At 41.5% G+C, this 113,079-nt stretch overlaps 1 protein-coding gene across 2 annotated transcripts; it reads left to right on the top strand.

Moving 5' to 3' along the window:
- The first annotated feature begins 2,251 nt into the window (after positions 1 to 2,251).
- Positions 2,252 to 104,610, top strand: LOC137413304 (scavenger receptor cysteine-rich domain-containing protein DMBT1-like). 2 transcript variants are annotated; one of them, XM_068098698.2, is made up of 18 exons: positions 2,252 to 2,560; positions 17,140 to 17,187; positions 18,811 to 19,122; positions 23,751 to 23,798; positions 25,422 to 25,733; positions 30,810 to 30,857; positions 32,481 to 32,792; positions 37,787 to 37,834; positions 39,458 to 39,769; positions 45,572 to 45,619; positions 47,243 to 47,554; positions 52,897 to 52,944; positions 54,568 to 54,879; positions 59,877 to 59,924; positions 80,539 to 80,856; positions 89,142 to 89,326; positions 101,651 to 101,831; positions 104,346 to 104,610. In XM_068098698.2, the coding sequence occupies exons 1-18, from the start codon at positions 2,449 to 2,451 to the stop codon at positions 104,369 to 104,371; spliced, it is 3,030 nt and encodes a 1,009-aa protein (XP_067954799.2). In that variant the 5' UTR covers positions 2,252 to 2,448; the 3' UTR covers positions 104,372 to 104,610. The 2 variants fall into 2 exon arrangements, with proteins under 2 accessions (XP_067954799.2, XP_078636161.1); XM_078780035.1 differs by lacking the exons at positions 54,568 to 54,879; positions 59,877 to 59,924.
- The last annotated feature ends 8,469 nt before the right edge of the window (positions 104,611 to 113,079 follow it).

Raw genomic sequence — 113,079 nt, 5'->3', positions numbered from 1 at the left:
TCATACCGGAGGAGGGAGTAACCTGGGAGAGATACCAAGGAATCAGAGACATCATGAAGGAGGAAGGTTTCTGTTAAGCAGATCACGTCTGGTTTGTCAGAAGCAACCTGTATGGAGAGATCAGTTAAGTTTGAGCGAAGGCCCCGGATGTTTGAGGTCCATACTGTTAAGGAAGAGGAAGGGGGAGCATCGGATACAGAACAGGGGGGGAGCGGTAGGGCAGGATGTGGAAGAGGAGGAAGAGGTAGGGAGAGCTGTTGCAGGTGTGTCAGAGATAACAGAATAGCTTGGAGAAAGGGAAGAATGGGGCGGACAAAAGGTTTGATGGTGTTTGGGTGAGGCGCAGTGAGGTGTTATTTGAGGAGGGGGAAGAGTGAGGCAGAAGGTTGAGGAAGATGAAGGTGAAAGTTGGAAGGGGGAAGAAGCGGGGAGGACGCTTTGAGGAGGAGGGGTGAGAGGGGAGTCTAGGAGGGGAGGAGTGAGGGAGAGTCTCGGAGGGGAGGGGTGTGGGGGGAGTTTAGGAGGGAAGGGGCAGGGGGGGAGATTTGAAAGGGATGGGTGTTTGGGAAGATTTGGGGGGGAGGGGCCATTGGGAAGATTTGACAGAGATGGGTGATGGGGAAGATTTGGAGGGGAGGGGTGAGATTGGATTTTGAAAAGTGTATGATTTATGGGAAACGAACATTTATTGCAAAATGAGTTTCTTGAGACATTCGAGTCAAAAATACGTTTGAGGACGCTGAAGGATGGGTGGAGTTCTGGAGAGTTTAGGGAATGAATGAAAGATGCACTGTAAGAGATGGAATTTTTTTTTTGAATGAATAGAATTGGTGAGCAAGTCGAAAGCATCCTTTTATAGAAGAAGTAGAAAAAAGTGTTATAGAATATGACATAATAATAAAGTTCTTCAGGGGACAGATGAAACATGTATTAACAACTTGATCACGTGATCTCGAACAACGTGGTCGAAGAACGAAAGAACAAATAACGAAGAACGAAAGAGCAAAAGAACGAAGAACGAAAGAACAAATAAGAATGTACAAGCGGATAAGAACAGGGAAAGAAAAAAAATTTTTGGTTTTTTTTTTGAGATTTTAAAACAAGGGAGTATGGGTAAAAAGACCGTGAAAAACAGAGACCGACAGTAGTTGCAGCGCGATTGAAGAACCGCTGAGACAAAAAACAAAAGCCTCAAGCCAAGGTCTGAGGACACGGTAGCCTACTACTACTAGCACTACACTAGGCCTCAGAATACACGATACGAAAAAAACCGACGATTCTGTACACAGGTATGAAAAACCAACACCGACAAACCTATTAAAGTCACCCCAATATGTACATACACCGAAAGAAAGATAAAGATATGCCAAAAACACAAATGTGAAAGATCACTTAGCTTCGAAAGCGTGAGCGCATGGAACAGCTTCGAAAAGACGTGACCTCGCCGTGATCTCGCGAGAGCACTCTCTCCAGGGTGGTATTTACATCACAGGGTGGTATTTACTTTTTTGGGTGAAGAGAAAAGGGATGCAGGGTAACATTTAATGCCTTGTGCCATGTTTCCTGTTTCCTTCTTCCATAGTTCCCTTGTATCATGTGCAGTGATTTCCATGTGCAGTGATTTCCATGTGCAGTGATTTCCATGTGCAGTGATTTCCATGTGCAGTGATTTCCATGTGCAGTGATTTCCATGTGCAGTGATTGAGGTGTCTGTGAGAGTTTTGATGAAACGTGAATTTGCTGTCAGTATTTATTCAATGTTACCCTGCATCCCTTTTCTCTTCACCCAAAAAAGTAAATACAACCCTGTGATGTCCCACTACTTGAGTCACTGTTCTCCACAATCAATCCTCTCCCCAGTAAAATGAACGAGATCATCTGCAAAGTTTTATTTCTGTGGCATTGAGAGAGTCCAGGTATGATTGGTCAAATTGGTTCTACCTGCGTCCACGTTCCTTTTGTATGCTAAGAAGGGAGCCCTAATAAAGAAAAAGGTAACCGGAAATCAATGGTAAATGTAGGGCACACTCCATGATGCAATATCTCCTTGCTATCACCAGGACCAAATTATTTTCCTTCAACAAATGGACTCTAAACACCTCAAAAGTGATTGTAATATTCCTGACCTATCCTGCCATGTATTTCAGGAAAGTTTTTAATGTTTGCTCTTTGATTGAATTTGACATAAAATTATTCGTTTCTTCGGGGACGATGTCAATGAGTTATTTTTTATCTTTTACTTTTTCAGCCATGTCTGTCCGTCTGGTCGGAGGAAGAGGTCGATGTGAGGGTCGTGTGGAGGTGTTCTACCGAGATTCATGGGGCACTGTTTGTGATGATGCATGGAGTGTAACAGATGCAAATGTCGTGTGTCGCCAACTTGGTTGTGGATCTGCCCGATCATCCCCATGCTGTGCAGCATTTGGACGAGGAAACGGCTCCATATTGATGGATAATGTGCAATGTACTGGATCAGAATCTTACCTTTCACATTGCCAACATCAGGGTTGGCACTCTCACAATTGTGGACATCATGAAGATGCTTCTGTTGTTTGCCAAGGTATGTGACTTTTGAGCAACAGTTTAATTTCAGCATATATAATTTAAGGTTTTCCCTCCAATGCCATATATTTTTGACAGAGTGCCATATCTATGATCGCACAAGCTTGTGGTTAAGCTCTGTAATTTAATTTATGATTTCTATATCTGTGGCCTGCTACTGAAACTGAATTTAGACCAAATTGCCTTCGACTGAGAATTGTTATCTCAGGAGATTCATTGCATCCTGTTGGAATTGATATTTAGACCAATTGGCCTTCTCCAGAAAATTGCCAACAATTTTTTTTTATTTCATCCTCTTGGAATTGATATTTAAACCCAATGGCCTTCAACTGAAAATTGAGATCTTTGGAGATTCATTTCATCTTCTTCGAAATTATGTTTTGACCAAATCGATTTCAACTTTGAATTGTTATCTTGGGGGATTCATTTCATCCTTTTGGAATTGAGATTTCGAAAAAATGGACTTCTACACAGAAATGTCATGTTCGCAGATTCATTTCACTTAATTTTTTTGGAATTGAAACTTAAAACAAATGACCTTTCACTGAAAATTGTTATCATCAGAGATTAATTTCATATTTTAATATATTTATCTATTAATTAACTTATTTTTAATTAATCTCATATTTTAATTAATTAATTTCATGTTATTTTTAGTCAGTTCAGTCTCTCTCTTGACTGCCACTGGTAACGTGTAACCCAGTGCTACCTGCCACATGGTCTGGTAGTCGGCAACTAAACTGACTACCTTCACCGGCTTGCCAGTGGTGAGGGTGACTGTGACACCCTGCAGGACTAAAAATAATTCCAGCTAAAGGACGGATGAGCTTCTTTCCGGAGCTAAAGGCCATCCAGTAAGGAGATGGTGTCTGCTAAAAACACGCATCCACTTTGGACCTGTTTTTTAGGTAGTAGGTGGTGTACAGCAACTGCTCAGGGTAGTACTACCATTCTAATTTAGGAGCGCTAAAGTAGTGCCTGGAACCATCTTACATATTTGAGAAATATGTCAGGATCTTTGGTCTTACTTTCTGTCTCACTCAAACTATAGCGACAGGGCTGGCTTTCATCCCTCCTTCTTGCAAACAAACATCGTACACTTTTCATCATACACTTTTCATCATACACTCTTCATCATACACTCTTCATCATGCACTGTTCATCATACACTTTTCATCATACACTCTTCATCATACACTTTTCATCATACACTTTTCATCATACACTTTTCATCATACACTTTTCATCATCCAGTTTTCATCATACACTTTTCATCATGCACTTTTCATCATACACTTTTCATCATACACTTTTCATCATACACTTTTCATCATGCACTTTTCATCATGCACTTTTCATCATACACTTTTCATCATACTCTTTTCATCATACACTTTTCATCATACACTTGTCATCATACAATTTTCATCATACACTTTTCATCATGCACTTTTCATCTTGCACTTTTCATCATACACTTTTCATCAAACTCTTTTCATCAAACTCTTTTCATCATACACTTTTCATCATACACTTTTCATCATACACTTTTCATCATACACTTTTCATCATACTCTTTGAATCTTGCACTTTTCATCATACACTTTTCATCATACACTTTTCATCATACACTTTTCATCATGCACTTTTCATCATACTCTTTTCATCTTGCACTTTTCATCATACACTTTTCATCAAACTCTTTTCATCATGCACTTTTCATCATACACTTTTCATCATACACTTTTCATCATACACTTTTCATCATACTCTTTGAATCTTGCACTTTTCATCATACACTTTTCATCATGCACTTTTCATCATACACTTTTCATCATGCACTTTTCATCATGCACTTTTCATCATACACTTTTCATCATACACTTTTCATCATACACTTTTCATCATACACTTTTCATCATACACTTTTCATCATACACTTTTCATCATACACTTTTCATCATACACTTTTCATCATGCACTTTTCATCATGCACTTTTCATCATACACTTTTCATCATACACTTTTCATCATACACTTTTCATCATACACTTTTCATCATACACTTTTCATCATGCACTTTTCATCAAACACTTTTCATCATGCACTTTTCATCATGCACGATTCATCATGCACTTTTCATCAGACACTTTTCATCATACACTTTTCATCATGCACTTTTCATCACACACTTTTCATCATATACTTTTCATCATGCACTTTTCATCATACACTTTTCGTCATACACATTTCATCGTACACTTTTCATCATACACTTTTCATCATACACTTTTCATCATGCCCTTTTCATCATACACTTTTCATCATGCACTTTTCATCATGCACGATTCATCATGCACTTTTCATCATACACTTTTCATCATACACTTTTCATCATGCACTTTTCATCACACACTTTTCATCATACACTTTTCATCATGCACTTTTCATCATACACTTTTCGTCATACACTTTTCATCATACACTTTTCATCATACACTTTTCATCATACACTTTTCATCATACACTTTTCATCATACACTTTTCATCATACACTTTTCATCATACACTTTTCATCATACAATTTTCATCATACACTTTTCATCATACACTTTTCATCATGCACTTTTCATCATACACTTTTCGTCATACACTTTTCATCATACACTTTTCATCATACACTTTTCATCATACACTTTTCATCATACTCTTTTCATCATACACTTTTCATCATACACTTTTCATCATACAATTTTCATCATACACTTTTCATCATACACTTTTCATCATACACTTTTCATCATGCACTTTTCATCATGCACTTTTCATCATGCACTTTTCATCATACACTTTTCATCATACACTTTTCATCATACACTTTTCATCATACACTTTTCATCATACACTTTTCATCATACACTTTTCATCATACACTTTTCATCATACACTTTTCATCATGCACTTTTCATCATACACTTTTCATCATACACTTTTCATCATACACTTTTCATCATACACTTTTCATCATGCACTTTTCATCAAACACTTTTCATCATGCACTTTTCATCATGCACGATTCATCATGCACTTTTCATCAGACACTTTTCATCATACACTTTTCATCACACACTTTTCATCATACACTTTTCATCATGCACTTTTCATCATACACTTTTCGTCATACACATTTCATCGTACACTTTTCATCATACACTTTTCATCATACACTTTTCATCATACACTTTTCATCATACACTTTTCATCATACACTTTTCATCATGCACTTTTCATCATACACTTTTCATCATACACTTTTCATCATACACTTTTCATCATGCACTTTTCATCATGCACTTTTCATCATACACTTTTCGTCATACACTTTTCATCATACACTTTTCATCATACACTTTTCATCATACACTTTTCATCATACACTTTTCATCATACACTTTTCATCATACACTTTTCATCATACACTTTTCATCATACACTTTTCATCATACAATTTTCATCATACACTTTTCATCATACACTTTTCATCATGCACTTTTCATCATACACTTTTCGTCATACACTTTTCATCATACACTTTTCATCATACACTTTTCATCATACACTTTTCATCATACTCTTTTCATCATACACTTTTCATCATACACTTTTCATCATACAATTTTCATCATACACTTTTCATCATACACTTTTCATCATACACTTTTCATCATGCACTTTTCATCATGCACTTTTCATCATGCACTTTTCATCATACACTTTTCATCATACACTTTTCATCATACACTTTTCATCATACACTTTTCATCATACACTTTTCATCATACACTTTTCATCATACACTTTTCATCATACACTTTTCATCATGCACTTTTCATCATACACTTTTCATCATACACTTTTCATCATACACTTTTCATCATGCACTTTTCATCAAACACTTTTCATCATGCACTTTTCATCATGCACGATTCATCATGCACTTTTCATCAGACACTTTTCATCATACACTTTTCATCACGCACTTTTCATCATACACTTTTCATCATGCACTTTTCATCATACACTTTTCGTCATACACATTTCATCGTACACTTTTCATCATACACTTTTCATCATACACTTTTCATCATACACTTTTCATCATACACTTTTCATCATATACTTTTCATCATGCACTTTTCATCATACACTTTTCATCATACACTTTTCATCATACACTTTTCATCATGCACTTTTCATCATGCACTTTTCATCATACACTTTTCATCATACTCTTTTCATCATACACTTTTCATCATACACTTGTCATCATACAATTTTCATGATACACTTTTCATCATGCACTTTTCATCTTGCACTTTTCATCATACACTTTTCATCAAACTCTTTTCATCAAACTCTTTTCATCATACACTTTTCATCATACACTTTTCATCATACACTTTTCATCATACACTTTTCATCATACTCTTTGAATCTTGCACTTTTCATCATACACTTTTCATCAAACTCTTTTCATCATGCACTTTTCATCATACACTTTTCATCATACACTTTTCATCATACACTTTTCATCATACTCTTTGAATCTTGCACTTTTCATCATACACTTTTCATCATGCACTTTTCATCATACACTTTTCATCATGCACTTTTCATCATGCACTTTTCATCATACACTTTTCATCATACACTTTTCATCATACACTTTTCATCATACACTTTTCATCATACACTTTTCATCATACACTTTTCATCATACACTTTTCATCATACACTTTTCATCATGCACTTTTCATCATGCACTTTTCATCATACACTTTTCATCATACACTTTTCATCATACACTTTTCATCATACACTTTTCATCATACACTTTTCATCATGCACTTTTCATCAAACACTTTTCATCATGAACTTTTCATCATGCACGATTCATCATGCACTTTTCATCAGACACTTTTCATCATACACTTTTCATCATGCACTTTTCATCACACACTTTTCATCATATACTTTTCATCATGCACTTTTCATCATACACTTTTCGTCATACACATTTCATCGTACACTTTTCATCATACACTTTTCATCATACACTTTTCATCATGCCCTTTTCATCATACACTTTTCATCATGCACTTTTCATCATGCACGATTCATCATGCACTTTTCATCATACACTTTTCATCATACACTTTTCATCATGCACTTTTCATCACACACTTTTCATCATACACTTTTCATCATGCACTTTTCATCATACACTTTTCGTCATACACTTTTCATCATACACTTTTCATCATACACTTTTCATCATACACTTTTCATCATACACTTTTCATCATACACTTTTCATCATACACTTTTCATCATACACTTTTCATCATACACTTTTCATCATACAATTTTCATCATACACTTTTCATCATACACTTTTCATCATGCACTTTTCATCATACACTTTTCGTCATACACTTTTCATCATACACTTTTCATCATACACTTTTCATCATACACTTTTCATCATACTCTTTTCATCATACACTTTTCATCATACACTTTTCATCATACAATTTTCATCATACACTTTTCATCATACACTTTTCATCATACACTTTTCATCATGCACTTTTCATCATGCACTTTTCATCATGCACTTTTCATCATACACTTTTCATCATACACTTTTCATCATACACTTTTCATCATACACTTTTCATCATACACTTTTCATCATACACTTTTCATCATACACTTTTCATCATACACTTTTCATCATGCACTTTTCATCATACACTTTTCATCATACACTTTTCATCATACACTTTTCATCATGCACTTTTCATCAAACACTTTTCATCATGCACTTTTCATCATGCACGATTCATCATGCACTTTTCATCAGACACTTTTCATCATACACTTTTCATCACACACTTTTCATCATACACTTTTCATCATGCACTTTTCATCATACACTTTTCGTCATACACATTTCATCGTACACTTTTCATCATACACTTTTCATCATACACTTTTCATCATGCCCTTTTCATCATACACTTTTCATCATGCACTTTTCATCATGCACGATTCATCATGCACTTTTCATCATACACTTTTCATCATACACTTTTCATCATGCACTTTTCATCACACACTTTTCATCATACACTTTTCATCATGCACTTTTCATCATACACTTTTCGTCATACACTTTTCATCATACACTTTTCATCATACACTTTTCATCATACACTTTTCATCATACACTTTTCATCATACACTTGTTACGTGGTCCCCTCGGTGACTACCTGGTCTCGGTGACCCCCGGACCGTGAGAGGACCTTCGCCAGAAAGTAGTATTATATATGCGCTTTCGCAACGCAATCCCTATGAATTCCACCCAAGAGAAACTGATGTTCAATGATATATTTCCAGGGTAAAGATATCATACAATTTCCAGGATACAATCACGGATATTTTCCCCGAGCAATCAACAACAAACAACCATCAACAATTCACACTCAACAATCCATCAATTCCCTATATGATTAAGATGGCCATCTTATATATGTGTGTCGCCTTCTGTACTCACGACCCCCTTTTGGTCTCTGCCCCTCACAATGTCTCTGGGCCCCTCCTGACCAAGATGCTGGTCGGCGTCGCCGCACTCGGGCGGTTGAACGAACCCCGGGTGGACGTGTTTCCACCGGGCAGGTATCGTACCAGGCACCGCTGCTGCAGCCCCTCGTGGCCACGCGAAGCGGGTACGGTAAAGCAAGCCAAAAGCCCCACGCCACTTGCAAGGCGTGTTAGGCCCCAACGTGCGACCCGTACGCGTCTGTTTAGACGGTGCCACGAACGGTGCCAGACGCGGGGTCGATGCACGGCCCCACGTCAACTTGACGTCTCCACCGGGTAGGTACACGTCACGGTAACTCCTCTCGCCAGACGGGCTTCGGAACGCCGCTTTTCCACGCGGCGCAAGGTCGATCCCACCTTTCGTCGGAGCGGGGCGAGGAAGAATAATACTCGTCGCTTTTCTTCCTCGTGTCTTTTTCCTCTTCCGTTTCCGGTCACTTCCGTTTCCGGACACTTTTTCAGAAGGGCTCCTGACCCTCCAACCACAACAACCCTTAATCTACTACACAGGATAAGCAAAGACCTGAATGGTAATTCACATACATTCACATAAATATGTAACACTCCCCCACTTCAAGAAAGAAAGTTTGAACCCCGCGAAAACTTTCTTTGCCGGCCAATTTGGAGAAACAAACCAGATAACTCAACCCCCCCACATTATCAGTTCCCCCCGGGCACAGTTATCACTTAAAAATAAAACAACCAAAATTTCACCACAACCCCTCCAGATTACTCACTCTGGACTAAGCACCAGCAACGACATTGTCCCTGCCAAATCAAACTCCATCTCATGACCCTCTGACTTTGACCGTCAGTTTCTTGTGAATGAAGGTTAAGGGGTTGATCAAAGATCCAAAGTTAAGCCACTCGATAGCACTTTTTCCGGGATGCCAAGCCGAGTATTCACTACATGGATGCCTTTTGGGAACGTGGAGTTCACGGTTAGTCCGTGCAGGAAAGTTCTCTACATGGGCGCCTTGAGGAACGTGGAGTTCACGGTTAGTCCGTGCATGAATGTTCACTACATGGACGCCTTTAGGAACGGCGTTCACGGTTAATCCGTGTAGGAATCTTGGCTCGGCGGCTCCGCCGCATTCAGTGCTTCAACTTCTCAGAACTTCCCTAATAATTAGGGTGGGACCACTTGTCCCTGTAGTCCCATGAATAGCGGTCTCCTTCTCGGCCACTACTTTGCCAATCCTTCCTTCGGGAGCGGCCGTAACTCAGGGAGCCTCCATAATAATATTGATTGCGGCCACCACCAAAACTACCGCCCAGTTGTCCTCTCCTGTAGACCTCTCGACGCCTACGAAATGCCTTCCCTACTGTTATGGTCCGACCCTCCAAATCCTTGCCATTCCAATTCTTCTCTGCCTCTCTGGCGTCTTTTGTGCTGGCAAACGTGACAAAGCCGAACCCTCTTGACTGTTGCGTTTCCCAGTCTCTTACCAACCGCACTTCCACCAGCGGCCCATATCTGTTGAAGACAGAGGTCAGAACTTCTTCCTCTGTTTTGAAGTTCAGTCCCCCTACAAATAACTTGGCACTTTTGTCGCCATCCCGAGCTGGGGTGGTGTTATTTTCCCTGCTGGGCTCTTTACCAACCCTCAGGTTACCATAAACTTGACCCCCGGCCAAATCATTCCCGATAACCACAGATACACCCTCTACAGGAAGCGTGGCTTGTAAACCGACGGTGACCGGTCCTGACACCAAATCGGACTCCAAATGGATGACATGAAGGGGAGCACTAACACCGCCCCCGATCCCCTGTAAACGAACACTATCCCCCGTTGCCGTCTCCTCGGACCATGGCAAAATGCCTTCAAGCATTAAAGATTGATGTGCCCCTGTGTCCCTCAATATCCTAACCGGTTTCCGGTTAGTCGAGGCTCCATCCCGTGACACAAACCCCTCTGAAATAAATGGTTGGTAACCCTTTTGATGGCGATTTCTCACAATGGCCATTGCATTTGGAGTCGTAATAGTCGGACTCCGCTCTGGGTCTTCCCTTTTCATGCGGTAACAACTGGACATCAAGTGTCCAGGTTTCTTGCAAAAAGCGCAAGTAGGCCCGGAGGAAAAACTCGTGGTCTGCCTCGGGCCCCCCGAACTATAAGTTTGTCTTGGGCCCGCATCCCTTTGATTTCGAACAGGTGGGGTATCATAGTTGTCCCCATAATCATCTCGAGGCCGCCGCCATGTAAGGTCGTTCTCCGCACCGGGTGTTCCATAACTCCCCTGCTGAAGTCTAGGCGAGTAGTTAGGTTTGTGGACCCCTATTCGGTGGGTTAAGGCATAATCATCTGCCATGGTGGCTGCGTCCCACAACTTTGGTACTTTCTTTTCCTGCAGGTACACTTTTATGTCCTCGTGGACACACTGCTGGAATTCCTCCACCAGGATCAAGTCACGCAATGTTTTGAAGTCTTTCCCGACTCCTTTTGACTCACACCACCGATCAAACATGTTTTCTTTCACTCTGGCAAACTCCACATGGGTCTCACTCTCCCTCTTCCTGGCATTCCTGAATTTTTGCCTGTAAGCTTCCGGAACCAACTCATAGGCTTTGAGGATGTGCTTCTTCAGTACCTCATAATCTGCACATTGGTCCATTGGTAGCGCCGAATAAATTTTCTGAGCTTTCCCCACCAGCACACTTTGCACGAGTATGGTCCAGGCCTCCTCCGGCCAGTTTAATTGTCGAGCCACTTTCTCAAAGTGTGGAAAAAATTTCGCGACTTCCTTTTCACTGAACGGTGGAACCAGCCTCACATGTCTGCCCACATCCCAGGTTTTCTGGTTAGGTGTCGACCCCGTCAGCAAGGGTGGTGCCTCTCCCCGTTCTCTCATTAACTCCAGCTCCTTGAATTTGATTTCTTGCTGAAGCTCCATGTCACGTTCCTTTAATTCCCTTTCTGCTTTTCTCTCCTCTGCTTCGAGTTCCCTTGCAGCTCTCCTCTCCTCTGCTTGTTTCTCTTCTCTCCTCTCTTCTACTTTCCTTTCTTCTTCTTTTAACCTTTCCTGGAGTTCTCGTTCCACTCTCCTTTCCTCTGCTTGTTTCTCTTCTCTCCTCTCTTCTGCTTTCCTTTCTTCTTCTGCTCTTTCCTTTTCTGCTTTCCTTTCCTCTTCTTTTCTTTCCTTTTCTGCTTTCCTTTCTTCTTCTGCTCTTTCCTTTTCTGCTTTCCTTTCTTCTTCTGCTCTTTCCTTTTCTGCTTTCCTTTCTTCTTCTGCTCTTTCCTTTTCTGCTTTCCTTTCTTCTTCTGCTCTTTCCTTTTCTGCTTTCCTTTCTTCTTCTGCTCTTTCCTTTTCTGCTTTCCTTTCTTCTTCTTTAATCCGTTCCTGGCTCCGTAATTGCAACTCCAGTTTCCGGAGCTCAACATCTTCTGGTTCTTCGGGTAGCCACTCCCAGGCTAACTCGTCCCATGTTCCTAATCCCACCATAGATTGTATCACCGTGGCCTGCAACTCTGCCTTCCTCACATTAGTTCGGACCTCCAAGTTAAAATGTTTGGCCAATTTCAAGAGGTCCGACTTTAGTAACGCTCGGAACTGTGCCTCACTCGGTGTTACCGCAAAGTTCTGTGCCACAAACGCCATGGTGACTATCGTTAACACCTGTTAACCTTCACCCAAGACTTTACCCCAATTTCCCCAAAAATTTACCAATTAATACTTAATTAATAAATTTTAATTAATAAAAATATTATTTTATTATTTTATACAAATACACTTTTAGATCCCGGACGTAGACCCAATTGCGAATCCGCAAATCGTAATTTGGACGAGCCCCCAATTCTGTTACGTGGTCCCCTCGGTGACTACCTGGTCTCGGTGACCCCCGGACCGTGAGAGGACCTTCGCCAGAAAGTAGTATTATATATGCGCTTTCGCAACGCAATCCCTATGAATTCCACCCAAGAGAAACTGATGTTCAATGATATATTTCCAGGGTAAAGATATCATACAATTTCCAGGACACAATCACGGATATTTTCCCCGAGCAATCAACAACAAACAACCATCAACAATTCACACTCAACAATCCATCAATTCCTTATATGATTAAGATGGCCATCTTATATATGTGTGTCCCCTTCTGTACTCACGACCCCCTTTTGGTCTCTGCCCCTCACAATGTCTCTGGGCCCCTCCTGACCAAGATGCTGGTCGGCGTCGCCGCACTCGGGCGGTTGAACGAACCCCGGGTGGACGTGTTTCCACCGGGCAGGTATCGTACCAGGCACCGCGGCTGCAGCCCCTCGTGGCCACGCGAAGCGGGTACGGTAAAGCAAGCCAAAAGCCCCACGCCGCTTGCAAGGCGTGTTAGGCCCCAACGTGCGACCCGTCCGCGTCTGTTTAGACGGTGCCACGAACGGTGCCAGACGCGGGGTCGATGCACGGCCCCACGTCAACTTGAGGTCTCCACTGGGTAGGTACACGTCCCGGTAACTCCTCTCGCCAGACGGGCTTCGGAACGCCGCTTTTCCACGCGGCGCAAGGTCGATCCCACCTTTCGTCGGAGCGGGGCGAGGAAGAATAATACTCGTCGCTTTTCTTCCTCGTGTCTTTTTCCTCTTCCGTTTCCGGTCACTTCCGTTTCCGGACACTTTTTCAGAAGGGCTCCTGACCCTCCAACCACAACAACCCTTAATCTACTACACAGGATAAGCAAAGACCTGAATGGTAATTCACATACATTCACATAAATATGTAACACACTTTTCATCATGCCCTTTTCATCATACACTTTTCATCTTACACTTTTCATCATGCATTTTTCATCATACACTTTTCATCATGCACTTTTCATCTTGCACTTTTCATCTTGCACTGTTCATCATACACTTTTCATCATACACTTTTCATCATACACTTTTCATCATACACTTTTCATCATACACTTTTCATCATACACTTTTCATCATACACTTTTCATCATGCACTTTTCATCATACACTTTTCATCATGCACTTTTCATCATGCACTTTTCATCATACACTTTTCATCATGCACTTTTGATCATACACTTTTCATCATACACTTTTCATCTTACACTTTTCATCATGCACTTTTCATCATACACTTTTCATCAAACTCTTTTCATCATGCACTTTTCATCATACACTTTTCATCATACACTTTTCATCATGCACTTTTCATCAAACACTTTTCATCATACACTTTTCATCAAACACTTTTCATCTTGCACTTTTCATCATACACTTTTCATCATACACTTTTCATCATCCACTTTTCATCATACACTTTTCATCACACACTTTTCATCATGCACTTTTCATCATGCACTTTTCATCATGCACTTTTCATCATGCACTTTTCATCATACACTTTTCATCATCCACTTTTCATCATGCACTTTTCATCATGCACTTTTCATCATACACTTTTCATCACACACTTTTCATCATCCACTTTTCATCATGCACTTTTCATCACACACTTTTCATCATGCACTTTTCATCATACACTTTTCATCATACACATTTCATCATGCACTTTTCATCATACACTTTTCATCATACACATTTCATCATGCACTTTTCATCATACACTTTTCATCATGCACTTTTCATCATACACTTTTCATCATGCACTTTTCACCATACACTTTTCATCATACACTTTTCATCAAACTCTTTTCATCATACACTTTTCATCATGCACTTTTCATCATACACTTTTCATCATGCACTTTTCACCATACACTTTTCATCATACACTTTTCATCATACACTTTTCATCATACACTTTTCATCAAACACTTTTCATCAAACACTTTTCATCAAATTCTTTTCATCATACACTTTTCATCATGTACACTTTTCATCATGCTCTTTTCAGCATGCTCTTTTCAGCATGCACTTTTCATCATACACTTTTCATCAAACACTTTTCATCATACACTTTTCATCATACACTTTTCATCAAACACTTTTCATCAAACACTTTTCATCATACACTTTTCATCATACACTTTTCATCATGCTCTTTACTTCCTCATTTTCACTCCTCACCTTTACTTTCTTTCTTTTATTTATCTTTCCTCATATTTATCAATGCAGTTATTAGTCCCCTACCGGTGTAAACCGGAGGGGACTATAGGTTTGCACGCCGTCCCTCCGTCCGTCAGTCCGTCAGTCCGTCAGTCCGTCAGTCCGTCACGCAAAGAACAGTTTTCCGGACTTTTTTTCTAAACGCTTAAAGTTAATGATTTCAAACTTGGCACATCGTTTCCTCATGATAGGTTACAGATAAAGTTCGAACTTCACGACGTTTCGATCATTTTTGACAAAGTTATGGCACTTTGAACTTTGGTAATTCTGATAATTCTGATGATCCTTAACTCAGTGCCATTTTAAGTTTTAATTTCCTTTAAAAAAGATTTTCTCTGCAATAATAGGACCGATTGAGATCAAATTTTCACCATAGGTGCGACTCGGTCTGCAGAATATTTGAATGGTAATTATGACGTCACAGGTCACGTGGTTCTGGCGCCATATTGTTTTTCGTGAAAACACGAAAAACCCTTTTTCTCTGCAACGGCTGAACAGATCGAGGCCAAACTTTGCAGGCAAAATCGCATACCCATGACGAACAACAAAGTCAGCGAGCATGACGTCATGCGTCACATGGTTTCAGAGTTATGACGTTTTTAATCATGAACCTTTAAAACCGAGCCCCTCCCTCATTTTTGATCCAATCGAGGGAAAACTTCACAGATCTGTTCCGCATGTTAGTCTACTAAAATGTCCTTTTGGAATTTGCGATAGCTCACGTGGTTTGGCAGATATCGATAATTAAACGAAAATATTTTTTAAAATGGATATCTCTTGAATCGCTTCATTAATCGACGTGAAACTTCATACTATAGTAGAAGTCATGAAGAGTAACAAGTGTACAAAATTTCAAGATGAATGGATGTACAGTCTGGAAGCTAGAAGTTGTTATTGCGTGAAAGAGTAGAGGAGTCAAGTGTGCGGATTTATTATTTATCACATGTACAGACTGAAAGCATCGTTGGACACGACCTGTCGCGGTCATTTTAACCTCAAATAAAATTCTAATTTAAGATTTGTCAATAGCTGAGGTATATTAACAAACGAATAAAACAGATTTGGTCAAATACTGACTTTTTAAAACTCGATCGCATTTGACAGAGATGTGACAAGCTGAGGAAGAAGAAACCTCGCATTGGCTTCTCCAATGTGCCATAAAAAAATGGATATCTCTTGAATCGCTAGTACCGCACACCGTGAGTTGGTAATAATTTATATAATTCACACAGTGCAATATGTGCAGGCCGCTCCAAGGAGCGACCTTGCGGGCTTATCAACGAGGCGAGGCGTGACACACGTGTCTCAGCATACCTCAGATCAAGTTTGAAAACCAGCATCAACCGTGCATAAATTTGCATATTCGATCATTTTTGACAAAGTTATGGCACTTTGAACTTTGGTAGGGGACATGTATTGCAGCGCAATACTCAGAATGCTTGTTGTATTTAAGGCCTGGCCTCGATGAAGACTATGCAGTCCGTGACTGAAGCCTTCAACATTAAAAAAAAATGAATATTTTGTTGGCATTGATATTGAGACCAAATCGCTTCTCCTGAAAATTGTTACCCAATAATTACAGTTCAAAAATCTCTGGAAAAAGTAATTAGTCGTTCTACATTGAAAGCTCAACATATTGAAAAGATACTCGTGCTCCATCTCAAATTGTGAGAACAACAGTGAAATAACCGCCACACAAATGCTTGCATATCAAACGAGTTGCCTGTGTTTAAATATTGGATGAGCTTTCTTTGAAAAATAATGAAACATCATTAATAACTTTGTTGATCATAATTAATTGTTATTTTGTTTGTTTGCCTGTTTGAAAATACAGCTGTTGCATCGTACACCACAACAAGACCAACGACAACAATGCCTGCAGGTAGGAATCTTGTATTTATTCAAGTCTACATGTGACTGAAATAAGTTTCTAACCGACATTAGTTCAACGGTAGCTGTTCACTGTTGGTAATGCATTTGGAACTGCTGAAAATACCGGTTTTGTTTGCAGAAAAAGGGAGTAGAAGGAGAAACAATAGATAGATTTAAACTGGAATTTGATGAACTTGGAGATGTGTCGGGCTAGAACATAGCTTAAATATGGATCTTCTTCTCCTCTTCTACCCTTTATAAGGTGTGAGGTGCAATGGGACCAAGGTCTTGCTCTGCCTCGACCACGATACTCCTCCACGACCCTCTGACCTCTGCCAACTCTCTCCATTCTCTAACCATGACCACATTACTGATATCCCTCTTCACAAAATCCTCCCATCTGAACCATGGTCCACCTCTTTTCCTCCAACCTTGCTCCTTCAACCTATCCCCTCTCCTTGGTATTCTCTCTTCCCCCATCGGCACCAGGTTTCCAGCCCATCTCAGCCGGCATTTCCACAATCTCCCCGTCTAGCTCATCCCCACATCAATCTCCTCCCTCTGTTCATCCATCCTCCTTCTGTCCACCCTCTCCACTCCCGCAATCCTCCTCATGTAGTTCTCGCAAAGCTGCAGCCTTTGTTCTTGTCTCTCTGTCACATGCTGTTGTCTTCCTGATATTCATTTATTTTCTCTGCTGCTTTCTCCACATCACCTCAGCGTTCTCCACACTCATCTTCAGCCCATATTTCTCAAATGCATTCTTCCACTCCCCCAATACTTCCTGCATCTCCCACCCATTCTCCCCCGCAACAGCCAGATCGTCCACGTGCAACACCCTCCCCAAACTACCCCTCATGTTCACCTTCCTGCTCACCAGCTCCATCACCATGATAATCATGAGTGGGATGAGAGCGCTTCCCTGCCTCAAACCGATGTGCACGCTGAACTCCTCAGCCATCCTCGGACCAAACAAAACTCTTCTCTTGTATTCCCTTGTGCCATGTTTCCCATTTCCTTCTTCCATAGTTCCCTTGTATCATGTGCAGTGATTTCCATGTGCAGTGATTTCCATGTGCAGTGATTGTGGTGTCTGTGAGAGAGTTTTGATGAAACGTGAATTTGCTGTCAGTATTTATTCAATGTTACCCTGCATCCCTTTTCTCTTCACCCAAAAAAGTAAATACAACCCTATGATGTCCCACTACTTGAGTCACTGTTCTCCACAATCAATCCTCTCCCCAGTAAAATGAACGAGATCATCTGCAAAGTTTTATTTCTGTGGCATTGAGAGAGTCCAGGTATGATTGGTCAAATTGATTCTACCTGCGTCCACGTTCCTTTTGTATGCTAAGAAGGGAGCCCTAATAAAGAAAAAGGTAACCGGAAATCAATGGTAAATGTAGGGCACATTCCATGATGCAATATCTCCTTGCTATCACCAGGACCAAATTATTTTCCTTCAACAAATGGACTCTAAACACCTCAAAAGTGATTGTAATATTCCTGACCTATCCTGTCATGTATTTCCGGAAAGTTTTTTATGTTTCCTCTTTGATTGAATTTCACATAAAATTATTCGTTTCTTCGGAGACGATGTCAATGAGTTATTTTTTATCTTTTACTTTTTCAGCCATGTCTGTCCGTCTGGTCGGAGGAAGAGGTCGATGTGAGGGTCGTGTGGAGGTGTTCTACCGAGGTTCATGGGGCACTGTTTGTGATGATGCATGGAGTGTAACAGATGCAAATGTCGTGTGTCGCCAACTTGGTTGTGGATCTGCCCGATCATCCCCATGCTGTGCAGCATTTGGACGAGGAAACGGCTCCATATTGATGGATAATGTGCAATGTACTGGATCAGAATCTTACCTTTCACATTGCCAACATCAGGGTTGGCACTCTCACAATTGTGGACATCATGAAGATGCTTCTGTTGTTTGCCAAGGTATGTAACTTTTGAGCAACAGTATAATTTCAGTATATATAATTTAAGGTTTTCCCTCCAATGCCATATATTTTTGACAGAGTGCCATATCTATGATCGCACAATCTTGTGGTTAAGCTCTGTAATTTTATTTATGATTTCTATATCTGTGGCCTGCTACTGAAACTCAATTTAGACCAAATGGCCTTCGACTGAGAATTGTTATCTCAGGAGATTCATTGCATCCTGTTGAAATTGATATTTAGACCAGTTGGGCTTCTCCAGAAAATTGCCACCAAAAGAAATTTATTTCATCCTCTTGGAATTGATATTTAAACCCAATGGCCTCCAACTGAAAATTGAGATCTTTGGAGATTCATTTCATTCTCTTGGAATTGATATTTAAACCCAATGGCCTCCAACTGAAAATTGAGGTCTTTGGAGATTCATTTCATCCTCTTGGAATTGATATTTAAACCCAATGGCCTTCAACTGAAAATTGAGATCTTTGGAGATTCATTTCTTCTTCTTCGAATCGATGTTTTGACCAAATCGACTTCTACTTTGAATTATCTTGGGGGATTCATTTCATTCTCTTGGAATTGAGATTTCGAAAAAATGGACTTCTACACAGAAATGTCATGTTAGGAGATTAATTTCACTTAATTTTTGGGGAATTGAAACTTAAAACAAATGACCTTTCACTGAAAATTGTTATCATCAGAGATTAATTTTATATTTTAATATATTTATCTATTAATTAACTTATTTTTAATTAATCTCATATTTTAATTTATTGATTTCATGTTATTTTTAGTCAGTTCAGTCTCTCTCCTGACTGCCACAGGTAACGTGTAACCCAGTGCTACCTGCCACATGTTCTGGTAGTCGGCACCTAAACTGACTACCTTCAATGGCTTGCCAGTGGTGAGGGTGACTGTGACACCCTGCAGGACTAAAAATAATTCCTGTTAAAGGACGGATGAGCTTCTTTCCGGAGCTAAAGGCCATCCAGTAAGGAGATGGTGTCTGCTAAAAACACCCATCCACTTTGGACCTGTTTTTTAGGTAGTAGGTGGTGTACAGCAACTGCTCAGGGTAGTACTACCATTCTGACTTAGGAGCGCTAAAGTCGTGCCCGGAACCATCTTACAGATTTGAGAAATATGTCAGGATCTTTGGTCTAACTTTCTGTCTCACTCAAACTATAGCTACAGGGCTGGCTTTCATCCCTCCTTCTTGCAAACAAACATCGTACACTTTTCATCATACACTCTTCATCATACACTTTTCATCATCCACTTTTCATCATACACACTTCCTCATACAGTATTCATCATCCACTTTTCATCATACACTTTTCATCATACACTCTTCAAGTCTTCATCATACACTTTTCATCATACACTTTTCATCATACACTCTTCATCATACAGTTTTCATCATACACATTTCATCATACACTTTTCATCATACACTTTTCATCATACACTTTTCATCAAACAGTTTTCATCATACACTTTTCATCATACACTTTTCATCATACACTTTTCATCATGCACTTTTCATCATGCACTTTTCATCATGCACTTTTCATCATACACTTTTCATCATACACTTTTCATCATGCACTTTTCATCATGCACTTTTCATCGTGCACTTTTCATCATGCACTTTTCATCATGCACTTTTCATCATGCACTTTTCATCATGCACTTTTCATCGTGCACTTTTCATCATGCACTTTTCATCATGCACTTTTCATCATGCACTTTTCATCATGCACTTTTCATCATGCACTTTTCATCATGCACTTTTCATCATGCACTTTTCATCAAACACTTTTCATCATACACTTTTCATCATGCACTTTTCATCGTGCACTTTTCATCATGCACTTTTCATCATGCACTTTTCATCATGCACTTTTCATCATACACTTTTCATCATACACTTTTCATCATACACTTTTCATCATGCACTTTTCATCATGCACTTTTCATCGTGCACCTTTCATCATGCACTTTTCATCATGCACTTTTCATCATGCACTTTTCATCATGCACTTTTCATCGTACACTTTTCATCATGCACTTTTCATCATGCACTTTTCATCATGCACTTTTCATCATGCACTTTTCATCATGCACTTTTCATCATGCACTTTTCATCATGCACTTTTCATCAAACACTTTTCATCATACACTTTTCATCATGCACTTTTCATCATGCACTTTTCATCATGCACTTTTCATCGTGCACTTTTCATCATGCACTTTTCATCATGCACTTTTCATCATGCACTTTTCATCATGCACTTTTCATCATGCACTTTTCATCATGCACTTTTCATCATGCACTTTTCATCAAACACTTTTCATCATACACTTTTCATCATGCACTTTTCATCATGCACTTTTCATCATGCACTTTTCATCATGCACTTTTCATCATGCACTTTTCATCATACACTTTTCATCATGCACTTTTCATCATACACTTTTCATCATACACTTTTCATCATGCACTTTTCATCATGCACTTTTCATCATACACTTTTCATCATACACTTTTCATCATACACTTTTCATCATGCACTTTTCATCATGCACTTTTCATCATACACTTTTCATCATACACTTTTCATCATACACTTTTCATCATAAACTTTTCATCATACACTTTTCATCATACACTTTTCATCATGCACTTTTCTTCCTCATTTTCACTCCTCACCTTTACTTTCTCTCTTTTATTTATCTTTCCTCATATTTATCAATGCAGTTATTAGTCCCCTACCGGTGTACACCGGAGGGGCCTATAGGTTTGCAGGCCGTCCCTCCGTCCGTCAGTCTGTCAGTTCGTCAGTCTGTCAGTCCGTCAGTCCGTCAGTCCGTCAGTCCGTCAGTCCGTCAGTCCGTCACGCAAAGAACAGTTTTCTGGACTTTTTTTCTAAACGCCTGAAGTTAATGATTTCAAACTTGGCACATCGTTTCCTCATGATAATTTACAGATCAAGTTCGAACTTCACGACGTTTCGATCATTTTTGACAAAGTTATGGCACTTTGAACTTTGGTAATTCTGATAATTATGATGATCCTTAACTCAGTGCCATTTTAAGTTTTAATTTCCTTTAAAAACGATTTTCTCTGCAATAATAGGACCGATTGAGATCAAATTGTCACCATAGGTGCGACTCGGTCTGGAGAATATTTGAATGGTAATTATGATGTCACAGGTCACGTGGTTCTGGTGCCATATTGTTTTTCGTGAAAACACGAGAACCCCTTTTTCTCTGCAACGGCTGAACAGATCGAGGCCAAACTTTTCAGGCAGAATCGCATACCCATGACGAACAAAAAAGTCAGAGAGCATGACGTCATGCGTCACATGGTTTCAGAGTTATGACGTTTTTAATCATGAACCTTTAAAACCGAGCCCCTCCCTCATTTTTGATCCAATCGAGGGGAGACTTCACAGATCTGTTCCGCATGTTAGTCTACTAAAATGTCCTTTTGGAATTTGCGATAGCTCACGTGGTTTGGCAGATATCGTTAATTAAACGAAAATATTTTTTTTAAATGGATATCTCTTGAATCGCTTTCTTGATCGACGTGAAACTTCATACTATAGTAGAAGTCCTGAAGAGTAACAAGTGTGCAAAATTTCAAGATGATTGGATGTACAGTCTGGAAGCTAGAAGTTGTTATTGCGTGAAGAAGAAGAGGCGTCAAGTGTGCGGATTTATTATTTATCACATGTACAGAGTGAAAGCATCGTTGGACACGACCTGTCGCGGTCATTTTAACCTCAAATAAAATTCTAATTTAAGATTTGTCAATAGCTGAGGTATATTAACAAACGAATAAAACAGATTTGGTCAAATTCTGACTTTTTTAACTCGATCGCATTTGACAGAGTTGTGACAAGCTGAGGAAGAAGAAACCTCGCATTGGCTTCTCCAATGTGCCATAAAAAAATGGATATCTCTTGAATCGTAGTACCTCAGACCGTGAGTTGGTAATAATTTATATAATTCACACAGTGCAATATGTGCAGGCCTCTCCAAGGAGCGACCTTGCGGGCTTATCAATGAGGCGAGGCGTGACACACGTGTCTCAGAATACCTCAGATCAAGTTTGAAAACCAGCATCAACCGTGCATAAATTTGCATATTCGATCATTTTTGACAAAGTTATGGCACTTTGAACTTTGGTAGGGGACATGTATTGCAGCGCAATACTCAGAATGCTTGTTGTATTTAAGGCCTGGCCTCGATGAAGACTATGCAGTCCGTGACTGAAGCCTTCAACATTAAAAAAAAAATGAATATTTTGTTGGCATTGATATTGAGACCAAATCGCTTCTCCTGAAAATTGTTACCCACTAATTACAGTTCAAAAATCTCTGGAAAAAGTAATTAGTCGTTCTACATTGAAAGCTCAACATATTGAAAAGATACTCGTGCTCCATCTCAAATTGTGAGAACAACAGTGAAATAACCGCCACACAAATGCTTGCATATCAAACGAGTTGCCTGTGTTTAAATATTGGATGAGCTTTCTTTGAAAAATAATGAAACATCATTAATAACTTTGTTGATAATAAATAATTGTTATTTTGTTTGTTTGCCTGTTTGAAAATACAGCTGTTGCATCGTACACCACAACAAGACCAACGACAACAATGCCTGCAGGTAGGAATCTTGTATTTATTCAAGTCTACATGTGACTGAAATAAGTTTCTAACCGACATTAGTTCAACGGTAGCTGTTCACTGTTGGTAATGCATTTGGAACTGCTGAAAATACCGGTTTTGTTTGCAGAAAAAGGGAGTAGAAGGAGAAACAATAGATAGATTTAAACTGGAATTTGATGAACTTGGAGATGTGTCGGGCTAGAACATAGCTTAAATATGGATCTTCTTCTCCTCTTCTACCCTTTATAAGGTGTGAGGTGCAATGGGACCAAGGTCTTGCTCTGCCTCGACCACGATACTCCTCCACGACCCTCTGACCTCTGCCAACTCTCTCCATTCTCTAACCATGACCACATTACTGATATCCCTCTTCACAAAATCCTCCCATCTGAACCATGGTCCACCTCTTTTCCTCCAACCTTGCTCCTTCAACCTATCCCCTCTCTTTGGTATTCTCTCTTCCCCCATCGGCACCAGGTTTCCAGCCCATCTCAGCCGGCATTTCCACAATCTCCCCGTCTAGCTCATCCCCACATCAATCTCCTCCCTCTGTTCATCCATCCTCCTTCTGTCCACCCTCTCCACTCCCGCAATCCTCCTCATGTAGTTCTCGCAAAGCTGCAGCCTTTGTTCTTGTCTCTCTGTCACATGCTGTTGTCTTCCTGATATTCATTTATTTTCTCTGCTGCTTTCTCCACATCACCTCAGCGTTCTCCACACTCATCTTCAGCCCATATTTCTCAAATGCATTCTTCCACTCCCCCAATACTTCCTGCATCTCCCACCCATTCTCCACCGCAACAGCCAGATCGTCCACGTGCAACACCCTCCCCAAACTACCCCTCATGTTCACCTTCCTGCTCACCAGCTCCATCACCATGATAATCATGAGTGGGATGAGAGCGCTTCCCTGCCTCAAACCGATGTTCACGCTGAACTCCTCAGCCATCCTCGGACCAAACAAAACTCTTCTCTTGTATTCCCTTGTGCCATGTTTCCCATTTCCTTCTTCCATAGTTCCCTTGTATCATGTGCAGTGATTTCCATGTGCAGTGATTTCCATGTGCAGTGATTGTGGTGTCTGTGAGAGAGTTTTGATGAAACGTGAATTTGCTGTCAGTATTTATTCAATGTTACCCTGCATCCCTTTTCTCTTCACCCAAAAAAGTAAATACAACCCTATGATGTCCCACTACTTGAGTCACTGTTCTCCACAATCAATCCTCTCCCCAGTAAAATGAACGAGATCATCTGCAAAGTTTTATTTCTGTGGCATTGAGAGAGTCCAGGTATGATTGGTCAAATTGATTCTACCTGCGTCCACGTTCCTTTTGTATGCTAAGAAGGGAGCCCTAATAAAGAAAAAGGTAACCGGAAATCAATGGTAAATGTAGGGCACATTCCATGATGCAATATCTCCCTGCTATCACCAGGACCAAATTATTTTCCTTCAACAAATGGACTCTAAACACCTCAAAAGTGATTGTAATATTCCTGACCTATCCTGTCATGTATTTCCGGAAAGTTTTTAATGTTTCCTCTTTGATTGAATTTCACATAAAATTATTCGTTTCTTCGGAGACGATGTCAATGAGTTATTTTTTATCTTTTACTTTTTCAGCCATGTCTGTCCGTCTGGTCGGAGGAAGAGGTCGATGTGAGGGTCGTGTGGAGGTGTTCTACCGAGGTTCATGGGGCACTGTTTGTGATGATGCATGGAGTGTAACAGATGCAAATGTCGTGTGTCGCCAACTTGGTTGTGGATCTGCCCGATCATCCCCATGCTGTGCAGCATTTGGACGAGGAAACGGCTCCATATTGATGGATAATGTGCAATGTACTGGATCAGAATCTTACCTTTCACATTGCCAACATCAGGGTTGGCACTCTCACAATTGTGGACATCATGAAGATGCTTCTGTTGTTTGCCAAGGTATGTAACTTTTGAGCAACAGTATAATTTCAGTATATATAATTTAAGGTGTTCCCTCCAATGCCATATATTTTTGACAGAGTGCCATATCTATGATCGCACAATCTTGTGGTTAAGCTCTGTAATTTTATTTATGATTTCTATATCTGTGGCCTGCTACTGAAACTCAATTTAGACCAAATGGCCTTCGACTGAGAATTGTTATCTCAGGAGATTCATTGCATCCTGTTGAAATTGATATTTAGACCAGTTGGGCTTCTCCAGAAAATTGCCACCAAAAGAAATTTATTTCATCCTCTTGGAATTTATATTTAAACGCAATGGCCTTCAACTGAAAATTGAGGTCTTTGGAGATTCATTTCATCCTCTTGGAATTGATATTTAAACCCAATGGCCTTCAACTGAAAATTGAGATCTTTGGAGATTCATTTCTTCTTCTTCGAATCGATGTTTTGACCAAATCGACTTCTACTTTGAATTATCTTGGGGGATTCATTTCATTCTCTTGGAATTGATATTTAAACCCAATGGCCTTCAACTGAAAATTGAGGTCTTTGGAGATTCATTTCATCCTCTTGGAATTGATATTTAAACCCAATGGCCTTCAACTGAAAATTGAGATCTTTGGAGATTCATTTCATCTTCTTCGAAATGATGTTTTGACCAAATCGACTTCTACTTTGAATTGTTATCTTGGGGGATTCATTTCATCCTTTTGGAATTGAGATTTCGAAAAAATGGACTTCTACACAGAAATGTCATGTTAGGAGATTCATTTCACTTAATTTTTGGGGAATTGAAACTTAAAACAAATGACCTTTCACTGAAAATTGTTATCATCAGAGATTAATTTCATATTTTAATATATTTATCTATTAATTAACTTATTTTTAATTAATCTCATATTTTAATTTATTGATTTCATGTTATTTTTAGTCAGTTCAGTCTCTCTCCTGACTGCCACAGGTAACGTGTAACCCAGTGCTACCTGCCACATGTTCTGGTAGTCGGCACCTAAACTGACTACCTTCAATGGCTTGCCAGTGGTGAGGGTGACTGTGACACCCTGCAGGACTAAAAATAATTCCTGTTAAAGGACGGATGAGCTTCTTTCCGGAGCTAAAGGCCATCCAGTAAGGAGATGGTGTCTGCTAAAAACACCCATCCACTTTGGACCTGTTGTTTTAGGTAGTAGGTGGTGTACAGCAACTGCTCAGGGTAGTACTACCATTCTGACTTAATAGCGCTAAAGTCGTGCCCGGAACCATCTTACAGATTTGAGAAATATGTCAGGATCTTTGGTCTAACTTTCTGTCTCACTCAAACTATAGCTACAGGGCTGGCTTTCATCCCTCCTTCTTGCAAACAAACATCGTACACTTTTCATCATACACTTTTCATCATACACTTTTCATCATACACACTGCATCATACAGTATTCATCATCCACTTTTCATCATACACTTTTCATCATACACTCTTCATCATACACTTTTCATCATACACTCTTCATCATACAGTTTTCATCATACACACTTCCTCATACAGTATTCATCATCCACTTTTCATCATACACTTTTCATCATACACTCTTCATCATACACTTTTCATCATACACTTTTCATCATACACTCTTCATCATACAGTTTTCATCATACACATTTCATCATACACTTTTCATCATACACTTTTCATCATACACTTTTCATCAAACAGTTTTCATCATACACTTTTCATCATGCACTTTTCATCGTGCACTTTTCATCATGCACTTTTCATCATGCACTTTTCATCATGCACTTTTCATCATACACTTTTCATCATACACTTTTCATCATACACTTTTCGTCATACACTTTTCATCATGCACTTTTCATCATGCACTTTTCATCATACACTTTTCATCATACACTTTTCATCATACACTTTTCATCATACACTTTTCATCATACACTTTTCATCATGCACTTTTCATCATGCACTTTTCATCATGCACTTTTCATCATACACTTTTCATCATGCACTTTTCATCATGCACTTTTCATCATACTCTTTTCATCATACACTTTTCATCATGCACTTTTCATCATACACTTTTCATCAAACACTTTTCATCATGCACTTTTCATCATGCACTTTTCATCATACACTTTTCATCATACACTTTTCATCATGCACTTTTCATCATGCACTTTTCATCAAACACTTTTCATCATACACTTTTCATCATGCACTTTTCATCGTACACTTTTCATCATACACTTTTCATCATGCACTTTTCATCATGCACTTTTCATCATGCACTTTTCATCATGCACTTTTCATCATACACTTTTCATCATACACTTTTCATCATACACTTTTCATCTTGCACTTTTCATCATGCACTTTTCATCATGCACTTGTCATCATACACTTTTCATCGTGCACTTTTCATCATGCACTTTTCATCATGCACTTTTCATCATGCACTTTTCATCATGCACTTTTCATCATACACTTTTCATCATACACTTTTCATCATACACTTTTCATCATACACATTTCATCATGCACTTTTCATCATACACTTTTCATCATGCACTTTTCATCATGCACTTTTCATCATACACTTTTCATCATACACTTTTCATCATGCACTTTTCATCATACACTTTTCATCAACCACTTTTCATCAACCACTTTTCATCATGCACTTTTCATCATGCACTTTTCATCATCCACTTTTCATCATACACTTTTCATCATACACTTTTCATCGTGCACTTTTCATCATGCACTTTTCATCATGCACTTTTCATCATGCACTTTTCATCAAACACTTTTCATCATACACTTTTCATCATGCACTTTTCATCATGCACTTTTCATCATGCACTTTTCATCATGCACTTTTCATCAAACACTTTTCATCATACACTTTTCATCATGCACTTTTCATCATGCACTTTTCATCATGCACTTTTCATCATGCACTTTTCATCATGCACTTTTCATCATACACTTTTCATCATACACTTTTCATCATACACTTTTCATCATACACTTTTCATCATGCACTTTTCATCATGCACTTTTCATCATACACTTTTCATCATACACTTTTCATCATACACTTTTCATCATACACTTTTCATCATACACTTTTCATCATACACTTTTCATCATACACTTTTCATCATGCACTTTTCTTCCTCATTTTCACTCCTCACCTTTACTTTCTCTCTTTTATTTATCTTTCCTCATATTTATCAATGCAGTTATTAGTCCCCTACCGGTGTACACCGGAGGGGCCTATAGGTTTGCAGGCCGTCCCTCCGTCCGTCAGTCCGTCAGTCCGTCAGTCCGTCACGCAAAGAACAGTTTTCCGGACTTTTTTTCTAAACGCCTGAAGTTAATGATTTCAAACTTGGCACATCGTTTCCTCATGATAATTTACAGATCAAGTTCGAACTTCACGACGTTTCGATCATTTTTGACAAAGTTATGGCACTTTGAACTTTGGTAATTCTGATAATTATGATGATCCTTAACTCAGTGCCATTTTAAGTTTTAATTTCCTTTAAAAACGATTTTCTCTGCAATAATAGGACCGATTGAGATCAAATTTTCACCATAGGTGCGACTCGGTCTGGAGAATATTTGAATGGTAATTATGATGTCACAGGTCACGTGGTTCTGGTGCCATATTGTTTTTCGTGAAAACACGAGAACCCCTTTTTCTCTGCAACGGCTGAACAGATCGAGGCCAAACTTTTCAGGCAGAATCGCATACCCATGACGAACAAAAAAGTCAGAGCATGACGTCATGCGTCACATGGTTTCAGAGTTATGACGTTTTTAATCATGAACCTTTAAAACCGAGCCCCTCCCTCATTTTTGATCCAATCGAGGGGAGACTTCACAGATCTGTTCCGCATGTTAGTCTACTAAAATGTCCTTTTGGAATTTGCGATAGCTCACGTGGTTTGGCAGATATCGTTAATTAAACGAAAATATTTTTTTTTAATGGATATCTCTTGAATCGCTTTCTTGATCGACGTGAAACTTCATACTATAGTAGAAGTCCTGAAGAGTAACAAGTGTGCAAAATTTCAAGATGATTGGATGTACAGTCTGGAAGCTAGAAGTTGTTATTGCGTGAAGAAGAAGAGGCGTCAAGTGTGCGGATTTATTATTTATCACATGTACAGAGTGAAAGCATCGTTGGACACGACCTGTCGCGGTCATTTTAACCTCAAATAAAATTCTAATTTAAGATTTGTCAATAGCTGAGGTATATTAACAAACGAATAAAACAGATTTGGTCAAATTCTGACTTTTTTAACTCGATCGCATTTGACAGAGTTGTGACAAGCTGAGGAAGAAGAAACCTCGCATTGGCTTCTCCAATGTGCCATAAAAAAATGGATATCTCTTGAATCGCTAGTACCTCAGACCGTGAGTTGGTAATAATTTATATAATTCACACAGTGCAATATGTGCAGGCCGCTCCAAGGAGCGACCTTGCGGGCTTATCAACGAGGCGAGGCGTGACACACGTGTCTCAGAATACCTCAGATCAAGTTTGAAAACCAGCATCAACCGTGCATAAATTTGCATATTCGATCATTTTTGACAAAGTTATGGCACTTTGAACTTTGGTAGGGGACATGTATTGCAGCGCAATACTCAGAATGCTTGTTGTATTTAAGGCCTGGCCTCGATGACGACTATGCAGTCCGTGACTGAAGCCTTCAACATTAAAAAAAAAATGAATATTTTGTTGGCATTGATATTGAGACCAAATCGCTTCTCCTGAAAATTGTTACCCACTAATTACAGTTCAAAAATCTCTGGAAAAAGTAATTAGTCGTTCTACATTGAAAGCTCAACATATTGAAAAGATACTCGTGCTCCATCTCAAATTGTGAGAACAACAGTGAAATAACCGCCACACAAATGCTTGCATATCAAACGAGTTGCCTGTGTTTAAATATTGGATGAGCTTTCTTTGAAAAATAATGAAACATCATTAATAACTTTGTTGATAATAAATAATTGTTATTTTGTTTGTTTGCCTGTTTGAAAATACAGCTGTTGCATCGTACACCACAACAAGACCAACGACAACAATGCCTGCAGGTAGGAATCTTGTATTTATTCAAGTCTACATGTGACTGAAATAAGTTTCTAACCGACATTAGTTCAACGGTAGCTGTTCACTGTTGGTAATGCATTTGGAACTGCTGAAAATACCGGTTTTGTTTGCAGAAAAAGGGAGTAGAAGGAGAAACAATAGATAGATTTAAACTGGAATTTGATGAACTTGGAGATGTGTCGGGCTAGAACATAGCTTAAATATGGATCTTCTTCTCCTCTTCTACCCTTTATAAGGTGTGAGGTGCAATGGGACCAAGGTCTTGCTCTGCCTCGACCACGATACTCCTCCACGACCCTCTGACCTCTGCCAACTCTCTCCATTCTCTAACCATGACCACATTACTGATATCCCTCTTCACAAAATCCTCCCATCTGAACCATGGTCCACCTCTTTTCCTCCAACCTTGCTCCTTCAACCTATCCCCTCTCTTTGGTATTCTCTCTTCCCCCATCGGCACCAGGTTTCCAGCCCATCTCAGCCGGCATTTCCACAATCTCCCCGTCTAGCTCATCCCCACATCAATCTCCTCCCTCTGTTCATCCATCCTCCTTCTGTCCACCCTCTCCACTCCCGCAATCCTCCTCATGTAGTTCTCGCAAAGATGCAGCCTTTGTTCTTGTCTCTCTGTCACATGCTGTTGTCTTCCTGATATTCATTTATTTTCTCTGCTGCTTTCTCCACATCACCTCAGCGTTCTCCACACTCATCTTCAGCCCATATTTCTCAAATGCATTCTTCCACTCCCCCAATACTTCCTGCATCTCCCACCCATTCTCCACCGCAACAGCCAGATCGTCCACGTGCAACACCCTCCCCAAACTACCCCTCATGTTCACCTTCCTGCTCACCAGCTCCATCACCATGATAATCATGAGTGGGATGAGAGCGCTTCCCTGCCTCAAACCGATGTTCACGCTGAACTCCTCAGCCATCCTCGGACCAAACAAAACTCTTCTCTTGTATTCCCTTGTGCCATGTTTCCCATTTCCTTCTTCCATAGTTCCCTTGTATCATGTGCAGTGATTTCCATGTGCAGTGATTTCCATGTGCAGTGATTGTGGTGTCTGTGAGAGAGTTTTGATGAAACGTGAATTTGCTGTCAGTATTTTTTCAATGTTACCCTGCATCCCTTTTCTCTTCACCCAAAAAAGTAAATACAACCCTATGATGTCCCACTACTTGAGTCACTGTTCTCCACAATCAATCCTCTCCCCAGTAAAATGAACGAGATCATCTGCAAAGTTTTATTTCTGTGGCATTGAGAGAGTCCAGGTATGATTGGTCAAATTGATTCTACCTGCGTCCACGTTCCTTTTGTATGCTAAGAAGGGAGCCCTAATAAAGAAAAAGGTAACCGGAAATCAATGGTAAATGTAGGGCACATTCCATGATGCAATATCTCCCTGCCAACACCAGGACCAAATTGTTTTCCTTCAACAAATGGACTCTAAACACCTCAAAAGTGATTGTAATATTCCTGACCTATCCTGTCATGTATTTCCGGAAAGTTTTTAATGTTTCCTCTTTGATTGAATTTCACATAAAATTATTCGTTTCTTCGGAGACGATGTCAATGAGTTATTTTTTATCTTTTACTTTTTCAGCCATGTCTGTCCGTCTGGTCGGAGGAAGAGGTCGATGTGAGGGTCGTGTGGAGGTGTTCTACCGAGGTTCATGGGGCACTGTTTGTGATGATGCATGGAGTGTAACAGATGCAAATGTCGTGTGTCGCCAACTTGGTTGTGGATCTGCCCGATCATCCCCATGCTGTGCAGCATTTGGACGAGGAAACGGCTCCATATTGATGGATAATGTGCAATGTACTGGATCAGAATCTTACCTTTCACATTGCCAACATCAGGGTTGGCACTCTCACAATTGTGGACATCATGAAGATGCTTCTGTTGTTTGCCAAGGTATGTAACTTTTGAGCAACAGTATAATTTCAGTATATATAATTTAAGGTTTTCCCTCCAATGCCATATATTTTTGACAGAGTGCCATATCTATGATCGCACAATCTTGTGGTTAAGCTCTGTAATTTTATTTATGATTTCCATATCTGTGGCCTGCTACTGAAACTCAATTTAGACCAAATGGCCTTCGACTGAGAATTGTTATCTCAGGAGATTCATTGCATCCTGTTGAAATTGATATTTAGACCAGTTGGGCTTCTCCAGAAAATTGCCACCAAAAGAAACTTATTTCATCCTCTTGGAATTTATATTTAAACGCAATGGCCTTCAACTGAAAATTGAGGTCTTTGGAGATTCATTTCATCCTCTTGGAATTGATATTTAAACCCAATGGCCTTCAACTGAAAATTGAGATCTTTGGAGATTCATTTCTTCTTCTTCGAATCGATGTTTTGACCAAATCGACTTCTACTTTGAATTATCTTGGGGGATTCATTTCATTCTCTTGGAATTGATATTTAAACCCAATGGCCTTCAACTGAAAATTGAGGTCTTTGGAGATTCATTTCATCCTCTTGGAATTGATATTTAAACCCAATGGCCTTCAACTGAAAATTGAGATCTTTGGAGATTCATTTCATCTTCTTCGAAATGATGTTTTGACCAAATCGACTTCTACTTTGAATTGTTATCTTGGGGGATTCATTTCATCCTTTTGGAATTGAGATTTCGAAAAAATGGACTTCTACACAGAAATGTCATGTTAGGAGATTCATTTCACTTAATTTTTGGGGAAATGAAACTTAAAACAAATGACCTTTCACTGAAAATTGTTATCATCAGAGATTAATTTTATATTTTAATATATTTATCTATTAATTAACTTATTTTTAATTAATCTCATATTTTAATTTATTGATTTCATGTTATTTTTAGTCAGTTCAGTCTCTCTCCTGACTGCCACAGGTAACGTGTAACCCAGTGCTACCTGCCACATGTTCTGGTAGTCGGCACCTAAACTGACTACCTTCAATGGCTTGCCAGTGGTGAGGGTGACTGTGACACCCTGCAGGACTAAAAATAATTCCTGTTAAAGGACGGATGAGCTTCTTTCCGGAGCTAAAGGCCATCCAGTAAGGAGATGGTGTCTGCTAAAAACACCCATCCACTTTGGACCTGTTTTTTAGGTAGTAGGTGGTGTACAGCAACTGCTCAGGGTAGTACTACCATTCTGACTTAGGAGCGCTAAAGTCGTGCCCGGAACCATCTTACAGATTTGAGAAATATGTCAGGATCTTTGGTCTAACTTTCTGTCTCACTCAAACTATAGCTACAGGGCTGGCTTTCATCCCTCCTTCTTGCAAACAAACATCGTACACTTTTCATCATACACTTTTCATCATACACTTTTCATCATACACACTGCATCATACAGTATTCATCATCCACTTTTCATCATACACTTTTCATCATACACTCTTCATCATACACTTTTCATCATCCACTTTTCATCATACACACTTCCTCATACAGTATTCATCATCCACTTTTCATCATACACTTTTCATCATACACTCTTCATCATACACTTTTCATCATACACTTTTCATCATACACTCTTCATCATACAGTTTTCATCATACACATTTCATCATACACTTTTCATCATACACTTTTCATCATACACTTTTCATCAAACAGTTTTCATCATACACTTTTCATCATACACTTTTCATCATACACTTTTCATCATGCACTTTTCATCATGCACTTTTCATCATGCACTTTTCATCATACACTTTTCATCATACACTTTTCATCATGCACTTTTCATCATGCACTTTTCATCGTGCACTTTTCATCATGCACTTTTCATCATACACTTTTCATCATGCACTTTTCATCATGCACTTTTCATCATACTCTTTTCATCATACACTTTTCATCATGCACTTTTCATCATACACTTTTCATCAAACACTTTTCATCATGCACTTTTCATCATGCACTTTTCATCATACACTTTTCATCATACACTTTTCATCATGCACTTTTCATCATGCACTTTTCATCAAACACTTTTCATCATACACTTTTCATCATGCACTTTTCATCGTACACTTTTCATCATACACTTTTCATCATGCACTTTTCATCATGCACTTTTCATCATGCACTTTTCATCATGCACTTTTCATCATACACTTTTCATCATACACTTTTCATCATACACTTTTCATCTTGCACTTTTCATCATGCACTTTTCATCATGCACTTGTCATCATACACTTTTCATCGTGCACTTTTCATCATGCACTTTTCATCATGCACTTTTCATCATGCACTTTTCATCATGCACTTTTCATCATACACTTTTCATCATACACTTTTCATCATACACTTTTCATCATACACATTTCATCATGCACTTTTCATCATACACTTTTCATCATGCACTTTTCATCATGCACTTTTCATCATACACTTTTCATCATACACTTTTCATCATGCACTTTTCATCATACACTTTTCATCAACCACTTTTCATCAACCACTTTTCATCATGCACTTTTCATCATGCACTTTTCATCATCCACTTTTCATCATACACTTTTCATCATACTCTTTTCATCGTGCACTTTTCATCATGCACTTTTCATCATGCACTTTTCATCATGCACTTTTCATCAAACACTTTTCATCATACACTTTTCATCATGCACTTTTCATCATGCACTTTTCATCATGCACTTTTCATCATGCACTTTTCATCAAACACTTTTCATCATACACTTTTCATCATGCACTTTTCATCATGCACTTTTCATCATGCACTTTTCATCATGCACTTTTCATCATGCACTTTTCATCATACACTTTTCATCATACACTTTTCATCATACACTTTTCATCATACACTTTTCATCATGCACTTTTCATCATGCACTTTTCATCATACACTTTTCATCATACACTTTTCATCATACACTTTTCATCATACACTTTTCATCATACACTTTTCATCATACACTTTTCATCATACACTTTTCATCATGCACTTTTCTTCCTCATTTTCACTCCTCACCTTTACTTTCTCTCTTTTATTTATCTTTCCTCATATTTATCAATGCAGTTATTAGTCCCCTACCGGTGTACACCGGAGGGGCCTATAGGTTTGCAGGCCGTCCCTCCGTCCGTCAGTCTGTCAGTTCGTCAGTCTGTCAGTCCGTCAGTCCGTCAGTCCGTCAGTCCGTCAGTCCGTCACGCAAAGAACAGTTTTCCGGACTTTTTTTCTAAACGCCTGAAGTTAATGATTTCAAACTTGGCACATCGTTTCCTCATGATAATTTACAGATCAAGTTCGAACTTCACGACGTTTCGATCATTTTTGACAAAGTTATGGCACTTTGAACTTTGGTAATTCTGATAATAATTATGATGATCCTTAACTCAGTGCCATTTTAAGTTTTAATTTCCTTTAAAAACGATTTTCTCTGCAATAATAGGACCGATTGAGATCAAATTGTCACCATAGGTGCGACTCGGTCTGGAGAATATTTGAATGGTAATTATGATGTCACAGGTCACGTGGTTCTGGTGCCATATTGTTTTTCGTGAAAACACGAGAACCCCTTTTTCTCTGCAACGGCTGAACAGATCGAGGCCAAACTTTTCAGGCAGAATCGCATACCCATGACGAACAAAAAAGTCACAGAGCATGACGTCATGCGTCACATGGTTTCAGAGTTATGACGTTTTTAATCATGAACCTTTAAAACCGAGCCCCTCCCTCATTTTTGATCCAATCGAGGGGAGACTTCACAGATCTGTTCCGCATGTTAGTCTACTAAAATGTCCTTTTGGAATTTGCGATAGCTCACGTGGTTTGGCAGATATCGTTAATTAAACGAAAAAAAATTTTTTTAATGGATATCTCTTGAATCGCTTTCTTGATCGACGTGAAACTTCATACTATAGTAGAAGTCCTGAAGAGTAACAAGTGTGCAAAATTTCAAGATGATTGGATGTACAGTCTGGAAGCTAGAAGTTGTTATTGCGTGAAGAAGAAGAGGCGTCAAGTGTGCGGATTTATTATTTATCACATGTACAGAGTGAAAGCATCGTTGGACACGACCTGTCGCGGTCATTTTAACCTCAAATAAAATTCTAATTTAAGATTTGTCAATAGCTGAGGTATATTAACAAACGAATAAAACAGATTTGGTCAAATTCTGACTTTTTTAACTCGATCGCATTTGACAGAGTTGTGACAAGCTGAGGAAGAAGAAACCTCGCATTGGCTTCTCCAATGTGCCATAAAAAAATGGATATCTCTTGAATCGCTAGTACCTCAGACCGTGAGTTGGTAATAATTTATATAATTCACACAGTGCAATATGTGCAGGCCTCTCCAAGGAGCGACCTTGCGGGCTTATCAACGAGGCGAGGCGTGACACACGTGTCTCAGAATACCTCAGATCAAGTTTGAAAACCAGCATCAACCGTGCATAAATTTGCATATTCGATCATTTTTGACAAAGTTATGGCACTTTGAACTTTGGTAGGGGACATGTATTGCAGCGCAATACTCAGAATGCTTGTTGTATTTAAGGCCTGGCCTCGATGACGACTATGCAGTCCGTGACTGAAGCCTTCAACATTAAAAAAAAAATGAATATTTTGTTGGCATTGATATTGAGACCAAATCGCTTCTCCTGAAAATTGTTACCCACTAATTACAGTTCAAAAATCTCTGGAAAAAGTAATTAGTCGTTCTACATTGAAAGCTCAACATATTGAAAAGATACTCGTGCTCCATCTCAAATTGTGAGAACAACAGTGAAATAACCGCCACACAAATGCTTGCATATCAAACGAGTTGCCTGTGTTTAAATATTGGATGAGCTTTCTTTGAAAAATAATGAAACATCATTAATAACTTTGTTGATAATAAATAATTGTTATTTTGTTTGTTTGCCTGTTTGAAAATACAGCTGTTGCATCGTACACCACAACAAGACCAACGACAACAATGCCTGCAGGTAGGAATCTTGTATTTATTCAAGTCTACATGTGACTGAAATAAGTTTCTAACCGACATTAGTTCAACGGTAGCTGTTCACTGTTGGTAATGCATTTGGAACTGCTGAAAATACCGGTTTTGTTTGCAGAAAAAGGGAGTAGAAGGAGAAACAATAGATAGATTTAAACTGGAATTTGATGAACTTGGAGATGTGTCGGGCTAGAACATAGCTTAAATATGGATCTTCTTCTCCTCTTCTACCCTTTATAAGGTGTGAGGTGCAATGGGACCAAGGTCTTGCTCTGCCTCGACCACGATACTCCTCCACGACCCTCTGACCTCTGCCAACTCTCTCCATTCTCTAACCATGACCACATTACTGATATCCCTCTTCACAAAATCCTCCCATCTGAACCATGGTCCACCTCTTTTCCTCCAACCTTGCTCCTTCAACCTATCCCCTCTCTTTGGTATTCTCTCTTCCCCCATCGGCACCAGGTTTCCAGCCCATCTCAGCCGGCATTTCCACAATCTCCCCGTCTAGCTCATCCCCACATCAATCTCCTCCCTCTGTTCATCCATCCTCCTTCTGTCCACCCTCTCCACTCCCGCAATCCTCCTCATGTAGTTCTCGCAAAGATGCAGCCTTTGTTCTTGTCTCTCTGTCACATGCTGTTGTCTTCCTGATATTCATTTATTTTCTCTGCTGCTTTCTCCACATCACCTCAGCGTTCTCCACACTCATCTTCAGCCCATATTTCTCAAATGCATTCTTCCACTCCCCCAATACTTCCTGCATCTCCCACCCATTCTCCACCGCAACAGCCAGATCGTCCACGTGCAACACCCTCCCCAAACTACCCCTCATGTTCACCTTCCTGCTCACCAGCTCCATCACCATGATAATCATGAGTGGGATGAGAGCGCTTCCCTGCCTCAAACCGATGTTCACGCTGAACTCCTCAGCCATCCTCGGACCAAACAAAACTCTTCTCTTGTATTCCCTTGTGCCATGTTTCCCATTTCCTTCTTCCATAGTTCCCTTGTATCATGTGCAGTGATTTCCATGTGCAGTGATTTCCATGTGCAGTGATTGTGGTGTCTGTGAGAGAGTTTTGATGAAACGTGAATTTGCTGTCAGTATTTTTTCAATGTTACCCTGCATCCCTTTTCTCTTCACCCAAAAAAGTAAATACAACCCTATGATGTCCCACTACTTGAGTCACTGTTCTCCACAATCAATCCTCTCCCCAGTAAAATGAACGAGATCATCTGCAAAGTTTTATTTCTGTGGCATTGAGAGAGTCCAGGTATGATTGGTCAAATTGATTCTACCTGCGTCCACGTTCCTTTTGTATGCTAAGAAGGGAGCCCTAATAAAGAAAAAGGTAACCGGAAATCAATGGTAAATGTAGGGCACATTCCATGATGCAATATCTCCCTGCTATCACCAGGACCAAATTATTTTCCTTCAACAAATGGACTCTAAACACCTCAAAAGTGATTGTAATATTCCTGACCTATCCTGTCATGTATTTCCGGAAAGTTTTTAATGTTTCCTCTTTGATTGAATTTCACATAAAATTATTCGTTTCTTCGGAGACGATGTCAATGAGTTATTTTTTATCTTTTACTTTTTCAGCCATGTCTGTCCGTCTGGTCGGAGGAAGAGGTCGATGTGAGGGTCGTGTGGAGGTGTTCTACCGAGGTTCATGGGGCACTGTTTGTGATGATGCATGGAGTGTAACAGATGCAAATGTCGTGTGTCGCCAACTTGGTTGTGGATCTGCCCGATCATCCCCATGCTGTGCAGCATTTGGACGAGGAAACGGCTCCATATTGATGGATAATGTGCAATGTACTGGATCAGAATCTTACCTTTCACATTGCCAACATCAGGGTTGGCACTCTCACAATTGTGGACATCATGAAGATGCTTCTGTTGTTTGCCAAGGTATGTAACTTTTGAGCAACAGTTTAATTTCAGCATATATAATTTAAGGTTTTCCCTCCAATGCCATATATTTTTGACAGAGTGCCATATCTATGATCGCACAATCTTGTGGTTAAGCTCTGTAATTTTATTTATGATTTCTATATCTGTGGCCTGCTACTGAAACTCAATTTAGACCAAATGGCCTTCGACTGAGAATTGTTATCTCAGGAGATTCATTGCATCCTGTTGAAATTGATATTTAGACCAGTTGGGCTTCTCCAGAAAATTGCCACCAAAAGAAATTTATTTCATCCTCTTGGAATTTATATTTAAACGCAATGGCCTTCAACTGAAAATTGAGGTCTTTGGAGATTCATTTCATCCTCTTGGAATTGATATTTAAACCCAATGGCCTTCAACTGAAAATTGAGATCTTTGGAGATTCATTTCTTCTTCTTCGAATCGATGTTTTGACCAAATCGACTTCTACTTTGAATTATCTTGGGGGATTCATTTCATTCTCTTGGAATTGATATTTAAACCCAATGGCCTTCAACTGAAAATTGAGGTCTTTGGAGATTCATTTCATCCTCTTGGAATTGATATTTAAACCCAATGGCCTTCAACTGAAAATTGAGATCTTTGGAGATTCATTTCATCTTCTTCGAAATGATGTTTTGACCAAATCGACTTCTACTTTGAATTGTTATCTTGGGGGATTCATTTCATCCTTTTGGAATTGAGATTTCGAAAAAATGGACTTCTACACAGAAATGTCATGTTAGGAGATTCATTTCACTTAATTTTTGGGGAAATGAAACTTAAAACAAATGACCTTTCACTGAAAATTGTTATCATCAGAGATTAATTTTATATTTTAATATATTTATCTATTAATTAACTTATTTTTAATTAATCTCATATTTTAATTTATTGATTTCATGTTATTTTTAGTCAGTTCAGTCTCTCTCCTGACTGCCACAGGTAACGTGTAACCCAGTGCTACCTGCCACATGTTCTGGTAGTCGGCACCTAAACTGACTACCTTCAATGGCTTGCCAGTGGTGAGGGTGACTGTGACACCCTGCAGGACTAAAAATAATTCCTGTTAAAGGACGGATGAGCTTTTTCCGGAGCTAAAGGCCATCCAGTAAGGAGATGGTGTCTGCTAAAAACACCCATCCACTTTGGACCTGTTTTTTAGGTAGTAGGTGGTGTACAGCAACTGCTCAGGGTAGTACTACCATTCTGACTTAGGAGCGCTAAAGTCGTGCCCGGAACCATCTTACAGATTTGAGAAATATGTCAGGATCTTTGGTCTAACTTTCTGTCTCACTCAAACTATAGCTACAGGGCTGGCTTTCATCCCTCCTTCTTGCAAACAAACATCGTACACTTTTCATCATACACTTTTCATCATACACTTTTCATCATACACACTGCATCATACAGTATTCATCATCCACTTTTCATCATACACTTTTCATCATACACTCTTCATCATACACTTTTCATCATCCACTTTTCATCATACACACTTCCTCATACAGTATTCATCATCCACTTTTCATCATACACTTTTCATCATACACTCTTCATCATACACTTTTCATCATACACTTTTCATCATACACTCTTCATCATACAGTTTTCATCATACACATTTCATCATACACTTTTCATCATACACTTTTCATCATACACTTTTCATCAAACAGTTTTCATCATACACTTTTCATCATACACTTTTCATCATACACTTTTCATCATGCACTTTTCATCATGCACTTTTCATCATGCACTTTTCATCATACACTTTTCATCATACACTTTTCATCATGCACTTTTCATCATGCACTTTTCATCGTGCACTTTTCATCATGCACTTTTCATCATGCACTTTTCATCATGCACTTTTCATCATGCACTTTTCATCGTGCACTTTTCATCATGCACTTTTCATCATGCACTTTTCATCATGCACTTTTCATCATGCACTTTTCATCATGCACTTTTCATCAAACACTTTTCATCATACACTTTTCATCATGCACTTTTCATCGTGCACTTTTCATCATGCACTTTTCATCATGCACTTTTCATCATGCACTTTTCATCATACACTTTTCATCATACACTTTTCATCATACACTTTTCATCATACACTTTTCATCATGCACTTTTCATCATGCACTTTTCATCATACACTTTTCATCATACACTTTTCATCATACACTTTTCATCATACACTTTTCATCATACACTTTTCATCATGCACTTTTCATCATGCACTTTTCATCATGCACTTTTCATCATACACTTTTCATCATGCACTTTTCATCATGCACTTTTCATCATACTCTTTTCATCATACACTTTTCATCATGCACTTTTCATCATACACTTTTCATCAAACACTTTTCATCATGCACTTTTCATCATACACTTTTCATCATACACTTTTCATCATGCACTTTTCATCATGCACTTTTCATCAAACACTTTTCATCATACACTTTTCATCATGCACTTTTCATCGTACACTTTTCATCATACACTTTTCATCATGCACTTTTCATCATGCACTTTTCATCATGCACTTTTCATCATGCACTTTTCATCATACACTTTTCATCATACACTTTTCATCATACACTTTTCATCTTGCACTTTTCATCATGCACTTTTCATCATGCACTTGTCATCATACACTTTTCATCGTGCACTTTTCATCATGCACTTTTCATCATGCACTTTTCATCATGCACTTTTCATCATGCACTTTTCATCATACACTTTTCATCATACACTTTTCATCATACACTTTTCATCATACACATTTCATCATGCACTTTTCATCATACACTTTTCATCATGCACTTTTCATCATGCACTTTTCATCATACACTTTTCATCATACACTTTTCATCATACACTTTTCATCATGCACTTTTCATCATACACTTTTCATCAACCACTTTTCATCAACCACTTTTCATCATGCACTTTTCATCATGCACTTTTCATCATCCACTTTTCATCATACACTTTTCATCATACTCTTTTCATCGTGCACTTTTCATCATGCACTTTTCATCATGCACTTTTCATCATGCACTTTTCATCAAACACTTTTCATCATACACTTTTCATCATGCACTTTTCATCATGCACTTTTCATCATGCACTTTTCATCATGCACTTTTCATCATACACTTTTCATCATACACTTTTCATCATGCACTTTTCATCATGCACTTTTCATCGTGCACCTTTCATCATGCACTTTTCATCATGCACTTTTCATCATGCACTTTTCATCATGCACTTTTCATCGTACACTTTTCATCATGCACTTTTCATCATGCACTTTTCATCATGCACTTTTCATCATGCACTTTTCATCATGCACTTTTCATCATGCACTTTTCATCATGCACTTTTCATCAAACACTTTTCATCATACACTTTTCATCATGCACTTTTCATCATGCACTTTTCATCATGCACTTTTCATCATGCACTTTTCATCATGCACTTTTCATCATGCACTTTTCATCATGCACTTTTCATCATGCACTTTTCATCATGCACTTTTCATCATGCACTTTTCATCAAACACTTTTCATCATACACTTTTCATCATGCACTTTTCATCATGCACTTTTCATCATGCACTTTTCATCATGCACTTTTCATCATGCACTTTTCATCATACACTTTTCATCATACACTTTTCATCATACACTTTTCATCATACACTTTTCATCATGCACTTTTCATCATGCACTTTTCATCATACACTTTTCATCATACACTTTTCATCATACACTTTTCATCATACACTTTTCATCATACACTTTTCATCATACACTTTTCATCATGCACTTTTCTTCCTCATTTTCACTCCTCACCTTTACTTTCTCTCTTTTATTTATCTTTCCTCATATTTATCAATGCAGTTATTAGTCCCCTACCGGTGTACACCGGAGGGGCCTATAGGTTTGCAGGCCGTCCCTCCGTCCGTCAGTCTGTCAGTTCGTCAGTCTGTCAGTCCGTCAGTCCGTCAGTCCGTCAGTCCGTCAGTCCGTCAGTCCGTCAGTCCGTCACGCAAAGAACAGTTTTCCGGACTTTTTTTCTAAACGCCTGAAGTTAATGATTTCAAACTTGGCACATCGTTTCCTCATGATAATTTACAGATCAAGTTCGAACTTCACGACGTTTCGATCATTTTTGACAAAGTTATGGCACTTTGAACTTTGGTAATTCTGATAATTATGATGATCCTTAACTCAGTGCCATTTTAAGTTTTAATTTCCTTTAAAAACGATTTTCTCTGCAATAATAGGACCGATTGAGATCAAATTTTCACCATAGGTGCGACTCGGTCTGGAGAATATTTGAATGGTAATTATGATGTCACAGGTCACGTGGTTCTGGTGCCATATTGTTTTTCGTGAAAACACGAGAACCCCTTTTTCTCTGCAACGGCTGAACAGATCGAGGCCAAACTTTTCAGGCAGAATCGCATACCCATGACGAACAAAAAAGTCAGAGAGCATGACGTCATGCGTCACATGGTTTCAGAGTTATGACGTTTTTAATCATGAACCTTTAAAACCGAGCCCCTCCCTCATTTTTGATCCAATCGAGGGGAGACTTCACAGATCTGTTCCGCATGTTAGTCTACTAAAATGTCCTTTTGGAATTTGCGATAGCTCACGTGGTTTGGCAGATATCGTTAATTAAACGAAAATTTTTTTTTTAAATGGATATCTCTTGAATCGCTTTCTTGATCGACGTGAAACTTCATACTATAGTAGAAGTCCTGAAGAGTAACAAGTGTGCAAAATTTCAAGATGATTGGATGTACAGTCTGGAAGCTAGAAGTTGTTATTGCGTGAAGAAGAAGAGGCGTCAAGTGTGCGGATTTATTATTTATCACATGTACAGAGTGAAAGCATCGTTGGACACGACCTGTCGCGGTCATTTTAACCTCAAATAAAATTCTAATTTAAGATTTGTCAATAGCTGAGGTATATTAACAAACGAATAAAACAGATTTGGTCAAATTCTGACTTTTTTAACTCGATCGCATTTGACAGAGTTGTGACAAGCTGAGGAAGAAGAAACCTCGCATTGGCTTCTCCAATGTGCCATAAAAAAATGGATATCTCTTGAATCGCTAGTACCTCAGACCGTGAGTTGGTAATAATTTATATAATTCACACAGTGCAATATGTGCAGGCCGCTCCAAGGAGCGACCTTGCGGGCTTATCAACGAGGCGAGGCGTGACACACGTGTCTCAGAATACCTCAGATCAAGTTTGAAAACCAGCATCAACCGTGCATAAATTTGCATATTCGATCATTTTTGACAAAGTTATGGCACTTTGAACTTTGGTAGGGGACATGTATTGCAGCGCAATACTCAGAATGCTTGTTGTATTTAAGGCCTGGCCTCGATGAAGACTATGCAGTCCGTGACTGAAGCCTTCAACATTAAAAAAAAAATGAATATTTTGTTGGCATTGATATTGAGACCAAATCGCTTCTCCTGAAAATTGTTACCCACTAATTACAGTTCAAAAATCTCTGGAAAAAGTAATTAGTCGTTCTACATTGAAAGCTCAACATATTGAAAAGATACTCGTGCTCCATCTCAAATTGTGAGAACAACAGTGAAAGCGAGTCAATCAAACGAGTTGCCTGTGTTTAAATATTGGATGAGCTTTCTTTGAAAAATAATGAAACATCATTAATAACTTTGTTGATAATAAATAATTGTTATTTTGTTTGTTTGCCTGTTTGAAAATACAGCTGTTGCATCGTACACCACAACAAGACCAACGACAACAATGCCTGCAGGTAGGAATCTTGTATTTATTCAAGTCTACATGTGACTGAAATAAGTTTCTAACCGACATTAGTTCAACGGTAGCTGTTCACTGTTGGTAATGCATTTGGAACTGCTGAAAATACCGGTTTTGTTTGCAGAAAAAGGGAGTAGAAGGAGAAACAATAGATAGATTTAAACTGGAATTTGATGAACTTGGAGATGTGTCGGGCTAGAACATAGCTTAAATATGGATCTTCTTCTCCTCTTCTACCCTTTATAAGGTGTGAGGTGCAATGGGACCAAGGTCTTGCTCTGCCTCGACCACGATACTCCTCCACGACCCTCTGACCTCTGCCAACTCTCTCCATTCTCTAACCATGACCACATTACTGATATCCCTCTTCACAAAATCCTCCCATCTGAACCATGGTCCACCTCTTTTCCTCCAACCTTGCTCCTTCAACCTATCCCCTCTCTTTGGTATTCTCTCTTCCCCCATCGGCACCAGGTTTCCAGCCCATCTCAGCCGGCATTTCCACAATCTCCCCGTCTAGCTCATCCCCACATCAATCTCCTCCCTCTGTTCATCCATCCTCCTTCTGTCCACCCTCTCCACTCCCGCAATCCTCCTCATGTAGTTCTCGCAAAGCTGCAGCCTTTGTTCTTGTCTCTCTGTCACATGCTGTTGTCTTCCTGATATTCATTTATTTTCTCTGCTGCTTTCTCCACATCACCTCAGCGTTCTCCACACTCATCTTCAGCCCATATTTCTCAAATGCATTCTTCCACTCCCCCAATACTTCCTGCATCTCCCACCCATTCTCCACCGCAACAGCCAGATCGTCCACGTGCAACACCCTCCCCAAACTACCCCTCATGTTCACCTTCCTGCTCACCAGCTCCATCACCATGATAATCATGAGTGGGATGAGAGCGCTTCCCTGCCTCAAACCGATGTTCACGCTGAACTCCTCAGCCATCCTCGGACCAAACAAAACTCTTCTCTTGTATTCCCTTGTGCCATGTTTCCCATTTCCTTCTTCCATAGTTCCCTTGTATCATGTGCAGTGATTTCCATGTGCAGTGATTTCCATGTGCAGTGATTGTGGTGTCTGTGAGAGAGTTTTGATGAAACGTGAATTTGCTGTCAGTATTTATTCAATGTTACCCTGCATCCCTTTTCTCTTCACCCAAAAAAGTAAATACAACCCTATGATGTCCCACTACTTGAGTCACTGTTCTCCACAATCAATCCTCTCCCCAGTAAAATGAACGAGATCATCTGCAAAGTTTTATTTCTGTGGCATTGAGAGAGTCCAGGTATGATTGGTCAAATTGATTCTACCTGCGTCCACGTTCCTTTTGTATGCTAAGAAGGGAGCCCTAATAAAGAAAAAGGTAACTGGAAATCAATGGTAAATGTAGGGCACATTCCATGATGCAATATCTCCCTGCTATCACCAGGACCAAATTATTTTCCTTCAACAAATGGACTCTAAACACCTCAAAAGTGATTGTAATATTCCTGACCTATCCTGTCATGTATTTCCGGAAAGTTTTTAATGTTTCCTCTTTGATTGAATTTCACATAAAATTATTCGTTTCTTCGGAGACGATGTCAATGAGTTATTTTTTATCTTTTACTTTTTCAGCCATGTCTGTCCGTCTGGTCGGAGGAAGAGGTCGATGTGAGGGTCGTGTGGAGGTGTTCTACCGAGGTTCATGGGGCACTGTTTGTGATGATGCATGGAGTGTAACAGATGCAAATGTCGTGTGTCGCCAACTTGGTTGTGGATCTGCCCGATCATCCCCATGCTGTGCAGCATTTGGACGAGGAAACGGCTCCATATTGATGGATAATGTGCAATGTACTGGATCAGAATCTTACCTTTCACATTGCCAACATCAGGGTTGGCACTCTCACAATTGTGGACATCATGAAGATGCTTCTGTTGTTTGCCAAGGTATGTGACTTTTGAGCAACAGTATAATTTCAGTATATATAATTTAAGGTTTTCCCTCCAATGCCATATATTTTTGACAGAGTGCCATATCTATGATCGCACAATCTTGTGGTTAAGCTCTGTAATTTTATTTATGATTTCTATATCTGTGGCCTGCTACTGAAACTCAATTTAGACCAAATGGCCTTCGACTGAGAATTGTTATCTCAGGAGATTCATTGCATCCTGTTGAAATTGATATTTAGACCAGTTGGGCTTCTCCAGAAAATTGCCACCAAAAGAAATTTATTTCATCCTCTTGGAATTTATATTTAAACGCAATGGCCTCCAACTGAAAATTGAGGTCTTTGGAGATTCATTTCATCCTCTTGGAATTGATATTTAAACCCAATGGCCTTCAACTGAAAATTGAGATCTTTGGAGATTCATTTCTTCTTCTTCGAATCGATGTTTTGACCAAATCGACTTCTACTTTGAATTATCTTGGGGGATTCATTTCATTCTCTTGGAATTGATATTTAAACCCAATGGCCTTCAACTGAAAATTGAGGTCTTTGGAGATTCATTTCATCCTCTTGGAATTGATATTTAAACCCAATGGCCTTCAACTGAAAATTGAGATCTTTGGAGATTCATTTCATCTTCTTCGAAATGATGTTTTGACCAAATCGACTTCTACTTTGAATTGTTATCTTGGGGGATTCATTTCATCCTTTTGGAATTGAGATTTCGAAAAAATGGACTTCTACACAGAAATGTCATGTTAGGAGATTCATTTCACTTAATTTTTGGGGAAATGAAACTTAAAACAAATGACCTTTCACTGAAAATTGTTATCATCAGAGATTAATTTTATATTTTAATATATTTATCTATTAATTAACTTATTTTTAATTAATCTCATATTTTAATTTATTGATTTCATGTTATTTTTAGTCAGTTCAGTCTCTCTCCTGACTGCCACAGGTAACGTGTAACCCAGTGCTACCTGCCACATGTTCTGGTAGTCGGCACCTAAACTGACTACCTTCAATGGCTTGCCAGTGGTGAGGGTGACTGTGACACCCTGCAGGACTAAAAATAATTCCTGTTAAAGGACGGATGAGCTTCTTTCCGGAGCTAAAGGCCATCCAGTAAGGAGATGGTGTCTGCTAAAAACACCCATCCACTTTGGACCTGTTTTTTAGGTAGTAGGTGGTGTACAGCAACTGCTCAGGGTAGTACTACCATTCTGACTTAGGAGCGCTAAAGTCGTGCCCGGAACCATCTTACAGATTTGAGAAATATGTCAGGATCTTTGGTCTAACTTTCTGTCTCACTCAAACTATAGCTACAGGGCTGGCTTTCATCCCTCCTTCTTGCAAACAAACATCGTACACTTTTCATCATACACTTTTCATCATACACTTTTCATCATACACACTGCATCATACAGTATTCATCATCCACTTTTCATCATACACTTTTCATCATACACTCTTCATCATACACTTTTCATCATCCACTTTTCATCATACACACTTCCTCATACAGTATTCATCATCCACTTTTCATCATACACTTTTCATCATACACTCTTCATCATACACTTTTCATCATACACTTTTCATCATACACTCTTCATCATACAGTTTTCATCATACACATTTCATCATACACTTTTCATCATACACTTTTCATCATACACTTTTCATCAAACAGTTTTCATCATACACTTTTCATCATACACTTTTCATCATACACTTTTCATCATGCACTTTTCATCATGCACTTTTCATCATGCACTTTTCATCATACACTTTTCATCATACACTTTTCATCATGCACTTTTCATCATGCACTTTTCATCGTGCACTTTTCATCATGCACTTTTCATCATGCACTTTTCATCATGCACATTTCATCATGCACTTTTCATCGTGCACTTTTCATCATGCACTTTTCATCATACACTTTTCATCATACACTCTTCATCATACAGTTTTCACCATGCACTTTTCATCATACACTTTTCATCATGCACTTTTCATCATGCACTTTTCATCATGCACTTTTCATCATGCACTTTTCATCATGCACTTTTCATCATGCACTTTTCATCGTGCACTTTTCATCATGCACTTTTCATCATGCACTTTTCATCATGCACTTTTCATCATGCACTTTTCATCATGCACTTTTCATCATGCACTTTTCATCATACACTTTTCATCATACACTTTTCATCATACACTTTTCATCATACACTTTTCATCATACACTTTTCATCATGCACTTTTCATCATGCACTTTTCATCATGCACTTTTCATCATACACTTTTCATCATGCACTTTTCATCATGCACTTTTCATCATACTCTTTTCATCATACACTTTTCATCATGCACTTTTCATCATACACTTTTCATCAAACACTTTTCATCATGCACTTTTCATCATACACTTTTCATCATGCACTTTTCATCATGCACTTTTCATCAAACACTTTTCATCATACACTTTTCATCATGCACTTTTCATCGTACACTTTTCATCATACACTTTTCATCATGCACTTTTCATCATGCACTTTTCATCATACACTTTTCATCATACACTTTTCATCATACACTCTTCATCATACAGTTTTCATCATACACATTTCATCATACACTTTTCATCATACACTTTTCATCATACACTTTTCATCAAACACTTTTCATCATGCACTTTTCATCATACACTTTTCATCATGCACTTTTCATCATGCACTTTTCATCAAACACTTTTCATCATACACTTTTCATCATGCACTTTTCATCGTACACTTTTCATCATACACTTTTCATCATGCACTTTTCATCATGCACTTTTCATCATGCACTTTTCATCATGCACTTTTCATCATGCACTTTTCATCATGCACTTTTCATCAAACACTTTTCATCATACACTTTTCATCATGCACTTTTCATCGTGCACTTTTCATCATGCACTTTTCATCATGCACTTTTCATCATGCACTTTTCATCATACACTTTTCATCATACACTTTTCATCATACACTTTTCATCATGCACTTTTCATCATGCACTTTTCATCATACACTTTTCATCATACACTTTTCATCATACACTTTTCATCATACACTTTTCATCATGCACTTTTCATCATGCACTTTTCATCATGCACTTTTCATCATGCACTTTTCATCATGCACTTTTCATCATACACTTTTCATCATACACTTTTCATCATACACTTTTCATCATGCACTTTTCATCATGCACTTTTCATCATACACTTTTCATCATACACTTTTCATCATACACTTTTCATCATACACTTTTCATCATACACTTTTCATCATACACTTTTCATCATACACTTTTCATCATACACTTTTCATCATACACTTTTCATCATGCACTTTTCTTCCTCATTTTCACTCCTCACCTTTACTTTCTCTCTTTTATTTATCTTTCCTCATATTTATCAATGCAGTTATTAGTCCCCTACCGGTGTACACCGGAGGGGCCTATAGGTTTGCAGGCCGTCCCTCCGTCCGTCAGTCTGTCAGTTCGTCAGTCTGTCAGTCCGTCAGTCCGTCAGTCCGTCAGTCCGTCAGTCCGTCACGCAAAGAACAGTTTTCCGGACTTTTTTTCTAAACGCCTGAAGTTAATGATTTCAAACTTGGCACATCGTTTCCTCATGATAATTTACAGATCAAGTTCGAACTTCACGACGTTTCGATCATTTTTGACAAAGTTATGGCACTTTGAACTTTGGTAATTCTGATAATTATGATGATCCTTAACTCAGTGCCATTTTAAGTTTTAATTTCCTTTAAAAACGATTTTCTCTGCAATAATAGGACCGATTGAGATCAAATTTTCACCATAGGTGCGACTCGGTCTGGAGAATATTTGAATGGTAATTATGATGTCACAGGTCACGTGGTTCTGGTGCCATATTGTTTTTCGTGAAAACACGAGAACCCCTTTTTCTCTGCAACGGCTGAACAGATCGAGGCCAAACTTTTCAGGCAGAATCGCATACCCATGACGAACAAAAAAGTCACAGAGCATGACGTCATGCGTCACATGGTTTCAGAGTTATGACGTTTTTAATCATGAACCTTTAAAACCGAGCCCCTCCCTCATTTTTGATCCAATCGAGGGGAGACTTCACAGATCTGTTCCGCATGTTAGTCTACTAAAATGTCCTTTTGGAATTTGCGATAGCTCACGTGGTTTGGCAGATATCGTTAATTAAACGAAAATATTTTTTTTAAATGGATATCTCTTGAATCGCTTTCTTGATCGACGTGAAACTTCATACTATAGTAGAAGTCCTGAAGAGTAACAAGTGTGCAAAATTTCAAGATGATTGGATGTACAGTCTGGAAGCTAGAAGTTGTTATTGCGTGAAGAAGAAGAGGCGTCAAGTGTGCGGATTTATTATTTATCACATGTACAGAGTGAAAGCATCGTTGGACACGACCTGTCGCGGTCATTTTAACCTCAAATAAAATTCTAATTTAAGATTTGTCAATAGCTGAGGTATATTAACAAACGAATAAAACAGATTTGGTCAAATTCTGACTTTTTTAACTCGATCGCATTTGACAGAGTTGTGACAAGCTGAGGAAGAAGAAACCTCGCATTGGCTTCTCCAATGTGCCATAAAAAAATGGATATCTCTTGAATCGCTAGTACCTCAGACCGTGAGTTGGTAATAATTTATATAATTCACACAGTGCAATATGTGCAGGCCGCTCCAAGGAGCGACCTTGCGGGCTTATCAACGAGGCGAGGCGTGACACACGTGTCTCAGAATACCTCAGATCAAGTTTGAAAACCAGCATCAACCGTGCATAAATTTGCATATTCGATCATTTTTGACAAAGTTATGGCACTTTGAACTTTGGTAGGGGACATGTATTGCAGCGCAATACTCAGAATGCTTGTTGTATTTAAGGCCTGGCCTCGATGAAGACTATGCAGTCCGTGACTGAAGCCTTCAACATTAAAAAAAAAAATGAATATTTTGTTGGCATTGATATTGAGACCAAATCGCTTCTCCTGAAAATTGTTACCCACTAATTACAGTTCAAAAATCTCTGGAAAAAGTAATTAGTCGTTCTACATTGAAAGCTCAACATATTGAAAAGATACTCATGCTCCATCTCAAATTGTGAGAACAACAGTGAAATAACCGCCACACAAATGCTTGCATATCAAACGAGTTGCCTGTGTTTAAATATTGGATGAGCTTTCTTTGAAAAATAATGAAACATCATTAATAACTTTGTTGATAATAAATAATTGTTATTTTGTTTGTTTGCCTGTTTGAAAATACAGCTGTTGCATCGTACACCACAACAAGACCAACGACAACAATGCCTGCAGGTAGGAATCTTGTATTTATTCAAGTCTACATGTGACTGAAATAAGTTTCTAACCGACATTAGTTCAACGGTAGCTGTTCACTGTTGGTAATGCATTTGGAACTGCTCAAAATACCGGTTTTGTTTGCAGAAAAAGGGAGTAGAAGGAGAAACAATAGATAGATTTAAACTGGAATTTGATGAACTTGGAGATGTGTCGGGCTAGAACATAGCTTAAATATGGATCTTCTTCTCCTCTTCTACCCTTTATAAGGTGTGAGGTGCAATGGGACCAAGGTCTTGCTCTGCCTCGACCACGATACTCCTCCACGACCCTCTGACCTCTGCCAACTCTCTCCATTCTCTAACCATGACCACATTACTGATATCCCTCTTCACAAAATCCTCCCATCTGAACCATGGTCCACCTCTTTTCCTCCAACCTTGCTCCTTCAACCTATCCCCTCTCTTTGGTATTCTCTCTTCCCCCATCGGCACCAGGTTTCCAGCCCATCTCAGCCGGCATTTCCACAATCTCCCCGTCTAGCTCATCCCCACATCAATCTCCTCCCTCTGTTCATCCATCCTCCTTCTGTCCACCCTCTCCACTCCCGCAATCCTCCTCATGTAGTTCTCGCAAAGCTGCAGCCTTTGTTCTTGTCTCTCTGTCACATGCTGTTGTCTTCCTGATATTCATTTATTTTCTCTGCTGCTTTCTCCACATCACCTCAGCGTTCTCCACACTCATCTTCAGCCCATATTTCTCAAATGCATTCTTCCACTCCCCCAATACTTCCTGCATCTCCCACCCATTCTCCACCGCAACAGCCAGATCGTCCACGTGCAACACCCTCCCCAAACTACCCCTCATGTTCACCTTCCTGCTCACCAGCTCCATCACCATGATAATCATGAGTGGGATGAGAGCGCTTCCCTGCCTCAAACCAATGTTCACGCTGAACTCCTCAGCCATCCTCGGACCAAACAAAACTCTTCTCTTGTATTCCCTTGTGCCATGTTTCCCATTTCCTTCTTCCATAGTTCCCTTGTATCATGTGCAGTGATTTCCATGTGCAGTGATTTCCATGTGCAGTGATTGTGGTGTCTGTGAGAGAGTTTTGATGAAACGTGAATTTGCTGTCAGTATTTATTCAATGTTACCCTGCATCCCTTTTCTCTTCACCCAAAAAAGTAAATACAACCCTATGATGTCCCACTACTTGAGTCACTGTTCTCCACAATCAATCCTCTCCCCAGTAAAATGAACGAGATCATCTGCAAAGTTTTATTTCTGTGGCATTGAGAGAGTCCAGGTATGATTGGTCAAATTGATTCTACCTGCGTCCACGTTCCTTTTGTATGCTAAGAAGGGAGCCCTAATAAAGAAAAAGGTAACCGGAAATCAATGGTAAATGTAGGGCACATTCCATGATGCAATATCTCCCTGCTATCACCAGGACCAAATTATTTTCCTTCAACAAATGGACTCTAAACACCTCAAAAGTGATTGTAATATTCCTGACCTATCCTGTCATGTATTTCCGGAAAGTTTTTAATGTTTCCTCTTTGATTGAATTTCACATAAAATTATTCGTTTCTTCGGAGACGATGTCAATGAGTTATTTTTTATCTTTTACTTTTTCAGCCATGTCTGTCCGTCTGGTCGGAGGAAGAGGTCGATGTGAGGGTCGTGTGGAGGTGTTCTACCGAGGTTCATGGGGCACTGTTTGTGATGATGCATGGAGTGTAACAGATGCAAATGTCGTGTGTCGCCAACTTGGTTGTGGATCTGCCCGATCATCCCCATGCTGTGCAGCATTTGGACGAGGAAATGGCTCCATATTGATGGATAATGTGCAATGTACTGGATCAGAATCTTACCTTTCACATTGCCAACATCAGGGTTGGCACTCTCACAATTGTGGACATCATGAAGATGCTTCTGTTGTTTGCCAAGGTATGTAACTTTTGAGCAACAGTATAATTTCAGTATATATAATTTAAGGTTTTCCCTCCAATGCCATATATTTTTGACAGAGTGCCATATCTATGATCGCACAATCTTGTGGTTAAGCTCTGTAATTTTATTTATGATTTCTATATCTGTGGCCTGCTACTGAAACTCAATTTAGACCAAATGGACTTCGACTGAGAATTGTTATCTCAGGAGATTCATTGCATCCTGTTGAAATTGATATTTAGACCAGTTGGGCTTCTCCAGAAAATTGCCACCAAAAGAAATTTATTTCATCCTCTTGGAATTTATATTTAAACGCAATGGCCTCCAACTGAAAATTGAGGTCTTTGGAGATTCATTTCATCCTCTTGGAATTGATATTTAAACCCAATGGCCTTCAACTGAAAATTGAGATCTTTGGAGATTCATTTCTTCTTCTTCGAATCGATGTTTTGACCAAATCGACTTCTACTTTGAATTATCTTGGGGGATTCATTTCATTCTCTTGGAATTGATATTTAAACCCAATGGCCTTCAACTGAAAATTGAGGTCTTTGGAGATTCATTTCATCCTCTTGGAATTGATATTTAAACCCAATGGCCTTCAACTGAAAATTGAGATCTTTGGAGATTCATTTCATCTTCTTCGAAATGATGTTTTGACCAAATCGACTTCTACTTTGAATTGTTATCTTGGGGGATTCATTTCATCCTTTTGGAATTGAGATTTCGAAAAAATGGACTTCTACACAGAAATGTCATGTTAGGAGATTCATTTCACTTAATTTTTGGGGAAATGAAACTTAAAACAAATGACCTTTCACTGAAAATTGTTATCATCAGAGATTAATTTTATATTTTAATATATTTATCTATTAATTAACTTATTTTTAATTAATCTCATATTTTAATTTATTGATTTCATGTTATTTTTAGTCAGTTCAGTCTCTCTCCTGACTGCCACAGGTAACGTGTAACCCAGTGCTACCTGCCACATGTTCTGGTAGTCGGCACCTAAACTGACTACCTTCAATGGCTTGCCAGTGGTGAGGGTGACTGTGACACCCTGCAGGACTAAAAATAATTCCTGTTAAAGGACGGATGAGCTTCTTTCCGGAGCTAAAGGCCATCCAGTAAGGAGATGGTGTCTGCTAAAAACACCCATCCACTTTGGACCTGTTTTTTAGGTAGTAGGTGGTGTACAGCAACTGCTCAGGGTAGTACTACCATTCTGACTTAGGAGCGCTAAAGTCGTGCCCGGAACCATCTTACAGATTTGAGAAATATGTCAGGATCTTTGGTCTAACTTTCTGTCTCACTCAAACTATAGCTACAGGGCTGGCTTTCATCCCTCCTTCTTGCAAACAAACATCGTACACTTTTCGTCATACACTTTTCATCATACACTTTTCATCATACACACTGCATCATACAGTATTCATCATCCACTTTTCATCATACACTTTTCATCATACACTCTTCATCATACACTTTTCATCATCCACTTTTCATCATACACACTTCCTCATACAGTATTCATCATCCACTTTTCATCATACACTTTTCATCATACACTCTTCATCATACACTTTTCATCATACACTTTTCATCATACACTCTTCATCATACAGTTTTCATCATACACATTTCATCATACACTTTTCATCATACACTTTTCATCATACACTTTTCATCAAACAGTTTTCATCATACACTTTTCATCATACACTTTTCATCATACACTTTTCATCATGCACTTTTCATCATGCACTTTTCATCATGCACTTTTCATCATGCACTTTTCATCATACACTTTTCATCATACACTTTTCATCATGCACTTTTCATCATGCACTTTTCATCGTGCACTTTTCATCATGCACTTTTCATCATGCACTTTTCATCATGCACTTTTCATCATGCACTTTTCATCGTGCACTTTTCATCATGCACTTTTCATCATGCACTTTTCATCATGCACTTTTCATCAAACACTTTTCATCATACACTTTTCATCATGCACTTTTCATCATGCACTTTTCATCAAACACTTTTCATCATACACTTTTCATCATGCAGTTTTCATCATGCACTTTTCATCATGCACGTTTCATCATGCACTTTTCATCATGCACTTTTCATCATACACTTTTCATCATACACTTTTCATCATACACTTTTCATCATACACTTTTCATCATGCACTTTTCATCATGCACTTTTCATCATACACTTTTCATCATACACTTTTCATCATACACTTTTCATCATACACTTTTCATCATACACTTTTCATCATGCACTTTTCATCATGCACTTTTCATCATACACTTTTCATCATGCACTTTTCATCATGCACTTTTCATCATACTCTTTTCATCATACACTTTTCATCATGCACTTTTCATCATACACTTTTCATCAAACACTTTTTATCATGCACTTTTCATCATACACTTTTCATCATACACTTTTCATCATGCACTTTTCATCATGCACTTTTCATCAAGCACTTTTCATCGTGCACTTTTCATCGTACACTTTTCATCATACACTTTTCATCATGCACTTTTCATCATGCACTTTTCATCATGCACTTTTCATCATGCACTTTTCATCATACACTTTTCATCATACACTTTTCATCATACACTTTTCATCTTGCACTTTTCATCATGCACTTTTCATCATGCACTTTTCATCATACACTTTTCATCATGCACTTTTCATCATGCACTTTTCATCATGCACTTTTCATCATGCACTTTTCATCATGCACTTTTCATCATACACTTTTCATCATACACATTACATCATGCACTTTTCATCATGCACTTTTCATCATGCACTTTTCATCATACACTTTTCATCATACACTTTTCATCATGCACTTTTCATCATATACTTTTCATCATACACTTTTCGTCATACACGTTTCATCATGCACTTTTCATCATGCACTTTTCCTCATACACTTTTCATCATATACTTTTCATCATGCACTTTTCATCATACACTTTTCATCATGCACTTTTCATCATACACTTTTCATCATGCACTTTTCATCATGCAATTTTCATCATGCACTTTTCGTCATGCACTTTTCATCATGCACTTTTCATCATGCACTTTTCATCACACACTTTTCATCATGCACTTTTCATCATGCACTTTTCGTCATGCACTTTTCATCATGCACTTTTCATCACACACTTTTCATCATACACTTTTCATCATGCACTTTTCGTCATGCACTTTTCATCATGCACTTTTCATCATACACTTTTCATCATACACTTTTCATCATGCACTTTTCATCATACACTTTTCATCATACACTTTTCATCATGCACTTTTCATCATACACTTTTCATCATACACTTTTCATCATACACTTTTCATCATGCACTTTTCGTCATGCACTTTTCATCATGCACTTTTCATCATACACTTTTCATCATGCACTTTTCGTCATGCACTTTTCGTCATGCACTTTTCGTCATGCACTTTTCGTCATGCACTTTTCATCATGCACTTTTCATCATGCACTTTTCATCATACACTTTTCATCATGCACTTTTCGTCATGCACTTTTCATCATGCACTTTTCATCATGCAATTTTCATCATACACTTTTCATCATGCACTTTTCATCATGCACTTTTCATCATGCACTTTTCATCATGCTCTTTTCACCATGCACTTTTCATCATACACTTTTCATCATGCACTTTTCATCATGCACTTTTCATCATGCACTTTTCATCATGCACTTTTCATCATACCCATTTCATCGTGCACTTTTCATCATGCACTTTTCATCATGCACTTTTCATCATGCACTTTTCATCATGCACTTTTCATCATACCCATTTCATCGTGCACTTTTCATCATGCACTTTTCATCATGCACTTTTCATCATACACTTTTAATCATACACTTTTAATCATACACTTTTCATCATACACTTTTAATCATACACATTTCATCATACACTTTTCATCACACACTTTTCATCATACACTTTTAATCATACACTTTTAATCATACACTTTTAATCATACACTTTTCATCATACCCATTTCATCATGCACTTTTCATCATGCACTTTTCATCATACACTTTTAATCATACACTTTTAATCATACACTTTTCATCATACACTTTTAATCATACACATTTCATCATACACATTTCATCATGCACTTTTCATCATGCACTTTTCATCATACACTTTTAATCATACACTTTTAATCATACACTTTTCATCATACACTTTTAATCATACACTTTTCATCATACACTTTTCATCATACACTTTTCATCATACACTTTTCATCATACACTTTTCATCATACACTTTTCATCGTACACTTTTCATCATACACTTTTCATCATACACTTTTCATCATACACTTTTCATCGTACACTTTTCATCATACACTTTTCATCATACACTTTTCATCATACACTTTTCATCATACACTTTTCATCATGCACTTTTCATCATGCACTTTTCATCATACTCTTTTCCTACTCATTTTCACTCCTCACCTTTACTTTCTCTCTTTTATTTATCTTTCCTCACATTTATCAATGTAGTTATTGTATTTAAGGCCTGGCCTCGATGAAGACTATGCAGTCCGTGACTGAAGCCTTCAACATAAAAAAAAATGTATATTTTGTTGGCATTGATATTGAGACCAAATCGCTTCTCCTGAAAATTTTTACCCACTAATTACAGTTCAAAAATCTCTGGAAAAAGTAATTAGTCGTTCTACATTGAAAGCTCAACATATTGAAAAGATACTCGTGCTCCATCTCAAATTGTGAGAACAACAGTGAAATAACCGCCACACAAATGCTTGCATATCAAACGAGTTGCCTGTGTTTAAATATTGGATGAGCTTTCTTTGAAAAATAATGAAACATTATTTATAACTTTGTTGATATTAATTATTGGTTATTTTGTTTGTTTGCCTGTTTGAAAATACAGCTGCTGCATCGTACACCACAACAAGACCAACGACAACAATGCCTGCAGGTAGGAATCTTGTATTTATTCAAGTCTACATGTGACTGAAATAAGTTTCTAACCGACATTAGTTTAACGGTAGCTGTTCACTGTTGGTAATGCATTTTAATTTGTTCACCAATTTGTTCATTTAATGTTCACCTGATATTTGGTGCTGCTGAAAATACCGGTTTTGTTGCAGAAAAAGGGAGTAGAAGCAGAAACAATAGATAGATTTAGCCCGCAACTCCCGCCCATACATAAGCAACGCTGGACTGCATGCGGTGGCCCCGTGCTGGCTGGTTCGGTAGGCCATTAACAAATACCGGAGATGTTCGTTCCAGTCAAACTGACGGGTGGTGGTGAACAAGGCCAGTTGTTGGTCCAATGTTCGATTGAATCGTTCCACCATCCCGTCAGATTGTGGCTGCAAGGGCGTTGTCAGTGTTTTCCGAATTGACAGGAGTCTGCACACGTCTTTTAGTAATTGACTTTCAAAATTTCGGCCCTGATCAGTGTGCAGCTCCTGTGGAATCCCATGCCGACATACAAATCCTTCCACAAAGGCCTGTGCGACCACCCCGGCTTCTTGGTTGGGGAGGGCATAGGCCTCCGGCCACTTGGTGAAATAGTCCATTACAACGAGGATGTACTTATTACCTTGGCGGGTGCCAGGTAGTGGTGCTAGAATTGTTCAAATTGTTCTAAAAGCACCAAAATTGGCACACATGTAGATTAATACATTCTGAACAATTTTGGATATGGAGGCATTCAAGATTCTCCCCGTAGCACATTTGGCGGCCATTTTTGAATTTGGCGGCTAATCTTGAATGCCTCCATATCCAAAAATGTTTAGAATATATTAATCTACATGTGTGCCAATTTTGGTGCTTTTAGAACAATTTGAACAATTGGTCTGCTATGCCGCAGGACTATGTGGAAAATGCCGTTTTCTCCTTCCCTGCCCTATCCATCTCCACCTCCCAATACCCACTCTTGAGGTCCAAGGTTGAGAACCAATTTGAGCCCGCAACGGCATCGAGGGTATCGTCAATTCTTGGCAGGGGATATGAGTCTTTGAGTGCCACGTTGTTTAGCTGGCGATAGTCCACGCAGAAACGCGTGGTCCCATCCTTCTTTTTGACCAGCACAACAGGTGACATACAAGGACTTCCCGAGGGCTCGATGACACCTGCATCGAGCATTTTTTCTACCTGCTCGTCAGCTTCCTCCCTCTTGCTCCAAGGGAGCCGTCAGGCGGGCTGACGAATAGGCCGGGCCTCACCGGTGTGGATCTGATGTTTCACCAGGCCCGTACGTCCAATATCCTCGGGGGACAAGGAGAAGATATCCAAATGGGATCCAATTAGTTTGTGTAAGGCCTCCCTCTGGGTACCTCCCAACTCTACGCTATTTCGATTTACCATCTCGCAAATGGGATCGGGCCAATTCCTACTACTTATTGAAGGCTCCCCCTGGGGCCGGCTCGGCTAGACGTTCTCGCCCCTCACTGCCACGACTTCTTCAACTGGAGTGCAGCCAGCTACCTCCGTGCCCCTCACTATAGTGTGTGGTTCTGTACTAATATTAATTACGTGGACGGCCACCACCGGCCCGTCCGTTTTTACGAGGGTGCGGCCCACGATTAAACCCGGTATGGACTGCGCTGTCACCGGTTCGACCAGGCCGCAGGACTCCTGCCATGTTGGGCGAGCTGACCATCGGGTCGGCACTATGGCCTCGGCCCTCGGAGGGATGGTCACGGCCTCGGAAGCCTCCAGCTCCGTCCTCTGGGCCGTGCTCACCCCCTCCAATGGTAGCTCCTCTACTCCCACTTGCAGGGTCCCCTGGCACAAATCGATTTTACAACCGCTGGCAGTCAACAAATCCAACCCTATTAAGCATGGGTCACACACCTCCGCCACCCAAACTTCTATCTCCCTCTTTACCGACCCCCAACTTGAGGGTTACAAAACCACGCCCTATGATCAGGGCCGTTACCCCGGTAGCCAGCTGCAAACTATAATTTTCCAGACGCTGGATTTTATCCCAGCCGTCTGCACTCGAATTAAGGATCACAGGGCTGATGATCGTGGCGCTAGCTCCTGTGTCCACTACGGCATCTACCCCAACGCCGGCAATTTTGCACCGAATAGTGAGGCTACCTGTACCAATTTGGCCACAAGGAATGACCTGTCGCATCAATGAGGGCTCTTCTCCATCCTCCACTGCCGAACACCGCCCTGCATGCTTGGCACATTCTAGTTTCTCGGGCCCTGGAGGGGGGGGGGGGGGGAGTGTCTGGGGTCAGCTCGTCCGACCCGCACGGGGCAGAGTTGTTGGTCTCAGCTGCCGGAGTGCGTCCCGGCACGGAGCTCGACACTCCCATGCACGGTGACCCATCCGAGCACAATTATAGCACCTCACCTGGTAAGGTGCTTGCCTCCGGTATTCCAAATTTCCCCCCCTGAATGTCCGAATTGGGGCATCTGATCGTGGCCCACAGTGGGCCACCTCCGGGCCACCTGCCATGGTCCAGCTGCCACTCGACGCTGGTTCACCAGCCTCTGGACCATGTTCTCCAGGTCAGGACCCCCTTCGGGGGCGGACCCCCTAGGGGGGCCGCCACCCATCACGGGTCCTACCTGGCGCACCGCCAAGGCGTGGCGCTCGCCTCCCCGAGCCAGGGGCCTCGCTGCTTCCCAACGAGCTGCAGCATCAGCCCCCTGGCTCAAGGCCTGCGGGCGCCACATGGCGAGCTGTTGTCGGAGTCGGATGTGTCGGATGTGTCGGATGTGTCGGAGTCCTACTCCTGACACCAATTGTTACGGATCTTGGAGTACGGCACTCCCCTTACCGAGGGGGGGGGGGGTAATCCCCTCGTCTATTAAGCTGGCCATCTCTGGTCCTGGAGCTATGACGCCACTTCCAGTCAGCGCTGAATAGGGTGGTTGGCCAATTGTTCCTATTACCTAATTACCAGCGCCTTCCGGTATGCGAGGAAATGAGCCCCGCCCGAGCCGCAGCTGTAATGGACACGCCGAGCGAAGCGAGCCACGACTCAGGCCGTTAACAAAAGGACTAAACCCGATTATAGCGGTTGGCCAAATCGTGCCACAGGTACTCAATGGGGAAAAGACTAAGACGATCGGACGAGAGGAAGCAAAGAATACAAAGGGTAAAGGAAGAACAAATATGGTTTATTACTATCTAAAGGAGGAATTGAAAGAAGGGAATGTACAAGAAGAGGAAACAAAAGGACATAGGGCAACCTTAGACACTCTTATATAACACGCCCATGACAATACAAACAGACTCACACGGAATGGTAGCTGGTCCAGGCGGATGGTTCCAGGCGAGGGGATGGTCCAGGCTCCGTGTCGGTCGGTGAAGGACAGCTGGCAGCTTGACATCGTTGGCGCGCAACCGGACCTTACAAACGCGAGGGGCTGGGATGAATGCACGTATAGCGTACCGAACGCTCTCAAAACCACGGCAGTTCATATTGACAACGATCGTCCCAAACAATCCTCTGCGCAATGGTCTTAAGTTCGCCGCCTCTGCGGTGTTCTCTCGCCTCTGCTGATCTCGTTCATCTCCCTCGGTCTCTCCGTGAAAAGGCTTTGCGCTCCCGCTTTTATTGGAAGCCTCGCATATCAAGCCGCTTCCGCTTTGCTCCGCCTACCCGTGAACACGCCTCGGCCCGGATTGGTCACAAGGGTTCATCAGTACATCCCCTCATGATGCGTCGACGGGGCCACGCCTATGTTCCTGGCCGCTCCTCCCTTTTTCTCCCACTCTGACCATGTGCGTAATGGCGGCTTGGGGCCAGCAAACAAACCAAAAAGGCAGCGAACGCTGCAATACCGCTACTGGCACTTTGGAGAGGGAGAGAGATTGGGGATAATTGAAGGGGCCTAGGTTATTTGATTAATACAACACAGAGTCAAACTATTGGAAACAGATCCTTACCTGAAACACATACTAATGAAATAACTAAAGAAGAATCTATGGTGTCCTACGTGTTGAAATATGACATAACTAGGGTGCAGTCTTTACAAAGGGGGGTATTTACAATAATTATTATTATACAAAGTGAAGGTTCTAAAAACCGTAACAATATGTAATAAGGCAGGTAGGTCTCCCTAATATTGCATAGCGTTTCAAAAAAAGGAACGCAAAATCTGCAACCATTACATTTAAGAAAATGTTTCAAGTTTTTTTAACCTATATTACCTATATATTACCTATATTTTACATACAGACTTGGCATTTAATATGGAATATTTTTTTTGTGGGGGTGAACTTACTTTTCAAGATGACTTCGAACCAAAAGTTCATTGGAATTATGTTGGAATTATTCTAGATTTTGTTAATGTGACCTTTAAAAGAAACAAAAACCACATTTGACATTTCGAAGCAAATAAATTGATCCTTGAAAGTGATGGAAACTGATATCGAACTCAATTCACGGACAGTACTGTGTTAAACTTCTGTACGTTTTCCAGAAGTATCTCTTTATTTTTCACATTAGCCAAAAAAAATTTCAACAAAAACAAAAGCTAAATAATGACTGGGATTACGGACAGTAAAATTACAGTTCAGTACTTCGTGTAACCCCCCACGAGCATTCAGGAGAGCACGTACACGTCGAGGCATGCTGTTCACGAGATTTGCCAAGGTTTGGACAGGAATCGCTGGCCATGCAGTGACAATAGTCTGCTGCAAATCACGCACAGAGGTCGGCTGCTGGTCCAAGTTGTCGATTTGACACGTTAATTCTGCCCACAAGTTCTCTATCGGATTCATGTCCGGGGACATGGCAGGCCACTCCATATGCTCTACACCATGGTCAGCAAGAAAGTGTTGGATCATGCGAGCACGATGAGGCCGTGCATTGTCATCTTGGAAGACAAAGTTTCCTCGAAAGGCTGCACGAGCAAATGGAAGCAATGTTTCTTCCAGAATGACCCTGTACTTGAACTGGTACAGGTTTCCATTCAGAACAACCAGGTCAGTTTTCCCCCCCTGCATGAAAAGCAGCCCAAACAGTCACCCCACCACCTCCAGCTTGGACTCTTGGCACTAAGCAATCTTCGTTGTGGGCTTCATGCACTTGGCTGCGCACTCGGACGCGGCCATCTTGACGATAGACCAGAAATCTAGACTCGTCACTGAAGGTCACGTGATTCCAGTGTCCTGGCTGCCATTGATGGTGCTCTCTGGCCCACTGCAATCAGCACTGACTGTGTTGTCTGGTCAGGCGTGGCTTTCTCAGGGGACGCCTGGCACGATAGCCTGCTTGAACCAGTCGTTGGTTGACCAGCCTTCTGGATACAGGCACATTTGTCAGTTGCTGCCACTCAGCCCTAGGCCGATTAGCTGACTTGGTACGGCCATTGCAGACTAACCGGTGCAGCTGGCGATCATCTCTCCTTGTGGTTCTGCGTGGACGTCCTGGCCTCGGTATTGGAGTAGGGACACCCCTCTGATCATTTCGTTTCAGGATCTTTTACACCTGACCTTGAGTGATGCCATACTGCCGAGCAATAGCACGCTGTTTCATGCCAGAATTTCGTAAAGCCACCACTCCATGACAAACAGCATTGTCAAGTTGACGGGCCATCTCCAGAGGAAACGGCAATAACTTTTGTAGACGTGCAGCAGTTGTTTTCCACTAATACAGAACGCAACAACCCTTATATACCAGATTGTGAAGCCAATCGTCAAATGTACCTGTCCTTACATTTTGTCACGCCACCTGTGATATAAACCTGTTATTGACTTCTTGCTGCGAAAGACAATCAGTGACATGGTTCTTTCAACAAAGACATCACCGAAGGGTAAAAGAAACTCACCAGATTGATTTACTGAGTTCAGAAAGTAAACCCAAGTCAAGAAAAAAAAAAATTCCATATTAAATGCCAAGTCTGTTTTTCCAGTCACGTGAAAAAGTAGGTACACCCCAAGTAAAGTTTTGACTTTTTCAACATATTTCAACATACAGCTATTTGATCTTCATCTATCTATAATTCCAGTAATCTCTGTCTGTCTGTCTGTACGTCTGTACGTTTGTCTGTGACCGCTGTTTCTCGACAACCACGGGTCCGATATACTTTTAACTTGCCAGGTATATTGCTGGGGACCCGAGGATGTGCCTTTTCAAGGTTTCATATTAATCGGACAATTACTTACCGAGCTATGTCCAAAAAACGATTCAACCAATCAGAGAGCAGCGAACGATCGCGTGTGCCGAACGTGGCGGGCACACTCTGCCTCGGATGGCACATTTGAGAGCATATTCATTTATTTCACATTTGCAAACTATGTTGGCGTTAAACTATGTTTTACAACTAATAAAAACGAATTTGCGATTCATTCGCTTTCCTGCGCGTTTGTGCACGCGATGGCGATTTCTTTACCAAACTCCGGAAGCCGTTCGCTTTGGACCAAACCATTGCATGTAAATAGAGGGGGGGGATTGTCACCACTCGCAAGCCGTTCGCTTTGGACCAAACCATTTCATGTAAATAGAGGGGGGGGATATAATTTTAGATATAGATATAGTACGGGCATGCCCTAGTTTCAACAATATTGATAGATAAAGGTGATATAATATAACAAATATCATGAAACATTTACATTTTGTAGTCCATTGTATAATTTAAATAAACATAAATGCAAATTTCGCATGTGGAAAAAGTAAGTACACCCCTACATTTATCACGACTTCAAATACCTAAAATTAGAATCAGGTGCACCAGCTCAGGTGCAAATGATTAGAACATCGTTAGAGAGGATCTTGGAGGAACCTGTCTTATTTAAACCTCAGACATTTGGTTTGGTTTGCTCTTTGTTGTTGAAGTGTGCAGCGTCACCATGCCTAGATCAAAAGAGCTCTCTGAGGCCTTCAGAAAGAAGGTTATAGATGCCTACGAGTCTGGGAAGGGATGAAAAAAGATCTCCAAACAATTTGAAATCAATCATCCGACTGTCCGGAAGATCATCTACAATTGGAGAAGATGCCAAACAACTGCCAACTTGTTCAGGCCAGGCCGCCCCAGCAAGTTCAGCCCGAGAGCAGACCGCAAGATGCTGAAAGAAGTCTCTAAGAACCCCAGAATGTCATCACGGGACCTACAGGTAGCTCTTGCCACTGTTGATGCCAAAGTGCATGAGTCTACCATGAGAAAGAGGATGCACAAATTTGATCTCCATGGGAGGTGTGCCAGGAGGAAACCTTTGCTTTCCAGAAAGAACATCAGGGCAAGACTAAAGTTTGCCAATGAACACCTTGGCAAAGACCAGCACTTCTGGAACAATGTGCTCTGGACAGATGAGTCAAAGGTAGAGCTATTTGGCCACAGTACCAGAGGATATGTTTGGCGAAAACCAAAGACAGCATTTGACCACAAGAACCTGATACCAACTGTAAAGCATGGTGGGGGAAATATTGTCGTGTGGCCGCCTTTGATGAAAATCAGACGGTCACGGAAGCCGATTGCGAAGGCCTTAGCTCTCGAGGCGAAAACTCAATGGCGAACTCAAAGACAGAAAGCTATACAAAATTGCGTGGGATTGAGGGGCGGCGCAAGATCCCTGCAGTCTTACCTGTTAAATAAACCACACGGAAAACTGCGTTCAGATATATACAGAAAAATAATACAAGGGTTTCTTTTACAATTAATAGCGGGACAGGAAAATCACGCGCCGGTAAATAGATGGCCTAATTGGGACGTCCCCACTCACAGATTTCGGATACGGACAAGGGAAAATGAATTAAGGAAAAGAAAACGTTCGTTATGTTCGGGGAAATGTGGTGCATTCTTATCTGTTTGTCGTCTTGTCCACCGTCCACATGTGGCTCCAAGCTCCGGCGCGAAGAAACCCTTCGTCCGCACGCACGCTTCACCACGCCCCAATGCGACTCTCTCCGCAGCACACCACGAGGTCCCGCTCGCTCAGCACCAACACTTGCTCCCTGCACCAACAGCACTGCAAAGGGCCTAGCACCGCTCCAAGCTCCAGAAGCACTGAGAAGGACCGCTCCAAGCACCATGACGAACCGTCACTCAGCACGAAGAAGAGAAGCACAGAGACAAAAAGATGTCGTGCAGCGCCAAGAGACCAGTGAAGAAGCCAAGAGTCAAGAGAAAGAGATGGCCAAAAGAGAGAGAGAGAGACAAAATGTCGTTCAGCAAGGCTTTTATAACCTTGCGTCAAATCTTCTCCAATGTTCTCTTTCGCTGGTGCCCTGTCATTGGCTGAGTGCCTCCCACACTGTGGTGTTGCTCGCCCCTCCTCCTGGCCAATCAACAGTCCTCCTGGGCGTGGCTCCCAGCTTTGCCACGAGGCTGGTTGTTAGGCCAGCTGGTGGTGTGGCTGGCTGCGGCCCCATCGGCGGTGCCCCGTCCTGGCTTTCTGCCTGTTTTCCAAAGTCGTCGTGGTAAGGGAGGGGAATTAATTAGTGTGCATTAAAGGGCCTATCTAAGTGTTTATAGGAGTGCGTTGCCATAAGGGACAAAGGAATGATAACCAGGTCGGACACAGGGGTTTATCTTAGTCCCTACACTATTTAACACCCGAACATCCTTGTATGTTCACAGGTATACTCCTATCTCGACAAACCGCCTAAAAACACAGAACTATTACAAGGTAGATTCCCTATCACGACAGTCGAATACCTACCTATACATATCTACCTGGCTTTATACATTCCTTTACCCCCCGACATAACAATATTATGGTTTGGTGCAGCTTTGCTGCATCAGGGCCTGGGAAACTCACCATCATAGAATCCACTATGAATTCTTCATTGTACCAGAGGGTGCTTGAGGATAATGTGAGGCTATCTGTCGGAAAGTTGAAGCTCAACCGAAGATGAACCTTGCAACATGACAATGACCCTAAACATACCAGTAAATCCACCAAGGAATGGCTGAAAAGAAAGAAATGGATGGTTCTGGAATGGCCAAGTCAAAGCCCGAATCTAAATCCCATCGAGATGTTGTAGGGGGGTTTGAAAAGAGCTGTGCATGGAAGAAACCCCTCAAACATTGCACAGCTGAAAGAATTCTGCATGGAGGAGTGGGAAAAAAAATTCTCCCAGTCGATGTCAGAGACTGGTAGACAGTTATAAGAAACGCCTACTTGAGGTTGTTTCTGCCAAAGGGGGCAATACCACCTATTAGAGCCAAGGATGTACTTACTTTTCCCACTTGTGAAATTTGCATTTATGTTTATTTAAATTATACAATGGACTACAAAATGTAAATGTTTCATGATATTTGTTATATTATATCACCTTTATCTATCAATATTGTTGAAATGAAGATCAAATAGCTGTATGTTGAAAAAGTCAAAACTTTGCATGGGGTGTACTTACTTTTTCACGTGACTGTATATATATATATATATATATATGTATGTATGTATGTATATATATATGTATGTATGTATATATATATATATATATATATATATATATATATATATATATATATATATGTATGTATATATATATATATATATATGTATGTATGTATGTATATATGTATGTATATATATATATATATATATATATATATATATATATATATATATATATATATATATATATGTATGTATATATATATATATATATATATATATATATATATATATATATATATATATATATATATATATATATATATATATATATATATATATATATATATATATATACAGCATACAGCTATTTGATACAGCATACAACATACAGCTATTTGATACAGCATACAATATACAGCATACAACATACAGCTATATATATATATATATATATATATATATATATATATATATATATATAGTTGTCCCGGGACGGGTTGTCCCCCCCTTTGGAACTCAAGAAGAGGCACCTTGAAGCAGCAAATGAGGTTTAATGAAACATCGAGCAAACACAATCATTGTGGAGCACGTCTTGAAATCGCAAGGCCTTGCCACACCAGACCATGCAAGTCCAAGCCGCCCTGAAATCATTCTGACACAAGATCCTTTATATAATCGAACAAAGCCTAAAAAAGCCTCCGCTGAAGTAATGACCTCAGACAAGAGAGATTAAGTTTAAAGGCACAGATGTGTGAAAATAAGATAGTTCTCAGGCTATTTTTCCCAACAAGCTGGGCTTTTACAAGGACCAGGGATGCATTCCCATAATAAAGTTCAATGGGGTTTACATTTGGCAGTAAAACACATACAAATCAAAGGAACAAATCAAAGGATACATCTTACATCATCCCCTGTTCGAGGTTAACTTACAACTATTCCCATAACTTTCTTCCTTAGAAGATGGTGAAAAAACGTCCCCAAGGTTGGATATGACCGAGCCGTGAATCAACATGTTTTGCAGTGAATCTAGTTTTTTTGAAGCAAGCAAAAGAAAGACATAATTATATATATATATATTTCTCAGGTGCCCTGGGTCACGTGGTGTGCCCCCCATGGCCCCCCATGGCCCCCGACATATATATATGTTTTTTTTTTTGTTTTTTTTTTTTTGTTTTTTTTTAAATAAACAGGAATCAAACTCCTGCGTGGGGCTAAGTGTGAAAAATTCTGACTCAATACGGGACTCGAACCACGGACCTCCATTGATTACGCATCAACAGCCCACTGTGCTATTGAGCCAGCCGTAATCTCCTCAGAATTGTACATGGCCGATGTCTTATGTGCCTGCTAGGCAGACCCCAAATGTTAGCGTAAGTATATATATATATATATATATATATATATATATATATATATATATATATATATACGTATATGCATATGTACAGTCACGTGAAAAAGTCATCGTGAAAAAGAATATATATATTAGTGCTGGACCGATATTATAGCTGGTAATCGTAACATGCAGATATCAGCTATTTTTCGGTTATCTGCATGGGCACACTTTACATGCATTTGCAAAATAACTGCATTATTCGTCAGACTATAGCTGTGGTGTGCTCTCGCAAGATCGCACATGATCCCGAGATCTCAAGGCATATCTTGTTTCATGAAACACAGAACCAAACACTCAATCACATTATATATACTAGCAACGGTACCCGCCCTATGGGCAGGGCTTCAATTGGGAGGCCCAAATGAAAAGGCAAAATCTTACTAGAATTCACCAAATGTCCGTCTGTCCATTCGCAGTTACAGCAAAAACGGCTGAACCGATCGCAACGATATTTTGGGTGGGTAATCCTGGGACCCCATGGAGTAAAATAGGCTATATTGTTTTTCCAATTTTCCAATTTTCCAGTTTTTCCAAACACGATGGAATAATATTTACCGATATGAACAGTGATGCGGCTTTTATTGAAATTCTACAAATACTGTTTAGATTTTGATGAGAATTATGAACCTGCCACGAATGTGGAAGTGGACAGATGACGGCAATGAGCTGGTTTGATAATATCCCAATTCAACCGTCATTTAAAACAGTATTTTGTTAAAGTATCAATTGATGATTGGAATTGAGTGAATACATTTACGATTTTGAATTCGTAATTGTATTCACCCAACCGTACGGAACTTCATGTCAGGATTTACATATTTGTTTATGTCACGAATGTTGTTAAAAGTTTATTTTTTTATATTAATGCTATTTAATTTGTGATTGGAGTTATGCTGTTTGGAATGAGAAAAGTGAATGATATCGAGTTCAAGTGAATGACGAAATGCCGTGACGGTTTTACGTTCCAAGCGTGAAATTTGCGGATCACCATATGCAGATTCGCCATTGACTGGGTATAGAACAAACGTACCCGTTTGTTTGTGAAAAGGTACGTTTTTCATGGAAGTCTTTCACGAACTTGCTGTCCATGTCTGACGTGCGACTGAAGGTGCTACAGGAATGTGGAATTTATTGGTTTCAGGCTTTCGTATTCGCCGTTTCTGCATTGTCTGGTTGCTTCTGGCCTCCCACCAGTGCGTAGCACGGGTGCCTCACGAGTATCAGAAATTGAAGGCTTTTCTTATTTTAAACGATTTATATAAACATCCGTTAAATCATATCACACGCAAGTAATCAAAATCTAAACAGTATTTGTAGAATTTCAATTTTAAAAAACCACATCAATGTTCATATCGGTAAATATTATTCCATCGTGTTTCAAATCGTGATATCAACTGTACGCTTTCTGTACGCTGAAGGCGGAACCTTGCGAACTCACTTGGGGATATAGTGCCTTGGCCTTTTGCATGAAGGATGTCGATCTTGAATCCTTCTTCACCATGGGGGAACATCAGCACATAGTGAAGAGGATCGTAGTTCCGGTGGAGCTCCGTGATGGTATGAAGTCTACCTTCACTCTTATAAAGGATGACATTCAAATGGTCCACATGCTCGCCGGGTATGATGATGGATACCTCGCTTGCCTGCGGGAGGTTGTAACGTCGAGCATGCTCACCTGAAGGCCGCTTTCTTGCATCCAGAACCATGGTGATGTTGTTGTCTGCTTTCATCAACTCAAGGGCAGATTTCAGAGACTGGATGTAGGGATTCTGACGCAGCCAGTCTTTGAGAGTCTTCAGACTGTCAATATTACCTTTGAGTTGTTTTGTTTGCTCAACGATTCTTGATATATGTATGTATATATATATATATATATATATATATATATATATATATATATATATATATATATATATATATATATATATATACAGACTTGGCATTTAATATGGAATATTTTTTTGGTGGGGGTGAACTTACTTTTCAAGATGTCTTAGAACCAAAAGTTCATTGGAATTATGTTGAAATTATTCTAGATTTTGTTAATGTGACCTTTAAAAGAAACAAAAACCACATTCGACATTTCGAAACAAATAAATTGATCCTTGAAAGTGATGTAAACTGATATCGAACTCAATTCACAGACAGTACTGTGTTAAACTTCTGTACGTTTTCCAGAAGTATCTCTTTATTTTGCACATTAGCCAAATTGTTTTTTTACAAAAACAAACGTTAAGTTACGACTGGGATTACGGACAGTAAAATCATTACAGTTCAGTACTTCGTGTAACCCCCACGAGCATTCAGGAGAGCACGTACACGTTGAGGCATGCTGTTCATGAGATTTGCCAAGGTTTGGACAGGAATCGCTTGCCATGCAGTGACAATAGCCTGCTGCAATTCACACACAGAGGTCGGCTGCTGTTCTAAGTGGTCGATTTGACGTGTTAATTCTGCCCACAAGTTCCGATTCATATCCGGGGACATGGCAGGCCACTCCATATGCTCTACACCACGGTCAGCAAGAAAGTGTTGGATCATGCGAGCACGATGAAGCCATGCATTGTCATCTTGGAAGACAAAGTTTCCTCGAAAGGCTGCACGAGCAAATGGAAGCAATGTTTCTTCCAGAATGGCCCTGTACTTGAACTGGTTCAGGTTTCCATTCAGAACAGCCAGGTCAGTTTTGCCCCCTGCATGAAAAGCAGCCCAAACGGTCACCCCACCACCTCCAGCTTGGACTCTTGGCACTATACAATCTTTGTTGTAGGCTTCATGCACTTGTCTGCGCACTCGGACGTGGCCATCTTGACGATAGACCAGAAATCTAGACTCGTCACTGAAGATCACGTGATGCCAGTGTCCTGGCTGCCATTGACGGTGCTCTCTGGCCCACTGCAATCGGCGCTGGTGGTGTTGTCTGGTCAGGCTTGGCTTTCTCAGGGACGCCTGGCACGATAGCCTGCTTGAACCAGTCGTTGGTTGACTAGCCTTCTGGATACAGGCACATTTGTCAATTGCTGCCACTCAGCCTGAAGCCGATTAGCTGACTTGGTACGGCCATTGCTCGACTAACCGGTGCAGCTGGCGATCATCCCTCCTTGTGGTTCTGCGGGGTCGTCCTGGCCTCGGTATTGGAGTAGGGACACCCCTCTGAGCATTTCGTTTCAGGATGTTTGACACCTGACCTTGAGTGTTGCCATACTGCCGAGCAATAGCATGCCGTTTCATGCCGTAATTTCGTAAAGCCGCCACTCTATGACAAACAGAATTGTCGAGTTGACGGACCATCTCCAGAGGAAGCGGCAATAACTTTTGGAGACGTGCAGCAGTTGTTTTCCACTAATACAGAACGCAACAACCCTTGTATACCCGACCATGAATCCAATCATCAAATGCACCTGTCCGTACATTTTGACACGCCACCTTTGATATAATCCGGTTGTTGACTTCTTGCTGCGACAGACAATCAGTGACATGGTTCTTTTAACAAATAAATCACCAAAGTGTAAAATAAACTCACCAGATTGATATACTGAGTTAAGAAAGTAAACCCAAGTCAAGAAAAAATATATATTCCATATTAAATGCCAAGTCTGTATATATCTATATATATCTATATATATCTATATATATCTATATATATCTATATATATATATATATATACAACAACAACAACATGCATTTTAAGGCCATTTTCCCTGCTAGAGCGGGGGTTAGCCTTGCAGTCCCCATGACAATCTTCTCCATTTTGCCCTATTTTCTGCATCTCTCCTTGTTAATCCCTTTGCCCGCATTTCTTCTTCCACCATCTTTAGCCAAGTCTTTCTCGGTCTTCCCCGTCCTCTACTTCCTTTTACATTCATTTCCATCACTCTTCTCAACCAGTCACTTTCATCCTTCCTCAACACATGACCAAACCATCTCAACCTGTTCCTCTTCACAGCATCAATCACAGGCTCTATTCCCATCATCTTTCGCAATTCATCATTTGTCTTCCTCTCTCTCAACGATACTCCGCACATCCACCGAACCATTCGCATTTCCACCCTTTCCAGCCTTCGTTGCTGCTCTACATTCATGACCCATGTCTCGCTCCCATAAATCATAACACTTCTCACACATGCAGCATACACCTTTCCCTTCAGCTTCAACCACACTCCCCTCCTCATCAGCACGCCACACAGTTCCCGAAACTTCTTCCATGCACATCTCACTCTAGCAACCGTTGCCGAGTCTGATCCACCATCTCCATTCAGCATGTCTCCGAGGTAGCAAAATGTTTTCACACCTTCCAGCTTCACGCCATCTCCAAGATCCAACTCAACATTTCCTACAACTGCAGCTCCCTCTGTGCACACCTTACATTTGAACATAGCTGCCACACTGGTTAATGACCCTCTCAGACCACTACATTTTTGATGAACCCATTCAGCGCACATTGTACATTGAATGGAGTTCACTCCGACACCCTTTCTGCACACAGCACATGGCCACTTCCCAGTTCTTTCCACCTCACCACATGCTTTACCACTTGCCATTACCTTCGTCTTTCCGATATTCACCTTCAGACCTTTTGTCTCCATACATTCCTTCCACTTGTTCATCTTTTCCTTCAGTCCATCCATACTTTCCGCAATCAACACCAGATCATCTGCATACAACAACTCCCACGGTAAACCCTCCTTTACGTTCTGAGCCAGCACCTCCATCACAGCTACAAATAGTAGTGGACTTGGTGCCGACCCCTGATGCACTCAGTGAAAGATGCAAAAAAGCATCTAAAGGACTCTCAGACTGTGAGAAACAAGATTCTGTGGTCTGATGAAACCAAGATTGAACTCTTTGGCTTCCGTCTGGCCACTCTGCCATGAAGCCCAGATTGGTGGAGTGTTGCAGTGATGGTTGTCCTTCTGGAAGTTTCTCCCATCTCCACACAGGATCTCTGAAGCTCAGCCAGAGTGACCATCGGGTTCTTGGTCACCTCTATTACCAAGGCCCTTCTACCCCGACTGCTCAGTTTGGCCGGGCGGCCAGCTCGAGGAAGAGCCCTGGTTGTTCCAAACTTCTTCCATTTAAGAATTATGGAGGCCACTGTGCTCTTGGGAACCCTCAATGCAGCAGAGATTTTTTTTGTAGGCTTCCCCAGATCTGTGCCTCGACACAATCCTGTCTCTGAACTCTGCAGGCAGTTCCTTCGACCTCATGGCTTGGTTTTTGCTCTGATATGCATTGTCAGCTGTGAGACCTTATATAGACAGGTGTGTGCCTTTCCAAATCGTGTCCAATCAATTGAATTTACCACAGGTGGACTCCAATCAAGGTGTAGAAACATCTCAAAGATGATAAACGGAAATGGGAGGCACCTGAGCTAAATTTCAAGTCTCATAGCAAAGGGTATGAATACTTATGTCAATGTGATATTTCAGTTTTTTCTTTTTAATAAAGTTGCAAAACTTTCTAAAATCCTGTTTTCTCTTTGTCATTATGGGGTATTGAATGTAGATTGATGAGGGAAAAAATGAATTTAAACGATTTCAGAATGAGGCTGCAACATAACAAAATGTGAAAAACGTGAAGGGGTCTGAATACTTTCTGAATGCACTGTATCTGTGCAGTGTCTGTGTTGTCTTGTCACTGAACTACTCCCTCAAACTTTTGTGAAATCGTACCAAACTTCTGGTATGCACCTATCTCTCCCGTGTGTATGTCCTGAGGGTATTTTTTGAAAAATGTTGAAAAAAAAGAAAGTTTTTCATTTTTTTGAAAACACTTTTATTTGGGGGAATTTATTTTCCAATTTTTTTTTTTTCAACTTAAATCTTCAACTTCATCTGTTTATAAAATGTAATATCACGTACATTACAAATGCATTTGTGAAAAATAATTGTATTATGATTGGTGTAAACCATGACAAAACAGCAACTCAGTTACAGTCATCATCAACTCAGGTGCTGAGGTGTTTTGAATTACGTGGTGGTGAGGTGTTTTGAATGTTGTGGTGGTGAGGTGTTTTGAATTTCGTGGTGGTGAGGTGTTTTTAATTTGGTGGTGGTGAGGTGTTTTGAATTATGTGGTGGTGAGGTGTTTTGAATTATGTGGTGGTGATGTGTTTTTAATTACGTGGTGTTGAGGTGTTTTTAACTTCGTGGTGGTGAGGTGTTTTTAATTTTGTGGTGGTGAGGTGTAATCGTCCCAAACTTCCAGTCTGCACCTACCGCTCACGTACTGTAGGAAGACCGGGATGTGCTCATTTACCATGCAGCTAGATAGCGCTTGCCAAGCCAACCGTTCCTTCACGGTTTTGAATGGAGTGCTTGCTCGAATGCTTAAACCAAATGGTGATCTGTCTACAAGAAACTTGGTAAATGAACACACACCCAATGTTCTTGAGATCCGTCCATAGATCGACTGTAATCTATATACCCCAAAGAGGAATGACCCTTCCAGCCCCTCCCGGAGTCTGCGGGTGTACTAGTCTTTATAAAAAATGAATCTGAGCTTTGTCGACTTTAAATATTAAAATTCCAAAACCTGGCATTTTCCTTGCTTTGGATCTTCTCACACTAAACCTGTGAAATCACCAGGTGAGTAGCACCCACTTGTGTGCTGGAATACACCATTTATAACACTGAGTCAACAGCCGATGGATTTACTAAATGTATGAATAATTGTTCGAAACGGAATCCCTTTGTAACCTGGGGACTCCCTTTTCTGGATTTTCATATTTTGAATAAAATTTGCTTTTCACACGACCAGACAAATATGAAGCGCTTCATTTTATATCCGTCAACAACTTATCGAATGAGCGCACTTCCTTCCTTCCTTGTAAGTGCTGCTTCATCAGAATGAAGATTAACGCACACAGCAGCTCATCATTCTTTTTAAAATGAAAGAATGCTGTGCCATTTGATGAACCAATTTATTAGAGAAGGGATTTAAAATGTATAGATTCACATCCACTCAATAACATCAATACGTCAATCGCAGCATGTGACAGATCCAGCACGGTATACATTTCATGTGTGTATAATGACCTCATTATTTAATTACTTTATAATCGAAATGCTTATTTGATACTTTAGTTGAAGAGGATAGGATGACCTGGGTGGGGATACCAGTTAGAAAATAATGTAAGTTTTAAATTATTTTTACATTGAGACACTGGTATTCTATATTGTTCGAGTAAACGATGAACCAAACATACACCGCTTCAATGTAGAAATTTTGCAATAACGACAAAGGGATTGTAGTGTTACGATTATATTTACTATATTATTAGTATTAACGCTATTATTATTATTATTATTATTATTATTATGAAAACAATACTGCTGTATTATAATAATAATAATAATAATATCATAATAATCGGTTTATTCCAAAAAGACTTTCGCAGCCCATAGGCTGAATTACAGTCAATTTACAAATACTGCATTTTGATTACAATAATAAGATGCAGCAAGATGCAAGTTATAAAATGCATCAACCGATATAAAGTTATTTCAGCACAAAAAGGCCAGAAGGAAAATATGAAAGGCAATATAAAGTATTGCAATTTAAAATATCAAAATAATGAAATAGACCAACACAATCAATTGTAGTGTAGACCCAGAGTGGTGCACAAAAAAGCCACCATGAAGTGGGCGAGAAAAAATAAATAAATAAAGCTGTATAAAGCCTCCCCATGAAGTTTAACCAGACCAAAGAAGCCATGGAGGCTGCGACATTGACCGTCTCCCCGACCTCCATCCCACAACTCCGGCGATATCCACAGCATTTGCGCAGAAAACACAGGGACGTCCCATGCACATGCAGCAGAGAACACCAAGGTCCACACGCAGACCAATCAGTGGGCAGAGAGTTGCAGGAACGAGCACAGTGGTAGGCCCGGTGGCGAGCAGATCAAGTCATGAGCAGAACGAGGGCAGCCGTAGCAGGAAAGGAGTGCCCCTCTGTGATGCCAAAGCAGATCCAAAACGTCGCCGACAAAACCAAGGAGAAGCATGCAACGCAGAGCCAGGTGTGCAACGCAGAGCCAGGTGTGCCACGCAGAGCCAGGTGTGCCACGCAGAGCCAGGTGTGCAACGTAGAGCCAGGTGCGCAATGGAGAGTCAGGTGCGCAACAGAGAGCCAGGTGCGGAACACAGAGCCAGGTGTGCAGCCAGGAGCCGAATCCGTCGAAATCCAGGGCAGTGCCCGTCAAGCCAGCAGCGCAAGGGCAGCAGGGGCACAAAGGCAAAATGCAGAGCCAAGAATAGGGCACCACTCACGACTCCCATGTTTTCAGGCATTCTTCCATCACGATCCTTGCTCAAAACCCCGCCGATGAAACCCACTGCAAAAGTGGCCCGAAAGGTCATGAACCCGAACATCACAAAAACTGCCACATCCACTAACAGGGGCATGCAGTCAATGCTGGCATGGGATAGAGGGTTCACCTCGCCGGCACCGAGACAATCAGAGGGTTGGTCACTGCAGAACCACGTAGGCCTCAGAGGCAGAACCCCAGCACTGAGTCAGAACCCCAGCACCGAGTCGTGCAATACAGGGAGCTCAAGGTGTCTGCACAGTCATTATGAATCCATATTGAAGCATTGGAACTCCCTCGTTTGCTAAATTTAAATATGATTTAAAATAAAGTAAAAACAAAACTGTAAAACTTTAGGACTCTTTCACCACGAGACACACGCAGGATACCGGCTAATCCCGGTATTAGTTTATTCTATGTTTCAAGTCAACAATGAACCAACCATACACCGCTTCAATTTAGAAACTTTGCAATAACGACAAAGGGATCACAGTGTTCCAATTATATTTACTATATTAATAGTATTAACGCTAGTATTATTATTACTCCCACCAGGGAGTAATTCATTCGAGTGTGTGTGTGTGTGTGTGTGTGTGTGTGTGTGTGTGTGTGTGTGTGTGTGTGTGTGTGTGTGTGTGTGTGTGTGTGTGTGTGTGTGTGTGTGTGTGTGCGCGTGTGTCTGTGTGCGTATGTGTGTTCGTGTGTTCGTGTGTTTGTGAACAATATATCTGGAAAAGTTCTGAACGGATTTGGATGAAAGTTGGTGGGATGATTGCCCTTGGGATAAGGAAGAATTGATTAGTTTTTGGTGAAGCTCAGGATATTATTCCGGATCCAGGAATGTTTTGAAGGATTTTTTACCATTGGAAGATAGGGCTCAGCAGCGGCCACCCACGGCGGGAGTATGCGCTCTACTGAGTGGCGTTAGAGTTATTATTATTATTATTATTAATTACGAAAACAATACTACTATATTAAGAAACCTGGGCTAATTTGTCTGAAGCGACCTGAAGGTGAGGCATGAAGCCTAAGGCCTATACATACTGTGTTGTTGGAAGACCCATATAACACCTGTGCTTTCGATATGTGATGGTCATTTTAACAATCGGTTTGTTTGTGTTTCACACTGAATGAAAAGCGTAAAGGGAGAGCATGCAGATTTTGATACATGATAGGTTCAACAATATGTCTGGCCTGAACGGCATAGGAATCAAAATGGTGTTGTGTGGAATCAGCCGTTTTACCCCGTGATGTCATCACAGACGTAATGACATCACATCGTCCCTGTCATGTGACCAGATCCTCAGATCTGATTGGTGTACGTTTGAGGGGCATACATACATACATACATACGGACAGACAGACGGCTTTGCCCTCGGCGCTCCGCCGTAAAAATTCAATTTAGAGTATTTGCCTTTTTATTCAATGTCGTTGTGGATGTTGAATATAATAACGTAAATTATTATGTTTGTCATTGAATAAAAAAATCCTTCATTGATGTTATGTATACAGTTGCAAGTTAAGGATAACAATATTGGTACAAATTTATATTTTCCTTTTCCAGAGCTCCCTGTGCGCCTTGTGGGTGGAGAAGATCGCTGTGAGGGCCGTGTAGAAGTATTCTACCGGGGCTCCTGGGGCACCGTCTGCGACGATTTTTGGGACAATAATGATGCACAGGTTGTCTGTCGCCAGCTCGATTGTGGGAGTCCAATGACTGCTGCATCACCTGTTGACTTTGGACAGGGACGAGGATCGATCTGGATGGACAACGTGTTTTGCAATGGAAGTGAGACGCATCTGTCTCAGTGTCGGCACAATGGTTGGGGAACTCACAACTGCGTTCACGATGAAGATGCAACAGTTCTTTGCGATGGACAAGGTGAGTTTTGCGTTTTAAATACACTTGATCATGGCGTTGTTGAAGGCAGTTTGTCTTTTTTATCATGCTATATTACTCAATAACGTAAATGAAAGTAAAGAAGGAGACAAACCAATAAACCCAAATGAAGCATCAGTCATACACTGAAAAGTGAATGTTCTCCTGTACACCCTATCGTGCGACCTTAACAATACCAGTGACATTGCATCAACATTTAGTCATTGCAGACTTATCACAACTATGTAGGTGTGTTTATTCTAAATGCAACCCTCAACTGTCAGCCAGGTGTTTGAAACACAGGGCGATTCATCAATATATTGTCGACCTTCGGATGGACTTTAACTAGGCATTCCATCTCCCAGCATTAGTCGGTGGACGTGAAAGCTCCGATGCTGTCCAAAACGAAGAGTAGGCCAAATTACAAATTCCTGCTCTAACCTACAGGGGGAATTGCATCAGAGATACTGCCATGCCCCCTCAGCCAATGATGCTCCTTGCACCCATCTGCTGCATACGAACGAAGAAGAATATGAAGAAGAAGAAAAGAAGAGGCTCTGTTTAAATTTTCATCGCTGCATGACATTCTTTTTGTTGAAGATGTAAAATTAGCAATAATATGAGGAAATAACTCATTGGTTATTTAATATTTATTGCGAGGAAGATCTGTCCACTGTCCATTTTATTACCTCTGCCACCTATGGTAGATGGAGCTTATGTTTTCACCCCTGTCTGTTTGTCTGTCCATTTATCTGTGAACAAAATATCTCAAAAGGTTGTGGACGGATTCGGACGACATTTGTTAGAGATGTTGCTTATGTGACAAGGACGAAATGGTTAGATTTTGGTGAAGATCCAGATTCGGATCCGGCTAGTAGAATTTTTAAAGTGATTCTTCACCATTGGGAGATCGGGCCAAAAACTATGCATAGCAGGATATCTCAAAAGGTTATGGATGGATTTGGACGAAACTTGTTGGACATGTTGTGTGTGTGACAAGGAAGAATCGATTCAATTTTGGTGAAGATCCGGATCCGGATCCAGCTAGTAGAATTTAATTTTAAGTGATTCTTCACCATTTAGTGACATGGGCAAACCAGGCGGAGGTATGAACTCTACTGAGTGCCGTTCTAGTTGTCCTCTTTTATTACTTTTTTTGCAACAATGCATTCCTGAGATGTAAAACAGAGAACAACTTGGGACGTCTGGGGGTGTGTTCTGTTAGCAAGCAGCTTGATATCGCTTGTCAAGCGGCTTGCCTGAATGAAAGTCGTTAACTTGATTTAACGGAGAGGTGCGCTCGGAACCGCTTAACAACACTGCGGTCTCCATGTAAACAATTGCTGTCGTGGTACTTGAGCAAATGCTGTCCGGGCTGTCTTTTTCAGTTTTACTCGATCCTCTTGTGACAACTTCCCCAAACGAATTTACTGTGTTAGCAGCGGCCACAGTGTACGAGGAACAGGGAAATAAATATAAATAAATTGGGGGTCAAAAGGAGGAGCTCCCTACCAAGCTTATCTATGCACCCTACCATTGTGCATTTTGGGGAGGGGTAAATTGCATGTGTGTAGATCTTGAAGAATTAGGATGAAAAGTAGAGTAAAAATTGAAGTATGAAATGCACGTTTAATAATATTATGAGTACTTTATACATATTCGCGGTGTAGTTCTGAACATTTAGTTGGTTGTAGTGTCGTTTTCAATCCAACTATGGCGGCTATTTTTGCTAACATAACGAAGCACCTCTCTTATTCGCTTGCTCCACCTGCCAAGCGGCTTGCAAAGTGGTTAATATGAAATTACTTGCTTCGAAAGCAATAGCAAGCTGTTTCCTAACGGGTTACACCCCTGCACCCAGATGACGTCATCTGCATCCAGAAAAGAGTGGAAGGAGCATTAAGTCTGGATTTTAGGAGTTGTACATTTCGGATATTTTGAGCAACAGTATATCTACGATATAGAAAGCTGTGAACTACGACAAGGGTTTGTGGAATGGCTGGTAGAGTATCTCACTGGATAAAAAACTAGCTCTGTGGTATGAAACAAAGAGTGGCTTCAAATGGAAGGAAGTCTGGCTGAGAGGTAAGCGCTAGGTATTCCAGGAATCACTACTGGAACCGATATTAGCCTCGTTGGACTTAGTCCGAAAGGGGGCTTATGGATTGGGTGTCATCTGTCCATCCATCCATCCGTCCCTCACCATATCTCAGAGATTTATTGACCGATTTTGTTAAGACTTGGCACAAAGACAATACACGATGGTATACATAAGCACATCATTTTGTTTTGCAATGAAATCAAAGATGGGCAGCTGGTGGCCATTTTTGTTGTAACAAAAACCCAATATTGAACAGGTCCTCAACCATTTATCGGATATGCATGGAATGATTTTGTTCCAACTTGGCACAAAGACAATACATGATGGTATACATAAGCACATCATTTTGTTTTGCAATGTAATCAAAGATGGTCAGCTAGCGGCCATTTTTGTTGTAAAAAAAAACCCGATACTGAACAGGTCCTCAACCATTTATCGGACATGCATGCAATGATTTTGTTCAAACTTGGCACAAAGACAATACATGAGAATATACATATACGGAACATTTTGTTTTGCAATGTAATCAAAGATGGTCAGCTAGCGGCCATTTTTGTTGTAAAAAAAACCCCGATGCTGAACAGGTCCTCACCCATTTATCGGACATGCATGGAATGATTTTGTTCAAACTTGGCACAAAGACAATACATGAGAATATACATATACGGAACATTTTGTTTTGTAATCCACCAAAGCTGGCCATCTGGCGGTCACAGGGGCTATTGCATTTTATGTCTTTTTCCCCTTATGTATCATTTACCTCAACGATTTGTTCAATGGGGTAAATAGTCGGCTTTGCAAATTTGGAGATTGGACAAAGTTTGGAGGTAAGGTAGGAAGGAGTTCAGGTATAATATATAATATGAGTGTTGTGGGGTGGTGGGTTGACAACAATTAAGTAGTCTTAGTGCCAGATATTAGAAATTAGATGAAAAGGATGTTATTGAGCAATTACTGAACAAAAGAATGGAAAAATAACCCTGCAGCAATCAGAGTATAAAAACACCACAAGTTCAACCAAATATAAATTATTTTCACGAATCAATGACAATTGAACTAACATCATCAGTATTACAAATCCACAGCTTTGTTCAAGTATTGATTATCCTCACGAGGCGGTAGGCAACCTCTGGCAAAATATGAATGACAACGTTAGAATTATCTGTGTAACTGGGCACGCTAACGTCACGGACGACAAATGCACTGTTACATGCATCGAAGCGAACATCCAAACGGAAAGCGTGACAAGGGAATGTATGGATGAGGAGAGGAAGGAGGGTGGGAAATCTAAAAATATATTTGTGAAGATCGACTCCATCCAGGAAAATAAACTGCTTGCTTAAACAAACAAGAGGGAAAATTGCTTTGCAATACATGTCCCCTAACAGGTTTCAGTTCAATATGTTAAAAGGTAAAGGAGAAAAGTCTGGAAAATTTAGTATCAGTAAATACGTCCCTTTATTTGGGCAGTGTATAATGCCGCGCTCGGTGCCGAAAATAATAAAAACAAGCATTCTGAGTATTGCGCTGCAATACATATCCCCTCCCGGCAGTCTATCGTCTGGAAAACTGTTGGGGAAATTAAAAAGGGTTATTCACCCACAGGTTCTGAATCGTTCCCAATCGCTAATTACCTCAGGACGGGCTCACCTGTGATTCGCACTCGGGACTTCGATTTATACACCTTTCAGACAGGTCAGCAGAAGCACGAGAAAATAAGTTGTTGATAAAGAACCTTTCAAGTCACTAAATATCAGTAATTTATTATATTTTCCGGTTCACGATCAATGATCGATGTGTATATATATATATATATATATATGTTGCTCGGCTTGGCTCCGCCCCTCCGGAAAGCGCGCGCTGTGTCGCGCTTTTGACGTTCGCGAGACGAGGCTGAGGGCGCGCGGTGCGGTTTGAGGAGAACTCTAGAATAAACAAGAGATATCCATTTTTTAAAAATATTTTCGTTTAATTAACGATATCTGCCAAACCACGTGCCCTATCGCAAATTCCAAAAGGACGTTTTAGTAGACTTACGTGCTGAACAGATCTGTGAAGTTTCCCCTCGAATGGATCAAAAATGAGGGAGGAGCTCGGTTTTAAAGGTTCATGCTTAAAAACGGCATAACTCTGAAACCATGTGATGCATGACGTCATGCTCGTTGACTTTTTTGTTCGTCATGGGTATGCGATTCTGCCTGCAAAGTTTGGCCTAGATCTGTTCAGCCGTTGCAGAGAAAAAGGGGTTTTCGTGTTTTCACGAAAAACAATATGGCGGCCGAACCACGTGACCTGTGACGTCATAATTACCATTAAAATATTCTACAGACTGAGTCCCCCCTCGCGTGAAAATTTTATCTCAATCGGTCCAATTATTGCAGAGAAAATGGTTTTTAAAGGAAATTAAAACTTAAAATGGCACTGAGTTAAGGGTCATCAGAATTATCAGAATTACCAAAGTTCAAAGTGCCGTAACTTTGTCAAAAATGATCGAAACGTCGTGAAATTCGAACTTGTTCTGTATCTTATCATGAGGAAACCATGTGCCAAGTTTGAAATCATTAGCGTTAAGCCTTTAGAAAAAAAAGTCCGGAAAACTGTTCTTTGCGTGACGGACTTTTGGATGTTATGGGACGAATAACCGTTAGTCCGTTTGGTAGGGGACTAATAACCCGATGTACATACACTACTCACAATAAGTTAGGGATATTGTGGCGGTGAGTTTATTAGTCCCTTACCGGTGTACACCCGAGGGGACTACAGGTTTGCACGCCTTCCCTCCGTCAGTCAGTCTGTCCGTCAGTCTGTCCGTCAGTCTGTCCTTCAGTCTGTCTGTCTGTCAGTCTGTCTGTCCGTCCATCAGTCTGTCAGTCCGTCAGTCTGACAGTCCATCAGTCTGTCAGTCCGTCAGTCCGTCAGTCTGTCAGTCCGTCAGGTTGTCAGTCCGTCAGTCTGTCAGTCCGTCAGTCCGTCAGTCCATCAGTCTGTCTGTCTGTCTGTCAGTCCATCAGTCTGTCAGTCCGTCAGTCCGTCAGTCTGTCCGTCAGTCTGTCCGTCAGTCCGTCACGCAAAGAACAGTTTTCCGGACTTTTTTTCTAAACGCTTAAAGCTAATGATTTCAAACTTGGCACATCGTTTCCTCATGATAAGCTACAGATCGAGTTCGAACCTCACGACGTTTAGATCACTTTTGACAGAGTTATGGCACTTTGAACCTTGGTAATTCTGATCATTCTGATGATCCTTACTCAATGCCATTTTAATTTTTAATTTCTTTTTAAAACCATTTTCTCTGCAATAATTGGACCGATTGAGATCAAATTTTCACCGTAGTGGGGACTCGTTCTGTAGAATATTTTAATGGTAATTATGACGTCACACGTCACAGGTTACGTGGTTCGGCCGCCATATTGTTTTTCGTGAAAACACGAAAACCCCTTTTTCCTGCAACGGCTGAACAGATCGAGGCGAAACTTTGCAGGCAGAATCGCATACCCATGACGAACAAAAAACTCAACTCGCCTGACGTCATGCTTCACATAGTTTCAGAGTTATGATGTTTTTAAGCATGAACCTTTAAAACCGAGCTCCTCCGTCATTTTTGATCCAATTGAGGGGAAACTTCACAGATCTGTTCAGCACGTCAGTCTACTAAAATGTCTCTTTGGAATTTGCGATAGGTCGTGTGGTTTGGCAGATATCGTTAATTAAACGAAAATGTTTAAAAAAAAGAAGGATATCTCTTGTTTATTCCAGAGTTCTCCTCAAGCCGCACTGCGCGCCATCAGCCTCATCTCGCGAACGTCAACAGTGCGACACAGTGCACGCTTTCGGGAGGGGCGGAGCCAAGCCGAACAACATATATATACACATCAATCATTGATCGTGAACCTGAAAATATAATAAATTACTGATATTTAGCGACTCGAAAGGTTCTTTGTCAACAACTTATTTTGTCGTGCTTCTGCTGACCTGTCTGCAAGGTGTATAAATCGAAGTCCCGAGTGCGAATCACAGGTGAGCCCGTCCTGAGGTAATTAGCGATTGGGAACGATTCAGAACATGTGGGTTCATAACCCTTGGTAATTTCCCCAACAGTTTTCCGGACGACAGACTGCCGGTAGGGGACATGTATTGCAGCGCAATACTCAGAATGCTTGTTTTTTTTATAGGGGTTGGGGTATTGAAATCAAGAATGCTGTGTTTTTTCACACTCATTAATAACCATAGAATTAGGACCAACAACTTTTTTCAACATAATTAATACACAAAATCAACCACACCGAAGAACCTGCCAATATCCCTAACTTATTGTGAGTAGTGTACATGAAGCAAAAACATGCATACAGGTTATGTGCATATATAATACATCGTGGTTATATACCTGGGATCATTCCAATTTCACTGGGCCATGGACTAACACCCAGACCTAAGGTTTGAGGCCTACTGATCTGTACTGCTTCATTTGGGTTGGAGTCAGGCCAGCTGTCCAGCCAATGGGTGTAAAGCAGTGGGGTCGATTCATGGCAGCTTAAAACTGACACATGTATAATATACACAAACATAAGCAGAGTACATGATGGCATACACATGCACCTCACTTTATTTTGCGTTCTGATCAAAGATCGCCGACTGTTAGGCTGGCGGCCATTTTAGTTGTAAAAAACCCGATGTTGAACATGTCTCAACCATTTCTCGGACATGCATTTACTGATCTTGTTCGAACTTAGCACACAGATAAAGAATGATGGCTTACATATGTGCGTCATTTCTTTTCGTGATCAGATCCAAGATGGCCAACTGGTGGCTATTTTGTTACTTTAATTATGTCACCAACCATTTGTTGAACAGGCATGGTCTGATTTTGTTCAAACTTGGCAAACGCACAGCTCATGAAGGCATACATGTGCACCTCGTTTTATTTTGCGATCTGATAAAAGATGGCCGACTGGTAGACTGGTGGCCATTTTAGTTATAAAAAGAACCGATATTGACCACCTCCTCAACCATTTCTTGACATGCATAGACTGATTTTGTTCAGACTTGACGCAAAGGCAACACATGAGAGCATACATATGCAGAAGATTTTGCTTTGTAATCCAACCAAAGGTGGCCTACATACATACTTACGGCCGACTGACATCCTTTAACTCCGTACAGCAAAATTACTAAAAACACGGGGGCTATGATATTTTGTGTCTTTGTCCTATTATTATTATTATTATTATTACGAAGACAATGTTAGTCTATTAATAAACTGTGGCTAATTCCTTACTCCATGCGATAATTAGTACACCACTTCTCCTCGAGTCATCCATGAACCATACACCACTTCAATCCAGTAACTTTTCAGTCACGATAAAGGGGATTGCAGTGTTATGATTATATTTACGATATTGTTATGATGAACGTTATTATTATTGTTATTAAAACGATACTACTGTATTAAGAATCCTCAGCTAATTTGTCTGAAGCGGCCTGAAGGTGAGGCATGAAGTCATGAAGCCTAAGGTAACTGTGTCATTGGAAGATCCGTACATAACACCTATGCTTTCGCTATTGATGGTCATTTTAACAATCGGTTTGTTTGTTTTTCACACTCAATGAAAAATGTAAGGATAGAGCATGGCGATTGTGATATACCGTATGACAGGTTCGACGATATGTTCGGCCTGAAATCCCAAAATCAAAATGGCGGTGTGTGGAGTCAGCCATTGTACACCGTAATGACATCACAGACATAATCACATTACATCACTCCAGTCATGTGACCAGATCCTCAGCTCTGATTGGTGTACGTTTGTGAGGGACATACTTACATGCATACATACATACTTATGGACATACTGACAGACAAACACTGTTCTCGAAGGCTTTGCCCTACGGGATAAGCCGTAAAAAGTTTAAAGAGAAAGACTACCACCTCCATCTTCTCAGGGTAAACTTGTGCTGCCCAAACCCAGAAGCAAATCGTTGTGTACTGAGCAAAGTTTCTCATTCGTCTGGGAACAATGTATTTTCTGTTTATATCAAAATGAAACATTGAAACTGCTCGTGAAATGTGAATTGTATCATATTCATCATGAGCACACTGTTATCCAATTTGCATTGAGCTAGGTTTCTTCCAGTGTTTAAAATATTTGCAATGTTTTTTTTAAACAAAAAATATTTTTTAATGTCATTGCAGGCGATAACATTATTTTGACCTGCAACGATGATTACATGGAAATCTCTATCCGTGGTGCTTATATCGACCACGTGGGTTACACCGGTAATAACATCCACCTGAATGACCCGTCATGTAGAGGACAGCGTGTGGGACGGCGTCTCTCTCTTCAGACACCATTGAGGAGCTGTGGAACGACTACTGAGGTGAGCCATTTCTGGATGAGAATTCAATACGACATCATGCAATGAGTCAGAAAATAATTATCAATTATCATTATATACCATATAAAACACAATGTCAGTTTGTGTGTTTGTACAGATGTCTGTCCCCCTTCACAGGGGTAGGTTTTAAAGGCCAATCTATTAAAATGAATGTGTGTTCACTATGGCCTATTTTTGAGGATAAAACAAACTCGAAAAACATTTTCCATAAAAGAGTAATTATGTCTCTTCTCTTTGGAATTGTAGACGGTGGCTTGCAAACCGAGCCTCAAGGGTGGTGTACAGAAACGTTTTTAAATAATAATAAATACAAGGAGCAGGAAGTGAAATTCGCTGCACATGATGTGCAATGCACGCAGAGTAAAACGAGTGTTCATTTACGTCCATATGAGATAAGCATGCAAACCTGACACTCGGCTGAGGCTTCAGACTTTTGCACAATCACGAGGCTGCACCGTTGAATAAATTGTTCCAACCCGTCAATTTTGACAGGCTTTTTACGAGTAAAGAATGATAGTTATGCTTGTGAGATCGTGGCCAGTAACTAGTTTGAAGCCTTAACCAATGGTTGTGTACACGTAGTTCTTTGGACATTTTAAACATGTATAAGTGCATGTTGTTCGTTTAGGTTGGCTGCAAACCCTTGCCTGAGACTAACAGATGATAGATAGGGTAAGACGTTTGATCCGTCTGTTCCTTTTCTGTGAACTGGGCAACGCAAGGTAAAAGGAAAGGGGCAGTATGAACTTTTCTGTTTTCACGAAGAATGGGAGAAGTCCCCTCCTCCCAACTGGTCATCAGCCAGAGGGAGGGGGGTATTGGACCATTCCCATCCTGTGATTGGTAGACTCATCGAAGTCGAGAAGGCCCCATCTCAAACTCTACAACCCCCTTTGCAGCTGGTGATAAGCTAGATTTTTGGTGGTGGTGGGGAGGGGGGGGGGAGCGGCACAGACAGAAACATCCCCCTTTTCAGCTGGTGACAGAGTTCTTGGATTGTTGGGGTCAGTGTTTGGGAAAGTACATTCAGGTGACGAGGAGGGGGAAGCTGACAAAATAAACGTGTGCTTCTTTCTTTCTTTCTCTCTCTATCTCTACACACACACACACACACACACACACACACACACACACACACACACACACACACAACACACACACACACACACACACACACACACACGTTCTTACCAGTGGGACAGCTCACACTTCTCATCCTAACTCTGATCAGATGTCTGATCCCGCTCAACGTGCCAGCATGTACGAGTCCTGCTGCATCCAAGGCTCTTCACTCTGTGCTTTCCCATCCAGCTTCCTTAGCTCCTCGTTTGAATGGCTGTTGTGCATATTGCCAAACAGTAAGGGTAGATCTCTCAACTCTATCTTTACGTAAGCTCTCCTCTCATGGTATCCATGGAAGTCTCCACGCATATCTTGCGGACTTCCTTGCGGATTTCAATTTCTCAATAATGCAATTTCTCAATGTCAAACAGGAAATTAGAGCTGTCTCCCTTGACACATCACGTGCCTTCGATACGGCCTGGCACCCCGCTCTGCTCACCAAACTCTCCTCCTACGGTATCCATGGAAATCTCCACGAATGGCTTGCGGACTTCCTCTCTGGTCATCAAAAACGTGTGGCCCTGAATGGATTTCTCTCATCTCCCTTTCCTGTTCAGGCTGGAGTTCCCCAAGGCAGTGTGCTGGGCCCTGTGCTTTTTCTGGTCTTCATCAATGATCTCTCCGACTCTCTGGAAAATCCTCTCCATCTCTTTGCTGATGACTCCACTCTCTGCCGCTCCATACCTCATCCCTCATATCGGCAGTCTGCAGCCTCCTCGCTCTCTGAAGACCTGGACAAAATCACAGACTGGTCAAACAAGTGGAACATGTCTTTCAATCCTGACAAATCTCACTCTCACTATGTCTCTTCAAAAAGACAGACAGGACAACCTTCCCATCTACTTTCTGAACAATCCTCTCCAATAAGTTCTGTCACTCAAGCTTTTGGGGTCACTATCTGCCATGATCTTTGCTGGGAAAACCATATTTCCAAGCTGGCCTCCAAAGCCAGTCGCCGACTGGGCATCCGCCGTCGTGCGAAGTGCTTCCTTGGCACCTCTGAGTTCCTCACCACATACAAAGCTTTCATTCGCAGCTTGATGGAGTCCTGCTCTCACCTCTGAGCTGGTGCGCCTGCCTCACACCTAGTTCGGCTTCACGCTGTAGAAACCAAAGCTTTCAGAATCATTAATATCTCCCGTGATGAAGCTGACTCTGAGGGCCTTTCACTCGCTTATGGCAGGCAGGTTGGTGGACTTTCTGTTTTCTATCGAAACCTCTCCGGCCTAGCTACCCCAGCTCTGTCTGTGCTCTGTCCCTTAAATATTCCTTCAGGACGCACAAGATCTGCCTGCAACCCTTTTCTGGTGAAATGGACAAAATCAAGACTCTCTGCTCACCTTCACTCCTTCATTCCTCTTTTCTCCCGCCTCTGGAACAAACTCCCTCACTCTCTTCAAACCCTCTCCTAGCTCCAGGTCTTTAAAACGGCTGTTCACCACCATATCTTATCTTCCCCCATCCAAAACCTTGATCTTTTCTACCCCCGTTAATACCCCCCAAATCCACCTTTTTAAATCTCCGGCTTCATTCCTGAAATTCCTAGTAGTGTCCTCTTGTTTTATACCATGTATCCCACCCCCTTCCGTGCCCCCACCCTCTCCCTCCCACAGATCTCCCGATGTCCCTGTTCTCTGCTGTTGTACTTGTGTGCTTCCCTCTCTCTCCTCCTCTTGTCTCCCGCTCCCTTTATTACATGTTTTATGTGTTCGTTTATGGTTTTTTTGTTTATTGTGTTAACTCTTACACGAACCTCTACTTTGTATGCAAAAAAAAAAAAAAAAATTCGTTTCATAATAGGTTGTGTTCTGTTACCAGAATTTTGTCCCATTTTTATTGTGTGAACTAAATTATTTATTTGTAAAGATATGTACCCCTCGTGGTCCTGCCATTTGGCGGTGATGGTGGCTTGGGTTCATTAATTACCCTTGGATAATTAAATTGGAAATCATGCTGAGTTTAGTAACCAGCCTGTTTGAACATGTACGGAATACAAATAACGTCCAACCCGCTTGGGAGTCAATTTGTTCAAATTATAGATAATTCAGTTCATCTGTGAAGCATTATACACAAGCAAGTGATGGTAACTACTTGGATGAATTGCCTCGATTGTGCTTATAATGAGGTTGCTGATCATGCGATAATTCTGATTTTGAAAGGTACTTTAATTATTTTGTTGTATGCAAACCCCAGACTAATAATACAATCAAAGTGAATTTAGGGGAGAATAGGATGACAATGCTTGAGGAAGCTGGTCGCAAATACTTGTATATTATCATAGCCATAAGGAAAGTACTCAAGAGTTTATCTGCAGGTGCTCTCAGGCTCTTTCTCCTCATGGATATGAACATGTACGGGTGTGCCATAAAAAAACCAAACCCTCCATTTTATTCAACATTCATTTATTGTTCATGTCTCTCTTATTTCAGATAATGATAGCTGAGGTCCTGCCTGAAACGATGACCTGGCCAAATGAAGAAAAGACTTTTTCTCTAGAATCCTACATCAAAACGCAATCCTTCGTCTAAACGCAAAGAAAGTTCAAGACAAAATTTAACTGCAGAGATAGCTCATGTAAACGGATAATATTCAAATGGATTAAGAAATTTCGAGAACAAGGAACTTATTCTTCTCCTCCTCTTCCCTTTATAAGGGGAGAGGTCAACTGTGCACAAATTACGATTAAACGAAAAATTTATTAAACTCAAAAAAAGAAATGTGCACAAAAGAAACTCAAAATCAACACAGACCAACTCCTTCTGGACACCTTTCACTGAGAATTCCTGAGGTCATTGAGAAGGTCCAACAGATAGTCAGAAAGAGTCAAAAAAGGCCCTTCGCTGCCGCAGTCAAGAACATGGACTGACATTGTCAAGTCTCAGGAAGATTCTCCATGATGACATGAAACTTTATTCATACGGAACACAAGACAAAAACAAACTCACTTTCCAGACAAAAACAAGCATCTTGAAATGGTTTGGTGGTTTGTCGAGAAAATTAAGGAGGACCCTGGTTATCTCATGGACATTTGGTTCTCCGACGAGGCTCACTTTTTGCTTAATGGTCGAGTCAACTCAAGGAACAATCTCGATTGGGACACAGTACCACCCAATGAGGTTTTCTAAAGATCCTTCATCCATCCATCCTACTTGGCACTTAATGAGGTCCATCGCACTTGTTGAATGTCAGTGCGTAATCAACAACTTCGCCCGTCTTGTTATCTCCACCACCGAAGGTGGATGGAGGTTATGTTTTCACCCCTGTCTGTCTGTCTGTCTGTTTGTCTGTTTGTCTGTAAACAACATATCTCAAAAAGATGTGGACAGATTCGGGCGAAATTTGGCAGAGAGGTAGTGTATGTGACAAGGACGAAGTGATTAGATTTTGATGAAGATCCGCATTCGGATCCGGCTATTATAATTTTTAAGTACTTCGTCACCATTGGAAGATCGGACCAAAAACGATAAATAGCAGGTTATCTCAAAAAGTTTTGGACGGATTTGGACGAAACATGGTGGACCGGTTGGGTGTGTGACAAGAACTAATCGATTCGATTTTGGTGAAGATCTCAATATGGATTCGGATACGATAATTATTTAATTTCTAAGTGGTTCTTTACCATTCAGACATGGGGTGAAAAGCGATTCGGGTGAAAAGCGATATATAACATGATATTTTAAAAGGTTATGGACGAGTTATGACTAAACTTGGTGGATGAGTTGGTTAGGTGACAAGAACAAGCCGATTCGATTTTGGTTCAGGTCCGAATCCAGATCCTGCCTATCAGTGGGATACAAAACAAACTGTTCAGCCTGGCGGAGGTGTGCGCTCTACTAAGTGCCCTTCCAGTTCAAATCTGTATTCAGCGCAGAGGTGGACATTTGGAGCATATGATCGACCGAGTGCCAAAACAAAGTCTCAAGTTACGATTCTGATATTTGGTACACCTGTGTCACACAAAATGTAGCACTTATACCTTAAGTTTTATGTAATTCAGAATAAAGATGATTGTATTATATCACTTTATTGTATTGTATCACTTCCGTTTTCCGGTCCGGTCGTGAGAGGACGCTGGCGTCGTTTGCTCGCCGCTTCTCTGACTGGACCATTGTCCGTGTCTTGCTTTCCTGGTGGTCGTGGCGGATTTATGGCCATTGAGTCTTCCTCTGCGCGGTCCCGGCTCTGCTCTGCTGCTCCGGGCTTCACCTGCTCGGCTCCATCGCTGTTTCCTCGGGCCCACTCCCGTTGGTTGTGTCGATTGTTTCGCCTCCTCACCCTTGGCCGCGTGCTCGCTTTGCCTTCGCTCCTGCTGGCATGGCTCTGCGGTACTCTGCCGCAAGGCTTCTCCTGCTTAAAACCCGCTCCACCCCATCATGCATCTCTGCAATCAGATCGAATGGACTCCTGCGTCGACCCAGGTACATTCACCGTGGCTCCGGTCGTAAGTTTGTTTATTTACAATCAGGTCACTCCATCCCCATCCTCTGGTCGGCTCAGCGCACTCCCACTCATCGTCCCAACACACCTGGTCACAACAACGCACAAAATCGCACCTCCTGTCTGCGAACCCTGGCCAAATCACCTGGATTCATACCCGCCGTACAAAACAACATCAAGCTCACCCTGTTCAATACCCGGTCCCTCAACAACAAATGCCTCATCCTGAACGACTACATCCTGGAAAATAAACTGGACTTTCTCTGTCTCACTGAGACCTGGCAACAACCACTGGACTACTACACGCTCAACCTCACCACACCCAATGGATATTCTTACATCAATAAACCACGCTCGGCGGGCCGAGGTGGTGGAATTGCCGTTATTCACCGACAAGACATCAAGACCAACCTCATCTCCATCTCATCTGCTCCATCATTTGAACACCTGGCTTTTAAACTCTCTGGTCACACACAGTCAGTCATGGCTGTTGTCTACCGCCCTCCCAAACCACACCCATCATTCCTGTCTGACTTCTCCTACTTTCTGACCCAGCTATGTTCCCTCTCCCCCTCAATCCTCCTCCTTGGTGATTTCAATATCCACATGGACTCCACTGACTCCACGCTAACCACTGACTTCACTGATTTACTCACCTGCTTTAACCTCACTCAACATGTCAACTTTCCTACCCATAACCGTGGTCACATTTTGGACCTTGTCTGCTCTACTGGACTAATTTTGCACCATCTCTCTGGCTCCGACCTCACTCTCTCTGACCACCTAGCCATCACTCTGACCATCAACATCCCCACCCCAGCACCAAGGCATTATCGCACTATCAACTTCCGTAAGCTAAACGCTTTTTCACCTGCCTCATTCTCATCGACCCTCTCTGAAAAAATGTCCACTTCTCCCTTCGTTGACCTCCACACCCCTTCTGACCTCACTGACTACTACAACCACACTCTCTCTTCCTGCCTTGACCAAATTGCGCCTATAAAAACCAAAACAGTTTCTTTCACCCATTCTGCTCCCTGGTTTACCCCTGAGCTCCGCCTAATGAAAACTCGTGCTCGCCAACTTGAAAGACTCCGCAATAAAACAGGTCTCACAGTTCACTCCCAGGCCTACAAGGACCACATACAACACTATAAAGATGCCCTCTCCCGCGCCCGCTCCGCCTACTACTCTCAAATTATCCACTCTGGCTCCGGAAACCCAAAAGCACTCTTCTCTACAATAAACAAACTCCTCAGCCCCCTGAACACCACCACCCAGTCATTCACAATAGACAACTGCATCTCCTTCCTTTCATTCTTCCAACGCAAAATTGAAAACATCTACAACAGCTTGACCACCGCCGCACCCGCTCCCCCTCAAACCACCTGCCCCCCCTTATCCTGCCATCCCCTGTCTCAATTCTCCCCAGTCTCCCCTACTGACCTCTCTGAACTCCTCATCGGAATGAAAACTGCCACCTGCACTCTTGACCCCATCCCCTCCAGCTTTGTCAAGGCCTCCCTTCCTGCTCTTTCTCCACTTATCATTGCAACAATAAACTCCTCCCTGTCTACAGGCATCGTCCCACCATCCCTCAAAATTGCTGCTGTTACCCCCATTCTGAAAAAACCTGGACTAAACCCTGACACCCTAAATAACTTCAGACCCATCTCCAACCTACCCTTTCTGTCAAAGGTTTTGGAACGCGCTGTAGCCACTCAACTCAAGCATCACCTCTCTGCCAATAACCTGTATGAAACATTCCAATCCGGATTCCGGTCCAACCACAGTACTGAAACTGCTCTCCTCAAAATCACCAACGACCTTCTCCTCTCCTCTGATGCTGGCAACCTCAACATTCTCATCCTCCTCGACCTCAGCGCTGCCTTTGACACCATCGATCACACCATCCTCCTCACCCGACTTGAAACCACCTTTAACATTACCGGCACTGCCCGCTCTTGGATTAAATCATACCTCTCTGACAGACGTCAGTTCATCTCCATCAATAACTGCAAATCCCCCACTGCTCCCCTCCCCCAAGGTGTCCCCCAAGGTTCAGTTCTTGGCCCCCTCCTCTTTATCCTTTACCTGTCCCCCCTCGGTCACTTAATCCGCCGTCATGGTCTCCAATTCCACTGCTTCGCCGATGACATCCAGCTTTTCATCTCCACCAAGTCCATCTCCACCGCCACCCACTCTATCCTGACAAACTGCATCACTGAAATAAAATCCTGGCTTCAAATCAACTTCCTCAAACTTAACTGTGATAAATCTGAAATAATCATCATTGGCCCAAAAACGCTCACCAAGTCCACCCATAACTTTGCCCTCAACATCGACGGTTTCCCAGTGTCCACCTCCCCTCACATCCGGAATCTTGGCATCATCTTTGACCAAACCCTCTCCTTCGACAAATACACTAAACAGATCACAAAGACAGCCTTCTTCCACCTGAAAAACATCGCCCGTCTCCGTCCATCCCTCTCCTCTGTGGCTGCAGAAACCCTCATCCACGCCTTCATCACTTCCCGTCTGGACTACTGCAATAGCCTCCTTTATGGTTCACCCTCAACAATCACCAATAAACTCCAATACATTCAGAACTCCGCTGCCCGTCTACTCACCCATTCCCGGACCCGTGACCACATCACCCCCGTCCTTTACAAGCTTCACTGGCTCCCCATCTCCCAGAGAATCCAGTACAAAATCCTCCTCTTGACCTACAAAGCCCTCCATAACCTGGCCCCATCCTACCTGGCTGACCTCCTCTCCAGACACACTCCCACCCGCAACCTCCGCTCTGCTGGTACCAACCTCCTGACCCCCCCCATCCGGACCAAATTTAGATCCTGGGGGGACAGGGCCTTCTCCATCGCTGCTCCCACCCTCTGGAACTCGCTACCTCACACCATCAGAGACTCCTCCTCACTCACCACATTCAAAACATCACTCAAGACCCACCTGTTCAACACTGCATTCAACATTTAACCCACAGCATCTAACCCCTGACTATCTCCTCTCCTTCTCCCTCCTTTGTGCTTTGAATATTTCCCTATTGATTCTTCTTTTTTTGCAATTGTCTTTATGTTTTGCTATGCGTTATGTTTTGCACTCTGTCAAAGCGTCTTTGGGCTTCCTGAAAAGCGCTATATAAAATAAATGCATTATTATTATTATTATTATTATTGTGGATGTTTAATGGGTTTGCTTTATTTGGGGCACACCCTGCAGATAAATAATGCATCGAAAGTCGTAACTCTATTTAGATGAGGGTAGAATTGCATTTTTTTAATTATTTTTTTTACAAGATCGAGGCTCGTGTAAGAGCTAACATTAATCACATAAAACAAACTGACACATAAAACATATGATAAAGGGAGTGGGAGACAAGATGGGGAGAGAGAGGGAAGCACACAAGTACAACAGTATAGAACAGGGACAACGAGAGATCTGTGGGAGGGAGAGGGCATGGGAAGGGGGTGGGGGAGAGTGGGAGAGGTAAAAAAAAACATTTTTGGCAGTTTCACCACAAGAGGGTTGCTGGCAGATCTTGTGCGACTTGTGCAGGGATATTTGGGGGACAGAGCACAGACAGAGCTAGGGGAGCTAGGCCGGAGAGGAGTCGGTAGAAGACAGAAAGACCATCAACCTGCCTGCGGTGAGTGAGTGAAAGGCCCTCGGAGTTAGCTTCATCGCAGGAGATTCCAATGATCCTGAAAGCTTTGGTTTCAACAGCGTGAAGCCGAGCTAGGTGTGAGGCAGGAGCACCAGCCCAGATGGGAGAACAGTATTCCATTGAGCTGCGGATGAAAGCCTTGTATGTGGTAAGGAGCTCAGGTGTGCCAAGGAAGAACTTCGCACGACGGAGGATGCCCAGTCGGCGACTGGCTTTGGAGGCCAGCTTGGAAATGTGATTTTCCCAGGAAAGATAATGGCAGATATTGAGACCCAAAAGCTTGAGTGACGGAACTTCTTGGAGAGGATTGTTCAGAAAGTAGATGGGAGGGTTGTCCAGTCGCTCTTTTCAAAGAGACATATTGAGAGTGTGGGATTTGTCAGGATTGAAAGACATGTTCCACTTGTTTGACCAGTCTGTGATTTTGTCCAGGTCTGCAGAGAGCGAGGAGGCTGCAGACTGTCGATCTGAGGGATGAGGTATGGAGCGGCAGAGAGTGGAGTCATCAGCAAAGAGATAGAGAGGATTTTCCAGAGAGTCGGAGAGATCATTGATGAAGATCAGAAAAAGCACAGGGCACAGAACACTACCTTGGGGAACTCCAGCCTGAACAGGAAGGGGAGATGAGAGAAATCCATTCAGGGCCACACGTTGACTTTTTTTTTTTTTTTTTTTTTTTTTTGTATACTGAATCGAGGCTCGTGAAAGAGCTAACATTTATTTCACAAACAAATCAATCAACCAGACAAACAAAATATACAAAAAGAGGGAGCGGAAGACAAGATGAGGAGAGAAGGGTAAGCACACAACCACAACATTTGAGAGCAGGGAGAAGTGTGGGAGGGAGAGGGCTTGGGGGCAGGAGGCGTGGGAAGGGGGGGGGGGGGGAGAAGTATAAAACACAAGGGGACCGAAATTAGCGGGGGTAGAAAAGATCAAGGTTTTGGATGGAGGAGGATAAGAGATGGTGGTGAACAGCTGTTTTAAAGACCTGGAGGGTGGAGTGAGATTGAAGAGAGTGAGGGAGTTTGTTCCAGAGGCGGGAGAAAAGAGGAATGAAGGAGTGAAGGTGAGCAGAAAGTCTTGATTTTGGCAGTTTAACCATAAGAGTGTTGCAGGCAGATCTTGTGCGACCTGTAGGAATATTTGGGGGACAGAGCCCAGAGAGGGCTGGGGGGGCAAGGCCAGAGAGGAGTCGGTAGAAGACGGAAAGACCACCAACCTGCCTGCGGTGAGTGTGTGAAAGGCCCTTGGAGTTAGCTTCATCGCGGGAGATTCCAATGATTCTGAACGCTTTGGTTTCAACAGCGTGAAGACGGGCTAGGTGTGAGGCAGGAGCACCAGACCAGAGGGGAGAGCAGTATTCCATAGAGCTGTGGATGAAAGCCTTGTATGTGGTGAGGAGCTCAGGTGTGCCAAGGAAGGACTTCGCACGACGGAGGATGCCCAGTCGGCGACTGGCTTTGGAGGCCAGATTTGAAATGTGGTTTTCCCAGGAAAGATCATGGCAAATAGTGAGACCCAAAAGCTTGAGTGACAGAACTTCTTGGAGAGGATTATTCAGAAAGTGGATGGGAGGGTTTTCCAGTCGGTCTTTTCGGAGAGACATCGTAAGAGTGTGAGATTTATCAGGATTGAAAGACATGTTCCATTTGTTTGCCCAGTCTGTGATTTTGTCCAGGTCTGCAGAGAGTGAGGAGGCTGCAGACTGCCGATCTGAGGGATGAGGAATGGAGCGACAGAGAGTAGAGTCGTCAGCAAAGAGATAGAGAGGATTTTCAAGAGAGTCAGAGAGATCATTGATGAAGACCAGAAAAAGCACAGGGCCCAGAACACTACCTTGGGGAACTCCAGCCTGAACAGGAAGAGGAGATGAGAGAAACCCATTCAGGGCCACACGTTGACTACAACCAGAGAGGAAGTCCGCCAGCCATGCGTGGAGATTTCCATGGATACCAAAGGAGGAGAGTTTGGTGAGCAGAGCAGGGTGCCAGACCGTATCGAAGGCACGTGAAATGTCAAGGGAGACGGCTCTAATTTCCTGTTTGGCGTTGAGGACCTCCATCCATTGTTGAGAAAGCAGAAGCAGCATGTCCAGAGTAGAGTGACCAGGTCTGAAACCAAATTGATGATCAGAGATCAAGCCATTGGAGAAGAGGAAAGATTTCATATCTGAAGCAATGATGGATTCCATGACTTTGCTGATAATTGGGAGAAGGCTGATTGGTCTGTAGTTGCTGGGATCTGTTTTTGCACCTTTTTTGTGCAAAGCGGTGATGTTGGCTGATTTCCAAGTAGATGGCAGATGACCTTGAGCAAAAGAGAGGGTGAAGAGAACAGAAAGAGGGAGTGAAAGAGCGGAAGCACATGATTTTAGGACCCGTGGGCTGATGCCGTCAGGACCAGTTGCAGAATCAGAGTCGAGGGTTGACAGAAACTTTTCCACCTTTTCAGGAGGAAAGGACACAGAGTCCAGGAGCAGCTGGGTAAGACTGGGTACGGTGGGTACAGAGAGGGATGGGTTTGGGACACAAGATTTAGAGGCAAACACAGAGTTGAGGCATTCAGCTTTTTCACGTGCGGAGTCAGCCGTTAAGCCATTTGAGGTGAGGGAGGGGATGGAGGGGGAACAAACACCAGAAACAGATTTTACCAGACGCCACCAGGATTTGGAAGAGGGAGACAGATAAGAGAGTTCGGTCTTGAGAACGGTGAGATATTGTTTCCTGGCTCTCCTGAGGGTGGACACACACTTGTTTCGGGCTTTGTAAAAGGCCCGAAACCAGACTACGACCAGAGAGGAAGTCCGCAAGCCAAGCGTGGAGATTTCCATGGATACCATAGGAGGAGAGTTTGGTGAGCAGAGCTGGATGCCAGACCGTATCGAAAGCACATGATATGTCAAGGGAGACAGCTCTAATTTCCTGTTTGGCATTGAGAAATTGCATTATTGAGAAATTGAAATGCATTATGAAAGGTCAAAGGCATTCCACAACATCCCATTCACTGCTTTGACTGTGTATGATTTATAATCTTAATTTTTTTTCTTTCCTTTATTTAAACAGAACAATGGCCATGAAGTGGTTCACAAGAATATTGTGTGGGCCAGAAAGGAGCACAAGATTATCCGCTTACCCGTGCACTGTGTTTCCAATGGACAAGGCATAATGAGTGCTGTCCTGGGTCTATTAACTGAGTATCCATCTTGGAATCCCATCGAGCCCATTCTGAGAGGGAATGACAATGGTAATGATCATTACCTTCAGGTTGGGGAAGGGAATGAATGACAATGGTAATATGATGGATACTGGGGATTAATTTCTGAAGGGTACGCCACCTTCATTGGCAATATTTCATGACAATAATTTTTTTAACCACTGTGCAACTGTCAATATCTCAGTAACTTCCCCCATTGTCGACGTCGATGCTGTGGCCCATCCTGGACACACATTTTGTATTATAAATTTACTTGTCTTTGAAGATAACAGGCTGGCTGGATGGCTTAGAGTTATGCACGCTCACCTTTGAGCTGCGTATTCGAAGTTTGAATCTCAGCTCTGGTATCAATTGCCATCATGGTTTTTCCCAGGCAGGCTGAATAATCAATGTGTGCCGTCTCTCAGATGGATGTAAAACTGGGTGTGCCCTCTGTTAGCATCAGTTGATAGACATTAAATATCCCACAGTGTCCTTTGCAAAGAGTAGGTGAGCGCTATCACTGGCACCAAATCATTTCCAAATTACTGCCCTGACTTCCAGTGTCGGAGTGGTGACTGACTCATCCAGAATTGTAATCCTAGCTGAGAAACTGCTTTGGCGGAAGCGACGCTCTGTCTTGCTCAAGAGCATGGTAGATGATGATCAACCTCCCAGTATGTCACCATATAACAACAACAGTGCATTAGATAACACAATATGATGGATCATTGGATCATCTCCTTCCATCATGGATAACCCCTTGGGCAATAAATCAGCTGTATCACTATGGCCTAATTTCTGAAAATTCGGTTGCATCCTGCATTGAAGATTTCCCATAGCATTCTGGAAGATACAACAAAGTTATAACCCTTTGGGTTCTGGAGGTTTGATGTTTTCTTGGGTGCAAATTTGATTCATGCAGCTGCATGAAAAAGTAAATGTATTTCATTTGCCAGATGTAGGGCACCCCTTTATATGAACTTTTCTAGAGCATTACTTGGCTCCTCAGAACAAAAGGGTAGTCCAGCATGCACACGAGATTTTTTGAATGCCCCTTATTTTGTATTGTTTGGCATTTTCTACAAGAATGTCCCTTATTTTCTATAGTTTACCACATGGCACATCCCATATAAAGGGGCCTTTTCTATGCCCCTGGATTTTTTCACAAGATACATTTTAAATACGAACAAAATGCATTTGTTCATCAAACAAAACTTTATCCAAGACAATATAAAATACTTGAAAAGGTAAGGGGAAAAAATATTCAACCCAGATGGGATTACGAACCCACAATCTCCAGATTGGGAGTCTGATGCATTTATCCATTAGGACACTGAACCAGCACATTAGATTTGTGTAATAATCTATCTATAATTCCAGTAATCTCTGTGTGTGTGTGTGTGTCTGTGTGTATGCGACCGCTGTTTCTCGACAACTACCGGTCCGATATACTTGAAACTTGCCAGGTATATTGCTGGGGACCCGAGGATGTGCCTTTTCAAGGTTTCATATTAATCGGACAAGTAGTTACCGAGCTATGGCGATTTCTTTACCAAACTCCGCAAGCCGTTCGCTTTGGACCAAACCATTGCATGTAAATAGAGGGGGGGGGATTGTCACCGTACTCGCAAGCCGTTCGCTTTGGACCAAACCATTTCATGTAAATAGAGGGGGGGGGGGGGATTGTCACCGTACTCGCAAGCCGTTCGCTTTGGACCAAACCATTTCATGTAAATAGAGGGGGGGGGATTGTCACCGTACTCGCAAGCCGTTCGCTTTGGCTTTGCGAATGGACCAAACCATTTCATGTAAATAGAGGGGGGGGATATAATTTTAGATATATATATAGTACGGGCATGCCCTAGTATTTGTAAAGAGGTATAAAGTGTGTGTGTGTGTGTGTGTGTGTGTGTGTGTGTGTGTGTGTGTGTGTGTGTGTGTGTATATATATATATATGTATATTTGTACATCATTTCATTTTAAAGCAAAGACTATGGCACTTAGGTGGAATTTGTTTTGAAAGCCATTAATTAGACCTATTGATTGGCCAATGTATATTCCAAGTTTGAACTAGTTTCAATGTGTAGTCCTTGAGATATGAGCATCAACACATTTTGGGCAGACGGATGGACAGATGGACACCAACGTGATTTTGTGGGTTTTCTAAATAAAACTCAAGAATGCATAAATGGACGTTGCTGAAATTTGGAACATATTACCTCGATGGACAAAGCATTTACTTCTGATATTTGCAGTCGATTTCGTCCAGTAGAAGCCGAGAAACATATTTTCAGTCCCCATGTTAAAGCTGCGTACAGAGAAACGATCCCTTATATAAAGGGAGGGGCGCTTTGCACCTCCCTTTGATGACATAAATGCTCCTGCCATTAAGCTTGAGTTTTCATCTGTGATATTCCTGTGCTTTCCAACACATTGAGCCACTGCTGATTTTTCATATTGTTATTTCAGTTTATATTCTTGCGAAGTCCGAGGAATCTCAGAGATATATTTTTGAGAAATACAAATTACGTTTCATGACATTTATGTTCTTTCTTTTACAGATCAGTGGAACAGAGGAGAGCAGTAAATGAAGCATTGTGGAAATGAAGAACAATTTTAGTTATTCCTTTAATTCAGTGACAATTTTGGTGGTGGTCATACCCAAGGATCCTTTAGATAGCAAGTCAATAAGGAAGAACCTATAACAATCAATATTACAGAGCAAGACATTCATTGAAGTGGTTTGTGGGTAGCTTTTTGTTTCCAGTAAATCAGAATGATTAGAGATTGCATGTTTCCTTTATTGTTATCACCCAATAAAGTTTATTGAACACAAAATGACTTGAAATATGTTTGTATCTATATTGACTGATGGATATAAACTTTCCAACATGACGACCCAGATGATTAACCATACAGGGACGTAAGCATGTGAATGTGGCTAAAATTATAGAATGATGCTGCTTGCAGCAGCACAAGAACAGGTTTTGTACACAACAACAAGAATGGAAAAATCATGTTGATAACTGGTGATCTGAATTATATTCATAGTGAAAGGGGTGGAGATTCTTCAACAGTGGAACGTGCAAAGGAAATTGCACAAATGTAAATATAACAATGTTCAAAAATTAAAGGACCACCAACTAGCAAAGCCACCAATTCTACAAGGCTCAACCTTTCTTCCATCGTGTGGTCTTCGTGTGCCAGGTAGTAAGTTTTCCCTCAATGAGGATGAGGCATCATGTGACATTTATTTAACTGTTCACACCAAAGTTTTTGTCCAAAAGAGTTCACACACAAAAGCGGTTCAATAAGGAATGATATGAATAATTGCTTGATAGTACAAAATATTGTCGCGTTCCCGGGGTGAACACTCCTGGGGACGGATAGCCGAGCAAGCTTAACACTCCGAGTGGTTCAGTCAACAATGTCGAACCTTCTTTATACGCGCTGGAGAGGGCAGCGAAGGGTAGCGAAGCTCTTACCTTCACGGACCCTACTGGACGTCTTCGAACCTGGATAATTAATTCAACCCACACGGAATTATAATGCAAAAATATCGGCTTTATTGAAAGAAATGACAGTAACAAAAGAATGAAAGCTAGGGACCACCAAGACAAAATGTCGGGACACGACTCTTCACAAAATTCACGCTTAAATTTTTTATCTAACCCTCAGATTACCCATGCCAATTTTTCCACATTTCACTATCTTCACCAAAGAAAGGTGCTTCTCCATACACTTGCCAGCCGAGCATGGCCCCGTATGCTCAGCTCGTTCCAAATTCCCGATTCAATCCCATGGCTCTCATCCCAAGGCAAGAGTCCACAAATCACAACAGATCATCTGTGGAAGATCATTCTCACACCATCACGTTCCACAGATGCTCCAATGGTTGTCCGGTGGCCTACAATCATTCCTGTCCATGCGGTTCGACTTGCGTCCATAGACCAGCACCGCATGGCAGGTCATCACATGCTGGCTGTCCCAGAGTCTCAGGGAGAGGCTGCCATGGCACATGCCCTGGTGGTCACCACAGCAGGCCCTTATTGGCCGTCCGTGGTGCCACCACCAAAGTGCGACCTACAACACCTCCTCCTAGTGGTCCTCATGATGCACCATACCAGGTTCCTGTGAGATACCACCTCGAACCCCCGGAGGTCTAAACCCTTACCAAGGTCCGGTGACCCTGCTAGCCCATGACACTCACTCTGGCGGCACCCCGATGGACAGGGTACACCACATTCCACCAGGCCCCGTGGTGCACTGGCTATACCACATCACCCATGGTCGGACCCCACGTCCATGTCTCGCCAGCACAGCCCCCCAGCTGGCTGGTAAACCAATTTCCAAGTGGTACAATTCCCAATGAGGCCGACCCCAATGACCTCTACTGGTCCGAATTCCACAGCCCGGGGACCAATTCCCTCCATTGCTGCTCCATGTCAAATTCCCACTTAAATTTAAATTTAAATTTTCTATTAAAAATGTTGGCCTCATTTGTCCATGCAGGTGATAACCCCATCCTCAGGTTCTTCTGCCCCTCTCTGCAGCTGCTCCAAATTCACTAAGGGAACCAGTTTTTCTGAGGCTCTATTTCCCGACTCATCCATGTCCGAGCTCGGGGCCAAAATTGAAGGCACGACCATGTCCAGCTCGGACATGGTTGTGCCGTGTCCATGGTCCGTGCCGTGTCCATATATCCATGTCCAGCACGGGGCCAAAATACCTCCCCTGCTGGGTATCCTGTTTCGGATCCTCTGGTGCCCAATCGTTGCTCGTGGTGAGGGTCCCTTGGGTCACCTTAATCTCGTCCTGGAGATGCTTAACGGACCGACTCACCTCTTCCCTCAGACTCTGTTGGACCCGAGCAACCTCTCATTTGATGGTATCGACCTAGGTCTCCAGCCGCTCCTGCATCAAATCACTCACCCTTTCATCAGTCAATTTTGGCCCCCACATGCCTCTATCAATTAACACCCACTCCTGCTCCATTACGCCGGGCTTCCAACCCATTTACCTCCTCAGCTAATTCAACCCCCTGTTGTTTGAAGAGTCCCCATTCCTCTATCTGTTGCCGCATTCTGGCATCCACACGGACCCGATAGCCTTCCAGGTCCTCATTGACTTTATCACGTCGTGTCTTCAATTTTTAATGTCAATTCCTGCAGTTTTAGTTCAAATTCTACCCCCATGGACTTTTCCATTTTCCTGAATTTAGTCTCCAAGTTTTCCTCGAATTCACCCAGTCTGTCCGTAATATATATTTTTTCCATTTTCCATTTTCATTTTATATCCATTTTCCATAATATATCCATTTCCCCTCTATTTTATGAATTCATTCCCCCAGTTGTTGTGTTATTTCCTCAATTTTTCCTTCCAATTGTTTATTCATCCCCCTATTTCATTCCCTTGTTCACTCATACGTTTGTTCATTCCCTCCATCTTTCCCTCCAATCCATCAATTTTATTTTCCATTCCCTTAATTTGTCCCTTCACGTCCCCCTTCAATCCATAAATTGTGTCACTGGTCATTCAATTCTCCCTTCAAACCATGAATTGTCAGTTTTTTTCTTTTTTGCAAAATGTTTTTGCATTAATTTGCTCACTCATTCCCTCTATTTTGTTTTCCAATCGTTCGTTCATTCCTTGCATTTGTTCCTTTTGGGCATTCATATCTTCTCTCAATCCATTAATTTGGCCCCCTAATTGTTCACCCATTCCCTTCATATTACTCTCCATTCCTTCAATTTTACACATTAATGTTGCAAACATGGCCTGGAAACCCATCGGGTCCGTTTTAATTGTCCCCGGCTCCCTCATAAGAGAGGGGGGTGGACTAATGCTCACGATGGGGGAGGTTCCACTCATATTCTCATCAAACTCTACACCCAGCTCACTTCCATATTCTTCGGCACACTCCACCCGCTCGGCCATCTCACTCGCTTCCGCCATCCGCAGTGAGAAAGCAGTTCCCGCTCGCGCGTAATTTACCTCAGGAAAAAAAAAAAGATTTTAAATTTTCCGTGATGTTGCGCTTTTGCACCCCAATAGACTATAAAATTTGAGCCTCGGTACTACAATCGATCCTCCCTCTGAAAGAGAGAGAGGTGATTAAGAAATTTAGTATCCAAATGCTGAGCGCAATTTGCACCCAGCAGGTGTCGATCTCGCACCCCTGGATACCGAGTGTCCGCCGAGTCCGAATCCTTCACTCCTGACACCAGTTGTCGTGGTGTCAGAAAGTTCGTATCCCACTCCTTGACACCAGTTGTCGCCTTCCCAGGGTGAACACCCATGGGGACGGATAGCCAAGCAAGTTTAACATCCCGTCAGTCAACAATGGCAAACCTTCTATATATGCGCTGGGGAGGGCAGCAAAGGGTAGCGAAGCTCTTACCTTCACGGACCCCACTGGACGTCTTCAAACCTGGATAATCAATTCAACCCACACGGAATTGTAATGCAAAAATACCGGCTTTATTGAAAGAAATGCCGGTAACAAAAGAATGCACGGTAAAACTAATATCCTAAATGGAGCGCCCCCGCACAGACTCGTATACAACACAAGGGGATGATAAAATCACGAAAGTAAAAATGTAGTGTACTCAGCTTTGAGCGGCTCCTGAACCTATTGGGAATCGTCACAGCCACCGCATCCTTGCGCGGGAAGGCACGCCTTGGTGTGCAGTTCGTGCGGGGAAAACAGGCCGTTCGTTCACTCCAGCCGCACTCGTCCTCACCGTCTGCGTCACACAGCACCCAGACGATGCAGAGCCAGCACCGACGAGCCAAGGAAAGGACAATGTGGTCACTCGAACCGATGAAAGCCAGGGACAACCAAGACAAAATGTCTGGACACGACTGTTTGTGATGAAATCCGGATGCCGAGAGAGTGTGGTGTGCGAATGCCACCGCCAAGAGGGAGCCCAAACTCCAACCGCACACAACGAGGACCCAACGCAATAGAGCACCATATATGTGACCGTTCGCTTGTAATGTCCCTGGTGCAAGAGAGAGAGAGTCGTATATACGACCATTTCATTTCAATGTTCCTGGCGTAAGAGGCCAAAATGTCAGGACTCAAATCCTTTATTCTCCAGGCTCTGACGTAATCTGAGGATCCCCGTGTGTGCTCCAATCAGTGAGTCCCTCTCATCGCTCTACAATACCGGACCAATCTCCACCCCTCGGGGCATGGCCTCGTAGGCCTGCCTGCTCGATGTTGCGATGTGGCAGGTGGCGGCCCCAGCGTTATTGTTCAATGTCCTGTTCCGGTCATTTTATTTAATATTTATTTTAGGTGTTGCGTGCATGGCTGGTGTGGTGTGTGTCATAAGGAACAAGGGGAAAAGTACAGAGGCGCTAACATACAGGGGATTAATTAACATTAATCACCAACTAATTAACATAACCCCACCCCTCGTCATGAGGACAATTATACACTTACGCGATATCCGGTTAACGGATTCCCTACTTATGGTACATGGGGGTTCTTCTTCTTCTTCACAGTCGAACCACACTACCTATACACTTCTACCTGGACTAAGGTATTTCATTGCAGACTTCACACAAACGTAACAATATTAAGATAGCTTAAAAGAGTTGCCTATGTTCTTCATCTTGCAGTCTTTGGGACAAACGCAAGTACACCCAACATAAAAATTCAAACCAATTTATGCTCAAACGTGATTGCTAATTGGCTCACGTGACTAATGCTAATTGGCTGACATTGATGCACGTCATGACTGAAGGCACTGAAGGAACCCAATAATGCTGTAGTTGGATCAAACAAGTGAAGTGTTTGCACAAAGTCCTTCTGCTTGCAAAGAATGGGCATTTGTGTCTGTGTAAATGTAACTTCAAGCATGGGTAAATATAAATATACCACACTGGGTGCTGGAGCCATAAACTGAAAGCAATCAGCCTGATAGTTTTCTGCGCATTCTCGATTGTTCAGCAGATTCTGTTCGATCACCGAATCAAAATTTTATACGAGCATTTTGGTTTGGATTTGCAAGTTCGAGCTGGTTGTATATGACCTGTAGCATGACTGTTTCAAATCGCGAATAGAACACACTGCTTTATTCAGTCCTCCAATATTTGGGACATATGGCCTACATATCTGACATCACTCCTGCACGTTTTCTTTGTTCGTATTCAGCAGAAAGCTGTCGGGTTGCGTCAATGGCTGAGGGCACGGCTGATGCAATGCCCTCTGCTGGTTAGAGCAGGAATATGGAATAAATAAAAAAACCGATATTGAACACGTCCTAAACCATTTATCGGACATACATTTACCGATCATGCTCAAATTTGGCACACATATAATGAATGATGGCTTACATAAGCACGTCATTTTCTTACGAGATCAGATCCAAGATGGCCGACTGGCACCATTTTGTTCCTTAAACGTGTCCCCAACCATTTCTTGAACATGCATGGCCCCATTTTGTTCAAACTTGGCATAAGCACAGTACATGATGGCATATACACGTGAACCTCACTTTATTTTACGATCTGATCAAAGATGAACAACTGGTAGACTAGCAGCCATTTTAGTTGTAAACAATACCGAAAGTCTAACAGCAGCGTAGCCGGGCGTGTTTGATACTGTTGCGGATCTCGGGTTCGTCGACGTACTAAGGGGGGATTAAGCCCTGCTCCCCCTCTAACTCCGAGTCCACGAGGCCGCCACCCACACTACACTCGTGGTGGACGGATTGCTAAGCAATTCCAGCCGCCGAGCCCGCAGCTACGCGTGGAAGGGTTAACAGTCACGACCCGAGTACCTTCAACACACGCAGCTGTGAGAACGGCGACTGAACCTCGCATGAGTCACGCTGGTATTGAACGCCCGAGCAGTTGTGCGTCGCGTAACTCGTGCCGTTAACACTATTGAACCCAATCAAGCGGTTTTAATTCAGGCAATGCTAGCCCAATGTTGAAAGGACGATGACGGCCAGGTTGGAAACAAACCACAGGATTTATTACAATGTACAGGTTCACAGAAAAAGGACACAGCGAAGAATCTTAACGGCCTTACCTATGGTCCCAGACAAGGGCCCTCAGATTCGTTCGGGGAAGGGAAGGAAGAGGGGAATGCGCACAAAGCGCGGCCGCTTTGTGCAGTTTGCCTGGATGGGCTCGTTGGGCGGATACCCCCAAGGATCGCTCCAACCCGGGACACCACAGCCGGAGATGGTCACGGCAGGGGCGTTGATCACGGATGTGGACGTAACAGGAATCCGAGGCAGAGAGAGCGTCTATATGCAGGGAGTCCAGGCAGAGAGAGCGTCGGGGCAGAGAGAGAGCGGAGCGCCTGCAAGAGAGAGAGAGCAGGGGTCCGGGCCGGGTTTTATAGCCCCCCAACCCCCCCCCCCCCCCCCCCCCCCCCCCACTCAAACGTTCCCCAGGTCCCCTTGGCCGCCTGGGGTCATGTGTCGTGACAGCCCGTTATTGGTCACCCTTGCCACTCCCTTCAACTCCCATTGGCTGTACGCTGTTCTCCGGCTACGCCCTCCAGCTCCTCCCTCGGGCCTGCAAGGCTTGTCCTAGGCCCATGACAAGGCACTTCAGGCTGCAATGAGGCCTACCATTATCCTGCTGGGAACGAGACTATACTTCACATTTAATAAGAAATAACTAACTAAGCGAGGCTACATGTTGTGGTGCAACTAACTATGGGGGGGGGGGGAGGGGGGGGGGGGGGGGGGGGGGAGGGGGGGGGGGGTTTATTTCCAAAAACGCAACACGACCCCCCTCTCCGACCAGACTCGTCCGAGTCGACCTCAGGCGGAACGACCGTAGAGTCTGGTATTCAATTTTTACTCACCATTAGTGTGACACGTAGATGTAATCCCTCTAACATTTAACTCTAACCCCTATATGCGACATCATTTACTCTCGATATGTCCCTCCTAATGTGTTGAGCAGCTAACTATCAGACTCACACCCACAACTGTTCGCGCATTTCCGGAATTTTTGAAATAAATACATAGCCGTGGGCAACATTCTTATATTTACATGCACCGAACTTAACCTTTATTTACACACTACAACCCAGGACCTGCACTTGAGGAAAGAAATGGAGGAAGGAAATGGAGGTACTTGCTGCTTGTATCATCTTCTTGTGGCTTATTGTGGTGTGCGGGCTAACAAAAACTGGCTGGCCCTGACTGGCATACAGGCCATTTGAAAATCAGGGCCATCTAAATCTTCACAATTGCACACATAGATCACTTTCTCTATGCACAAGCAGGGCCACTTGACACGTGGTCCAAATGCGTGGCGTCAGTGCCACTCAACAGGTGATCCATGTGTGTGTGGTGCCAGTGCCACCAAACAGGTGGTCCGAAGCTTGGCCCGAATGCCACCCAACAGGTGGTCCATAGGTGCAGGATGAATTGGCAGCAACATGCTGCACAGCAGAGGTGCGGGGCCACAAGGATTGTGGTCCATAAGTACAAGATGAAGGGATGTTTGGCAGCAAGAGGCTGCAACAGGTGGGCCTCCAAATGGTCCTGGGGCGGGGAGGAAGATAAGGCCCAACAAGCACACGGAAAAGCAAACAGTGGCACACAAAAAACAAGGTGACCAGGCACCACCATACCTGGTGCGGTGAGAGGTACGTGGCAGAGTGAGCGGAGCCAGTGCCGTATATTAACAGAGTCTGGCCAGCCTTTGATCTGCTCAACTACCGCCGTGATTGGTCGAGCCTGCGTCACGTGGTTTACAGGCGCCATTTTGCATACCACCTCAGCCGAGCAGCTTTCCTGCTGCACCCATTCTGTGCCATTGCTTCGTATCGTTGCATATTTCATTTGAGTAATATTTCAATAAAATCAACCAATATGGTGTGTTGTGCCGCTTGGGGATGTTCCATTAGACCAGGACAAGGTCGTATAATGCACAGATTTCCTCGAGACAAGGAACGAAGTGCTATTTGGGTGTTAAAATACGCCGAGTTTGATGGAATCCATCACCTTACTCATATTTATGTTCGGTAAGTGAAATCGCTTTATATATATTGGTTTCAAATCAAAAGTGACATGACACGTGTGTATTAGGTCTCTGGTGAGCTTAACACTTATTTAGTCAACCATATCTATATATATAAAACACAGTTTGTGTGTGTGTGTGTGTAATGTTACCGATAGACTCCTAAACGGAGTGGCTCACGAACTTGATATTTGGCACAAACATGGCCATTGAGCCTGGTACGAACATGGTCGACCTAAAAATTTATTTCATATTTTTTAACCATATTTTTACCTCAGCGCATTTCAGCGAGGA

Source organism: Myxine glutinosa, chromosome 6 (genome assembly GCF_964187855.1).
Source record: "Myxine glutinosa chromosome 6, kmMyxGlut1.1, whole genome shotgun sequence".
In the NCBI taxonomy this organism is placed as follows: Eukaryota; Metazoa; Chordata; class Myxini; order Myxiniformes; family Myxinidae; genus Myxine; species Myxine glutinosa.
Note: the sequence above shows the minus strand (reverse complement) of the source record. Positions and strands in the feature narration are given on the sequence as shown.

Excerpts from the sequence above, each read along its gene's own strand:
- LOC137413304 (XM_068098698.2), top strand. The coding sequence starts at position 2,449 with ATGGATAATGTGCAATGTACTGGATCAGAATCTTACCTTTCACATTGC. Across the intron at positions 47,555-52,896 it reads TGCTTCTGTTGTTTGCCAAG|CTGTTGCATCGTACACCACA; the intron begins GTATGTGACTTT and ends TTGAAAATACAG. Across the intron at positions 89,327-101,650 it reads GCTGTGGAACGACTACTGAG|AACAATGGCCATGAAGTGGT; the intron begins GTGAGCCATTTC and ends TTATTTAAACAG.